Source organism: Ceratotherium simum, chromosome 19 (genome assembly GCF_057802395.1).
Source record: "Ceratotherium simum simum isolate JZ-2026a chromosome 19, ASM5780239v1, whole genome shotgun sequence".
Classification (NCBI taxonomy): Eukaryota; Metazoa; Chordata; class Mammalia; order Perissodactyla; family Rhinocerotidae; genus Ceratotherium; species Ceratotherium simum.
This window is the reverse complement of record NC_141918.1, coordinates 20,061,791-20,205,969: the sequence shown is the minus strand read 5'-3', so window position 1 is coordinate 20,205,969 and position 144,179 is coordinate 20,061,791. Positions and strand designations below refer to the sequence as shown.

Below are 144,179 nucleotides of genomic sequence, written 5' to 3'. Positions count from 1 at the left end.
AATAGGAACATATGCATTACCCCTTATCAGTTCTACGTCCTCTGTTTGAGTATACATTATATAACAGTTGTTTCTGATAAGTCTGTGATTAGTGCATGGGACTAGAGATTTTCTAGTACACTCCTGACTTTATATAGGTCAAGGCAAGGGGCTATCTATTTTTATAGTGCTAGAAAATATGGATTTCTAGAATATATTCATTTAAAAAAAACCAGCAATAGTTTCCATTAGAAACAGACTACTAAAATAACTGTCTAAACTAGGACTTCACTTTTTCCCTGGGAACTCCTTACTTCCTGGCTTTCCCAGAATTCAGCAGAATTCCCATTTCTGTCTTTCCTCCTTGTGCTGGGCACCACTTCAGCAGATAACCTTCAGCAGCCTATCTTAGACATCCTCTCTCAACATCCAGATCCAGAAGCGTGAGGCCCAAAGTCTGTCTTCCCAGTCTGAGCTTCAGTTTCAAGACTCACCTCTCCTTTAGAAGATTAGTGTTTATTCAAGTGCTAATCAGTATCAAGATACATGACAAGATTAAAATTTGTTTTTTAAAAATTAAATGCAAGTTAAATCCAAGGGGTATATTTAAATACATGCAAGGATTTTAAAACACAATGTACAATGAACACTTGTATATCCACCACCCAACTTGGAAAAAAATCCATTTCCTTGCAGTTACCGGGGCTCCTTTCTGAGTCCTCATCCCATTTCCTTCACAATCATCACCTTGAATTCTCAATTTTTTTATTCCCTCGTTGTTCTATATGGCTTAATTTTATGTTTACGTCCCAAACAATATATTGTTTAGATTAATAAATTTTTGAAGTTTATGTGGTTCAATCAAATCATACTGTATATATTATTCTACAATTTTTTTGCCACTCAAAATTATTTTCCTAAAATTCATTCGTGTTGTTGTATTTAGCTGCAATTTGTTTATTTTCTCTGCTGTATCAGATTCCATTTGCAATCATTTTTCTACAGATTCTACCCTGGGTGGATGAATGGCATTTTGACAAGGTAATATTTTGTGTCCATTTTCATACTCAGGACATTTTTTCATTTGCATTTATTTCATATCTGCAAACACTAAATCATTGAATTTTCAGCATTTTTAAATTGCTGTTTAATTGCCCACTTGAATATTGTTACCAAGCATTGAGCTCACTCTGCTCACTGCTATCTGAGCCAATTAATCACAAGTTAGGGATCAAGAAAGGAAGTTTAATTAGATTAGATTAGCCAGCAAATCAGAAGATGGGTGACTAATGTTTCATAAAACTCGTCTTCAAGGATTACAGAATCTTGAGGTAGTTATATAGGGAAAACACACAATGAGGAGGGGATCCAGAGATGTTGGTCTCCAGGTATGATGGGCACCAGGCATCACATGGTTCCATTCTTCTGTCAGCTGTGACTGATACCTTGTAGGTGTGTTTCCCACCTGTGGTCAGACTGCTCCTGGAGAGAAACTCACAGAACAAAGCTTTAATTTATCAGGCTACTGGGGAGCACATACGTAAGCAGAGGCCATAAATCAGGAGAGCATGTAAATTTTTTAGAGTATGTGTAGAACAGCGAGTAGTCACACAGAGGAGGATCTGGGGCCATTTAGCATACCAAGATGGCCTCATTTATGCTCATTTACAATATCACACACTACCTGATTCCCTTTTGTCCCGAGCATCCTTCCCTCCCAGGCATACCCTTTACCTCACCTTCCTGTATACCGCTGAGAGCAATGATGTATGAGAAGATTGAGGCTAAAAGAAAGAATGCTAGTCAGGAATGAGTTTGGAAAATCTGTTGTTAATAATAACTTTTAAAAAAGTAAAATTTCATCTTTATCAAAATGTTCTGCTTTTTCAGTTTCACCACATAGTATTTTTAAATAAATAAAATGTCCTGGTGATAAGCCATTTCAATTCACTTAGTCTGATGCCCTTTCCATATATAAACACACAAAACTTAAATGTTATCATGTAATTTACTACGTAATTTCCTGTGGGTTGATTTGCCTGGCTGAGATACCTGAATTTTGTTCTTTGTATAACTTCTATTTAATGGGGAAATATTGCTGTTGCCACCAAAAGAGGAGGACGATCAGCAGCCTTTTCCTTCTCTATTTTCCATGACTTTCTGAGAAAGGAGTTAATTCCCCTGGAATGAAAATACTTTATAAAATGTATAAGAGCTTATTGTATATCAGGGAAATGTATTGCTGTCTTCAAGAGAAAGTGAAGGCAATTTATATGGGAGATTAGAAAAGGGGCTGAGATTTTAGCCAAAAAACAGAGAAAGTGATTAACTTTACAGGAGAGATAACATGGCTCATATCTTAAGGCCTTATTGGGAATTTATAATTATTCATATTGGTAGATTTACTGTATTATATATGTCAGAAATATATGCAACGAAGCTTAAAATGAAAATGCCTTACACTGCAAATTGAGTAATTTTAATTAACACTTATATGCTACTTATGTTTAAAAAGCACGAGCCAAAGCTTGTGTTTGGGAGTGAAAGGCTGTCATAGCCTGCTCTATGAATCTGTAACACTGTCTTCTTGTACCATAGAGGCTTCATTTCTGCAGATATTAGCATCTCATTGTAGGCAAATGAACAAGGAAACATTCTGATGATTTTCAGGAGAAACATCAGCTTTGCTTCTTCACCCACTTCTAGTATCTTCCTATTACAGCATTACTTCCCTTTAATTGTAACACTTTATAATGAAAAGCAAGAATTTTCTTCGTGTCCTTGTTTCTGTGACATGCAGGTAAGTTTCTCTTCTTTTGTAAATAAACATAGAATGTGGTATTGGGAAAATATAGACTTGAAAATATAGTTAATGTATCAATTTCTCATAAATGAAGTCCTTAAAATTAATGAATATTCAGACTGGAGGATGATCCGTGTTAGTTTGTTAAGCTTGCACAGAAGTAGGCAAGAGGACTTAGTCACATTATCAGGAGGGAGCTAACGCTGAAACAAGAAGCGGACATTCATTACAGGTAAAATGACTTTGGCTGGGTCAGCAGGCCTGAGCAAGGCTGCAGAGGGACAATATGGTACCATCTAGACTGATAGATATGTGGCTATGCAAACGCCCTGACTCTACAGCTATACCACTCTACCAGCTGGGTTACATTGACCTTGAGTTAATAATAACCTTTCCCTTCCACTTCCTCATTTAAAAAATGCTGAAAGCTGTACCTGACCTTTCTACTTCACAGGATTATTATAATCATTGAATAGAAAAATATATATGGAAGATTTGTGGACTTTTAAATGTTATATTCATTTTAAAATTATAATATTTTTTGTATTCATTTGATCTTCACAGTGGTGAAAGTATGGTCCTGATCTTTTCTAGATGGACATGAAACTCAGAAAGCCTATGACTTGTCAAATGTCACATATAATAACACTATTAATATATTTGGAGTTTCATTCTAGGGTATTCCCTCTGGGTTCTATTTTAAAGATGTTTAAAAATAGATCAGATTTGGTGGGGTGGGGGGTTGGTGGATGATTATATATTAGGTAGAACTCTATTTTGGCTGCCAGTGACAGAAATCCAAAACAAAGTAACTTACAAGAAAAAACTAAAAAGGAATGTATATGTTTATGTAATTGAGTATTCAGCCTTGAAGATAGTTCCAGTGACCCTACCTCCTGGTATTTAAGCCATTGTGTAGTCCTCTCCCACATCGTGTCAGCATTAGTCTGTGTGACCAATAGATGACAGCAAAAGTGATAGTGTGTGACTTCTGAGGATAAATCATAAGGGACATTGTAACTTCTACCTTGATCTCTCTTGGATTGCTCACTCCAGGGGAAGCTATCTGTTGTGTCATGAGGACACTCAAGCAGCTGTATGGAGAATTCCATGTGGTGAGGAACTGTGGCCTCCTAACAAAAGTCAGTGAGGATCTCTAGCCAACAGCCATGTGAGTGAGTGAGCCACCTTGGCAAGGATCCTCCAGCCCCAGTCAAGTCTTCAGATGATGATCTCCCCAGCTGATATCTTATCGGCAGCCTCATGAGTCAACCTAAATCAGAACACCCATGTAATCTACTCCTGGATTCCTGACTCTCAGAAACTTTCTAAGATAATACATGTTTGTCATGTTAAGCTGCACTGTTTGGGACTAATTTATTATGGAGAATTTGATTCCTAGTAAAACAATTGACAAATCAAATGATAGAACTTGCTGAGGTACATATGGATTCAGATATTCAAGCTGTGGTCAGAGCTATATTTCACTTCATCTCTTGGCTCTATATTTCTCCACATCTCTTTTATTCTCAGTCTCTCCCCCATGTGGTAGAAATGATGACCACTTAGAGACTCTTTAAATTAAATTTATACCTTTTAATTTTAGGTGAAAAGTAATGTCCTCTCTTTCTTACCCCTTTGATAAGTAGAATCTTATACAGGACTGTGAATTGTGCTATTTGGGACACATGCCATCCTTTAGACCAATCACTTTGGGCAGAGAGATGGGTACCATGATTGGCCAGGCCTGTGTCATCGGTCAAATCCACACCATTGAAGAAAAGAGGTGTGTTATAGACAGTGCCACCAGAATCATGAATAAAAGTGGGGCAGTTCCCCAAAGAAAGGTGTGCTGGATAGTCGAACAACATATGTTCATCACAGGATGGGTGTCATCCCATTGGAAAAAAAGTGTAGTTATTCTGATGCCCTTTATACTTTAATTAGGATGAGAAAAATCTCAGACAAGACAGCTGTTTGCCAGGTATCAGAGACTGAGGGACGGTATTATTTTCTCTAAAGGATGGCTTAGTGTGTGCTACTGGGAAATAAAAGACAACACTACTTTTTTTGTGTGTGTGTGAGGAAGATCAGCCCTGAGCTAACATCCATGCCAATCCTCCTCTTTTTGCTGAGGAAGACTGGCCCTGAGCCAACATCCATGCCAATCTTCCTCCACTCTTTATGGGACGCCGCCACAGCATGACCTGACAAGCGGTGCGTCAGTGCGTGTCTGGGATCCAAACCCAGGCTGCCATCAGTGGAGCGCGAGCACTTAACTACTACGCCACGGGGCTGGCCCCCTAACACTACTTTTTTGATGAGGACATCTGCAGTGCTTTCTTTGCAAACTAAAAATTAGTTTGCAAGCAAAAGTTTCACACGTTGGTGGACAATTGAATCAACTGTATGTAGGGAGAAAACAGTGGAATACCTTATTTGGATAAAAAGGTGGCCCAAGGAGCTCCTCGAGGGCCGTGTAGGACTCCCTTTCCTCTGGGCTCAACACAGTCCAGAGCAGAGTTGAACTGAGGTCCTGGAACCTCATGTATGCTGTGTGATAATCCATGTCCTCATGCCCTGCTCTGTCTCTGCCACAACATTATCTGAATTATTATTACAAAATTGCTTAAGCAAATCCATCCCTCAAAGAAGAAGCTGTAACTAGAACTGGGTATCCACTTGCCTTTAAAAGATCCTCAGAAATAATTCCACCATATCTGGTATTCCCGTTTGCCTCAGTCACTACCAGAAGTTCAATTTTCCCAGGGGTTTAACACCTCTGCACATAAGGTTTGGTACATCCTTGGTGTCAGGAATCCACACCCATCTACCGACAAGACCTATGGGCTCTACCTTTAAAATAAACCCTTTATTCAACCACTTCTCACCACGGCCACTCAACACTCTAGTCTAAGCCACAATCATCTCTATCCTGGACTAGGGTGATGTTTACCTCACTGCTTGTTGTCTTACCTCCCTAATGTCAGTTCTCCACTTAGCAGCTGGGCTGGAGTGAATCTTTAAATATGTAAATCAAATCGTGTTACTTTCCTCATCAAAACCCTCCAATTGCTTTATATCATAATCAGAACAAGATTCAAAGTCTTCATCATGGCCTACAAAGCCCTACATGCTCTGCCCGTGTATATGTCGTTCACCCTACTTCCCATCTCTTTCTACTGCCTCACTCTATTCTAGCTACAGTGCCTTCTTGGTACTTCTCAAACTCACTGTGTTAAAAATTCTCACCTCAAGTCCTTTGCACTTGCAGCTTTCCTTATTTGAAATGCTCTTTTTCCAGTATCACACAGTTCTCAGTACTGTACTGTATTCCGGTCTGTACTCAGGTATCACCTCAGATAGGACTTGCTTAGCCATCTAACTAAAATACCTTCCATATGCATTGTTCTGCTTATTATCAAGATGATTCAGTAAGTTTAATAACTAAAACAAATTAGAGGGTAGTGATTATATATCTCAGTGTATATCATAAACTGGCCTGAATGGCTAGCTTGAAAAACACGTAAAGACACAGTCTATGCTAAAATACTCTAAAGAAAAAGCACAGGCTTGAAGTAAACCATAGAGGTCATTCTGGAGACAGAGAAGATTGGAGGGTAGATCTGAAGAGGCAGTGAATATTTGCAACATGGCAACTTTCCAGGGACAAGTCCCAGGGAATTCCATCAGACCTTAAGTGACTGTATTGATGTTTTATAAATAGATTAGGGTAACACATATTCAATAGGATGAGCTGGCCAAGTCCCTAAGAACATAAAGAATATAGAAGAGAATTTGCGCATGTTTTTCATCCCTTTTCAGTGCAAACATATAAACATCTAACAGAAAGAAAAAGGGAGCAAAGACTTTGCTAAATTTACCTAGAACAATGGAGTAAGATAAAATATTCTTCCCATAAGAAGGAAAAATTATTATATGATGGTGGGAAATTATGTGGAGGGAATTTCAGAACTTAAGGAGAGAATTTTCTGATGATCCCCATAATAATAATAATAATGATAATAATAATAATCCATTTAGCCAATGTCTTATCATTAGAAAGTTTGCTTATTTTCTGTTTCTTACTATTAAAATAATTCTGCAATAAGCATAATTTTACAAGTATTTTTTATACATAAGAAGGTAGTTCTGTAAAAGAGATTACCAAAAGTGAAATTATTGAATCAAAGTATACACAAATTATCCTATAAGAAGGTTTATATCGATTTAAATGAATATCAAAAAATATGTGGGCTGACCCCATGGCTTAGTGGTTAAGCACGTGCACTCCACTTCTGGCAGCCCTGGTTCGGATCCCGGGTGCGCACCCACGCACCGCTTCTCCGGCCATGCTGAGGCTGCGTCCCACATACAGCAACTAGAAGGATGTGCAACTATGACATACAACTATCTACTGGGGCTTTGGGCAGGGGAAAAAAAAGAAGGAGGATTGGCAATAGATGTTAGCTCAAAGCCGGTCTTCCTCAACAAAAAGAGAAGGGTTAGCATGGATGTTAGCTCAGGGCTGATCTTCCTCACACACACACAAAAAAATACATGTGACAGTATATTCCTGATAAATTCTCCTTTTGACAACACTGGAATTATCATTTAATTTTTTTCCCTAGACATATTTGTGAAAAATAGTATCTCGTTGTTTTAATTTGCATTTCTCTGATTACTACTAAGGACAACTATCTATTCATATATTTGTCACTATTTCTTATTCTGTAACTTGCCTGCTCATATCTTTTGCTCTTCTTTTTTTCTTTTTGTGTCTTTTTCCTTTTCTTTGGGATTCCTAAAAATTCTTCATATATTATGGACAAAAATCTCTTGTCCACTTTACAAGCTACAACTTTTTCCATATATTTCTTATCTTTTAACTTTTTTATACTGTCATTTATCATTGAAGTTTTGAATACTTAAACTTTCACCGAATTTTTCCCATCTCAGTAACACAACACAATTATTCAATAGTAAATAAAATATTACAAAATTCATATTTTACATGTAATATATATATATTTTAAATAACAAGTTCAATTAAACACACCTATATCCACCAACTAGCTTGAGAAATAGAATATTAACAAAATATTTGAAGTCTTCTGTGTGCCCCTCTTGACTGCATCACCCTTTTTCCACCAGAGGCAACTGCTATTCAGAATTCTGTGTTAATAATTCTCTTACTTTTCTAACTTTAATTAATTTTTTATTTGGGTAAAAAATTGGTTTATAACATTATGTAAATTTCAGGTGTACATCACCATATTTGATTTCTGTGAAGACTACATTGTGTTCACGACCCACAGTCTAATTGCTATCCATCACCATACAAGCGTGCCCTTTTACCTCTTTCACCCTCCCCCCCCTTCCCCTCTGGTAACCACAAATCTATTCTCTGTGTCTGTGTGTTTGTTTGTTGTTGTTGCTGTTTTTATCTTCCATATATGGGTGAAATCATACAGTATTTGGCTTTTTCCGTCTGACTTATTTCACTTAGCGTAATATCCTCAAGGCTATACGTAATAGCCATGGCTTGGAAACAACTTAAGTGCCCATCAACGGGCGAATGGATAAAGAAGATGTAGTACATGTACACAATGGACTACGGCTCACCTGTAAAAAAAGATGAAATCTTGCCATTTTCGACAACAAGGATGGACCTTGAGGGCATTATGCTGAGCAAAATATCTCTTACTTTTCTTAAAGGTTTTGCCATATATATATATATATATATATATATATATATATATGCATTTCTAAACAATATATTTCTTATTTTGTGTGATATTGAACTTGTTTGTTTGAAATCATACTGTTTTTTGTGTAATGATATTTACAACTGTTAATTATTCATTTAACTGCTTTTTATTATCCCATTGTAAGAATATACCACAATCCATTTATACATTCTATGTTGATGGATGTTTTGGCTGTTTTCATCCATTCATTCATTCATCCATCTATATTTTCTATTAGAAACAAGAAGTCCACGGATATTTTTGTACATACCTTTGGTGTACATGCATAAGAGTTCCACTAAGTTAGATAACTAGAGGTGGCATGGCTAAGTTATCGGGTATATAGGCATCTTCAACTTACACTGTTTCTTGAGTATGACATCTTCTCCCTACTAATTTTCAATGTCATCTCTAATTTGGCAAATTAATATGTATACATGTCTGTTTCTGGGTTCTTCACTTTGTTTTTTGTTTCAGTTGTCTTTTTGTGTGCCAATAACAATGTATCTTAATTATTTTAGCTTTGTAGTAAGTTTTGAAAACTTGGATATATGATAGGGTATGTCTCCGATTACGGTTCTTTTTCTAGGGTGTTGACAATTCTTGACCCTTCATTCTTTCACATAAATTTTAGAATCAGTTCGTCATGTATCATGAAAAATCTTGTTTTGTTTTTTGTTGAAATGGCATTGAATGTTTACTTACTATCCATAAAGTGGTATATTTCTCCCTTTAGGTCTTTTATTAAATTTTAATAAATTTTATAATTTTCTTCATAAAATCTTATGTATCTTCTGGTAGATTTATTCCTCACAAATTGTATTTTCTAATTCTTCTTCCTTGTTAATAAAATTTAGCTGCCTTTTTATGTAATCTTACATTCAGCAAACTTTAATACTCTTATTAAATTGAATAATTTGCCTTTAAATGTTTTGTGGGTTTTCTACATAGAAAATAGTATCATCTGCAAATAATGATAGATCTTTATTTCTTTCCAAGCCTTGTAATCTTTTTTCATAGTTACACTAGTTAACACGTTAAATGAAATTTGTAACGATGGGAGATCTAATTTTAAAGGAAATGCTTTCAATTTTTAATTTTGGAATATGTAGATATGCTGTCTTCTTTTGTAGATATCATCTATCAGAATAAGGAACTTCCTTATGTTCCTATTTTCTAAGACTTTGTTTTCTTCTTAAATTATAAATATATTTGAATTTTTTTTCAGAACACTCACCGTTTTTTGTTTCTTTGAGGAAGATTGGCCCTGAGCTAACATCTGTTGCCAATCTTCCTCCTTTTTTCCTTTTATTTTTTCTCCTCAAAGCCCCAGTAGATAGTTGTATGTCATAGTTGTATATCCTGCTAGTTCCTCCATGTGGGATGCCGCCTCAGCATGGCTTGATGAGAGGTGCGTATGTCTGTGGCCAGGATCTGAAACGGCGAAGCAGAGTGCACAAACTTAACCACTATGCCACCGGGCCAGCCCCATATATTAGAATTTAAATGATGTTTTTCTTATATTTATTCAAATGATCATTTATTTTCTTCCTTTAATCTGTTAATAAGGTGAAATAAATTATTTGACGTCCCACTGTTGATGTATTAAAATGAAACAAACTTGTTAATTATTTAAATGTATCTGAATTTAAGATTTGTTTTAATTTTTTACATCTACAGTCATGAGAAATATTGAGCTATAGTAGTTCTTTATCACATTGTCCTCATTTGGTTTTGAAATCAAGATCATACCAGCTTCTTGGAATGAGTCAGGAAATATTCTGCCTAATGAGTCAGGGAGTATTCCTTCTGCTATCTTCATTAGATTTTATGTAAATTAGAATAACCTATTTCTTGAAAAATTGATAGAATTTGACTATAAAATTATTTAGTTCAGTGTTTGTGGAGAGATTTTTTTTTTATAGATTTTATTTATTTATTTATTCTCCCCCTAAAGCCCCAGTAGACAGTTGTATGTCATAGCTGCACATCTTTCTAGTTGCTGTATGTGGGACGCGGCCTCAGCATGGCTGGAGAAGCAGTGCGTCAGTTTGTGCCCGGGATCCGAACCTGGGCCGCCAGCAGCAGAGCGCGTGCACTTAACCACTAAGCCATGGGGCCAGCCCTGTGGAGAGATTTTTGACTCTCTTACCAAGACAATTCAGGCTTTCTATTTTTACTTAATATTGTTAATTATATTTAAGGTGAATTTTTTCTTTTCACACAAATTTTAAATGTATTGACTTAAAGTCAATACATCAGTTTTGATAGACTCTTCTTCCCTCAGCATGCATTTAATTCCCTTCTTTGTACATATTAAAAATAATTATTTTATATTTAGTACTGGATAATTCTCATAGCTTCTTTCTAATTTGGGCAGATTCTGTAGTTTGGTGTTTTTGTTGATGATCTTAATGTCGGTTTGTCTCCTTATATCATTATTTTCTATTTTCTATTTATTTTATATCATTCATTTTGATTGTGAGCTTGCATTCCTCAAAACTCCTTGGCATTCTTTGAGTCTTGAGTTCTATGTATCTTCATCCATTTGCTTCTGCCTGGTGCACGGAAATATTAGAAACATGAGTGGTAAATTTTCAGCTTGGATTATTTTGCAACCATTTGGCTGGGATAAAATCAGAGTCAAATCTGTATGAATGTGGATTTGTAACCTCAATTGGTAATTTTTTTCCCTTTGTTACTACAAATCCAGAGTCAAGTTCAACTCTTGGTCTTTCCTTCATAGTCTCCCCCTTTTGGGGGTTATTTTCTGGCTGACCCACTGAGTGGGCTATGCTCCAGGCCTCCAGCGTTATCAGGGTTCTCCAATCAGACTTCCCAGGTTTTTTCTCCTGTCCTCAATGCGCTCACCTTGTTAAATCTCAGCTCTCCTCTAGCAGGGATGGGCAGACAATTCCCGGGTTAATGCAATGACACAGTTCAAAGTACAGATTTTTATGGTTTCTGACCTTAGTTAATTTCCCGTACTTCACCTCCAGCTTTTTTTTAAAATAATGTGTTATACCTGGATGTATTTCTCTTTATATCTTTTCTGCCATTATGTTAGAAATGGAAGATGCAGGTGTCTTTTAAAACATGTCAGATCATGTTACTTTCCTGCTGAAACACTCCACTGTGACTCATTATATTTAGAATAAAATTTTAAAACCTTTCAATGGCCTGTACAACTTTAGAAGGATGGGTTCCTGGCTATTTCTCTCTCTCATCTCCTACAGCTGTAATCTTCGTACTCACTACGTCAGCCTCATGGCACTCTTTGAGTTTCCTTCAACATGCTAACCTTACATCAACCTTGGGACATTTTAAACTGCTTTTCTCTTGAGTTGGAATGCTCTTCACCCAAATCATGACTTGGTTCCTGAATTCATTCAGACATATGTTCAGTTACCTCACCTAAGTTTTCCTTATTTATCCAATATAATATAGCATTTTCTATCACTATTCCCTCAACCTGCTATATTTTTCTTCACTGTACTCATCACTACCTGACATTTTTCCATATATTTCTTAGTGAATTTTCTGTTTCATATTAGAACGTAAGGTTTATGGAGGCAATACTGAAACCCCCAGCACTAGTTCTTAGCACAAAGTAGTCATTCAATAAGTGTTTGTTAAATTAATTAGTTGATGCCTTAAATTCTGTTAGTTTTATCTTTTATGGATTCTTTGTGTCTCATGTCAAGTTTATATAAATAGTCTTCTATATTCTCTCCTATTTATTTTATAATTTAATTTAGCTACAAGTTATTGAGTTCTTACTATAAGTTAAAAAAACATGCACATGTAGTATTTGATTTTGTCTGAAAAACAACTGAGTCATGGATTACTTCTCTTATTTCACAGATGAGGAATCTAAAGGTCAGGGGAATGAATAAAGTCCCTGAGGTCCTGCACAGCCAGTATGAGTTAAAATAAGAATTAACACCAGTCCAAATTACATTTGTCTCAACCCAAAGCTATACTCTACCAAACCAGTGCAGTTTATTTATCCTCCCTCTAAGTTTACTATAGTGATCAATTGATACAAATGGAAAAACTGGTGAAATCCAAATAAGCTCTGGAGTTTGGTTAATTAGAAAAAACCAACTACTGATATAAGCATCAACATCTATTGATCTTAAATTACGCTCAGTGAAAAAAAAAAGACTACATACCAAACGAGTCCACTTACATGAAATTCTAAAACAAGCAAAACTATTCTACAATGACAGACAGCACATCAGTGTTACCAGGGCACAGCAAGTGGAGGGAGATTGACTGAAATAGGCCTGAGGAAATGTTTTGATGAGAGGGAAATGCTCTATATCTTCTCACGGTGGTTACACTGCTGTCCATATTTTTGAAACTCATAGAAATGTACAATTAAAATAGATGTAAGTTATGGCTCATAAATTATACCTCAATAAAGTTGACTTTAAAAATAAAAATGAAATACTTAAACGAAATATTCCAGAACTGTGGAAACATCTTGAATTATTAACGCCAATTTTTTTTTTTTTTTTTTGTAAATATCAGACCTTTGAGATCAGCAAAGTGGGAGTCAGGTGTCCTGATTTCATCATTGAATAACTGTTCAGCAATTCTCTTAGTTCCTGTGGCTTCAGTTTTATCATCTACAAAGCAAGGTAGTTGTCCCACAATTTTCAACGTTCCTATCAGCTCTGCAGTATTTAGATAAAACTCTGTTAGAGATTATATTGTTTTGTACTCCAAGTACTTCTGAAGAATTGTTTGATTCCTGGTCTCAATTCCACAATTAGTCAAGCAACATTAGTCAGTTAACTGTCCAGGTAGAGGGACAGAGGTAAGAACATGCGGAGGTGTCCAGAATCTAGAGATTGGTCTAGTTTGACTAGAGTAGAGATTTGCGTGTTTTTTGTGTGTGGATATTCAGAATCTGGAGGGGACTAAATGCATTATGGTAAGCACTATGTGAAGACAATAAAAAATTCAGCTATCCCTAAGATGACTATTATAATTTTCATTATAGGGCGTGCCTCCAAAAGTCATGCACATATGATAAATAGTTGTAATTTAGAAAGCAAATGTGTGGCTATGCAGAATTAGATCCTCAAGATAAGGAGAGTCTGCAAGTCAACAAAGACAGTCTTTGTACACTGTCCTGTGCTGAACAGGAGGGAAGGGAGGGCAAGAAATTATTCATCCATGACTTTCAGGAATTTACCATATAGTGAGTAGAGGAGATATGACACATTTGTAATAGATTTGTAACATTGGAATAGATCTAATAGTAGATGCAGAAAAAAATTCCATGGGAGAATAAGGAGGAAAAAATAATTCTGAGTAGGACACCCGGGAAAATTTCTAAAATATTCATTATTTACACTGGACCTTGAGGAATGAGGAAGGCTTTCCGAAATGACTATAGGAAGGGAGCTTATTTCAACAAAAGCACTAATCTAAGAGACTGGGAGGCCAGTTGGACATCTCCAGAGGGACTCAAACAATGAGTTTGAAACAGCTTAAGCCACAATCTCCATACTCCTGTGCTGTGCTTTAGAAGACATTTGCACAAAGAAGCACAAGATTTCTGACAAGGAATCTTATATGAGTTGGGTTATGAGCTTGTATAAACACTTTTATTTTAGTTTCAGCATATATTGAAAATCTCCGTAAAAGTCAGCCACATTTCCTAATTCAAACTCCTTTATATTGCAAGGAAATGTGACTTTCTTTGAGCAGCTGCACAGTTGCACTAACTCATTTGGAACCATTTGTAGCTATGCCCATCCGTATTGACACAATTAATCTGTAGTGTTTCGGTTTCGGTTTCTGCAGCAATTTGGGAGAAGCTCAGTGAAACTGTCAGCGTTCCCTGAGACTGTGATTAGAATGAATCCTTTCAAAGATGTGCCTTGGACTGGAGTTCAGAATGCAAAAAAGGGAAGAGGAAAGGACTGATATTTTTGTTGAAAGTCACATCCAAGCATTATTTCATGTCAGTGATAATATTTTTAAATGATTTTCACTTTTGATAGAACCCTCATCCTTTGGCTCCTGTCATTACAAGAGCTTTTTTTGATACTCTCTGTCACAAAGCAGTTCTTAATCAGCTTTGAAGTTTTAGCTGACGGTCACTTGTGTGTGTTTTTCTGAAGCAGCCTGCCTAGTAGGCAATCCCCAGGCAGTGACAATGCGCCAGCTTTCTGGTGAGGCACACCAAAGGAAGCTCTCAGCCCTTCTGCTTCCTGGCTTTGGGCTGGGGAGCCATGATTTCCTTTTCCACAGGGGTACGATGAGGCTAATAAGTCATCCTTCTACACACAATTGTGAGAGTTAATTGTGCAGGTGAACGTAAGCAATCTAACAGAGTTCCTGATTCATAGCAGGATTCCATTTCCTCCCCATGGCAGCGTCCTTCTCTACCCCTGTTCTCATAAGTGCTCTCACTCAGTCTTGTCTTGCCCCAGTCTAGCCTTGGTCACTGAGACGTCTTCTGTTCTTTGAAAATGCGTTTCACATACCCATCCCTCCCCGCCCTGAGACAAGTTGCAAATACCTATCTTCCTGAAACCCTACTCTTTCTAGCACTTGTCACAGTTGGCAATTTCTATCTGTTGGTGTGATTGTGGGTCGTAAACTCTGTGAGGGTAGGAATCAGGTCTGTTTTCCTTTCCATTGCATTGTAAGTCTTTACATCTTGCCTGGCATTTAGGAGTCTCAGAAAATACTTGCTGAATTTACAACTAAATGAAGTGGAAGACAGATCCCTTAAGTCTTATCATAAGACTCTTTAACACTCTTGTGGAGAACATCAGCATTGCTGAATAGATAGGATATCAGAGTCAGATAAAGCTGAGTTCTGCTGTCAGTTAATTAGCCAAGTTATCTTTAGACAACTTAACCTCTTTGAAGCTCAGTTTCTACATCTGAAAAATAGGGCTAAAATATTTATTATAAGTTTTTTTTTTTTTAGTATTAAGTAGGATAATACAAATGCAAAGCCTGGTGTAGTGTGTCATATGGTGTGCACATTGTAAATGATAGTTTTAAATACAGGCAACAATAATAATAGTAATGGTGATAATAATAATACCATACTTTAAATAAATAATATTCAAGATTGCATATAAAAGCTCCATTCTATGATCCAGTTAATGAAATCTGCTAAAATCACTAAAATTCAACACAGGGAAATGACATTTTTATCTGAACAATTCAAGAAAATGCAGCCCAAGAGTATGCCTTGAAGAAAGTTGCCAGTAAGAACCAACAGTCAAAATGCTTCAGTAGCTGACAGAGTTATGATGTCTTAGACTTTTGGGAGTAAAGAACAATTGAAGAACAGAAATGAGTTATTAATTTACGGTGAAAGACAAAAGCATTAACTCCATTTTACTAAAGATGTCTCTGAGGAATGGAAAGTCAGATTGTGAACGCATTTGAGAGCTGAAGACAGACCTGCTTATTCTCTATATGACCTTGCTTTTTGCAGATTCATGAACCTTCATGTGCTTAGAAAGGATTAATCTACTGGATGGTTTTGTCTCTACATTGGAGTCTCTTGGACAAGAAGGAGCCATTGATCAATTTTCTCTGTCTGCCAACTTCTATCATCATCTCTGTCAGGTGGACTGGTGTGGTTGACAAAGAAGCCCTTTGAGATGGCTCATGAATAAGCCCATGAGAATTTTTAATAACAGAAAAGCTTGTGGGCTGGGCAAGATGTTACTAGCAGAAGGCATAGCTCAAAATCAACATGGGACATCTCTGGTCACGCTGTGACTTTGGGTTCCCCGAGCAATAGGGAGAACATGCATATAACTTGAGTTCGTTACTAACTCTCTAATGAGAAAAAAATACTCAGTGCAGAAAATCTGCAAAGCAGAGAGCACTTTGATACTACTTGGTAAGCAGTGTGTCTTACAGTCTTCCAATGGCAGAGGAGCCAGTTTAGAATTTATTGTATACATTAATTTGATTGCACAGTAATATATTTGTTACACAAATTACCACGGTTCTAATTAAAAGTCAGTCTTAAAGCCACCTGATTACTGATTTACATTACGCTTATTCAATTCCAATGTATTTGTGGAGATAAATTAGATGTAATTTCTAGGTAATAAAACCTAAGTGGTGTAAAAATCTCAAGGTTACTAAATCAAAAATGAATGGAGAAACTCAACCACATCCTGAATAATGTGAGCTGTTGAATGAGGTATTATGTATTCATACATAAACAATGCAGGATAGTCAAGAGACAGTTTTTAATCTCTTTTTTGTTGCTGACTTGTGGGGTCTACACACATCCTCCAGGTAGAGGCCTCAGTTTCTTCATCTGAAAATGAGTTGTTCAGATTTACTCTTCAGGGTTATTTTTAAGAAAACTAGTAAGATAGGAAATGCTCTGTATTTCTAGTGATATGTAATGACAAAAGATGAAAGCTATTTCTTCTGATAAAGTTGTGTACACTAGGCCATCCTGAGGCAGAGACGGTTTGGTTTCCACATTCTAGAGCGATCCATGACTCCAGAATAAGTGTGCATCGGGTTGTTTATCCTGTCGTCTGCGTGTGAAGACAGTCTGTTAGTACATGACTTATAATTTGTCATTATACCAATGAACATCTGGCCAAAATACATATTTATTAATTTTAGGCTAATGATTAAATTAAACTTAGTTTAAAAATAACCCACTATTTATATATTTGAAAACATAAATTATTTTCCACTTATTCCAAATCCAGTGATCTTTGAATTATGATATTAAGTCCTTTTTTGTTTTTTTTGAAGTTAGAAAGAAGACCGTGCGGGACAGTTAGAAATTTGTCAGTGTTGCTATTTTTCCTTCATTCTGACTCACTAATGAAGTTCACTGATTCATTTTTTTTTTATGTTGTGACACTGATAGGTTTGAACTAATCTGCTGGAACATGGAAAAATTTTTAGAATCTTGAACTAGTCCGTGAGAGGGTGGACTGAGGAAGGGACCCCTGAGGAAGGGACCTGGATTAGAAGGTGGATGGTGACTGTTGGGAGTTGTAGTGGCCAGAGATCATTCTAGGGAACTACCGTCTATCATTAGGAAAGTGAATGCATGCACACGTGTCTGTCTATCCCACCCTCACTCCTGTGTTTGCGTGTGTGTGTGTGTGTGTGTGTGAGTGTATTTATAACCTAAGGCATTTGTAAAAGGATTTTTTTTTATCTCATCTTGTCCCATCTGTGGTGCTGGAAACCCTAGGTCTATGGGAAGCCCCATGCTTACCAATTTTGCCATCTGGTATTTGAGTAAAAAGTGACTTTCCTTTATCTTTTACTAAAGATGTCTTTTTATCCTCATTTCTCTTTCCCACTAGAACCTCCAGGCTAATTATACGCATGAAAGAAGATTCTCCTTCTGTCCATTGTTAAATTTTACTTTGTTTTTTGCTCCTAGAGAATTATGCTCCTTGAGTTTCTCTTTAATCCATTGTAACCACCTACCTTCATAATATATTTATTCCTTCTAAGAAAACTGGCATTTTTATTTTTTACACATCAAGCTTCTCTCTCCTTAAAAGAATAATTTCCATGTATCCTTACATTTTTCTTATCACTCCTTGTTTTTTTCCAATCATCAGGCTTGTTTTTTCTTCTAGGATGAAACCTGGGTTGTGACACCTATTAGCAAGTTCAGTAAATGTCGCTTAAGGTAGGAAGCTGGGATAAGCTGCAAGGTGAGTGTCTAAGATTCTATTTTATTTATCACACTTTCCAAGGTTAGATTAAAATGTTTTCCTTTTGAAAACTTATCAGTAAAATCATTCAGGGTGTATAGTCATGCGGTTATCAACTTGAGATCCAATCCTGGGGGTCTAAATTTTCACATACTTATGTTAAAATATATTGAACCATCTCTGAAAGGAATAAGCAAGACCTAAAAATTGTATTTCTGTTCTCCCCATAATAGCCTTACAGCTGTGAATAATCTCTGGGTCACAGTTTCTTCATTAATCAATTAAGATGCTGGAACTCAATAATCTCTAATGTCTCCTTTGGCTCTAAAAGAAAAGATAGTTAGATTAATGTTTGGAGTTGATCACTTTAGTTTTTAGTTTCTACAGATGTTTTTGTAGTAAAAATTAAATGAATCTTTTCTAAATAAATAGGATTGTCATTTTACCCATATTTTCATATATAAGACCTAATACTAATTACTGACCAAAGCATGAAGATGAATGGATAAATTAATTAGATGTTTTGATTGAAATGGCAAGTTTTTAAAAATAATGAGTTACAGTGTTATTCTTTCATCACAAGTATCTTCACATGGAAATTTTGGCTGAACTTGGCTTCAAGACAGGAAGAATAACGGCAGTCAACATGTAATACACGAGATATTTTAAATTGCCACTGGCTACCTATGAATATAACTGATTTTCTAACTGACGGAAAGAAAGAAAAAAATCCTTTTTGATGCATCTTTTGTGCTTTAGCTTATAGCTAACCTTTGACCTTGACCATGGTGTATATGTTCATAGCATGCTCCATTGTGCGCCTCCTCTTATTTGACACGATGTAAAAGCATGATGTAGAAGAAGGATGGGCACAACACTAGAAATTAAGAGACTGGTACTGATTACGCCGGCCATGGACTATGTAACCTTGAGAAAGTCACTTGACTTCTCCGAACTCTAATTTACTTGTAAAATGAAGGCGCTGGACCAGATGGCTGAGATTATTCCTGGCTTTATGAAGCCGTGAGTATTTTTACTTTAATGTGACCATTTGGTGTTTTATGTTATTTATTAATTTTTCTCTTTACTTGAATGTTTGCTCTATGATAACACTTGAAGGAGATTACTTTGTGAAATATATTTGGCAACAGAGTATTCTGTAAATGTGTGCAGATTCTCCTTAGATTCCATTCGTAGTAAAGATTCTATTTTTCACTCTAAATTGGAATCGATCGGTGTTTTATAAGTGATTTGTATTCTCGAGTTAGATTTTCAGTTCATTTTAATAATGACTTACGAATAACAACTTTGTGTCACACACCATTAAATAAGCATTAATGTTAACATTAGTTTGGAATCTACACATTCCCCTCAAAAGTCAACTTCTTTCAAATACCAGAAGCAATTGTTTTTGCTTACCGTTATATTTATAACAAAGGTTAATTTAATGATGATAATCAAAACTTAAATTTCATAATGCAATATAAAAATAGTCCATATCCAATATAGTAGTATTTAAAACAGCTACTTAGCTCTGATAGATTTGGTTTACGTAGAAACCCATCTTTTATCTACAGAAGTTAATGGTAATGATAATAAATATTTTACTAGGCTAAATACTATAAACACATGTTCTCGTTTGGTTCTCATAGCAGTGCTATTAGGTAAGTGCTAAACATTTCCAAATTTATAAATGGAAAGATTTAAGAAACTTGTATGAAGTCTAGAAAAGGATGCTTGGACTTATAATGCGTTATGGTGTAGCGTGCTGAGATGCATAACCTATTAGATCAGCTGAAGTTATTTGAATGTGTGTTTTTGTAGTGCAAATTAGGTTGCAGATGATTGGCGAATAAGGAAATGATGTTAATATAAAATGGGCAAGTGAAGTTGGTTCCTGAGTGATTTTCCCTGGTGTGTAAACACCTTTGAAGCATGCAGAAACAAGCATTCACAGTTAAAGAGAAAATTTTAGCCATATGCAGAGGTAGTGGATGGTTTAGTGGTTTCCAGAAGCACTAAGCTTTCCCCAAAGTTATTTGGTGAGGCTGCTGAGAGTGCAGATGAAGAAGCTGTGAAGATATTTCCCTCGTGTTGACAGAAACAGAGAGAGAGAGTGAGAGGGAGAAAGAGAGAGATTGAGGGAGAAATGAAAAAAAAACTGCATCTTGAGACTGTGGAAGATCAAAATTTGGCTACCTCAAAATATGTCTCTTAACTATGATTATTTTCTCTGAAGAATATATGAGCTTCCCCTCCCAAACTGCCTAAGGAATTTAACATAGAAGGCCTGTTACAGGAAGGAGCCACTACCACGTGATGGCTGTAATAATGTAAAATAGATGCTGTGATAGGAAAGGCACCAACAAGCCCATCTTATCAAAAATTCTGTCTCTCCCATGCCACATTCTATAGGTAGCCCTGTAGAGTTGTCAGACAAACATTTGCATTTCCATCTCCATGTGAATTGTCTTCTTCCGCTCTGAAATCCCCCACAGCTGTCTCCTCCTCCACCCTCAACATCCTCCTTTGTTTTTATCTAAATCCATTTAAGGTGAAAACCTCCTCCATTTGTTGAGAAACTCAGTTTCCCTGGTTTCTCCCATGTATACATGTTATTAAACTTTGCTCGATTTTCTCCTGCTATTTGGTCTCATGTCAATTTAATTTGTAGCCCAGTCAGAAAGGACTCAGAGCGGGTAGAGGATACTCTTCCTCACCCAATGAGACTCATTTTTACTTTTAGTCAAACAAGATTCTGGGCCGGCCCAGTGGCTTAGCGATTAAGTGCATGCGCTCCGCTACTGGTGGCCCGGGTTCGGATCCTGGGCTCACACTGGCGCACCGCTGCTCCAGCCATGCTGAGGCTGTGTCCCACATACAGCAACTAGAAGGATGTGCAACTATGACATACAGCTATCTACTGGGGCTTTGGGGGAAAAAGAAGGGGGAGGATCGGCAATAGATGTTAGTTCAGAGCCGGTCTTCCTCAGCAAAAACAGGAGGATTAGCATGGATGTTAGCTCAGGGCTGATCTTCCTCACAAAAAAAAAAAAAAAGTTTAAAAAAAAAAGATTCTATTGGAAGCAAATACATTCAAGGATCTACACCTCCAAGTAGGATGAATTGATCAAGATGCTGGATGCAAATGTCTATGGATATTTACCTATGCAAAGATTTTTATTATTGCTCTTGTTACTTTTTTCATAAGCTGTATTATTTTTTGTGCACAATGCAGAATGCAGCCATCACAGCAGAAACTTCCTCAGTCACAGTCTCTCTGTTGCATTCATATTCATGGCCACTTAACTCAGCTGATAACTGTCATGTTAATGAGATTATGGTCTACTTCAGGGCTTCACACTGTTTTACTGCTATGTCTGTACTTCAGATCCCTGATGAAATTAGGAGGAAAAAAGAGAATATAGATAAAGTAATGCAAATTAGTCATCATTAACAGAAAACTATTTCAAAGAATTCATAATTTTAAAGAGAGAGAACTTATGCTGTAAGAAATATTTACATCAAGTGGAATGGCTTTTTTTCTATTAAAACAAATAAATCAGTGACATTGAAAATTTTAAATTATGAGTATTGTTGCCACCATAACTAAACCATTTTTATTTTGACATAGTATACCCAGACTTTGTTGTCTCTCTCATGAGTAAATATACATTTAAAAATAGTTATAACATATTCATAATATTAACATCTGTGTTTTCATTTGTTCAGTCATTTACTTTTTTTTTTTGACTTAGGAGTTTCATAATGTATCAGCAACATAATTTATAAAACCTCTCCTTCTGTGTGGTATTTGAATTGTTTTTTTTTTTCCATTGCATGTAATGAAGAAAACATCTTGGTCCAGATAACTCTTTCTCTATTGTTAGATCATTTTCTTACAACATATGATAAAAGCAAAGTTTATTGGATAAATGAATATTAAACTGTTTATGACAGTTGATATATATTACCATAGTGTCGTCCATGATGGATGAAAAGTTTAGAATTCCACCAGCAGCACGTAAACACACTTGTCTCACTACATTTGATCTTTTCATTTTCAAAATTGGTGAGAGGTACAAAACCATATTTTAATATTGCTCTTATTTGCATTTCTTACTAAACGCTGGACATTTTCCTATGGAAATGTTGCATATTTATTGAGGACATAAGTTTTTAAACTGTTTTTTAAATATATTATTCAGATATAATTGACCTATAATAAACTGCCTATATTTGCATTATAAAATTTTATAAGTTTTGACATGTGAAACCTGTAAAACCATCACTGCAATCAAGAAAAACAACATATCCTTTTCAATTTCTGAAAGAATTTGTGTAGAATCGGCCATGTTTTTTCCTTAAATGTTTGTTAGAATTTGCCAATAAGCTATCTAGGTCTGGAGATTTCTTGTGGAAAGGTTTTTAAGTACAAATTCAATTTTTGAAAATAGATGTTGGATTATTCAGATTATTTCTTTCTTTTTGAATGAACTGCAGTAGTTTGTGCCTTTTAAAAATTTTGCACATTTCATCTAAGTTGTCAAATTTATTGACATAGAGTTGTTCATAATATTCCCTCATTAGTCTTGCAGTGCTTGTAGAATCTGTGGTCATATTACTGCTCTAATTTCTGACATTGGTAATTTATGTCTTCTCTCTTTTTTCCAGGATCAGTCTAGACAGAGATTTTTCGATTTTATTAACCGTCTTCAAGAATCAGTTTTGGGTTTCACCGATTTTCTCTTTTAATTTTCCATTTTCTATTTCTTTGCTTTCTGATATCTTTATTAATTACTTTCTTCTACTTAATTTGGATTTAACTTTTGATTTGATGCCAGACATTATATACTTTATCTTGTTGTATAATAGATATTTTTTATTCTTGTAAATATTCTTAAACTTTGTTTTGGACACAGTTAGGTTACTTAGAAATAGTTTGATTCTGTCAAGACTTTCTTTTAAGGTTTGTTAGGCAGAATTGGGGCAGCCTTTAGTCTAGAACTAATTTTTCCCCTACTGTGGCAATATATTCTGAGTATTCTACCCAAAGTCCTGTGAATTTCAAAGTTTTTCTCTTCCCTCTGATAGGAACACAAACTAGTCCCAGCCTTGCATTATTTCCAAGAAATGTTTTCTATAATCCTTTCAGGTTAATTTTCCCTGGCCTCAGGTGATTTCCTCACATACATGTTTTGGTCAGCAGTCAACTGAATACTTACAGGGGCCCCTCTGCAGATCTTCTGTCTTCTCTTGATCTTTTTCTCTCTCTCCAGCTTTCTCCTGTTTGGTACTCTGCCCTGTAAAATATGGCTGCCCTTGCCTCTCCAGACTACGAGCTCTGTTTCTGTGTCCTCAACCCAGGGGTCTTTTGTATCTGTTTATGTCGACTGTTCAGTTGGGATTTTGCTGGCTTTTCATCCATGAGTAGTCTCCTCATTTGTCTATTTTTGTGTAATGGACTTCGTATCAGGAAAATTATTTCTAGAAATAATTGACAGCTCGGGATGATTTACCTTCTTTTAAAAAAGATTTGTATTGCTTCTGCTGGGTCTCTGGGGTCACTATCAGTCTGCGTAACTTAACACTAAAATTTGGGTTTGAAGTTTTCTGGTCCGCCCAGATGACTGGGCTGCAGTCTGTGCAAGGGCAGTTTCTTCTTTTTGTCTTAATCCTGGGATGTCACTCTTTGGATCCCAACCCAAAGCAGACAGTGAGGTTTAGCAGGAGTACACGCTTGATGGGTCCTGGAGGCTGATTTTTGTCACCTAAGACTCGCGATGATGTTAAAAATGCATAAAATGCTCAGCTTTTGGTGGTGACCAATGTATGACTGAAAAATACACCAGGCAAAATGTTCCTAATCACCATGTTAAAATCCCTGGATTCAGGGGCCGGCAGGTGGCATAGCCGTTAAGTGCTGGCGCTCCGCTTTGGCGGCAGGGGCTTGCAGATTCGGATCCCTCGCCGAACAGATGCACCACTTGTGGAGGAAGATGGGCACGGATGTCAGCCCAGGGCCGATATTCCTCAAAAACAAACCTCTAGATTCACATCCCTTCCAGTGTCTTGGCCTTTTAATTCCTTACCATCCAGCTATTTGATGATTTTTGGAACATGATTTTTATATTCTATCCATCTTTTTTAGTTGTGTTCAATAGAAGAGTTTTTCTGAAATACTTAGTCTACTGATTTCAAAAATGAAAGTCATATTTTTCTCTTTACATGTCAATAAGCAGTGTGTTGGAGCTGTCACAGTCTTAAATGTTAAATGTACTATTACTTTAAATCTTTTAAATTATTACAACATTAAATACAACATTAAAATAATTATGACAACTAAAACTGTCTCCAGATATTGCCACATGTCCCCTGGGGAGCAAAATTGCTCCCGGTTGAGACCCACTGCTACTGAATTCTGGACAAGATTTTCCAGGCTTCACAACCAATGCTCACAACACTGCACTGTCTACTTGGTAGGTTCTGCCCCGGGAGGGTTCTGCCCTGGTTTCCATTAACCGTGTATGTTCACAGACACAAGGCTACAATTAAACTGAATTATTTTTTTCTTCTCTGTACTTCCCTTTCTCTGTGTTTAAGTCACTCCATTCTCTTTGTTAGCTTCTACTCCTTTCTCTTCCTACTACCTGCCCTGTCCAGTTTAAATGCCATGTCCTTTCTACAGCCTTCCTTCATCTTCTCATGTGCATTTCTCCTTCCTTAGAAGGTGATTTCTCCCCTGAATGTATGGGTTATCCACCTGAGGATAAATCATGAAATATATGAAGACAGAATTTGCATCTTATCCATCCATTGTCTTCTAAAAACAAAGGGCTGTTCCCTGCATCCAGTCAGCACTAAGTAAATGTTTGCTGAATGAATAAATCAGTGTTTTGTGAGGCAGATAGTGATTGTCTTTCATATAGTACTTCTAGAAAGAAACTGCTTCTTTAGCTTCCACTTTGAATTCATTATAAATTTATCATCAAAGAATTTAACTAAATTATACTCTTCCTAACTTCTTGTTTCTTTAAACATATGAACTCTTGAAGTGTTATGTCCCATACATGGAGCAATTGTTAGTTTACATTTTGCTTCCATTTATTTGTGTGAAAATAAACTGCTTTCTTTTTTTATTGATGATTCTTTAAAAACAATTTAAGGAATTTGGTTGGATGCACACAATTTGACTTTGTCTGTCTATGTTGACACATTCATTAATTTTAGACTCTAGAAGAAGAGAATCCTACAACCAATTGAAATTAAACCAAAAATAAATATATTTAATTTTTGTTCAATTTTTCTTATGGTTCAATTGTTTATGATGTATTATTGTATTAACCCGGAATAAAAATTGTTATAGCAACGTTTCCCAAAGAATGTTCTATTACTGTCTTTATGTACTCGATGAAAAGAAAAAGTTGATGGTTATATAAGTTTTGGAAATTTGAAAGTATATCCTGCTCTGGGAAATTCATAATTCACAGTAAGACACTGAAGGTAGTAAGAAATCCTACAGCAAAAATCAATCACTCATTGTTTCAACATCACTTAACCCACTGTTTCCAACAGCACAACTTGGTGGTTAAGCGTCGAGGCCCTGGAGCCAGATGACCTGGCCTCAAATTCTAACTCGACCATTTTCTCACTGTGTAACATTGGGTGAGTGTCCCACCTTTTGGGCTGGGAAAAACAGAGGCAATGGTAGAACTGTAGAATGTTGTAAGGGTTAAATGAAATAATACATGTGGAGTATTTAGAATATTGCCTGGTTTATCAAAAGCCCTCAATATGTATTTACTATTATTATCATTTATACTTGACCACAGGATTTATTTTGGAGTAAGAACTATTGGGATCACCGTGGGATACAAACTTTGGGAGGACTGCTACAGATTTTTGTTATAGTAGCCATTCAAGGGACGTCTGTCCAGATGGATTAGTTTTTATCTCAGTACTCACCTGGAGAAGGGATAGATAACTTTAGTAGGAAACAGCCACTTCATGCCTGTATATGGTTGGATCCAAGTTGTACTTTAGACTGAGGAGTTTTTCTCTCCCTCCAGGTACACTGAGATGCACTACAATCCTATCTGCCCAGAGGGAAGAAGGAAGCGTGAAGCCAAGAGGAGAAGGACTACCCCCCATGACACACACACAACACGGATACACACATATACACATGACCACACAAAAACACAGACACACACATCGAGACACATATGCGGACATCTGTACTCACACACGACATACTCACATCCATAAAGTACTGCTGAAGTTCCTACAGGCTTTCTCATTCCTGGTCCCAAACTCTCAAGAGGGCTGGCCTCTTGAGTTCTCAAAAACACTCTTCAGAATGCTTTCTTTAAGTTCTCCTTTTGGCTTACTTTAGCTTCTGTTGTTTCATCTAATTAACATTTTTTCCAGAAATAACTCAATCCCAAATTGTATTGCAACAAAAGAACTTGGTAAAGCCTCAAATTCTTCTCAGATTTCAAAAGATAGATAAATAAGTCAATACAAAATTGAGGTTTCTTTTAACTATATTTGACAAATAGTTATTAGTTTTAAAAAATCTTACCCTTTCTTTAGAACCTTAGAAATGTGATACACTTATGCATCATGGTTAAAGTTGGACATCAGAAAATAACTTTTAATAAAACTAAAGATAGTGTCAACAGAGATTATTAATGTGCTTACTTAATCTATTTTAATGAAATGGTGAATTTTATATTTTGCCTTAAATTTAATTAATAAACAGATAATATGGTTCATAAGGATTTGATTAGAAAATTTTGACTGATTGAAACAACTGGAATACTAGGACTCTAAGGCAAATTTTGTGAATTAAGAAAATCACATGAATTGGGGCCAAACTGGAAATGACTTTGCCATCCAATTGTAGTGACTGTAAAGAGAACATCCCTGACGAAAGCATCTAGTATCTGGGAATCCATAACCAATTAATTGCAAAAAGCTGTATGAAGTTTTCTGGATAATGCAGGTGAAATAAATACCATAACATAAAATCAATAGCTACTCTTATTTTTTGGATAGAATAAAGGTTTTCATCTGCATATTTCACATTGTTCAGTAATTATTGAGGGTCCAGAGTGCCAAAACTGGGGAATTCTAAATTTCAGACTTATTGAAAATTCTATTATTGTGGCTTCATTCACTGGAAAATCTAAACACAGATTCTAGAGTTTTCTAAAACATTAGGTGAGAAGTATATAAACATTTTCATTTCTAGATCTGATTGAAGAGATAATCTAATGATTGAGCACTTAGAAAGTCAATTTGCATAGCCACCTTACAAGCTATGAACATTTTTGGAATTTAAATATGGAAATGCAATTCTTATAGGACGAATTAAGAAATTAACACTATCCTGTACACATACACACATAGACATACATAAAGAAAAGACATAGTTTGGAGTGATTTTACATCAAAATAAAAATTATTATATTGATGCTGTTTACTTTTTCCTACATCTGAACTGAGGAAAACAATTACCTTCTTATATTATTATCTTTTTGCTTAGTAGGAAGATGAAGGCTTTTTAAAAAATAGATATCCTAAAGTTTATTTAATGCAGAGAATGAAAATTATACGTCCAATTTTTAATAGAAAATTCTGGTAAATATTGTAGATTATTTTGCTTTTGATAAGCAGTTTTCTACGTATCACATACATGGCTATTTGGACAAAAATCTATCTCCAGCAGAGTGAATTCTTTGCCAGGAGTAAACAATTAAAAGCATTGAATTTCTTTGAGAAACATCGTCTGAAGAGAGTTGATTACAAGGTAGTTTTCAAAACCACTTCATCATTTGTCAGTAGTTTTGCTGGAGTAGATTTCTGGCCTATAAGTGTCTTTATAGCCAAGCAATGTAAATTGCTTGACCAGATTGCTAAGCTAGGAGATGTTAGGAAATTCAGAGTTTCTGGGCCGTCTTTTCTTATACAGGGGCTTCTAGAAGATCATCTATAAACTCAGAGACTTGTCCAAACTAAGGCCAGGTCAATTAAGGAGGTTTGCCAAAAACTCTAAGGTAGTCTCACCTTGCTCTCCATTTTGATCACTGAGCTTCTGAGCTCTTCCTTTGGTCCAGTTTCCTCTTGAGTTCCTGATGTCATGTAAGTCCCGGTCTCCAGAGAATCCAAGTCTGCTCTTCACAAGGCTTCTCTCAGGTAGATGGAACCCCAGTCATCCCTGCCTTAGTCTCTTCTTCCAGATATCTGTTCCTGCCTTCTATGCCATGCCCTGCCTCCCTGTTTGGGCACTCCACTTTGCGTATAGAGATGTATTTGCTCCACCCTTCTGCCCTAGTATAATCACTTGCCTGTCCCTGGACTATCGTTTATTGTCTGTTGCCCTAACTTGTGGAAATCACATAATATTTGTTTACTGGAATAAACTTTCTCTTATTATCTAACACTTGGGTCTGCTTCTCTAGTTCCTGCCCTGCTTCAGTTGGCAGAACTATTTCTAGGTCTCAGGTTCTCCCAGTTTGCCCTGTCTCACTAATGTTAACAAGACATATGTGAAAGATGGGAGAAACAGGATCAAGAACTTTGCTTAATAGAACTCGTTGTTGTCAATGCGCTTTGTACTGAATTCAGAATTAGTGTATTTTTTCTCTCAACATTCAAAAACGCAAGGAAAGATAAGCTTTTAATTTTCTTGGTCACTTCCTATAACATACTAGGGATACAGTTTTATTAGGTAGTCTAATGAAGGAATTGGATGGCCCTGGGTGTTATGGTGAATAGCTAATGGAACTATTATTAAGAGTGTCGGTTAATCCTAATTAAGAGTCTAGACAAGAAATCCTGATCAGATGTCCTGACAATGCAGCTTGCTGCAGTTTCCTCTCGAGAGGACTTTTGATTTCCAGGATGAGAATGGGATGTGAATCTGGAGCCACTCCATTTTCTTGAGTCTGGGCCAGACAAGACCACATCACAATCTGATAGTAAGGGCAGGCATCAAGAAAAAAAGGGTCAAACTCACGTGTCTTATGACATTGAACCCAGGTTGCATTAGAGCAAAAAGCAACCGGCTTTAGAGCAGCATTTTTCAAAGAGTACCACATGGACCACTACTATTATGGGATGTAAATTAGCATTACAGAAAACCAGAGTTTCTATAATAAAATATACTCGAGGAGTGCTGGATTAAACAAAAGTAAACCAATTCCTTTGTTGAAGGACATCTCAAGGACTTTAACATATGAAAGTGCATTGTGAATCTCTGTAAAAGAAATACTTTGTGAAGCATTTTTCAAATGTTTTTGACCACTGACCCAATTTTTGTTCACCAAGCACCACAAAGAAGGAGTGTTTGACACTAGCCTAATTTGGGACAGATTTAAGGGACCCATTTGATGTAGTGTTCAGATGCAGAACGATCGTTTGCAAACATGATCATTTGCTAAAATGAATAACATATGTCAACAAATTTATTAAATGGCCAAATGGTCATGCAGATGTTTTCGTGTGCTTCTAAGCTCATAAACTCTAAAAATAGTATTTTTACTTGAAGTAATTATGGTTTGCATACTTAAAATCCTGAGTTTTGGTCTGGCTATAGCTTTTGGACTCAATATTTAATATTATGGTAGAATGTGGCAAGCCCAGATGGACACTGAACCTTCAAGAATAATCCCTTTGCTCTCTTTTACTAAACTGTGTGCTGTAAGCATTCACGTCCCTGCTGGCTTCCAGGAATTGGGCTTATGTTCCTGCTGGCTTATGGCAACATATCCGTTGTTAAAGGTATTCTGAATTTTTTTAAAAAAAATCCTCTTTAAATGGATGGAGGAGGAAAAAAGACAAGCAGGGCAAAACTGAATTGCCCTTCTAGAAAGGAGTTTTCAGCTTTCCCCAGTCAGTTCTATGCGCAAGGAAAGTTGTCTGACTGCTTGCAATATGATAAATTCTGAGTTACCACTGTCACCAGCCTACTTTAGATATGGTAATTCCTAAAGCAGAGTCTGCTGTATATGGAATTTTTTGTTTCCAAGTACCTGACTACTGAGAGTAGGCTGTCAAAAATTCGATATTCTTCCCGTCTCTAGGATATATCCAGTCATGTCCTCTGACTCTTCTTTCTAATGAAAACTGCTTTCTCTGTCTACCCAACAACAGAGGAGTAATTTGGAGATCTAAGGTTTGAACAAAAACGATATATTTTTAGGACAAGATGGTTTAATAGAGACTGGAAGAATGGAAGAAAAGATGTTTAGGAAAATATTTGTGTTGCTTTTAAAATAATAGCTAAGAGTTGTTGAGTGTTTGTTTACTGTGTTAGGTACTGGTGTAAATCTTTTACATGTGTTAACTCATTTAATCTTCACAACAATCTCATAAGTAAGATGTGTTATTATTCCTGTCTTCCATCGGAGGAAACTGAAGAAAAGAACCTTCCCAAGGCGCACAGTTGGCAGTGAGGGAGCTGACAGTTGAATGGGAGTAGTCCTGCTCCGGAACCCAGACACTGTAAGCCACCACATCACACTGCCTCTCTTCAGCTAAAGGAAGATATTACTCATTAAGACACATTGGAATTGGCCGTGAGGGTAGATAAGATGTTATGATGCTAGTTTCCATTTTTTAATGATTTAGAGCTTTAGAAAGATGTATTTTGCAGCTTTGCTCACACTGTACATCTGCTTATAAGTTTTCAATGGCAATATCACATTGCAGTATAAATCAATTCAACCAACCAACCAACCTAGTCTATACTTATCAGTTTGAGTGTCAAGCTCTCAATATTCTGACCTTTCTTCTCAACACTCTAATGCTTTATTTAACGTTATTCTTCACGCACATACTACTATAATCAGCCAGGTTTATTCAATGTATCCTGCCTCCAAGACTTTGTTCATATTCCCATTGGAAGGTCGAGCCACACATCTTCTTAACTTGTCTAACTAAATTCTTTCCTCAGGAACTATTTCACAACTCACTTCCTCCATGAAAATGCTGATCTCCTTACCTGCTGTCTTGACCTTCAAACACTCTGAAATATAATTTAAATGTGGAAGATATTTTGCATCATAGTGGATGTGACCCTTGAGTGTAATCTTAAGGATGCTGAGAATTGACTGGGTAGAAAAACTGCCTGGGTTCCAGATGGGTGTAAGAGCTATCATAGAAGAGCAAACACCACAGAATATTATGAGAGAGGAGCAAACAAAAGCTTAGAAAAATCGGTAGAAGGCAAATTTAAAGAACTGTATACAACTTGCTACCAAATGAGGAATTTGTCCTGAAAACAATGAGGAAGCAATGAAAGCTATTAAAAAGTGTGCAACTCTTGGAAAAAAATTATTACTTAATCAACACTGTAGCTGAATTCTCTCTCCTTATCACCTTGTCTCTGTTTTTCTCACTGGCAGCGGTGTAGAGTATAGATTTTTAAGACTTTAAGAAGTTATCGCTTTAGTCCAGGTAAGAAATCTTGAAGGCCCCATTGACTGAATGGGGCAATGGTAATAGACTAGAAGAAAGGGGACATATTTAAGAGATATTTCACGGTCAAGTGGATGTGGGGAAAAGGAAGAGAAAGAATCAAAGATGATTTCTAAGCTTTTTGTCTTAGGCAACATAATTTATATTAGTGCCATTAAGTGAATGAAAGATCAGAGGGGAATTATGTGTTGAAATCCCCTCACAGTGGGCAAAACAAGGCAGTGGATCTATAAGAAGTTAGATTACAGTAGGCAATTGAAAATTAGAGGCATATGGCTGAAGAGAGAAGTCCATAATGGATACGTACACTTGAGACCTGAGCGTATTGGTAATTGTTGAGTCTATAGGCCTGAATAAAAACAATCAGGAGAGTATGTAGAGTAGTAGGGAATTGAGAATGGAAGGTGAGTCATCTTCCAAGCTGCGATCAAGGCAGAAGAAATAGAATTGGATAGATTCTCCTATTCCCCACACACAACCCCAAATCATTAATGGATCTAGTTGCAGCCCCAAGTCCATTATAACGCAAAGTTAAGGAAACAAATCAGTGTAGAACACTTTACATATGTTCACTGAATGTCATTTTTTGATTTTGTATTTGTAATAAATGTATAATCTGTAAAATATATTTATTTGGTTTTTAAATTTTAATTAAATATATACAGGGAATCTAGATTTGCATGCAAGTGAAAATGAATCTCTCAAGTGAATTGATTTTGAATATAAGCATTATAAATAACCAGCACTAACTATTACGCATTTAAATTGAATTCTTTTATTTTAAATATTCACAGTACAGGAATTCATTAGGCCTGAATAGAATATCATTATTTACACATCCAAGGAATAACTCCAGTGGTAAATCAGTAAAGTACTTAATACTGAATATAGGAAATATGATTGAAGAAAGATTTCTTCTTACACATATAGGTTCAAATCCTTTACACATTTATTTCTGCCTTGGTATTTTAGCACAGATTGCTGAAATCACTATTAATTGCTGAACAAAATTTCACAAAATTATAACTATAGCAATCACACTATATATTTATAAGCCCAGAAAGACACCAATGGGCAGGAATCCACAATGTGATGGCATTTTTAAGGGAAGGAAATTTCAAATGACATCTCCAGTTTAATTTGTGGAAAACATAAGTTCTCCAAATAGCTGAATATACAGATTCCCTATGACATTTTGCCTTTCATGGCTTATTAAAATATTTGCTTAGCTGCCATAACATGTTATGTTATTTACAAGTTGAATCAATGAAGGGAAAAATATGGTAGCAAACTAAAAGCCCAGATCAGCGTGTGCTGAATGTTATACAAATACAACATCCTGGCTGGTGAAGTTGGCCTCCACACTGCTAGGACTGACTACTCATCATTTGGATCAATGCTTTACTCCAGGATGTAGCAAGACTCAGTTGCACGATTTTCGCTTGGAATAGTAGCGAGAGTGAACATTTCTTACCATTACACTAACTTCACTGAAGCTGTTAAAATTGAACTTGAATGAACCTAACTTCTGGAAATAAATAAATAAATAAATGTATAAATAGGATCCCCACTGTTTTAATAACATAGCAATGAAATTATGTTCCAACAGTGTAAATGCTTTCCTTGGTGTTTTAAGTCACCAAGTGTTATGTTCTAGCTTTACTATATTATGAGGAATGACTAATTTCATTTGGGGTGTGGCTGTGGGTTCATACATATTATCTGTTTGGAATTAAGCCCTTTCAAAAGCACAAGGATATTTTCTGAAAAAGAACAGAAAACAAAAACAAAACATCATGGAATGGAGTAATTTCTGTTCACGAAGACTACTGCAAATTATCAGTGTGTAGAGGCTTCGTCTCTGCAGCCAAAATTCATATTTCTTATACAATCATCTTTTTTTCTTAATTACCCAAGTTACTGAGAAAAAGATTGGGTTTACCTTTTTTTTTCCTCTACCAATTACACTGATTGGCTGTCCACATTGCCTGGATGTTCTACATTATTGCCCAATTTAGTGTCGTGGAGACCTGGCCTCAAGTGTTCTCCACCCAGGCAGTAGTACTGATTTTGGCAGTGTAAAAAAAATACCATTCTTGATTGTAGAAAAAGCTGCCAGAATATTGTGTTCATAGTATGGAACTGATTAAGATGATTTTTTTCACATCTTCATGCTTCATAATAGTAAGTTGCTATACAGTAAATTGTATCATTTGCCAACAAAGGATTTTATCGGTTGTATTTTATTGCCAACAAGAAACCCCAGGAAGAAAATTTTAGGGAAAAATTTACCACAATATGCTGCAAAGTGAGAACAAAAGCAAAGCAGCATTGTTTATTGGCTCAGTAGCACTAAGAATAACATTTTCACTTGACTGAAGTGTAAAAAGGACTTTGGAAAGGACGTGAATCATGCACATGGATTGAGATGAAACCTGTGTGTGTTGGCAGTGTAAATCCCTCCCCCCAAAGTTGCATGATTCGTCAATGGCATGCATTTTTTTCACCTACTATAACACAACCTTAATATTGTCATATAATTTCTAACACATCTTATTTCAGACATGCACTAGCTACTAAAATAAGATTTTAAAGAAAAGCTGATGTTTGATACAAAATAATCATGTTTTTTCAAGTGTGGAAAAATACTCTACAAAAAAATAAGTAGAAAAGTGATTTCTGATCAATGTGTGATTTTATCTAGAAAAATTGAGATGACTAATTAGTGTGCTTACAACAACCCTATCAGGTCTGCATCGCAATAATACACATACAGAAAGTTAATAGCATTAAACAACTATTAGCACAATGCAATTAAATCCTTATCAGAAATAACATGAACCTATAAACTGTACATTTGGCGTTTAGGTTTCAGGGTGTTTTTAAGAGTCTGCTTAAATATGACAATACAATAGTGCAAAATCACATTACATTAATAAAACATACAAGTATCATCCAAATGTTTTACGGATTACTGACCCTTACAATTCACATATTGGCTAGGACTGGCACATTTGTTTCAGCGTGATAGTTTTGATCTTCCTTACTTAAGTGTATGTCGTTTTATTGGAAGTTACAATACGTAAAAAAGTTCTAGGCATATGTGTGTCTCTACTCGTGTTCTTGAGGAAATGAGATCAGAGGAAACAGGTCAAGTCCTGACTCTTCGTTTGTAAAACTCCATTCCAGCTTTCTTCTTTAGCAATGCTTTTATTAGAGCTCCTAAAGAAATTGCCTGTTAATTTCTTTCCCTACTTTGTTATGGGTTGCAGAACATCAACACGGCCACATGGAAGGGAGCAGGAAGAAAAGAAGGAAAATTCTAGAAAAATATGTCACAGCTTGTGCCCTATGCCAGGCTAATTAAACCAAAATGTCTAATCAACAAATCAAGATTTATGAAGAGACTCTCAGGTGATTTTAATGTAAAGTCCACCATACTTGGTTGACAGATGAGAAATCTGTGGTCCAGAAAAGCTGGTGAATTATACCACAGATTATGTAAACTAGAACTTAGTTTACTGCTCTTTCCTTGTTTCTTGTCACCACTTTTCTCCTTTCTGCAGCTTCGTGAACTTAAATTTACATTCAGACTTATTAGCTCTTCACTTTTTCCCTTTAAAAATCTCTATTATACGCAATGTTTTGGATTCAGAAAAAAAGTGACCTTATTCCAATGAAGATGATTAATCACAATAATTTCATTCAAAGAATTTTGACCAGTTACATTTCCTCCAGCAAACATTACTTCTTACCTTCATCTTATACGTGATTTATGGCAATATTATTTTTATATTGTCACAATTGCTCCGCTAACCCTGACCCCTACCAAACTCAACCTTAAAAAAAAGAGAGAAGGGAAAAAAAGCACATGACTAAATATATTGTTTTTGAAGGCTGCCATCATGCTGATAGCTCTAGAGATTTAAATTTTTATTTAAGAGTGAAAAAGATGCCACTATTTTCACTACTTTTTTCTGTCTCCATTTCCATTGCCACATAGCCTGTTAATGTACCAAGGCAACACCTCTCATTGATTTGAATGTAGAGCATCTGCAAAGCTGAAAGTTTTTTTTTTTTTTTTCTTGTAAGTAAACTCCTGGTCTCAAGTATGATAGTCTTTGTTTTTTTAATTTATTATTTTAAAATAATATATAAAATATTCAAGATGGTCATCTATTCTCTAAAATGTGGACTGCTCCCAGTTTTACGCAGACAGATAGTCTCGGTTTGCTCAAGGGCTATTAAAAAAGAAAACCAGCATGTGAAAGGCCTGAGCACATTCCAGTCCCTGGAGACACATATCCTGCTCTAGATGATAGTGAGCTCTCTTCTGGCAATCTCACCTTGGACTAAGAAGGCGTCTTCGGGATTGTCTCATCTAAGAGACTGAAGGTGGCTAAGGAGACCCATCCGAGATCGGGACATGCACTGTGGTAACTCTGGCACACATTTCTTGCATAATGAGTAGTACTGGGTTGTTAATATAGTCTGGGTACTGTTTCTGGGGAGCCTGACTTTCTATCTCCTGCACCTTCATTAATCAAATGCAGCCACGTGTATAAAGATTTACCACAGTCAACATACATCTCTGTAGAAATCACTTTTAAAATTTTTCAGATAAAACTTATATTTGTTTTTCATGATGAAATTCCGGCAAGCTCTAATTTAACATACTTTACGTATACAACAAATTCAACAATTTGGTAGTCAGAGAACTCAGAAAAGTAATTCAATTTTTGAAGTTTTCTAATATTGTATCTGAAATAAACATTTCTATTGTTCTTTAAAGAGAGACAATTGGGAACTACTTAAAAAATACTATTTTGAATAACATTCATTTTTTTCACACATAAATATAAAAATTTTCCTTATGTTTACTTTTTTGTTTTATTACAGTACAACTTAGAAATTGTGCACATGAACAGTTGAGATTATTCATGTCAAACCCTATTTATTATGCAATTAGCAATTAGAGTAGTCTTAATCACAGTCTGGATAAGAATTATTTTATTTCTGCACCACTAAACAAATACACTCCTATTTATTGAATTTACACCCTAACATTTTTAAAGTAACTTTTAGAATTTTTTTAACTTTAGGAAAAGTAGTTGGAGACTTGATTCTGCTTCCTAACTTATATTGTTCAGTAGCTCTGTGATTAAGCTAGTGGACCAACTGAAGTGGTAGATTAACTCAAGTTGTTGAATATTTCTAGGCCTCCTTCCTTACCAGAAAATGATCTCTGAGAATCTTTCTATTACTGCATTCTGTGACTTAAACTATACCAACTGATAATAAGCTAAATTGACTGTTAATTTACTGATTGCTCATAACAAGGGAAAATTAGGCCTGCTTAGGTCCCAATTATTTTAAGAAATGGTTTATGTGTTTAGTAATGCAAATAATGCCTATGTGCTACCATTGCCAGCTCCTCATACCACATCCATTACTTAGGAATTACAGAAGATGTGAATGCATGCTTCCACACTATATTTATTTGTTTCTCTTTTCCTGGAGATTATTCTTTTGGCTTATTTAAATTTGATTTAAATGATTCTTATAAGCTGTCTGCTTGGTGTTTTCAGAGTTTTAGACCTGAAATTGTAGAAATAGTTTTGGGTTTCTCATAATGATGTTTTATTATAACAAACAATACTAATTGAACACATTATCTAGTCACTTAAATGCCATTTCATTTGTCCTCACAAAAAAATGCATCAGGAATGTGCTACCTCCACTTTACAGATGTAAAATCTGAGGCTAAGAGAAGTCAAGTAACTCGCACACAGTTGGTGAGTGGCAGAGCTGGGATTCAATTCTAAATCTGTGGTCATCAAAAAATTCACGTGCTATAGCTCCTTGCTGTATCCCAATTGCAAGTCATGTTTCCGCCCACCAACCAAGGACTTGGGGACCTGGGGAAGAGGTCTTTTAGACACATAGAGAGGATAAGCAGATCACAGAAGCATAAGATTTTATGGTCATAAAGGATTCTGCTAATTGTATAGTCCAGTCTCCCACATTGCAAAATACAAACATGCTGTTAGAAGCTAAAAAGAGAATGAGAGGTATTTTTTTCAAGGTATGTAAGCTTTTCTTGTCCCAATAATTTCTCCAGGCCAAAAACTGCTCATGCCTTCTGTGTAGACTGGTGGATCCCAGAGGTGGCCCACGTTAGTATCATTTGTGTAGCTTGTACAACTGTTCGCCTCTGGGTCCTCTCTCAAACCAATTAGATCAGGTCTCTGGAGATAGGGTTTGGGCATCTGCAATTTTAGATCCTCTCCAGGTGATTCAATGTACATCCAGGCTTGAGAAACACTGTTATATGCCACTCAAAACTTGAAAGAAGGTCTGGAGACTGTAAATCACCTACCCCAAATCAAGAGATTAGTTTGTCTGTACTGTGCTCACGCATGAAATAATTAGGTATAGAGAGTGTCTTGCATCTTGAAGTAGAGGAATACTTCACTGACATATTCAGGAAGATTCCAGGTGAACTAAAGAGGGGTGATAGCTTGGATCACTTGAGCAATAGAATATTTCCCATTTAGCAGGTGGCTAAGACACAGACCTCAAACTTGACAGCACATCAGAACTATCTGGGGAGACTTTTAAAAATCAGATTCCAGCTCTCATCTCAGATCCAGAGAATCAGAAGCTGTGTATTATTAAATGATCTCTCAAATGATTCTTATGCAGCTGATGCAGGAAGTCCCAAACACATATGTGTGTTTGAGAACTGCTGGTTTAGGATGGTTCACAAACTATAGCATGAAACAGAATAACTTAGGAAATGTATTAAAAGCATGGTAGTTTGGACTTACTTATTTGAAGAGATTCTGATTGCATGAGTAGGGCCTGGGAATTTGTATTGTTAATAAACACTTCTGGTGATTCTAGGTCAGAAGACCCAGGAACCCAGCTTTTAGTAACACTGACAAAAGGTGGTTCATGTTGGAGAGGTCCTTCTCAAATTCTTTAAAATATTTTCAAAGTCAATCAAATGCATAAATATATATTAAGTATGAGTTTAAAAATAAGTAAATTGTCTGGATGTATTCAACCTGGCTTATTTAAATCATACTTGCTATTTTCTTGTCATATGAGGATTGACTATGTGCCTCCATTGCCTCCCTGAAATTTTTGCATCAATAAAAAATTTTAGATTATTGTAATAAGAATGTGGATGATATAGAAATATCTAAAATATTTTAAAATAATGCCTAATATATGGTTGGTTTTCTGCAAGCAATTAAGGTCTCAGTGAGTGGTGAGTCCATGAATTGCAAAAGATGTAGATAGAGAAATAAGGGGAGGAAGGAGTTTGAGGAGGAAGGTTGGTGCATTGAGGAATTGCTATGGTCCAAGCACTGGATTAGGTTCTCTCCACAGATTAGTTTAAATAATCAGTTTTATATTTTAAATGTCTATTCAGAAAAACAAGAGGGAAATCTGTTTGGAATATTCACCTCCAAAAAATTATTTTGAGATGGTCATTGAAATTTCAGTTGCAAATATGTGCATATATCAATTTAGATCTTAGATGAGAGAGTAATAGTGTTAGAAGGAATCTTACAGACAAAAAGGTCCAGAGAAGTTAAGTGGCTTTCTCAAAATTATGGTTTGTTAAACCCATAACCCAGCCTAGCAATATTCACATTTCTGGTTGAGCACGCTATTTCTCAGTTATGTTCTGTTAACTGTTCTATATAATGCTTATGACTATGGATGCATTCAATATGAATTACCGAGAGGGAGAACACTTCAGATGGTAGTGGAGCTTACCCATTTGCAAAATGCTACACAATCTCTAGATGAGAGACATCCAGAAAAAAATATCATCTTAATTGATTGGTGTTTGCAATACAAAGGAGTGCAGTTAGGGAGGAAAGAAACTATTTCTCTCCTTGCACAGTTTGGTAACAAATATGTGCCCTTCACAGTGCTTGCACTTTATATTCTCCTTAAATGCTTCTTGTCTTTCCCATTAGAAACAGTTGGTATATATATATTTAAATAGAATGTTAATATGCTCCAAATCCTTTTTAATCTTTCTTGAAATGTTACTCCTTTTGAGATCTTAGAATGCAGTAAGACTGGAAGGACATAAAATGCCTTTCTTTTGCAGCTAGGCAGCAAACTGACCAATGAAATGAATATAAAATACCATCTCTAACTAGTACCAATAAACTGGAATTGTTATCACACTTAAAAAAATATTTTGCATAACCTCTAATGCAATTTGTTTATTCATTCAACACGTGTTTTTGAGATCCTTCTCTGTGTTAGGCACTATGCTTCTCTTTTAGATCCTCAAGTTTGTTATATTTGACAGCTTGATTATAATTAACTTGTTAAGAAGTTCCTAAATGAGATCAGATTTCAAGGCAACTCAAAGATATGGTTAAGCACAAAGTCATATTGTAAGAACCTAAACCCTGTTTTGGTAACATTAATTCATGCAAAGACATTTTCTAGGTGATTACCTTAAGACTCATGGAATCTAGTCTGAAAATAGGCAGGAAAAGGATATCAATATTCTTTCCATGTTTAACCTCCAATTGGAGGCAAGAATTTAACGGCTCAGCAAATAATTCCCAAATATTCTGTCGCTTGACACTCAAATACTCTGAGTTTTCTAAGCCTTCACAACAGAAAACATTTCTGCACATTCTAGCATAATAAGGACTGATGTAGCAAATATAAAAATTTTAAACTGATATTCGTTTCCCATTAAGATAATTTTTTTTGTTTCTACTTCATATTGTCAAATTTATGGCTATCATAAAATACGACTGTCAAGTCTCTTTTTTTTCCAGAGTGTAATACTGCTGGATATGGAGAATTCAGCATATAGTCTTACTATTAAGGCCTATAATAGTTAATATTTATATATTCTTACTAGTGAGGCCTACGATAATTAATATTTAAGTATTCAGACCATTGAAGGTTTTTGATTTTGTATTTTGAAATAAAACTTTTTAAGTAGTCTATTCTTTTTATATCCACAATCTATCCCCTGGCATAATTATTTATTTTTATAACCAGCAGCAAGCCAGTTTTGTTGAATCAATATTTTTCACTATAAGATATCCTTAAGAAGAATTGCAATCCACAGGATTTATTAAAGGAGCGGCTGAGAACCATACACTATCTTGAGGGTTGCATTTCAATGTATTCAAATATTGCATTTAAAATGTAGTGAAAGTCCATTTCCTTCTGCTAAAGCTCAACTCCTAAAATGTTTAAAGAAGAAAGAAGGCTAATAAGTTTGATGTTTTGTTTACTGTATACCTTTTCAAAAGTCAAAGTGCTTCCACAGGCCCTAATAATACCTATACAGCATTCACATTTATAGGAATTGAAACGTACTACCATGATAAGGTAAGAATACAATGAAAAAGAAAACAGGATTAATAAAGATAGGACCCTTAAATTCTAATCTTGGCTGTGTCATCAGCTGTGTGGTGTGTGAGTGTGTGTGTCTCAACATCTGTCTTGAATAAGTATTATATCTGGATCTAGTTAACTCATACATAGAATAAAGGGATTGGTTTGTAAACGTTGTTATAATTCCTTCTAGCCCTAAAACTCACTGATCAATGGACGTGGAACTGAAGTTACCTCATTCATTTTGGCCCTTCAAACTCAGAAAACATTCTTCTGGGACTTGGTAATGGGTTTTCAATAGACAGAGATGCCAGTTAGTCACTTACTATTATTGCCTTGGCTTGAATCATATTTTCAGCATGTGATTATAGTCACAGACTAAGAAAGAAACCAAATTTATATTTGATAACAGAGACAATGCCTCAGGTTTCTTAGTTCTTTGAAATCATGAGCATCTGCCACAGCAAAGGTGGGTTGCCATGACATTGAATACTTTTCTGCTTTCTAAGAAAGCAGGTACTTTCCAAACTTGTTAGCAATGCATCCTCTTCAGACCCCCTATAATTTTTATAGGCCAAAAAATCAACAAAGTAAATATATCAATTTGACTATTTTAACATGGCAAAACAAATGTGCGTGGCGATCTTTCCTTATCTAGGAGGGCATCCACATAGACATACTATTTCTTGATGCAATGTGGTTAGAAGAGATAACATGAAGGGAATTTGCATTGGGTCAAATGAGTAAACAAAGTTTGCAGCTTAGAAACATGTCAAATAGCTAAGCAATTGGGGAAATTTGCTATCTTATTTTCATCAAATCAGTGGTGACATATAAACTCCACTGAGAGTTGTATGTGCATATAAACATGGACTCAGAGGAAACTCGCACGTATCTCTCTGCTTAACCGTAAGCTCCTTTAAGGCAGTGATAGTATGAACCTTGTTCATCTTTATCTCTGGTTAGGGCATTGCCTGACACAGCATCCCTGTTCAATCATGGGTAAAGAAAGAAACCTGAGGATCCAACAATTTTCCATCAGTGTAAGACCTTTCCTCTGCTCAAATCCTTTGGGTACTCCAGAGAGCTCATTCCCTCACAGAGCAGTCTGGATTGTTGGACATATCTCCTTACTGAATTAAAATTTGTCTCTCTCTGGCAAATGGATGGCATCAGAACATTTTAATTCTTTTGATGGGTTTTTGGCCTGAATGGAATAAAGTCAGTAAAGATTTTTAGGGGGAATGCTTTCCTTGAAGAATCCTTATCATCCCATCTTTTCTCACCTACTCCTCTCTGCTTATATCTGGCCCTCAACCTTATGGATGAGAAATGCTATAAAGCAACTCCAAGTTCAGAGATGAATTCTCCAAAAACTTAGTGTAATGATAAGTTTATTTTGGTTCTGTAAAGCCCTGAGGGCTATGGTCCTATGTACTATATATGAATAATTACTAAAGTGGAATATGAAACATCATCTCCAGTTAGTACCTCTAGGCTAGAACTGTCACTTCATTGAAACAAACAAAAATTTTTCCATGACTTTCAATGACATTTATTTATTCATTTAACAAATATACATTGAGATTCTACTCTGTGTTAACACTGTGTGTTTCCTATATACCCCCACTTTATTATATACCTCATTCATTTTGGCACTTCATTTAACATCTTCTATTTAACACCTTGATGATAATTTTATTTAGGTTCTTTTAAATGATAAGACAAACCTCTCAAATGTTATGTCTATTCATTTGTCCATATGATAAAATAAGACTGTTTTAAATATTAGGGCTTCAGAAAAAAATATTTTAAATTGATATGTCATTAAAAATTGTACATAAATGTACCATTTATAAATATGATTTGTATCTATACATATCGTTTTTCTTTGCTGTTTGAGGAAATTATTTGTTTTATTATAACAATGTATTATCAGGATCAGGAAGAGAACTATCTTAGGTTTTCTTAAGTGTTATTAGGATTATTTCTTAGGTACTAAAAATCCCAATGAATTGGATATTTAAAAATACCTGAATAATTTAATTTAAGATCATGAGAACCAATGGCTTCATTTGCAAATCAGCTTAATGAAAATAAATGGGAAGTCTAATAGCTTCCTGAATATAACAGTTATGCCTCACTGCTTTTCTTATTCACTATATGAATAATTCTGCCTTCACAAATGTGGTAAACGGGTAAAAAATAGATCAAATAGAGACAGGTATACACTTTGTTCAAGTCCGAAGTCAAAGAGGTTAGAATTCAATTACAAATGTTTTTCCTTTGTTACATTATGCAAACTTGGAACTAGATATTATAACATTTAGTGAAAATATTTCATGTTTTAAGATGTGCATCTTCATTTGCCAAATAGATTAAATAGCTGATCAATGTAGAAACAGCAATCATATCACAAACTTACATTACAAACAACTACAAAAATGTGAAAAACCAATGTTTACAAATGATAGCAAAGAATAAATTATTTTTCAGTGCACATAATTAGGTATATATAGGATAATTTAAAACCAAATGGAGTGATTGCTAATGCTGAGCTCTTAAAAATCTCCATCAAAATATACACGTTACCCAAGAGAGAGTGATAAAAATAAACTGTGACACAAAAACAGAATGTTGTCTCTCTTTTCATCCTTAAAACTTGGATGATATCTCATCAAAGTAATTTGCCAAGTGTGCAAATGATGAAAAACTTTAATTCCAAAACCATTTCTCTAGATTACCAACAGACTTATATTCTTGATGCCTTTTCACATGATCACAAGCCAAGCATGCATGTGATTCCCAAAATCGTGGAAGATTTACTGTGAAATCCTTCCTCCAGTTAAAGTAGCTAAGGTATAACTTATTGTTTTTGTCAACTTCCTTCAGATACTTTGCTAGCTCACTGGGAGAGTTGTAGTCTTCCACATGAATGAATGAATCTGCTGGAATATAATTTTCATAGTTTTCCCTAGACGGCCCCAGAACAACAGGTACAGAGCCAGCCAGAAAAGCATTGTACAGCTTTTCTGTGATGTAATCTTTGTGGATTGAGTTTTCAAAGGAAAGATAAAATTTGCAAGTGGATATGGTAGGAATCAAATTTTTATCATTCACGTACTCTCCAAATGCTTGCCCATAGGTATGGATTTCAATGCTTTTGCTTAGTTCATTGTAATATTTGACCCTGGCATGCTCAGGGTTCCAGTTACTTACAACCCAGCACACTAACTTCTCTTTGTTTGGCACTTCAAACACGAAGGGGTTTGTGCTCACCGTCAAGAAGCCATAAGGCACTTGGATATCTGAGTCGCGGCGGTAAGTCAGAGTTAGGTTGAACAGGTGCTCAATACCACTCTTTTGGGGTGTGTGAGTTGGTGATTCCAAATTCATCCAAATCCATTTCTGGAAGGGTGGCCTAGCCTGCTGAGGTAAGTTAGTCAGATCCCAACTGATATCTCGGTGATGGATCAGAACTGCATGAGATTTGTTGTACAGAGAACGGTCCGTGGTGAGGTGGCATCCTTGGATGTTGAACATTGCTTGGCAGGATGTAAGATCAAAGGTCTGTCCAAATGGCCACACCCAAATCAGAATAGTAGTTTCATTAAAATAATCAGTCTTGGTGGAGAAGAAATTTTTCATTTTCAGCACTGAGCTGGCTGACTCCATTGGACTGAAGATCCAGCTGTTGGTGGGCTTGATGTAAATGAATAGACATGCCACGAAGCAGCCCAGGATAACGCAGACGATTAGAAATGGGCGCAGAATTCCTTTGGATGCTGGTGTCATAATTTTTTCTGTGAAACAGGAAGAGAAAGATAGAGGGGTAGGTAGGGGTAGGAATGAAGAGTTAATCATAAAGATAATTTGAGATGAACAGGTGGTACATCCTAAAATACACTTAATCACAAAATCAACTGTATTTACCTTTTCAGTGTTATCAAACCATTGAGAGATATAGAGCTTTCACTTAAGCCAAGAAACTGCCTTCAATAGGAAGTTTCTCCTAAACTCTACAAATAATGAGTTGGAATTGTTATAATGTACCGGCATATCTTCAAGCCGAGTTACATTTTTTTTAATGCCATGCTTACCTGTTATATTTTTACTTGCTTGTAGAAATCAGGCACAACAAGGACTGTCATCATCAAAGCTATGACTAAAATTTTCAGTATTTTGAAACCACATCAGATTTGTGAACATTTCCCAGTCGATGCAATCACTTATTTACTCGTGCACTTTTTGAGACTGTAATATAACTTTGCAGTTCAGATAGAATTCAGTAGAAAACCAAAGTTTTTAAAGGAAAAAGTTATGTTTTTCTTTTTTGGTGTAAGTTTTTCTTCACTGTTAAAAATGCATCAGGATAATCATCCTGTAAAAACTGACAACTCTTGATTTGATATCTGTTTTTTTAGTAAGTACACTGATGCAAAAATTTGATAAATTAAAACCCCTCGTTGTTTATTTTTATTTTTTCTTACAATTTTCTTTGCTTACTTTTAATAATCTGTTAGTACACCCAATATCTACTAGGATGTGATAATCAAATGCTCCACTGGCATTAGAACAACAGTCTCACTTATGTGGTATTGCAGCATTAAAAACAAATTTTTCTTAGCATTAAAATGATATTAATATTATAAAAATAAAAATAAATGAATTCTCAAAAGAAAATAATTACATTTCTTGGACAACTATATTGATCTTGTGAATTTTAGCAGATTGCAGCTAAAAAGATGAGTCAAGGCGTTTAAATTTTTTTATACAAGTGTCTTCAAGGTTATTTCTCTTTGATATTCATGCCTCCTTATAAATATGAACACAAAGATAAAATGTGTAATATGTTTGCAAAAGTGTCTCTTGATCAAATTTTTACTGAACCTCTGAAACTCATTATTCTTCTCACCAAAATAATATGGTCTATCAATTTCAGACTCATTAAAGTATTTTAAAATCTTACCAAAACTAGTGTAGAAACATTAGATATTTTTCCTTCCAGAAAAAGGGAGAAATTGTCTTTCATTTAATTATCTAAATTTATGTGAGCATTTAAAAAATCATATTTTTTGGTTATACAGTTTTTCTTAAAGCATGTGACATTCTCTATGTAGTAAAGCTTGATTTTGTGAGTCCAAAGATTCTGGACATTGTATTCTGGAGCACTCCTAAGACAGGCTTACCGTCGAAGTTAGCTTCAGTACTGCCCAGTCAATAACAAAAGGAAAATAAAAAACTAAATATGTCCAGGAACTATTAATTAACCTTTGAGCTCCAGAGAAACTCAGGAAGGTATATGAAGGAAATCTCAACTCCTTAGAACTAAATGACATTGATGGTACTGCATGTCAAGTTTTGTGAAAATGTACTTAGTACTTAGAAGCAAATTTACAGATTTGCATAGTTTTGTAGAAATTAATTAACAAATTGGCCAACTCAACAAGCTGCACAAAGAACAGGTTCCAAAGCTAAAGAAATAAGAAGTGAAAAATTAAAGTAGTGATAGAAATCATTAAAATTGAGAGCAAAAATTTGAGATGACTAATAGCATCACATGTAACTATGTAAGGTGATGGATGTTAACCAAACTTATTGTGGTAATCATTTTGCAATACTATATATATCAAATCATAATGTTGTATACCTTAAACTAATACAATGTTATATGTCAATTATAACTCAATAAAACAGGAAAAAATTTCTAAGATAAACTTCGGGCAAGGATAATCAAGAAAAACAAGAGAAATTCAAATTAAATACCAAAAAAGAATAAATAATTATTTATTTAACACAGAAAAAACTAGAAATGATTATATTGAGTAATTTTATGCAAATAAATTTGAAAATCTGATTAAACGAATGGTTATATTTCTGCGCATATGGAAAAATGCCAATTTTAATCAGAAATTATGATTAAACAAGTACAGTTAAAGAAATAGAATTCATAAATGATAACAACTAAAAACAAACACTAGACCTAGATGATTTTGCAGGAATGATATTAGTAATTCAATGAATAGAAAATACTATCATTTTAAAAATAAAATCATTCTAGAAAACAGAGAAATAAGGAAATAAACTTAACTCATTATATGAAGCCAATTATTATCTTGTTACCAAAAACACATGGAAAGTTAAAAAAAAATCTATTTCATTTATAAACACAGATGCAAAAGTACAAAAATTTAACAATAAACAATATTGAAAATATATCGTGATCTAATTCAAGAGTAAATTTATGGAAGTTTAGTTACATTTGATCCTACTTTATAAATTTAACTAGTTGGGCAATCTCTCAATTTTTTCTAGCCCTTGGGATCTACAGACTGAGAAAACTTACTGGAAGGATCTGCTTTTTAATGGAGTAATATTAATCTTTAAGATACCTGATTCGATTGAGCACTGCAGTGTTTTGTTTTGTTTTTCTATCAGGTCAATGTTTAATGGTTTTTAAAAATGCTCTCATTGAAAGTTTCCTCAAATCCTTTTTGAATTGAAATGCAATGGCAAAAACTATCTAAATAAATGATGTCAATTCAATACAATTAGGTTACAACTTTAATAGCTGCCATTTAAGAAATGCTCAGTCTTGGCTAGGCCTTGTGCCAAGCATTTTGCACACATCATTCCCCCTCAATCCTCACAGAACCCCTATCAGGGAGGTCTTTTATCACCTCTGCTTCACAGATAAGGAAATTGAGGGCTAGAAATATAATTAACTAGCTTATGAGGGCCAGAGATATAATTAACTGGCCTAGCCATTGAGTTATGCTCTTTCTTGCCTTCTACAATCTTCTTTGAACAAATAATACAAATCGATAATCCATTGAGGTACATTTGGCACCTCAAGTTTTATTGTCTTGATTTCCCTGGTCTCTATTCTTTATAATTGAGGACTATTTACCCATGAGTTAAATTTAGATCTATTTCCCTTAACAAGAACAATACCTGACACTGATATGGTGCTTATTAGTGCCAAACATTGATCTGAGCACTCACAGTAACAAATATATATGTAAGCACATGTATTACTTCATTATATTCCCATTTTATTGATGAAGAAACTGAGGCAGAAAACAGTGAAGAAACTTGCCCAAGGTCACACAGTTAGTAAGTGGCAGAGTACACTTTCAAACCCAGGCTAGCGGTCTCCAGAGTCTGGGCACTTGATGACCACCTTTTGTTTACGGATTCCTCAGGCTGCAGCCAGAGAATGTAATCGTCTTGATGATACCAGAATGTAAGCTCCATGAAGGGCTTTGTTTCTTTACTGCTGAATCCTCATCACCAGAATATAGTAGGTGCTTAATAAATGCTGTATATGCTGCATGAATGAATGTGTGGATTGATGAGTCCCAACTATGTACAAGGTAAAATGCTTGGTAACTAGATAAACATGTGCCAAGTGTAAACTATATATATTATATATATATAGTTGCCAAGTGAAGAACTATATATATAGTTGCTTTCTGTGTGCATTTAACATATATCCCTCTACAGAATAACTACCATTAAAATTGACCTACAAGTATTCCTACCACTACGTGAGCAAAATCTCCCGGTTTTGCCTCTCTTTGTCATGTCTCAAAATTGGCATCTATCTGGTACGTTTTAGTCCCATGACTCTTTTTTTTGGCCAAATGAGAAAGAAGTGGTCACTAGGCAGAAACAATATTCCTTCCACTGTGTGCCTTTCAGTTTCCCTGCTTCCTGGACATTTTGTATTACTTGAGCTTCTTTTTGTTAACTCTTTGCACACCCTCTCCCCTCAACTTTTCACTGCTGTCCGGGTCAATTACTAACCAATGGGGGCAGTTACTCAGTGACCCCTGCTTTGTATAGAAGCTGTCAGAAAAGTTTGCCTCTTAGAGCCAAATTGACATCCCCTTGACAGGAACCTTTTCACCTACTAGCTAAAATTCAGTTGGATATCTGAAATGCCTTGAACTGCTAATTGATACAATTTATTTTTAAAGCACCCATAGCAGTGCTATTGCTCTCACCCAGAGACAGTAATAAATTTATAGCATAAAGTAAATTGTAACAGTAAATAGGATAATTAAACCTTTTCAATTATTTTTAATAGGTTCAAGTACCATAAAAGACTATTTAAAGACTTTAGCATTAAAAATAACAGAATCTTGGGGGCCAGCCCAGTGGCATAGTGGTTAAGTTTGCGCACTCCACTTTGGTGGCCCGGGGTACGTGGGTTTGGATCCTGGGCACCGACCTAGGCACTGATCATCCAGCCATGCTGTGGCAGCGTCCCATATATAATGTAGAAGAAGATTGGCGCTGATGGTAGCTCAGTGACAATCTTCCTCAAGCAAAAAGAGGAGGATTGGTGACAGATGTTAGCTCCGGGCCAATCTTCCTCACCAAAAAAAATAAATAACAGAATCTTTAAAGCACTACTTGATAAGACTTGGTATGCATATGATCCTGCTTTCCATTCAGAGACTACTTTCAGTCATACTTGGAGAATGCTCTACTGAGTGTTAGAGAATGGAAGAGAGCTTGGAATAGAAAAGGTTAGAGTTGTGATTCTCAAACCACAAATATACTTCAAAGTATTAGGAAGAGAAATGTGAAACCAAGGAGAACAGGAGGCTTCTTCAAGTTGTAATTCTACTTTAAATTTTTTTGGTGTGTGTGTGTGTGTTTTGAATACTTATTTTTTATTATTATTATTTTTTTTTATCTTTTTGTGTGAGGAAGATCAGCCCTGAGCTAACACCTGTTGCCAATCCTCCTCTTTTTTTGCTGAGAAAGATTGGCCCTGGGCTAAAATCTGTGCCCATCCTCCTCTACTTTATGTGGGATGCTGCCACAGCATGGCTTGATGAGCAGTGCATAGGTCCGTGCCCCAGATCTGAACCTGCAAACCCCAGGCCACTAGAAGTGGAGCGTGCAAACTTAACCATTATGCCGCCAGGCCGGTCCCTTGAATACTTATTCTAAATTGGAGGAAACAGGGGTATACCATAGAATAGAATTCAATACTTGCCTAAAACTTTAAGATAGAACAGGACAGCTGGGCTTGCAACTTGCCCTGTGGGACTTTTTTCCTAGATTGCAGCCACCACCTACTTCTTCAGCCCACCTCTCTGTCTTGCACTAGCAGGCAAGTGGGGTTGGAAGAGATTGCTCCTTATGCCTTCAGGAGTTCTTGGGTCAACATGTTTGACAATCATTGTGTGGTACTCTTATTCTCTATTTGTTGTGTGGGTGCACAATCAAACCATTCCTGATAAGGTAAGATTTTTCTCCTCACTAAAATGTGTAAAGATCATAGACCATTTGAATAAAATTTTGGATCCATTTGGGGATCTTCAGATCAACTCCAAAGACCAGAAACAAATCATTGACAAATTGATAAGTGGACTAAAGTTAGAAATAGTTAAAAAAAAAAAATTACTATGTATAGTCACATTGTGGCTTTTTCCCCGTTAAATAAAATAAAATTTGTATTCTGATAGTCCCTGGACCATAGAAAGCACTATGTAAGTGTTTGCTTTTATGTTATTATTCCGTTAAATAGTCAAGAATCAGAGCTCTCGTCATAGATGAAACTCTTTTCGAATAATAGATCCCTTCTGCTTTCTATGCAAATTATCACCATTTCTAACCACACACACACACACACAGTTCTGCTCTATGTTCAAAACATAACTCATTATTAATAATGTCTGAATAAAATACATAAGAAAATTTTCTAATGAACTTAAGCAGGGTCTTTCAATGGTTCACGGAATCAGCCGTTTTACAAAAGTTTACAATATAAGCATATTGTACTTAAAGGATTCTGTGGCAGATACTTGTTGGTTTTTACAGCCTGACAATCACTCTCTCTTCTTCTGAGAATAACACCCCAATTTCCTATTGGGATCTCACCTCTCCTGGGTGCAACCTTTGGGGCTGCAGAGAACACTATCTCCTCCTTTCCTCACTCATGTTCAGCAGAGGAGCCAGATCATTCAAACTCTCTCCCTGGGATTTGGAAACTTGAGTAGAAGGGCCAAGATGGAAAAATGTTGGAGCTGATTAATCACAGAGGGGTTCCCTGAGAAGACAATTATGAAAACTCTGCTACCTGGCTCCAAAGAGCTGCTCGGGATCCCTCCTTCCTGGGCTTGGTTCTTCACCTATTGCTTTAGCTCCAAGAATTACTCCATAAACTTGCAAGAATTTCCTTTTTGTCGACATTAGTTTTAATTGTTTTTATTTCTTGAAACAAACAGCAAAAAATTAAACATAACAAATCCTAACCAATTAAAAAAACCCTCAACTGATTATCCCTCCTCCTCTTCTTTTTCTTCCTTCAGGATATGAAGTATATAATTTGAATCTTTCAAAATATGTCCATAATTACCTGGATTAAAAAAAAAAAAACTCTAGGGTCTGGCCCGGTGACGTAGTGGTTAAGTTTGTGAGCTCCGCTTCAGTGGCCTGGGGTTTGCAGGTTCAGATCCTGGGCGAGGACCTACGCACTGCTTATCAAGCCATGCTGTGGCAGCATCCCATATATAAAATGCAGGAAGATGGGCACAGATGTCAGCTCAGGGCCAATCTCCCTCGCCAAGAAAAACACCTCTATATACATTCTCAAAACAGCAAACAAACTCCACCCGGAGTTTAGGTGTTTGGTGGTAGGTGGTGTCTAACTGACCTATTAGTAATCTGTTTAGGCAGGCTCAGAGAACAATTTGTTCCCCATAGAATCCTTATGGTGTTTAGTGTCATGATATTTGTATGGGATTCTAGAAAAGTCTTCTGAATTCTACACTGAGTGTTCATAATTTAAATTGCCTGGTCTTATTTAATTTGAGGGAGTTCTTTGTTTTTGTTTTGTTTTGTTTTTATTTCTCCCTACAATTTTTTTTTTTTGGTGAGGAAGATTGGCCCTGAACTAACATCTGTTGCCAATCTTCCTCTTTTTGCTTGCAGAAGATTGTCTCTAACATCTGTGAGCATTTTCCTCTATTTTGTTCGTGGGATGCTGCCACAGAATGGCTTGATGAGCAGTACGTAGGTCCGCGCCTGGGATCGGAACCCCTGAACCCTGGGCTGCTGAAGCAGAGCACACGAACTTAACTGCTGTACCACTGGGCTGGCCCTTCTCCCTACAGTTTTTATGCTAAGATCCTTTCAAAAATAAAAATATAAGCCTTATACTTTCTATACTGTATACCAAATTGTATTCTGCCCTGAAGTACATAAAACTTTATATATTCATCACTTCACTTTCACAGATTCCTTCGACACTTCACATTCTGCTGAACTTTTCTCATCGGTGTTCCTGCTCTGAGTTCTCACAACTCTCCCATTAGATCCTGAGCCAAATGCCTCCTGCCTCTGGGACAGATGCCATTTACTTTTTGGGAAGAAGACGCTGGTTGATTTTTGGAATGTTATCAAATTTGTGTTTGTGAACATTTCTCAAAGACTTTTGGATATCATCTCTGATATTTCCAGGGGTAAGCCTCTGTTTTACTTCCTCCAAACACTGAATAAGCTGCCACCAAAACACGCCAGTTTGAGTCACCAATGCCTTTGCTTACTATCCCTCAGAACACACGCTGGCGCCCACTAGAAGTCCAACTTATTTCTGCAGTGGTTTCCTCTTTAGGGATATTACCTCTAAAATGCTCAAAAATGTCTCTTTTTCTTTCTCTGTTTTCATTTTTGTCTCAGACATTTGTTTCCTTTGGTGTGCAAGCTGCCAACTGCCACTTTTCCTGCACCGCAAAGTTCTTTATCTTGGGTAGTTTCTACATTCACTCTCTTTGAAATTTTCTTTTCAATTCAGGGATTAACTTTTTTAGTTTGATCTTTTATCTGCTCTCTTCTCTCTCTACTTGAAATCACTAGTTCTTAATCGCTGTCTTTATTCACTTTAGCTCTTTTTACTAGCTTCAGCTGCAGCTGGAACAATCTGATCTGACATTGAGCCCAAGTGTAACTTGGTCCGTGTGCTGCTTGCCCATAGAGAATACCACAGACAGGGCCGGGGGGTGATTTTCTTGCATTTTCCCAGAACATGCTTTCTGGCTTTCCTTGAAGCCAATAGTCCTTCATAATTTGGCTGTCAGCACTAGCCCTTTCTCTGATTATTGTCAGATTTAAGCAGATAGCAGCCAGCCAATGAAGGTCAAGGAAGCCTTTTTAAAAAAACCTCTCACTTTGGGCTGATATATTACTAGGCATTTCTGACTCTGAAGATTAGAATTCCTTCCTTCCAGATGACAAAGTAGAACAATTAACCCAGTGGTTCCTCCTTGACATCTCCGTCCTTCAAATCCACACCTGACCCAGCACCAAATCCCACCAATATTGTCTCCTAAATACCCCTTAGATTAGTTGACTTCGCTCCATTTCCCTAGGTCAAATGTCTATCATCTCTTGTACAGACTGCTGACATTGCTTTTTAAGTGGTCCACCTGGCGCTCACTTCTGATCTTTTCAATCCACTGACAATGCAGTAGACAGTGGTTCTCCAAGTGTGGTCCCTGGACCAACACCATCAGCATCCGCATCGCCTTGGATCTTGTTAGAACTCCAAATTCTTCCATGCAAACCCAGACACACGGAGTCAGAAACTCTGGGGTGAGGCCTAGCAATCCATTTAAAAAAGTTCTCCAAGTAATTCTGACATACACGAAAGTCTGAGAATCCCTGCAGTAGAGTGATCTTTTCAAACCACAGATTACACTGTTTAAGGCCCTTCAATGAATTCCAATTGCTTTTAAGACAAAGTTAAAAAGTCTTAATGTGGCTTAAACAGCCCTAGATGGTGGGATCCCTGCCTCTGTCTGCAGCCTCAGTGCATGCCAAGCTCCCTGTTGCATTCCCTGCATCACTGTGCTTGGCTCTCTTGCACGGGGTCACTGCACCTCATCTTCCCTCTCCCTGGAATAGTTTCCCTCTGCTCTTCATTGATTGCTCCTTTTCAGCTTTCAGCTCTCAGCTCCACTGGTAGTTGCCTCTGGAAAGATTCCTGATAACCTCCCAACACCTTCCCCTGCCACTAAATCAAAGGCCCCAAGTACGTGTCGCATACATGGTACCATGTGCCATTTTTTCATAGCACTTACCATAGTAGCAAGTTTATCTACATTAGTGTGAGTATTTGATTAATGTTTTTGCCTCTGTTCTACTGTAACTAGGCTCATATGGTAGATGTTGGGTGCTTTTCCTTAGTATTTAATCCCTGGTGCCTAGTCAGACTTGACATATCCTTGCTCTCAACAGATATTTTTTGAGTGACCAAATAGCTAGCAATTATAATACATTTGCAGTGTTTCAGGTTAAGAATTTTATACAGATTTTACCATTTAATCTTCAGGAAAATATATTTCCTTTTGTTCATTTCACAAATAAGTTTGTATCATTTTCTATGTGTCAAGCATGGTTCTAAGCACTTAACAAATATTAATTCCTTCAAATTTCATAATGACCAGATGAAATACACACCACAGTTATATTCACTCTTACAGATGAAGAAACTGATGCACATCTGTTTGTCTCATGTCACACAGTAAGTGGTCAATCAAGATGTGGACACTAGTGGCTCGACCCCAAAATATGTTGCTTTAAAATATATGTTGACTTCCAGCTTACAATTGCAAAGAATTCTGTGAATTATAGGAATGAAAATTTATTTTATGATATATATTACTCTGAAGCCATTGTTCATTAGACTAAACTAGATTCACCAATACTTCTTCTCTGTTCTTATTCTGGAAACCATGGAAACCAGGGACAGTGGGTCTAGAATACTAGAAGTGTAAGATAATTCTCCTCCTGTCCCCAAGAGAGTGTAAATGGGTGAACAGAACATGAGAGGAGTCTAACTTTGTTTTATTATTGGAGTGTTTATAAAGTAATTCAAGGAATATCAAGGATTATTGACACATTTGCAATTGCAAATTCAAGGGCTCTCTGATAGTTGTATTCCTGCTAGCAACATCCTCTTTCAGGTGAATTCCTCATGTGCTGCTTTGTGGAGCCAGCTTTAAAACTTAACTAACCTAATTTTGGCTGAAGCAATTAGGCAAGAAGAAGAAATAAAAGGGATCCACATTGGGAAGGAAGAAGTAAAACACTTGCTGTTTGTAGATGACATGATTCTATATATAGAAAACCCTAGAGAATCAACCAGAGAACTATTAGAAATAATCAATACTACAGCAAAATTGCAGGGTACAAAATCAACTTACAAAAATCAGTTGCATTTCTATACACTAATAACAAACTAGCAAAAAGAGAAGTCAAGAATACAATCCCATTTATAATTGCAACAAAAAGAATAAAATATCTAGGAATAAACTTAAGCAAGGAAGTGAAAGACCTATACACTGAAAAATATAAAACATTATTGAAAGAAATTGAAGAAGACATAAAGAAATGGAAAGATATTCCATGCTCATGGATTGGAAGAATAAATATAGTTAAAATTTCCATATTACCTAAAGCAATCTTCAGATTCAATGCAATCCCAATCAGTATCCCAATGATATTCTTCATTTAAATAGAACAAAGAATCCTAAAATTTATATAGAACAACAAAAGACCCCAAACAGCCAAAGCAATCTTGAGAAAAAAGAAGAAAGCTGGAGGCATCACACTCCCTAACTTCAAAATATACTACAAGGCTATAGAAATCAAAACAGCATGGTACTGACACAAAAACAGACACACAGATCAATGGAACAAAATTGAAAGCCCAGAAATAACCACACATCTATGGACAGCTAATCTTCAACAAAGGGTCCAAAAACATACAATGGAGAAAGGAAAGTCTCTACAATAAATACTGTTGGAAAAACTGGACAGCCACATGATAAAGAATGAAAGTAGACCATTATCTTATAACATACACAAAAGTTAACTCAAAATGGATTAAAGACTTGAATGTAAGACCTGAAACAATAAAACTCCTAGAAGAAAATATAGGCAGTAAACTCTTTGACTTCAGTCTTAGAAGCATCTTTTCAAATACCATGTCTAATCAGGCAAGGGAAACAAAAGAAAAAATAAACAAAGGGGGTTACATCAGACTAAAAAGCTTCTGCACGGCAAAGGAAACCATGAACAAAACGAAAAGACAACCCACCAACTGGGAGAAAATATTTGCAAATCATACATCTGACAAGAAGTTAATTTCCAAAATATATAAAGAACTCATACAATTCATCAACAAAAAAACAAAGAACCCGATCAAAAAATGGACAGAGGATATGAACAGATGTTTTTCCAAAGAAGATATACAGATGGCCAACAGGCACATGAAAAGATATTTAACATCACTAATTATTAGAGAAATGCAAATCAAAACTACAATGAGATATCACCTTAGACCTGTCAGAATGGCTATAATTACCAAGACAAAAAATAACAAATGTTGGAGAGGATGTGGAGAAAAGGGAACACTCGTACACTGCTGGTGGGAATGCAAACTGGTGCAGCCACTGTGGAAAATAGTATGGAAATTTCTTAAAAAATTAAAAATAGAAATACCTTATGATCCAGCTATCCCACTACTGGGTATTTATCCAAAGAACCTGAAATCAACAATCCAAAGAGGCTTATGCACTCGCATGTTCATTGCAGCATTACTCACAATAGCCAAGATGTGGAAGCAACCTGAGTGCCCATCAACTGATGAATGGATAAAGAAGATGTTGTATATATATATACAATGGAATACTACTCAGCCATAAAAAAGACAAAATTGTGCCATTTGCAACAACATGGATGGACCTGGAGGGTATTATGTTTAGTGAAATAAGCCAGAGAAAGATAAACACCATATGATTTCACTCATATGTTCATATGTGGAAGATAAACAAACATGTGGATAAAGAGAACAGATTAGTGGTTACCAGAGGGGTGGAGGGGTGGGCGAAAGGGGTAAAGGGCTACATATGTATGGTGATGGATAAAAACTAGACTATTGGTGGTGAGGACAATGCAGTCTATACAGAAACTGATACATAATAATGTACACCTGAAATTACACAGTCTTATAAACCAATATGACCTCAATAAAATAAGTAAAAAATTAACTAACCTCAAAGAGCCAAGTTGCCTAAAAACAATAAAGGTAGAGAAAAGAAATAATTTAAATAAAAATTTCAGTTATAGACCAGAGTTTGTCCACATAATATCATCTGTTAATATTTTTAAAGGATTTACAAATATTTATTTTAGCCATTGCTTAAAACAGAAAAAAGAATTCCTTCTCTATAAATTTTTATATTCCAAATTCCCTGGATCTCACCAGACTACTACACAAGGTCATATGCTTTTAATGACCATATTATGATAGCTTGATCTCCATCAGTCTTACTACCAGGAACTTGTCTTCTTCAAGGTGTCTCTCAGTTGTTTCTGTAAAAGACCATGGGAGTTGCACATGGACCCCAAACCCATCTGGCAGCAGCACACCCCATCCACCCTGTTTGTCCTTCTTCATCATTTGGCCCCCACGAGTCTAAGAATCCAGTTGATGCAGCCTCACTTCTGCACCTACCCATTGAATGTGTGGGCTTAGAATCCCAAATCCAGCTGTCCCCTGACCTCTAACCCTCTGGGTGCCAGAGCTTCTGGGTTCACATTGCAGCTGGAAAACTGGCTGTCTGAATCAAGCTTTGTCACTGACTCCAGCAGCTTTGAATGTGCTGAGCCACTCGCAACATCACTCCCAGAACATTTCCCTTAATTTCTGGTCCTCTATCTGCTAATGGTAGAGGCTTTAGTGCAGTTTATAGGGCAAGGGAGTGAATCCACGGGAAACGAACTGCTTCATCTTCCTTGGCTCTTTCCTACACCCTTTTCCCCAACATAAAATTCTCGCTCTTCCATTCACAAAAATGAAAATGAAAACAAAACCAAAACATCATCATGCATATCATACTAAGAAGAAGGCTGCAGGTATAAAAGAGAGAATATTTACCTATAGAGGTAAACAATGTATTAGACGGGGCATTGCTGTGACAACAGTTTCTGGATCAGGCCAAATTTGCAGGCTGATCATCTTTTGAACTCATGTGAAACTAATAAGCACCAGCTTTACTGGGATTAAATAAAAACACATCACCGCAGTTAATGAGATGCTTCTGAAACTTCAAGTTAAATCTATAGTAAGAGAAGAGGCCAGTAAGAACTAAAATAGAAAGGATGAGCCACAAAGAAGTCAACAGCCTAAGAGACGATGTGATAAAAGTGTAGCTAAAGAGATTGTGGGAAAGAAGCAAGTTTAATCAACGTGCAACTGAGTTATCTGAAAATGAACTGATGGATTAACATACTTAACAGAAGACGATATTGTTAGAAGAAAGGTAGAAAGGCAGAATTTTGAAGTAAAAATATCCAAGAGTGAGAAACCCTTAATTTTATTTATTTATTTTTTTTGTGAGGAAGATCAGCCCTGAGCTAACATCCATGCCAATCCTTCTCTTTTTGCTGAGGAAGACCGGCTCTGAGCTAACATCTATTGCCAATCCTCCTCCTTTTTTTCCCCCCAAAGCTCCAGTAGATAGTCGTACGTCATAGTTGCACATCCTTCTAGTTGCTGTATGTGGGACGCGGCCTCAACATGGCGGGAGAAGCGGTGCATCCATGGGCGCCCGGATCCGAACCTGGGCCGCCAGCAGTGGAGCGCACTCACTTAACCGCTAAACCACAGGGCCCGCCCGAGAAACCCTTAATTTTAGAGATACAAATACTCCAGTCCTTGGAGGGGAGGACTTCTATTGTATCATGGTAATTCAACTGGCCCCATTGGCTTCTTTCTTTGTAGTCTGAATGAAATATCCTCCAGGGTCATCTAACTTTATTATTCTGATTTAATTCCTAATAAATAATCTTTTGAATATTCAGTTCACCAAGTAGTCAAATACTCAGAAAAAAGTGCCATATTTGGTGAACATAATAGAGAAAATGGAGGCTATCAAAGAGAATACATCAAAAGAGAAGACTCTTGTTTCCTCCCCTCCCGTCACAGTGGAAGAGACAATTGTTATCCCATCTAAGGCTGATTCCTCCTCATAACTCTGGAATCAAAATGAGTAAAGTGACCTCATTCCATTTATTATCCCTGATTTTTCCTACTTCTTCAATTCCTATGTTTCTAATTCTTATTTTCCATTAGAATTTAAATACAATCATAGTTCTCTTTTCTTCTGTTAAAGAACCTCCACCCTCCCAAACACTGCTCCTGGTTTCTCTCTCCGCAAACAGCCACATTGTCCGTATACCCGCCTAAGTCTCCAACTGGAAATCATGATTTATTCCTTCCACCCCCTTAACCTGACATCTAGTCAATTACTACATTTAGTCAATTGAAATGCTGTATTTGTTAAATCTTACTCCCTTTCTCCACTCTATTGTCCCTTCATTGTTTATGCCTGCATCATTTATTTCCTGGTTTATTGTAATGAACCACTAACTGTTATCATTGATATTGGTCTCGCTTTCCTCCAGTTCATAGCAAACAATGTTAGTTGAATGTTGTTTCTTTTTCTTTCAATTTCTCTCTTTCAAAAAAGACTTACTGTAAAAGTAATATTAGGGAGGAAGGAATTAAAGCAGCTAGTCTGTGATCCCTCCTGATTATCAGCGAGATTCTCCTGAGGAATGGGAGGGAAGAAGGTGGGTGACCCGGCTTAATGTCCTTGTAAACACATAATTTGAACTCCAGGCCAACAGACTAATAATATTTGCTGAAAGGGAGAATTCTTATCAATGAAAAACTTTGAAGAAGATGTTCTTGGTTTAGGATTGCTTATTGCAAACAAGCCTAAACTTGGATGGATTTATGAGGCACGGGGGGCATCCCTAGAGATGCCCTAGAGAATGTCACATAAGCTATATAACTCTCTTAAGTATAAAATAGAAATGTTTTATGACTTAAATGATCCCCACTGTGTGAAGTGACATTGGGAACTTCTATTATCATGGACCAGAGATGCAAAAAGAAGGGCCTATGGAGACTAGTAAGATGTTTCAGACCTCTCCTTGCCTCTTGATTGATTGCATCCTTAAAGTAATGGTAAAGCTTGATACTGGGACAATCTCTGATTGAAGTGAGTCTTGTATGACAATCTGATCCTTTGTATTAGCTTAATGTTTACTGTATACAATTTTGAAAATACACAAACATAATAAATGAAAGTCTATAATGCAACTCTCAGAAATAATAATATTTTGTCTTTCTTTCTAGTCTTTATTGTTTAGATCTATTTAGTTATCTTAACTCTTTACCTATCTAGTTTCAATTACCGATAGTGTATGCTATTTTTTAAACAATAGTGAGAACCAATAGATATAGATAATTTTTTTCTCCTGCTTTTTTTTACTTCAAGTTGAGAGCATTTGCTCCTGTCACCAAGAAAAAACTTGGTTTTTGATGGCAAGGTAACTTTTCACTGTATGAATACTGTAACTTATTCACCATTCACCAATTGTTGGTCGTAAAGGTTATTTTCACCTTTTTTCTAATAAATATTTATTACCACAATATGCAATTTACACAATGAATTTATAACTATATTTCTGATTATCTCCTTAATATTGATTTGGAGAAAGGGGAAAATTAGTTGAAAGAGAATGAACAATTTCAAGGCTATATATCCTTAATAAAGATATAAGAACTCAGAACTTTTCTGAAAAAAGGAAAGAGCTCTTCTTATAAGAATCTAGACATGCTGAGCATTATCTTTTAAGGTATATGTGCTTTTTTTGCATTTGATAAGAAATACATAATTTAAGTTTCTGTTTAATTTACTTTTCTTTGATAACTGGTGTAGTAAGCTTATATTTATTGGCTATTCATATTTATTTATAAATGGATTGCCCGTTTGTCTATTTTCCAAATTTGTTTTACTCACGGAAGAACAATTTTAATAGAATGACATAGTATGTTTTCATTGAGAGGAATACATACTTTTGGTATATCGTTGTTTTCAAATAATTTAAATAGACATAATAAATTATTTCTTCAAAATACTAACCAGATTTTTTTAACTTGCTGAATTGAAGAAAGTTTTTGTCAGTTATGCTTATCAATGATAATATTCTTCCATTTTATATTTGTTTCAAAGTTTTTGGTAAATTATTCTTTGATTTTGTTTTGGCATTTTTGGTATACAAAAGTTATTAAGTTTTATGTTGTCAAGTATATCTCTTTCCTCCTTTGCTTCTCTTTGTGTTTATACTTAGAAAATACTTCATACCTAAAGATAAGTTAAATCAATAAGCTATTCTAGGTTTTAATTGGAAGTGCTTTATATTATGCTTTTTAATTCCTTGGAGTATTTTCAAACTTTATATATGATAAAGAATAACTTAATATATTTTTCAAATACCTAGCCAATTCTTCCCAAAAATGTTTATTGCATAATCTTTCCTTTGCACATTGTTTTGTGATGCTTTATTTATCAAGCCCTTTCAGGTCTATGAATGAGTTTATTTCAAGGGTGTCTATTCTATTCCATTGACCCATCTGTGGATTATAGCATCACACCATGTTTTAAATTGTATGTATTAATTTCCTCCTTCATAATTATTTTCTTCAATTGTATATAACCTGTTTATTCTTCCAGATAACATTGGAATTATTTGTGTCAAATCTATCCTTGAAAAAAAAGCTGGTTAGTATTTTGAAGAAATAATTCATTATGTCTACTTAAATTATTTCAAAACAATGATGTACCAAAAGTATTTGTTCTTCTCAACGGAAATATACTATGTCATTCTATTAAAATTGTTCTTCCGTAAGTAAAAGTTGGTAGTGTCTTAGTTATAGAATATTTATTTTTTCTGAGGCATCATGTTTTTGTTGTCCTTGTTGCTATTGTGTAGAGCATCTTATTTTCCATCCTATCTCCTGATTATTTCTGAAATAGAGCAAATGGTTTTGCACTTTTTTTGACTTACAATTGTTTTTATTTTATTTAAATGTTTAGACGTTTATTTCTGATATGGAAAAATGTCCTTAATTCATTTCTTTCTCAAAAATTTTTTTATTGAGGTAACATTGGTCTATAGCATTATATAAATTTCAGGTGTACATATTATATTTCGATTTCTGTATAGACTATATCATGTTCACCACCCAAAATCTAACTAACAAACATCATTGTACACATGTGCCCTTTTAGCTCTTTCGCCCTCCCTCCCTCGCCTCTTCCCAGGGGGTAACCACCAATCTATTCTTCATATCTATGTGTTTGTTTGTTGTCGCTGTTCTTTATCTTCCACATATGAGTGCAATCATACGGTATTTGGCTTTTTCCATTTGACATATTTAGCTTAGCATAATGTCCTCAAGGTCCATCCATGTTGTCGTAAATGGCAAGATTTCATCAGTAGTATTCCATTGTGCATATATACCAAATCTTCTTTAACCATTCATCCATTGATGGACATTTAAGTTGTTTCCAAGTCTTGGCTATTGTAAATAACGCTGCAATGAACATAGGGGTGCAAATATCTTTTCTAATTAGTGTTTTTGTGCTCTTTGAATAAATACCCAGAAGTGGTACAGCCAGATCAATGGTAGTTCTATCTTAATTTTTTGAGAAAATTCCATACTGTTTTCCATAGTGGTTGTACCAGTTTACATTTCCAACAGCAGCGTATGAGGGTTTTGTTTTCTCCACATCCTCTCCAAAACTTATTTATTGTCGTTTTAAAAATAGCCATTCTGAAGGTTTTGAGATGATATCTCATTGTACTTTCTATTTGCATTTCCCTAGAAATTAGTGATGTTGAACATCTTTTCATGTGCCTGTTGGTCATCTGTATATCTTCTTTGGGAAAATGTTTGTTCAGATACTTTGCCCATTTTTTAATTGGGTTGTTTGTTTTTAGTTGTTGAGTTGTATGAGTTCTTTTTATATTTTGGATATTAACCCCTTACCAGACATATTATTTGTAAATATCTTCTCCCAATTGTTTGGTCATCTTTTTGTTTTGATGATGGCTTCCTTTGTTGTGCAGAAGATTTTTAACTTGATGTATTCCTGTTTATTTTTTCTTTTGTTTCCCTTGCCTAGGGAGACATGATATTCAAAAAGATACTGCTAAGACCAATGTCAAAGAGTGCACTGCCTATGTTTTCTTCTAGGAATTTTAGGGTTTCAGGTCATAGATTCAAGTCTTTAATCCATTTTGAGTTAATTTTTGTGTACAGTATAAGATAATGGTCTACTTTCATTCTTTTGCTTGTGGCTCTCCAGTATTCCCAACATCGTTTATTGTAGAGACTTTCCTTTCTCAGTTGTATGTGCTTGGCTTGTTTGTTGAAAATTAGCTGTCCACAGATGTGTGGGTTTGGGTTCATTTTGTGGCTCTCAATTCTGTTCCATTGATCTGTGTCTGTTTTTCTGCCAGTACTATGCTGTTTTGATTACTATAGCTTTGTAGTATATTTTGAAATCAGGGAGTGTGATATCTCCAGCTTTGTTCCTTTTTCTCAGGATTGCTTTGGCTGTTTGGAGTCTTTTGTTGTTCCATATAAATTTTAGGAATCTTTGTTCTACTTCTGTGAAAAAAAGTCATTGGGACTTTGATAGGGATTGCATTGAATCTGTAGATTGCTTGAGGAAGTATGGACATTTTAACTATGTTCATTCTTCCAATCCAAGAGCACAGAATATCTTTCCACTTCTTTGTGTCTTCTTCAATATATTTCAACAATGTTTTATAGTTTTCAGAGTACAAGTCTTTCACTTCCTTGCTTAAATTTATTCCTAGGTATTTTATGCTTTTTGTCGTGATTGTAAATTGGATTGTATTCTTGATTTCTCTTTCCGCTATTTTGTTGTTATCATATAAAAACGCAACTGATTTTTGTATGTTGACTTTGTACCCTGCAACTTTGTTGTACTTGTTTATTATTTCTAATAATTTTTTGGTGGATTCTTTAGAGCTTTCTATGTAGAAAATCATGTCATCTGCAAATAGTGACAGTTTTACTTCTTCCTTTCCAATTTGGATCTCTTTTATTTCTTTTTCTTGTCTAATCACTCTGGTTAGGACTTCCAACTATGTTAAACAAGAGTGGCAAAAGTGGGTATCCTTGTCTTGTTCCTGTTCTTAGAGGGATAGCTTTTAGTTCTTCACCATTGAGTATGATGTTAACTGTGGGTTTGTCATATATGACCTTTATTATGTTGAGGGACTTTCTTTCTATACACATTTTATTGAGAGTTTTTCTCATAAATAGATGCTGTATCTTGTTGAATGCTTTCTCTGCATCTATTGAGATGATCATGTGATTTTTATTCTTCATTTTGTTAATGTAGTGAATCACATTGATTGATTTGCAGAGGTTGAACCATCCTTGCATTCTTGGAATAAATCTCACTTGATCATCATATATGATCTTTTTACTTTATTGTTGTATTTGATTTGCTAATACTTTGTTGAGAAGTTTTGTACCCATGTTCACCAGTGATATTGGCCTGTAATTTTCTTTTTTTGTGCTGTTCTTGTCTGGTTTTGGTATCAGCATAATGTTGGCCTTGTAGAATAAGTTAGGAAGCATCCCTTCCTCTTCAAATTTTTGGGAGAGTTTGAGAAGGATAAGTGTTAAATCTGTGAGTGTTTGGTAGAATTCACCAAGGAAGCCATCTGATCCTGAACTTTTTTCTTTTGGGAGGTTTTTGATTACTGTTATGATCCCCTTACTAGTGATTGGTCTATTCAGATTCTCTATTTCTTTTTGATTCAGTTTAGTTGTATCATTCTAAGAATTTATCCATGTCTTCTATATTATCCAATTTGCTGATGTATAGGTTTTTGTAATATTCTCTTATAATCCTTTGTATTTCTATGGTATCTGTTCTAATTTCTCCTCTTTTGTTTCTGATTATATTTATTTGAGACTTCTTTTTTTCTTGGTGAGTCTAGGTAAACGTTTGTCAATTTTGTTTATCTTTTTAAAGAACCAGTTCTTAGTTTCATTGATCTTTTCTATTGTCTACTTAGTCTCTGTTTTATTTATTTCTGCTCTGATTTTTATTATTTCCTTCCTTCTACTGATTTGGCACTTCATTTGTTCTTCTTTTTCTAGTTTCTTCAGGTGTAATGTTAGATTGTTTATTTGAGATTTTTTTCTTTCTTCAGGTAGGCCTGTGTTCCTATAAACTTCTCTCCTAGTACTGCTTTTGCGGTATCCCATAGAGTTTGGTATGTCATATTTTCATTTTTATTTGTCTCCAGGTATTTTTTTGATATCTCCTTTGATTTCTTCATTGACCCAATAGTTGTTCAGTAGCATGTTGTTTAGTTTCCACATATTTGTGACTTTTCCAGTTTTCTTCTTGTAGTTGATTTCTAGTTTCATACTGTGTGGTTAGAAAAGATGCTTGATATTATTTCAATTGTCTCAAATTTATTGAGACTTGTTTTGTGGCCTAATATGTGGTCTATCCTGGAGAATGTTCCATGTGCATCCAAAAAGAATGTGTATTCTGCAGTTTTTTGATGAAATATTCTGTATATATCTATTAAGTCCATCTGGTCTAATGTACCATTCAAGGCCAATATTTTCTTATTGACCTTCAATCTGGATGATCTATCTATTGTAGTGTGTTAAACTTCTCTACTATTATTGTGTTACTGTCAATTTCTCCTTTTATGTCTGTTAATATTTGCTGTGTATATTTAGGTGCTCCTATGTTGGATGCATAGATATTCTTGTTGCATTGTTCCCTCTATCATTATGTAATGCTCTTCTTTGTCTCTTGTTTTAAAGTCTATTTTGTCTGATATAAGTATCGTCACCCAGATTTTTTTGTTATTGTTGAGGAAGATTGGCCCTGAGCTAACATCTGTGCCAATATTCCTCTACTTTGTATATGGGATACTGCCAAAGCATGGCTTGATGAGCAGTGTGTAGGTCCATGCCCAGGATCCGAACCCATGAACCCCCAGGCCACCAAAGTGGAGCGTGTGATCTTAACCGCTACACCACTGGACTGGCTCCCCCCACAGCTTTCTTTTTGTTTCTATTTGCATGGAATATCTGTTTCCATCCCTTTACTTTCAGTTTGTGAATGTCTTTAGGTCAGAAGTGTGTCTCTTGTATGTAGCATATATGTGGTTCTTGTTTTTTTATCCATTCAGCCACCCTATGACTTTTGATTGGAGCATTTAGTCCATTTACATTTAAAGTAACTATTGATAAGTGTGTACTTATTGCCATTTTGTTACTTTTTCCTGGATGTTTTTGTAGTTCTTCTCTGTTCCTTTCTTCTTCTCTTGTTCTCTTCCCTTGTGATTTGATGACTTTAGTGTTATGTTTGAGTTTCTTTCTCTTTATTTTTTGTGTATTTATTATAGACTATTGGTTTTTGGTTACCATGAGGTTCATATATAATAACCTATGTAAATAGCAATCTATATTAAGTTGATGATCTCTTAAGTTTGTCCTCTTAATAAAAACCCTACACTTTTACTCAAGTTTTATGTTTTGATATCATATTTTACCTCTTGTATTTTTGTGTATCCCTTAACCTCTTATCATAGATATAGATGATTTTAGTACTTTTGTCTTTTGACCTTCCTACTAGCTTTCTAGGTAGTTGATCTACTATCTTTACTGTATATTTGCCTTTACCAGTGACATTTTTTTCTTGATAATTTTCTTATTCCTATTTGTGGCCTCTTTTTTTGCACTTAAATAAGTCCCTTTAACATTTCTTGTAAGGGTTGTTTTGTGGTGATGAACTCCTTTTGTTTTTGTTTGTTTGGAAAACTCTTTATCTCTCCTTCCATCCTGAATGATAATCTTGCCAGGTAGAGTATTCTTGGCTGTAGGCTTTTTCCTGTCAGCACTTTGAGTATATCATGCCACTTCCTTCTAGCCTGTAAGGTTTCTGCTGAGAAGTCAGATGGTAGCCTTATGGGGTTTCCTTTGTATGTAACTTGTTGCTTTTCTCTTGCAACTTTTAGGATTTTGTCTTTATCTTTAATTCTTGACAATTTAATCATAATGTGTCTTGGTGTGGGCCTCTTTGGGTTCATCTTGTTTGGTACTCTGTGCTTCCTGTACCTGGATGTCTGTTTCTTTCCCCAGGTTGGGGAAAATTTCAGCGATTATATCTTCAAATATGTTCTTTGTCCCTTTGTCTCTCTCTTCTCCTTCCGAGACACCTATAATGCTGATGTTAGTATGCTTGATGTTGTCCCAGAGGTCTCTTAGACTGTTTTCATTCTTTTTAATTATTTTATCATTTTTCTGTTCAGCTTGGGTGAACTACTCTTTCATCCATATTGCTGATCTGTTCTTCTCTGTTATCTACTCTGCTGTTGATTCTCTCTAGTGAAATTTTCATTTCCACTATTGTATTCTTCAGCTCTGATTGGTTCTTTTTTATATTTTCCAATTCTTTGTTGAAGTTCTCACTGTGTTCATCCATTTTTCTCCCCAGATCACTGAGCATCCTTATGACTATTAGTTTATACTCCTTATCAGGTAGATCTTTTACCAGTGCTTCGTTTAGTTCTTTTTCTAAAGATTTGTCCTGTTGCATTATTTGGAACATATTCCTTTGTTTCCTCATTTTGCCTACTTCTCTTTGTCTATCTCTGTGTATTAAGTAGATCGGCTATGTCTCCCAATCTTGGAAATGTGGTCTCATGCAGGAGATGTCTTATAGGGCCTAGCAACGTGCTGTGCTCCCCTCTCATCACCCATGCCAAATGCTCCAGGAGTGTCCCCTCTGTGGGTTCTATGTGTCCTTCTGTTGTGGCAGGGTTGCTGTTGCTGCAGGCATATGGGCATGCTAGGCTGGCCCCCAAGGCTGACTGGTTCTAAGGCTTGACCATGTGCAGCTGCTACAGTCACTTTATTGGGCACATCAAGTCCCCAGCATAGCTGGCTGCAAAGTCTAACAGCATACAACCATTCTTGTTTTGCTGGTAAGTGAGTCAGGCTCCCAGTGTGGCTGACTGCTTGGCTTAGTGGCTCACAATTGCTGCAGGTCTCTGGAGTGGTTTCCTACAGCACTCAGCTGTTGTCAGCTTGCTTTTTGGGTGGGGCAGGCCTCTGACAAGATCTGGCTATGCTGCCCTGCAGGTACACAGATACCTTAGTAGTGCAGATGGGTGGGGCAGGCCCCAGGCACGGCAGCACACAACTGTTTCAGGCATTGGAAGGAGGGGCAGATCCCTGTGTGACTGTTTGTGATAGCCAGCGGCACAAGTCTGCTGTGGACCCTCATGTCCTGCTTCTGCAGGCCCATGTGACCTGCCACCATGGGCCCACATGCCCCACTGCCGTGAGCCCATGTGTCCACCACTGGCTCACTGGTGGGCAATACTGGTCCCTGGGACAGGCTGCCTGCTGCCTGGCTGTGCTCAATTACCTCATATGCTCTAGTGTGGAAGGCAGACCCCTGTGCTAACAGGCTAGAGGAAGGAGTCCAATGGCACCTACTAGCATCTGCATCAACACAACTGAAAAAGGTCACAATAATGGCAGCCACCAGTGTCTCAGTCCTTAGGGGGTGGGCCCAGCCACCTCCTGCCTCCCCAAGATGTGCTCCGAACTTAGTAAGTGAGCTTCTTTTACCAATGGACTATGCACTTTTCTATCTGGTGTTTTTGTTCTGGTTTCTGGGTCAAGGGATTCTGTGTGTGGGCCCTTTAAGAGCAAGTTTTTCTTTCCCTGAAGTTCTACAGTTTTCCTGGGCATATTCCCCATTGGTTTTCAAGGCCAGCAAAGCCAGGATTTATGCGATCTCATCTCTGTTGTGCTGGGTCTAAGGGCTGGGGTGCCTAATACGGAGCTCAGATCCCCCACTCCTCCAGGAAAAGCTCCGTACCTTTGAGATTGCTCCCTGCCATGAAACTCCGCAGCTAGGGTGTGCTGTTCTCCTCAGCAGGGCTGGATCTCTGCCTCTTCCAAACCAGTCTGTGTTGTCCTTTGTTGTGGAGGTTCTTTTCATCCAGTTTCCAGATCTCTCTCAGAGGAAATTGTTCCACAGATAGTTGTAGATTTGTTGTGTCTGTGGGAGGAGGCAAGCTGAGGGATCCTCCTATGCCACCATCTTCCAAAATCCTCCCTTTGATTTTGCACTTTTATATTTTATTCGACACTTTACAACTACTAATTTTGAGAATTTTGCTTTGACTTATTCAGTTTTTAAGATATATATGCATAGCCTTTGTAAATAGTAATAAGTATAATTTCCAAGAGGTAAAACAAATTTTTCATGACTTAGAATTTTTGGAATAACATTAAATAATAAGAATGACTGTCGGCATCTTTCACACATTTCTATTTGTAAGGACTTAGTCACTTCTGGCCATTGTATAAGATGGAGGTACTATTCTCACGTTAAGGAAATTGCTTTCTATTACACCTTTAAATCAATTACTGATTCTATTTTTTCATTTGCTTGTTTTAGTTAAATGCTTTTCCTTCTACTAAGAGTGTCCTATGATTTTTCTTATTAGGTCTTTGATGTGTATGATATTAATATATTTCCTTATTTAAATCTTTCTTAAATTATTGGCATAACACTATTTTTACGTACAAATTAGAGCTGATATTTATTTAGGTATTTTTGTATACACACCCAGAAGTGACTACGTATTTTTTTGTTATGAAGCCCTCTTAATTAAGTTTTCGTATTAAAGGCTATTTATATAAAGGGTTAAGTGAAATAATACAAGCATTGCAGTGTTCCTAGAAAATTGTAATTGCAAAATAAATGCTAACTGTTGTTATTGATATTTATTTTATGCATCAAGTAGTATTACTAAGAAGATTTTGTAGCATGAACATTTATCTTTCCTTGAGAATTTGAAACCAATTTGTTCTCATCCTCTTCTTTTTTAGTTATTTGCTAACATTTCCAATTTCTTTTATTTATGTATTTGATTTTTTTCTGTTACTTCAGTTAATTTTGATCATTTGTATTTTCCCAGAATTGTCCATGGCATCAAGATTTTCAAATATATTAATATCTCAATGCATATATTTTTAAAAATAACAACAGAAAAGCAACAGCAACAACCTCCTTTGATTTTGTTCTTATGTCACTTCCCCTGGGTCTAAAGTTTTATTTATTCTTAAAGGAATCAGATGCAGCATTACTTCTTATTATGGACTGAATGTTTATGTCCTCCCCAAATTCATATGTTGAAGCCTTAACCCCCTAGTGAGTCTGTATTTGGAGATGGGGCCTCCAAGGAAGTAATTACACTTAAATGAGGTTATAAGGGTGGGGCTCCGAACCTGTACGATTAGTGTTCCTGTAAGAAGAGACACCAGAGAGCTTGATCTTCTCCTCCTACCCTGCAAACCCACCAAGTGGAGGTCATGTGACCACACAGCTAGATGGTGGCCATCTGCAATTCAAGGGGAGAGCTCTCACCAGACACCAACTCTGCTGACACCTTAATCTTGAACTTCCAGCTTCCGGAATTGTAAGAAAATAAATTTCAGTTGTTTAAGGCACCCAGTCTGTGGTATTTTGTTATGGCAGCCCTAGCAGACTAATACAGCTCCTCATTGAAGTCTTCTACATTTTCATACCCCTGTTATTGTGAATGTCTGTCACAGGACTTGCTTTATTGTGTTGCTCAATAAGTATTTCTTATATGAATGAAATCAACAAAAGTTCATATTCCCTTTCTGAATGAATGAACTCGCCACTCAGTTACCTGTGTGTGTAGGTGAATGTGACGTATTATTTCTAAGTGCCCTGACAAAAATCTTTTTTCTGAGTCTGGAAAGCAGAGAAATGTATCCTGAATGTCTTTCCTTTGGTGCCTGAGCCACCAATACGTCTTCTCCAATGTCATCTATGTCTCTTTCTAACTTTGAAAGTAACATCTAAATATTGTAGATAAAAAGGTAACAACTACTTCACTCACTATGGGTTCATCTATGACTCAAATTTGTTTTTACTTTATGTTATGTGAAATAAGCACTAGATTGTATATTTTAAAAATATGCAAAAGAAGACCACTCACTGGCTTCTGGAATATGTGGGGAACATGACACATTGTTCTGTGACTGAGATCTACTCTGGGCACAGCATGCCTAGTTTTGAATCCAAGATCTAGGTCTGGCTTTCTGTCAAATTTTCAAGCAACATCCTCAACTTCTCCATGTCTCAGTTATTCATCTAAAAAATGAGAAGAATACCTACCTGCAGGATTTGTGCATGTAAAATGAATTGATACATTTAAATTATCTGGAAGAGTCCCTGGCACATAGCAAGCACTCATTAATTACGATCTGTAATATTTGTTACACACACATGTATACGGTTTAAGACACACTTTTTCATTACTGAATATAAAATTGTCACATATAGTAGTAGCAATAATAAACTTTGTACTTTTTCCGAGAGACAGGGTTGCAGGAGATTTTACATGAGGTAACCTAGACACTTTACCACCAAGCAACAAGTCACTTCTCACAAAAAAGAAAGTGGTATTTTGCAGCATGAATGTGTCACTACTTGTCATTGGCCACAATGCAAAAGGCAATTTGCTCCATTTTAATTTGATTTTGTTCCATCTTTTAGAGTAATTACTGGACAATTATTTTGTCATAAGCTGTGTGCTCAATAGGCAAATCTGGCTCCATGAGATTAAGAAACTCATTTTCTCTGATGTGCTTTGCCCCTCTTTGACCTTCAATTTCTGAAAACATTTTTCAGGTGTTCTCTCTGGGAATAAGTGATTTTTCACTCATTTTCATTTTCTCAATTTTCACTGTTCTCGTGTACTGAAAGTCCATGTTTTCTTGCAGTCGCCAAACTAACTGACCCAAAGCTTTGCATATAACAAATGCTCATTAAATATTTTTAAGTTCCTGTGTTTATGTGGCAGTGTTATAAAGGGATGTTACAATGAATATAGATAAGCTCTCTTAAAGAACTCATAAGCCAAAAAAAGAAGTGGTAAAGCAAGATACAAATCCTGTTGAATAATATATACTTTAAAAGATTTTATCTTAATAAGAAAGGCTTTCCTCCTCTGTGCCCCCATAGCTGTTGTGCATTTCTCTTGACAAGGCACTTGCATTATAATGAGACCATAGTTGATTTGCCTGTGTTCTTCCTCTATTAGACCCTAAGCTCCACGGAGGTGTCAACCAAATTTTTTTTGACTTTGTATTCTAGCTAACTAGCACAGTTTCTGGCATACAGGAGGCATAAATATCTACTAAATCAGTAGATGAATGAATAAATAAACCAATGAACAGTCAAGCAAACACTCTGACCCCATGGCTTTTTTCTTTGGAGTGGAGAGGGACAAATTTTTTATGGTCATATGCAATACGGGATAATGATACCCACGCTCCCAATATCCGGAAATTTCCAACCATAACAATTTCAATGCTTTAAGAGAGTGGGGTTTCTGCTCCCTGTGGTATTAAATAAGACTCAGATCCTTTAGAAATCCCAAAACTAGGGAAACTGCAAAAGTTTTTTTGTTGTTGTTAGATGGCAGCTCTGTGAAATCCAAATATAAATGAGATCCCTAAAGCAGAATAATATAGTATTTTTTTTCACAACGTGATTCTATGAATTGCCAACAGTAGACACTGATGTGAAGCAAATGTAGGCACAGTTCAAAAGCCAAATCACATGCAGCAGCGAGAAGGGAAATTGATGCTTTTCCACTGTGTTTATTATATTAAATGATTAGCGTACTCATAGGGCTAGGAGACCCTTGGATATTGCAGTTTATATTCCTCCATTTATACTTCAGATGAATAGTAAATCAAATGAGAAATTGAGACTCATAAATAATTATTTCTAAAAATGATGGCATTACTCAAAGCCTAGAGTTAGAATCTCCTTAATTAATGACTGTCAGGTGGTTGGCAATGGAAACATTTGCAAGTCTTACATCGACTAAAGATGAAGAGATTTGTGAGCATTCGTGTCAATGGCAACAGAAAATAATTAAGAAACAATTTTTGGCTGGGAGGTATCTTTGTGATAATCCAATCTGACAGTGTCATTTTATAGCTTGATAGAGTTATGAAAACAGGTATATAAAAGTTAAATTACAACTAATAGCACATATTTAGTGACACAACAGGAACTTCAAACCACATATATTTTGGCTTCTGGTCCAAGACTTTCCATAATACAATGTCTCTTCTCTTCAAGAAATGGGGAAATACAGTTGTGATACTAAGAATTCAAGATGAAAAAAAGTCTAAATTCAACTCATTAAGGGGGTTAGGATTAAAATAACTCACACAGAAATGTAAATTGAAAAGAGAAGTCTTGCCTGGATACCAAATCAACCCAGCAGCTTGTTTTGATCACCCTGGCACACACCCTTTTACTTTCTCCTCCTCCTTCATCACACTGACATCGTGTCCCAGGGCCCTGAACCCAGGGAGGCTGGGCAGCAACAGGAGCTGAGCAGAATGGCAGTGCAGGCGGATGTTGAATTTTGTTCTTAAGTCTGACATTCTTTTGCTTCTTTTTTCTTTCTTTTTTTTTTTTTTTTTTTGCTGAGGACAATTTGCCCTGAGCTAACATCTGTTGTCAATCTTCCTCTTTTTGTAGGTGAGCCACTGTCACAGCATGGCCACTGACAGACAAGTGGTGTAGGTCCGTGCCTGGGAACTGAACCTGGGCCACTGAAGCGAAGTGCGCTAAACTTAACCACTAGGCCACCTGGCCTGGCCCTCTTTTAGTCCTTTTAAAAATGGGAGCCCCCTTCCCTCCTCCATACTGTAAGCAAACAAAGGCTACCTATCAAGAATTGCTTCTGCTCTGGGGAAACAGATGTCTGTATAAATGTTCTTGTTGGGTATGATTCTAAAGGAAGAGTAATAATTAAGAAGATAACTAATATTACTGAGCATTTACTATGTGGCAGAGTCTACACTGAGGACTTTATTATACATTGTCTATAAGATGGGAATAATTTCAATACTTACCTTATAGAGTTGTTTTGAGAATTAAATGAGATAATGAATCAAAGGGTTTAGAAAATGCCAGGCACACACACAGCTTGATGAAAGACAGCTGTTACTATTGTTATCTCATTTAATCCCAGCTATTTTATGCAAAGGCTGAGAGTTCATGAATTGATCAAGAAGTCAGAACTAATATGTGGTGGCTTTGGATGCAGAACCCAGACCCATGCTCTTCACCACTAGTTGGCTTCCTGTGTCTTTCAGGAACTGTGGTGAATGAGAACAAGGAGTCTAGTCAGAGACTGAGGTGTATCTCTTGCTGTCTTGTACGTAGCTGGGCAAGCTTTAGCATGTTATCTGAGCCTTAGTTTTTTCATCTCTAAACTGGAATAAAAGCACTTACCTAGAAGGGTTGGTTGTGAAGAAATAAAGTGTAACACATAACAGAGTAGTAGTTGGAAACTATATACACATTGTCCATTTTGAACTCTCTCAATGCATAGCTGGCCTGTCTACCTAACCTATCTTAGGGGTGGGTGGGATGGATAAGTTAGGATTTAGTCAAGAAGAAATAAGAAGAGAAAGGAGAATGTAATTTTCAGCTTCCGTCATATAGTACAAGATGCAAGCCGAGTTCCTATTCTGAGAGGAGATTTTCTAACGCCTTTACTCCCTCTTTAATGTGTTAACATCTAAGATTGAGGGAAGCTCTCTGGGCTTTGGCCCAAGTGGTGGGTGTTAAATAATTGAGGGTAATATTAGAAACCAAGGGAAGCAGGGAGGCTTCTTAAAAACTACAGGAGCCGTCAAAGTCAACTTGGCCAGTATAGTCAGACACCTGAGATCTCGGGGAACAGTTTCCCCAAGCTGCCTTTGGGTCACATGTGGTGTGGGTGGGACGCCGATGTGGCTGGGAAGCTTGCCAGAGGGAAATGCCGTGAGGCAGTGACTGCCTGGCCTGAGACTGGGTGCCAGCCACAGCCAGACCCTTGAAGGGTCTTAACACCCAAGAAGCTGAGGGGAACCCATGGCAGGCAGGCAGCTCCACTGAGTGTCCCTACCGGGAAGACCAAGGCCATAGCTATTCCAGCCTCAAACCAAAACAAACAGGACAAGCCGGAAGCAGGTAGACAAGAAGCATGGCCCTGAGGCTGAAAGATCTCAGGAAGATGCTTCCCCTCCTCCTGGGCTTTATCTGAAGCCAGATAAATTACCCTCAGTTATCTAATTTTGAGAAAAGCAGGTGAAAGAAGAGAATATCTGAGAGAATAAAAAATTTAAAATAACCAAAAGGGACTGTTTCAATCAAGGACCAGCAAACTATACACCTGGTGGCCGGGTCGAACCACTGCCTGTTTTCGTAAATAAAATTTTACTGGAAAACAGCCACATCCATCCATTTATGTACTATCTACGGCCACTTTTGTGCTACAACCACAGAGCTGAGTTGCTGTGACAGACACCCTATGACCCACAAAGCCTAAAATATTTACTATCTGGCCATCTACGGAAAAAGTTTGCAACCCCTGATTTAAAGCATCAGGTAGATTTTAAAACATAATATGCATTTATTTATTTATTTTTCTTGATATTTGATGGCTCAGGTGGAAAGCCAGAGTAGTTTTAAGCAACCAACTCTACATTTTCTCTTTACTGCTAGTTAAATCGACATTAAACTAGGTGCCCATGACAGCTGTATATAGATAAATATCACTGCAAGCCACAGAGTAGGTACAATATTCAATGACAGAATTTATATTAATTTTTCTCTGCCTCTTTCAAAGTGACCATATGTCTTATATATTTCTTAGTAGACAATGTAGTGTTGGGGATGTACTTAGCTGAGATAGAAAATGGGAGCGGGGCAGGGAGGAAACGAAAACACAATTCCTTGTCTTTACTCAATAAAGGCAGAGCTGAGTGTGCTGGCTGGGAAGGTGATGAGGCCACAGCCTCAGAGAGGCATTTTTTCTCTTTGATGAGCTCTAAGATTTATCTCCTAAACTATAGCCTCAGGGAAGTGGGAGCCGAAAGGGCATTCCTTTAGCTTTAAATAGTCCCTGAAAGACTTGTTGAGACATTTTCTCAGTCCAGCTTCAAGAAAGAAGTCCTGCAATCTAGCTAACCCTAACTGTTAAGGCAAAGTTGTCATTGGCATAGCAACACAATTAGCCAACAGCAATGGTTAGTGTAAGATTCTGAAACATTTTGGAGTCAACTACCCTTTTGGAATAGATGAACACTTTAGACCCTTATCATGGAAAAAAATGAAAAAAGAAAGAAAGAAGGAAGCGTATGAAATGGTTTGCATTCAATTTCAAGGAGCTTTTGTTTGGGATGTTTTCTAGAAAATTTGTTCAGGACTTCAGAACGGGGCACATGTAGAAGTCCTTGGATTTCTTATTATTCACAGATCATTTTCTGTAAATTCTTTTTTTTTTTTTTTTGAGGAAGACTGGTCCTGAGCTAACGTCTGTTGCCAATCTTCCTCTTTTTTTTTTCTTTTTTCTGCCCAAAGCCCGAGTACATAGTTGTATATCCTAGTTGTAGGTCCTTCTAGTCCTTCTATGTGGGACACTGCCTCAGCATGGCTTGATGAGTGGTGAGTAGGTCCATGCCCAGGATCTGAACCGGCGAAGCCCGGGCTACTGAAGCAGAATGCGTGAACTTAACCGCTATGCCACCAGGCTGGCCCCTGTAAATTCTTCTTATCATCCCCATTTATTTCCATCTTCTTCAACCCCTCTAACCTTGTCACACGTCTTGTGTTCACTTTATCATTTTTTTCCTGGTTCCAAATAAAAGCGTAATAATGAAAGGGGAAAAATAAGATGGTAATGTGTATATCTTTTTATTGTAGTAGTGGTCAGCCTTTTTTATTTGGGGATCCTTGTGTCTACTTCTCGCCAGGGGAAAAACCCTGGCAGATACTATCTTGTTTAATCTCTGCCTCCAAGCAATTCTGTACTTAACTGGTAAAAAATAACTGTTTCATTTCAATAGCTTTCTCCAGTAGAGAAGCTCTTCTAGGTATAATTTACATCTTTCTTGTTGTAATTTGCAACTATTTAATTTGCTTCTGTCACCATGTAGATGGAAAACATCTGGTCAACCTTTTTGCATAGCTTCTTATATTCTTGAAAACAGTTATTAACAACCCTCAGCTATCCTTTCTTAAGTATCAATCTAAGTTTCTTTAACATCACTTCATAATAATGTGCTGCTCTTTAAATACAAAGCTGTGATTATTAGGACATTAATTTGAATTGTTTCAAGGAGTGGTGACAAGTTCGTATTTATCCAATCACATCTCTTTTATTTCAATCCCTAACGTGTTGCTTGTGCATCTTTAAGGTGGGGCAAGTAGTGGTCCATGACTTTAAACGCAAGTGAGAGATTTACTAGACCATAGGATTCCATTTTTCCTCTTAACTAGTATAGGAAATTCCTCGTTTTAGAAGTGCTAATAAACACTTTTGTATTTCTCTTAGTCTTGATTCACAGAATAAAATTCCACGTTTCTCTTTAGAAAAACTAAACAACAATCCACACAAACAATTATTAACTACTTTGTTGAGCAAATGATTTCTTAAAAGAAATTTTTAATGACAACAATGTGGCAATCACATTTATTTAAAAACGTAAAACTCTTAGCAAAGCTATAAGATGATAGTAGATCTTATGAAATAGATAATATTAAAGAAAACAAAAGAAAATCTGTAGGGTTTTTCTTTTAAATGTCCATAACACATGCTAAATGATCATATTGTAAATATAAAAGACCAGGTGCTCCATCTTGCCAAATTCATACCTTTAAGAGACAGATGCAAGAATATTTTATCTCATAAAATATTCATCAATTTTTTTCTTTTGTTTTTGTTGAATAGACTTTAAATGAAGCAAGAATATAGTCAAGGAAACCTCTAGTGAACAAAGGTTTTGAGAGAAAGACTTGCTCAAGTCCCACCTCTCACCAAGAAAGAGGTAAGGTCGTACAGTTATGTGTGGTAGGTTCATCAATTCATTCAATATATGTGATTTGTTACCAACTTCATTTTGAGCACTATTTAAGCTGCTGTTGATACAGCAGGTAAAGAAGATAGACAAGTTCTCTTTTCTCATGCAGCCAGCATTTTAGTGGGGGAGAGCAGACAATACAATAAAGACAAGTACACGAGAACGTATCAGTTAAGGCAAGTTGTTTGAAGAAAATAAAACACAGCACTAGACAGTGACTTGTGCCTATATGAACAAGATGACATAGGGACATTTAAGGGGAGACAAGCAGGTGCCAGCCCCTCAATGATCTGAGAAAAAGCAGAAGAGAGGAACTAAAGGAAGTAGAAAAATGTCATTGTGACTGGACAGAATGCTGTGTGCCTTGTGAAACTATTCATGTACAGGGAGTGCATCTCCTGCTCCTCTCCACCAGCACAGACTCAAACCTCCCACTTTCTATAAGCCCTTTGCCAAATCCAGAAGACCATCTATTTCAGACTCCAGCCCTTTAAAATTTTTTTGTATTTTAGTGTTACTGGGAAATTTCACACCTAATTATATATTATGTAAATGTTTCTGCATGGCTCTTTTGTGTCCTCAGGATATATAACTATGTCCTCAAGACTGAGAATTGTGTCTCTTTATTTGTTTTGTCCTCCATGGTGATAATCCTTTTGGACAAATGGTATGACAAAATAAAGATCTTGAGGCTTGTCCAGGGTCTACCAAGACTTGCCACTTGACTCTGGAATTGTGACTTACTCATTTGATTTTCTACTTATAAAAAGGTTTTTATAAAAAGAAAAGAGTAGGGGCTGGCCCCATGGCTGAGTGGTTAAAGTTCCACGTGCTCCGCTTTGGCAGTCTGGGCTCGTTGGGTTTGGATCCCGGGCGTGGACCTACATCACTCACCAGCCATTCTGTGGTGGTGTCTCATATAAAAAATAGAGGAAGATCAGCACAGATGCTAGCTCAGGGCTAATCTTCTTTAAGCAAAAAAAGAGGAAAATTGGCAACAGATGTTAGCATAGGGCCAATCTTCCTCTGCAAAAAGAAAATAAAAATTAAAAAAAAGAAAAGAATAATGCCTCTGGGGTAATAATCGCATCACCTTGCACAACAGTGACAAAAGTATATTAAATAAGAGTAAAGTAGTAAATAAATAAAGTAGTTAAATGAAAAGTAAGGTTGAAGCTGCTGAGATTGAGCACATATACCAATGTATCTTAGAGATTTAATCCTTGGTTTAAGGACTTAAACCTGCTTTTTAGCTACTAGTTGTCAGTTCTTAGAATTTAACTTTCAATGATTGTCCAGTTTTTTTCAATAACAAGGTTCTTTTCTTTATTGTCTTGACTTTTGGCAGCAATCTTTAAACACTGGGAGTATGATGCAGAAACTCACACTGCTAAGACTCTAATTTTCAAGAAAGAGGCTAAAAGATTACAGGGATTGTGCAGTTAATAAACTGACCGTGTCTCAGTGATGTAGTGTTATTTTCCAAATAAAGAGACCAAGCGATCACTTGAAATTATTTTCAGATCCAGACACAGTCAGGAACAAGCATTTTGGCTGAAACAAAATGTATCTAAAAATGCATACAGTGGTAAATGGCAGTGTCCCCAAGAAAAACATTAAAGGAAATCTTTTATTCCAGTTAGCTCACACTGATGATTTGAGGAGATATTTTCTATCCTTAGAACTGTCAAAAAATAGTCTACCAAAAATAGTCTTAAATATTAGAAAAATTCTTTATTCTGCTAGGTATTTTAGGACAGGATCTCAGGATGATGTTTCAGGTCACTTTCCTAATTTAAGGGTTGTGATGAGTGGGAGAAAACCAAGAACGGGCATCCCTTGAGTTGATGGAAGCCCTTGAATAAGGCAGAGGATTCAAAATTTTGCTGCATGGGCCCTCTTTAAGCTGTGATTTGGATTTTTAAAGTATTCAATATTAGAGATATCTCTATTCTGTTTTTATCTGGCTATAGAAAAATAAGGGTCATGCATCTGAGATAAAATCACCTTGGTTTGCAGAGAATGGCAACAAAAGCCCTAAATGTGGAGCTTAAAAGAGACTAGACTACATGAGGAAGAGGATGGGTGTCTTGGACAACTCCTGTGCCCCGCCTCACCATGCTCTGAGTCCCACCCAGCACTTCAACCTCTGCTTGCAGTGAGGTGACCACCTCCAGGCAGCCCTCCACCAGTTGTGGCAGATGCAACCCAACAGTGCCTTTCCTTGGGACACGTGCCAACCGCTCACTGCTTTGAGACTTCTCTGACACACTGAGTGTGGGACATTCTTGGGATCCTGAAAAGCATTCAGAAGTGCTAGGCAGCTAATATCTGAAGAGTCTGCCTTGTCCAAATGCAGGTGGGAACTGACAGATGAATGCTTTTGTCTTTTATCCCCTAGGCAAACAGCTCTGACACATTTTGTAAGGCCCTCAGAGTGTGCCATGGGCTTGAGTGCCAGTCACCTGTTGGTGGCCAACTTGACAACGCATCCTGGAATAAGCATTCAGATCTTCCCTTTTTCACTTGTCCTGTTTTGTGCTCCTGTTCCTTCGGATCAGATGCTCCTTAAAATTCCTGACAATCAAGTCTTTGCCTCATGCTCTGCTTTCAGGGTTGAAACTAAAACAGGGGAGACTTAGGGGAAGAAAGAAGGAAAAAAGCAGGAGGAGTGACCACATACTGTCCCCCAAACAGTAGACAGTTAATTGATTCACATTCTAAATCAAGACTATGAGTAACTTAGAGAAAGTAAGAGTTTTATGGAAAGCTGGGATTTTTTTTTTTTGAGTTACTACCTGACTCAGAACACAGTTCCCAAATGCCTCGTTCTCCAGGGTTTCAAATGTGGTGTCTGAATAGAGAGATAGAAAATATATTTCCTTCTAATCCCAGGACACTAGCTCTTTGTCATTATTACATACTTTATGGACTTTCATTAACTTACAACAGAAACCATAGGAAAACCATTATCTTCAACCTATAAGGCAATGATTCTAAGTGACAGTAATAATATTTTCTTATTTTATTTCTATTCAACAGTATGTGCATGTGTGTGTGTGTGTGTATGAAAGAGATTTGGTTCAACTGGTTTTAACTAGTTCATTGGCTATTCTTTTTTTAAAGAAAAAAAAGAAAACAGTTTGAATTTGATATAATGTAGTTTGTGATCCTAATATATTAATGTGGGTTGTTTTCAGTTGACGGTTACTATAAATCTCTGATGTTAACATTAAATTATATTTATAACCTATTTTAGACTTCTGCCAGAGGCATTCTTGAGTTTCCGTATTTACCAAATAAAACATTTAACTCTCATGGATCACAGTGTCAATTGTGGGCACCTACTGTGCCCATTGTAAACTACTTACACTCCATTCCCATGAAATTTAGCATCTCCATAACATACCATTTTATTACACTATTTCACGTCTTTGACTTACAAAAAAGAAAAGCTTAAAATGCCAAGGTGAGTTTGAGCTTCTTGAGATACTATGTACATACATACATTTCCTTCTCTGATCAAAAAGCTTTTATCCTTGTTCTTTGAAATATGATATATGTAATTTCTTAGACATTTCAAAACACATCAGAATGCAAACATTTTTCGGTATCTAATTTAGCTGGAACTGCAAATGAGTCCTATTTGTTTGCAGGGTTAGCTTTATTTCATTAAGTCAGAATTACTCGTTTTATAATTACATGTGGAAATAAATAGCCTTTTCACAGGCTAATGAAAAAAATCACTCACTCAACTTTATTCCAAATTTATTTGGCTGGCAGAAAGTAATCTCTCACTCATCTCTATCATAAGAAATTAATTTCTCTTTCTCAACATATTAAAAAAATGTTGATTTGAATTTCCCTAAAAGAGTCAAAATCATAAACAATTTTAAAAAGCAAAGGAGAAAAATTTGGTAAACAAAGAATTAGAAAAGAGATTTGAACATGAGAGGAAAAGTTTTATTTATAATGTCTATTCATTTTAGACTAGTTCTTGAATTAAAAAAAATATAAAAAGAGGAATAAGCTGTCTAAATTTAAAATGATTGTGCATTTCTACAAAAAATAAAACTTCTTCCTGAGAGATAAAAGTCTAATTCTAATCTTAAATAGAAAAAAAAATTACAAAACCAAAATACAAGCAACAACAAAATCAAACCAGACACACACACACACACACACATAATCTTAACAATAATAATAATAAAAAAAAAAACCTATGACTTTCTAAGAGCTATGATTTTGTTTCATTTATTTAACTTAGCTGGCCTTTATTGAGTACTTACTATGCTGAGTACTTTATTTACAATATTTCATTGAATCCTCAAATAACCCTATCCTCCTTGATAATGGCATTATATTACTATACTTAACTGGGAGTGACTTTAAAATGCAACTGAAACCATTAACACAACTTAATTTGCTGTTAGAATTGACATAATCATATCTGCTACACATTCATCAGAATTTCCATGGACAATACTAAGTTGCCCATCAGCAGATCAGTTATTCACTATTTGGTGGGTCACTGTAGTGGACACTGTGGATCACGACTCAGCTCTCTCTCTTCTGACCTCCCACTCACTCATTTCCCCAGTTGCTGGGCCTGTTGGCTACTGGCAGCTCATAGTTGAGTCCCTCCATGGCTGAATGCCTCTCCCAAATTTGCTCCTAGATTCACAATCTTGTCAAGGTGAGAGTACAAAGACCTGACCCCCTTGCCTTGATGCAGGCCATCTCTGAAGGGCCATCCCATCTCCAGAGCTCCTAATGACCATATGAGGCCCCTGGAGTGGCCAAATGGAAGATCCCTTTGCTCCCTCTACCCAAGCTTGCTTCCCTTGCTTCTTTGTAGGTGTTCCCTAAAACACGCCCCAATATAGCTCTGCACACATTTCCCTCTCTTTGGCTGTTTCTGGGGAACTGGCAGAGGCCTGGCAAGTTTTTTGACTATCACCTGTGTTTCTAGATGGCACTCCAGAAAGATATTTTTGTTTTTGTTATATGAATTGGTGGTGACTCGTCTTAAAAATTTTCAGGTCCATATTTCTGTTGTATATAGGAGAAAATTCTGGTGTCTCGACCATCTATTTTAACCAAGTACCCAGAGAAGTTTAACAATTCTTTATGAGAAAAATATTGATTCTGCCTAGAGTCATCCTTTTTAGTACAAGTCTCTGAAAATGGGCAGCCTCGTTCTAAGGGCCCAAGTGAAAACTGATTCTTACTCTTAAGGGCAACAACTCTCACTGCCACATACAACAGATCATGTCTCTTTTCTTCTTAAAACATTTCAATAGCTTACTGTGCACTAATCTAAAAAACAACAAAAACATCCAGACTTCTTATCACATCTGTAAGATTTGGCCACTGGCAATTTCCAAACCTCATTTGATACCAGTTGCCTTTTGGCTCTACATTCCAGCCACACTGGTCTCCTTGCTGCTCCTTGAATGTGTCAAGTTTTTGTCCTCCTTACAGCCTTTGTTCTTGCTGGAATGCTCTTCCTACTCTTCAGAGGGTTTGTTTCTCTTTCTTTAGGTCACAATTTAAATGCCACCTTTACAGAGAGGGCTACATTGACACTACCTAAAGTAGCACTTCTCTCCCCAAGCACTCTCTCTCATATTTTTTTACTTTTTTACTTCATAGAAGTTATCATCATCTTGTTTATTAATTTGTTTACTTGTTTATCACCCATTTCCTCTGAATAAAATGTAAGCTTTGTGAAGAATGAACTCTGTATTATTTTTCGTTGTATCCCCAGCTTATGTGCCTTGAACAATATTTATTGAGCATCTAACCATTATTGATACTCTTTGTTAGAGAAGAAACTACCATTATATATGATGTTCTTAAAAATGCTACTATGTAAGGCCTTTTCTGAATTAAAAAACCCTTCAAATTGACCTCTTGAGAACTTTAAGTAACAACTTGAAAACTTCCTACTCTCAGTATGAACCTCCCCACAATAAAGAGATCATGAGTCACATCTTCAAAAATGTCAACAAACCACTTGGATCAGAAGTGTCCTATCAACAGTTGTGTGAGGCACAGAACATGGTCATCAGGACCAATGGCTCTGAAATCAGATCATATAGCTTGACCACTTATGAACAGCATGATCTTGCGCAAGCTGCTTAGACTCTCTAAGAGTTGGATTTCTTATCTGTAAAATGTGGAAAACAGGAGCATCCCCCTCAAGGCACTTCTGTGAGGATTAAATGAAACAGTATATGTAAAGAAGAGAGTCAACAGATTTCCACTACCTTCTGTTCAGACCTAGCATCATCCACATCAGTATACCCTGCCTTCCTGCCTGATGCCATAGATGAGCTCTATTCCCATTAAAGTCAATCTCTTGATTTGTACGGTAAATCCCATCTCCTCTTGCCTAACCAAGAATATTGACTCCTTTCTTTCTATTATCATTCATTTTTTTCACTTTCTATAGGATTATTTCCATCACAATACAAAAAAAGTTTCCCATCTTAAAACAAATAATCAAACAAACTTCTCTTGACCCTACTTCCCTGCCATCTACTGACCTATTCCTGTATTCCACCTTACAGCAAAACTCTCCAAACTGGTTGTCCGTATGTTCACTTTCTTCACTTTTTCTGTTTCTATTCCTATTAAATATATTCCAATCAGGCATTTTCCCTTGCTACTTCATGAAACTCTTCTTCCATTTGCTAAATCCGATGATCAATTCTCTGTCCTCGTCTTATGTACTCTTACCTTGCTTATGAGTGATAGTTGATATAATTACTCCCTCCTTCCTCCAGTGAAAACTTTCTGCTATTGCATCAAAATACCACATTCTCCTAGTTTTCCTTCTTCTTTAACTAATCACTCCTTCTCTACCCCTTTCTTGGTTATGCCCATTCTTCTTAAGCATTCTAGTTGCAAGTGTCTCAGAGTTTAGTATCTGGTTCTCATATCCTCCTTTGTTCCACGTATATGGGTAAGTTACCAAATGTGTATCTTCAGACTAGATCTCACCATGAACTCTAGACTCGCATTTCAAGCTGCCTACTTGATCTTTCCATTTGGATCTCCCAAAGACATGTCAAATTCATCATATGTAATAATGAAATCTTGATCTTCCACCAACTTGTTCCATCTGTTGTCTTCCCAATCTTACTTTACGGCATCATCCTTTCAGCTGCTCAAGCTACAACTTTGGGGTATATGGGGGACTTCACTCTTTTCTCTCACACATATATCCAATTCAGCAGGAAATTGTGTTGGTTCTATCTTCAACTTATATATAGAATTCACTACTTCTTTCCATTTTCAAGACTATTTTTAAACAAAGTCATTGTCATTTTTCTTCTGGAGTACTGATATAGCCTCTTCTTCCTGCTTATATTTTTACGCCCCTTATAGTCTATACTTAACCCAGAAGCCAGAGTATTTAAACTGTAAGTTGAATCATTCCACTCTTCTGCTTAAAATCTTCCACTGGCCCCCTGTGGAATGATAGAATATATATATGTATATATATTCCTGGCACAGAGCTCCTAAAACCCTTGTAATTTCCTAAATGATAAGAAAACTAGGAACTTCTTTTGTTCTAACGTTGGTCTTTGACTCTAGTTCTTGACACAGAGCTCCTAAATCCCTTGGAATTTCCTGGGTGATAGGAGAGTCTTTTGTTCTAATGAGGCAACTCTGGGTGGGCTCCTGGATTGTAGCTTGTTACCAGAAAGACCAAGCCATGATTAGAAGCTTGGAACTTTCAGGCTCCATCCCCTATCCTTCAGGAAGGAGAGAGGGGTGGAAATTGAGTTAATGATCCACCATGCCTATGTGATGAAACCTCCATTAAAACCCCAAAGTTATAGGGTTCAAGGAGCTTCTGGGTTGGTGAACACATGCAGATGCTGGGAAAGTGGTATGCTCGGACAGAGCGTGGAAACTCCGTGCCCCTTTTCACATACCTTGCCCTATGTATCTCTTCATCTGGCTGTTCATCTGCATCCTTTATCATATCCTTTAGTATATAACAAACTGGTAAACATAAGTAAGTGTTTCTCTGAGTTTTTTGAGCTGTTCTAGCAAATAATTGAATCTAAGAGGGAGGAGGTCATGGGAACCTCTGATTTGTAGCCAAGTCAGACAGAAGTTGTGGGTAACCTGGAGATCTACTTGGGATTGGCATCGGAAGAGGATGGGAGAAGTCTTGTGGGACTGAGCCCTTAACCTGTGGGATCTCATGCTATCTCCTGGTAGATAGTGTCAGAATTGAGTTAAAGCGTAGGACACCCAGCTGGTGTCACAAAGTTGGTGTATGAAAAATCCCCACACATCAGGAGTGTTTTGAGTGTGGTAGTAATGTGACAGTAAAGGAGAAACACACAGGAGTAGTGTAGGTTTTTCCTAAACTCTCCGCGTTTTACTCAGATGAGCTTTAATGATCTTATTGTCTCCATCTTTGCAGCTCTGTTCATTACTGGCTTTATTGACTCCTACATATATTTGCCACTAGATTGCTTTAGGCATTTGATTTAAGAACTTTCAAGATCTTTCATTATTATCTCAGTTTTCAAAACTAGAGGTTACACAGTTGTTTACTAGAGATTAAGGATCACATGCAATAACTTCTAGCCCCAGAAGCCATCTTTAAATTCTTAATTATTTTGCCTCTTTCAAATTTAAAATAACCATTTTACATTTTCAGTATTTTTTTTTTCAGGCCCAGTAATTGAAACATTTAAGCAGAAAGCAAAAAAGGTCCCAAGGTAAATGTATGGTGTAACATATATTTATTAGGTATCTGTTACTGGCTCAAATATCACATTTTAAAAAATCAATAGCACAGGAAATAGTTTATTTTTCTCAGTCAATGGCATTCTAAGGTTAATGGTTCTTGTTTATTGATAAAAGTAGAACAAAAATTAAAAAGCAAAATAAGCCTTTAATTTTAACTTTCAATTAATTAAAAAAAAAAAGTTGTTAAAAGCGAACGCTTATGGCTCCTACAAAGAACTCAGAGGAGCGTGTCAGAACTTTTTAAAAAGTCGAATATAACATTATTTCAAAAAAAGACATTTTAAACTGCTATATTATGCTCGTAAGATAATTTTTGAACCACTGATGATGTACAGAATATGCCAATATTGCTATGCTTCTCCGGTCTAATGTTACATTGTCATATTTAACTGTCCTGGTAGTATAATTATTTCAAAGGTTTGATCCATTAAACCTGTCACTTACATGACACTCTTTAAAATGGAAAGTATAGATCTCATTTTCTTTCTTTTTAGTGTTTCTGAAAAAAGGGAATTATGTACTTTCTCTCCCCCAGTCTCCCATTTATCTTTACTTTTTATTTTTGATTGTGTGCTTTTGAAATTAATGACCATGTGTTCTTGAGGCATTTTCTTTACATACTCAAAATCACAAGCCTAATCTAAAATTTCAGTAGCTAATTAAATTTTTTGACAGGTAAAATATACAAAATAATATGAAGACAGTTTTAAATCTATCAGTGACAGTCACTGGCAGGAAGTGTAATTTGGACTTTAGCCACATTATGGAACTATAAAAATCTTTGGATCAGAATTTGGATCAGGATCAGAAATCTTTGGATTTCTTTATGTGTCAGGGTATGCCTGGATCTCAATTCAGATTTTTAACCTTAGTCTCATTGCTAGAATTCAGTAGAGAACACTTCTTATCTTGATTGCCATAGACAATTGTTGGTCAACTCTTTAGTTATCTTCTACTGTAAATTTTTCTCTTACCACGTATGCATTATTCAAAGTAAGCCCAAAACAAAGATTTACAATCTCATCCTAAAAGATCTTACTTTATAGTGACTCATTTACCTTAGGATTCTAGTTGCCTCTTGAGATTTCTTTAGAGAATTTGTCTAGACCAGCTCTGCAATAGAACTTTCTGTGATGATGAAAATGTTCTATATCTATGCTATTGTCGGGCGAAGAGGGAGAATCTCCCTCTGCCTTTTCCCTTAAGGTTCTTCTGGCTGGCCAAATAATCAACAAAACAGGTTAGCAGGAGAAAATAATACCAAGTTTAATAACATGTATACATGGGAGAAAGCAGGGACACTGCGTTTCTCAACACAATAGCAGAAATTCTCGTCTTAAATATCATTTTCAGCCAATGACAAAGGAGGATTTTGGGGGTGGGGGGAGTCAGTTACAGGAGATTACCACTAAAGCACAGTAAACAAGAGTAAGGTTATTATGCAGCCCAAGGCCTCACCTTCCACATTGATAAGTCACTAGAAATGAGCTCATCCCCCTCTCTTCTCCAAACAGAGAGGGAGCTACCTTTACAAATGGAGATTTCCCTTATAAATGTAAATGATTGTCTGGCAACTCCTCACAGGGTCATCCAGAGAATGTGGCCAGAGAGACAGAACTTCTGATAAGATGGGCTTGTTGGTGCCTTTCCTATTGTAACATTTACCCTACGTTATCTTTACAGCCATCATGATAGATCTGTTCCAGGAAGGAGCCACTATGTCAAATTCTTTAGGCAGTTAGTGGGGGAGGTCAAATGTCCCTAGAGAAAACAACCAAGGTAAAGAGATAGATTTCAGGGTGGCCAAATCCCGATCTCCCACACTATCCCATATGGTAGATATTAGCCACATATGGTTACCAAGTACATGAAATATGGCTAATGTGACTGAGAAACAGAATTTTTAATTTTATTTAACTTTACTTAGTTTACATTTAAATTTAAATAGCGACATGTGGTAATTCTGGTTTCAACTGCAACATGTAAAGAGCTGGGAAGTCATCACTCCTGTCTTTAAAACAAAGAGAAAGCTAAGCAACTGGAAATCAATGACTTTTTTGGACCCAGAGAAGAACTGAGGTCATAGGGCAAACTGCTATGCTTAAATCTAGAGAGACAGATGAATCTTGAGAATTGCATCCAAGATCTCCTTACCTGGAACATAGCTGCTGGAGCCAAAAACTGGTAGGGACATTTAGACGAACTTTCATGAACTGCTGAGGCTGAGTGTTGACTAGCCTGGGTGAAAAAATTGTGAGGGCTGCAATCTTGGGGGACCTCCACATTTTCTTGGGTTTTACCTCCAGAAAGCCCACCAGGTTCTCACAATGAAGAACCAGAATCCCCTCCTGTTTCCGGTAGGGGAAGGGGGAAATAATCATTGTGAAATACACCTAGAGCAATCTCCATAACCAAGACCATCTCTCTTAAGGAACAGACTTTACCAGAGCCTTATCTGACCTGGTGGAAGTGCATTTCACCAACTCTAGCCCCCTCTAGCCTTCCCCTATAACCTAAGAAGAAATAAAAAGCTACAAAAGATTTATAATGGTCATAGCCCAGGGACATAAGCCCATTAATAGACTGAGATTCAATAATAAGATTACAGAACACTTCCCCACCACCTACACCTTACCACTACACCGACAGGACTCCAGTATAACAGCAGCAGATTGCAGCTGAAAGAGCTGCAAGATGCAGGCTCCATCTAAGGAAGCTTTCTAAGGGAACTCTAAGAGGAAACAGAACACAAAGACAACAGTGGAGACAAAACAAGGACACTAGCAGGAAGTGAAGTCTCTGGCACCTACAGCTATAGCAATCATTAAACACAGCCTAACTCCAAGCCAGATTAACGTAAAACCTCACCCTAAAGCCTATTTACCTCCGTTCCTATTAAGTGATGCACCATTTCAGATTTTCAATGAAAAATTATAATATATGCTAAAAGGCAACAAAAAACACATTGTGAAGGGAAGCGACAAGCCTCAGAACCAGATCAGATATGACACAGATTTGGAATTATCAGACAGGGAATTTAAAATAACTATAATTAATATGTTAAGGGCTTTATGGAAAAAATAGATAATATGCAAAAACAGATGGTTAAGTCAAGCAGAAAAAAGAAAGTTCTAAGAAAGAATCAAAAGGACTCAAAACCACTAAATAGAAATGAAATATGCCTTTGATGGAGTCATCAGTAGACTGCACATGGCCAAGGAAAGTGAGTCTGAAGATTTGTCAATAAAACTGTCCCAAACTAAAATACAAAGAGAAAAAAGAATAAAAAAAAAACAGAACAGAACATCCAAGTACTATAGGGTAATCTCAAAAGGAGTGACAGACACATAATTAGAATACCAGATAAAGAAGTAAGAAAAAATAGAGCAATGTTTGAAATAATAATGGTCAAGAATTTTCCAAAATTAATGACAGGAACCAAACCACAGATCTTGGAAGTTCAGAGAACACCAAGGAGGATAAAAAACAAAAATTGTACACTGAGGCATATGATTTTCAAACAGCAAAAAACCAAAGACAAATAAAAATCTTGAAGAAGCCGGGGCGGGGAAGGTAAAAATACTTTTCTTATAAAGTGACAAGAGATTTTCACATATTGAGGTATAAGGGGTAACTATTTAGGTTCAAAACTGATTTCACTTGAGCTAAAAAGCCTGACTTATGGCCTATCTAACATACATTGTACATCTGCTTTAACCATTAAAGTAAAGAATGCACTCTCTTAAGATAAGAGTGCATACTTCCCCACCTATGCCCTATTTGTAACCCCTTATTAGTCCCTTTCCCTACATCAGGGTCATGTTGACCTGCTCATTTGCAACTGAATACCTCTTTGAAACTTTGATGAATATGTATCCTGGGTGTGTTTAATGTATGTTCTTTGTTCTAAAAAGATATAAGACTGTATTGAAAGCCATGCTTCTCCAGAGGGCTTTCTTCGTTTCTGGAAAAGTCCTTCCCGTGTTATAATCCTCACTCTGGCTCAAGTAAAACTCATCTTATTTCTCTTATCTATAGAATGGTTACTGGTTATTTTGTGTCAACAAAAGAAAAAAGGATAATAATTACAGTGGACTTTTTATCAGAAACTATACAAGCATGAAAAGAGCAGAGTGAAATATTTAGTATTGAAAAAAAACCCCACCATTCTAGATCTCTAAATCCTGAGAAGTTATTCTTTAAAGCAATGGAGAAATAAAGACTTACTCAGCCAAAAAAAAAAACTAAGCAATTCTTTGCCAGCAAATCTGCCCTCCAAGGAATGTGGAAAAAGTGTTCTCAGGGTTGAGAAAAATGATATGTTGGAAACTTGTATCTACATAAAAAGAAAGAGTGTCAGAGAAGGAATAAATGAAGGTAAAATAAAATCTTTTATTTTTCTTATTCTTAATTAATCTAAAAGATAACTGTTTAAAGTAATAATAGTAACAATGTATTGGGTGATTTTAGCATATAGATAAGTGAAATTAATGACGACTGTGTCATAATGGATGGGAGAGAGGAATTGGGAATGCTCTTATAAGAGATCTTCACTACACATGCAGTGGTATAGTGTTATTTGAAAGTAGACTTATATTAGTTAAAAATGTATATCGTAAATTCTAGGATAACCACTAAAATTTTTTTAAAAAGAAGTATGGGGCCGGCCCCGTGGCTTAGCGGTTAAGTGCGTGTGCTCAGCTGCTGGTGGCCTGGGTTCGGATCCTGGGCGCGCACCGAGGCACCTCTTCTCCGGCCATGCTGAGGCCGCGTCCCACATACAGCAACTAGAAGGATGTGCAGCTAAGACATACAACTATCTACTGGGGCTTTGGGGGGAAAAAATAAATAAATAAAATCTTTAAAAAAAAAAAAGAAGTATAATTGATATGCTAAGAACAGAGACAAAATGAAATCATATAAAATACTCAATTAAAACCACAGAAAGCAGAAAAAGAGAGGAAAAAGAAACAAGTGCAATGAATAGAAAACAGTAGCAAACACAATAGACATTAACCTTGCTATATCAATAATCACTTTAAAAGCTCTAAATATACCAATTAAAATATAGTTAAAAATAAGACTCAATAATATGTTCCTTACAAAAATCCTACTTTAGATATAAAGACAAATAGTTTAAACGTAAAAGGATGGAGAAAATAATTAAAAGTAATTAAAAGAAGGCTGGAGTAGCTATCTTAATTTCAGACACAACATACATGACATTAAGAAAAATTATCAAAGATAAGGATGGACATTATTTAATAATAAAGGAGTCGGTTCTCCAAGAAGTCATAACAATCCTTAACATGTATGCATCTAACAATAAAGCATCAAAATACATGAGGCAATAACTGATAGAATTGCAGGGAGAAATAGGCCAATCTACATTTATAGTTGGAGACTTCAACATCTTTGTTTCAGTAATTGATAGATTAAGCAGGTAGAAAATCAGTAAGAATATAGTTGATCTGAACAGCACCATAAAAGCCACCTGCAGCTAGTGGCTGCTGTATTGAACTGTGTAGCCCTAGTCTCTTGCTACTCAAAATGTGGTCTTTGGACCAGCAACATTGCTTTGCTTTGAGCTTGTTAGAAATCCAGAATCTCAGTCCACACTCCAGACTTACTGAATCAGAATTTTTATCTTGAGTGAAACATCCAGGTGATTTGTCTGTATATTAAAGTTTGAGAAGTGTTGTATTCAGTCATCAGAAAATCTAAATATTCTCTAGGATTAGACTGGGACATCTACTGCCACTTATCATTCAACTCTGATCATTAGCAATATCTACTGGTAAATATCATTGGATCATATTTGAAGATAGAAAATAGTGACAGCATAGCAGTATTGGCATCCTCTGGAAGCTTTGAAGCAATACATCTTTACTTCTAAAGGCAATCATTTTGTAAACTCCTAAAAGTGTCTTTCACCCAAAACCACCTATGGCTATGCCTGCAGCAGGTTATGCACAGACTTGATATATATTCTTCATGCTCAAATTATAATATTTTATATGTGGTAATACCTCAGATATATGAAGTGTATCTTCTGGATGATTGCACATATCCAGAGTGGCAACTGCATCAGAGAAGAGTCACAGGGGGTGAGGGAGTGATAAAAACAGCCATCAGTTTATAAGAGATTATGCACATAATCAAGAAATGTAGAAGAGTAGATGGCCCAAATAATACAACGTGGTATCAGTAGCCAACTTCCCAAATGGAAAGAAAAGGGATATTTATGGTGACTGGTTATGACTGAAATGCCAAGTCTCTTGGTGAGAAGAACCAAGAGAGAACAGAGTCATAAGAGATAATAAATAGGGAAAAAATGAAGAAATTGTGGCACTTGGCCCTCACTAATGGGTACAACTACGGGAAAGAAAAGGCAGCTCACACTCTGAAGAAAAGCTGGGAGGAAGCATGAGAAAAGTTGAAAAGTTTTGCAGTAGAGCAAACTGCCCTGAAAACCCCAGCATCCTCAGGGGAATTGCAGAATCCTAGACTTAAAGTTCTGCAGTACCTACAGGGTCCTGAAAATACATGATGAAATAAGCAAACTACGTCCTATTATTTGACTTGCCTCAGAGAACATCACTGTCTTCAGAAGGGGCATGCTGAAGGCAGCTCTCGTGATTGATTCCCAGGCTGGGTGCACCACTGTAGTGTGGCCCCGGTAACATTGTGACTTTTCAAACACCCAGCCTGTTCTTCACTGCTCCCTTGCCTGCACCAGCAGCAAAGCCCAGCCAACTCTCCAGTGATGCCACAGTTTCTGACTTTTCTTTCCAGTGAACAGATCAAAAGGCACCCTCATCTTTGTGTACTGTCACGGTCTTGGCCAAAGACTTTAATAATCAAATAACTGTGAGCCTATTCTAGTGGGTCTCAATGGCCTTTGTATTTTACATTGAGGCTTCCTTTAGATTGTTGAGTGTACCTGCTAAGAAACCATTCACCAATCATGATACTACAGAATGATATTAGGACTCCTTCGACAGACCTCATTTCAAAATACAACATCCCTGAATAGCAGTATAATGCATAATAGTCCAGTCTGGAAAAACGCCTTTAAACATTCTACCCCAGCAAAAATTTGTCAATCAATTATTATAAGTTTAAGTAGAAGAAGGACTGGTTGACTTCCTGACTATGCTAATACTTTTGTTTGCCTTCAAAGAAAACTTTTATTGATTGGAAATATTTCAGCATCCTGGGTATTTGGCATATTTTACCTGGGGTGTAGTGGATACAAACAAATGCTTTGAAAGATAAAGATATTGTTTTTTAACTGGTATTGCCACTTATTTGTGCACCAAATAAAAGATTCTGTCAGTAGAACTCTCTTATTTCAATTTGGCAAGGCCACTTGCTGTTGCTCAACTTGTGAGCTTGCCCCGAGGAAACAGTGCTAGCACTTTGTGATATTTCCCTATCGTGCTGTATGACCTCATTGTTCAGCCTGTGGCTGTGGATGATACTGAGAATATGCAATTTGATTACAAAAGAGATTTAATGAGAAATGTAACACATTATGCAGACAACATACAAAAGTTTAGAACATTAGAGGTACAATCCTTGAAAATTGCTTGTACCTAGGATTCTGTTTAAATTCAAGTACTAAGAAAAACCTGGAGAATCTTGTGATCCTTAAGTCACAAGAGAATTGTCACTTTTATGATTAAAAAGTGGACTAACTGGATGAAAAGATGCAGAATTTCAACAATTGAGATGTATAAAAAAGAACCAAATAAACATTCTAGAACTGAAAACATACTGTCTGAAATTAAGAACTCATTTGATGCGTTTGAGAGTAGACTGTGTTTGGAGGAGTAAGGAACTCAGAAAATCCACTAGCACAAATTCTTGGAAAAGTGAACACCCCTCCTTCATACCCTGTGACAAAAGGCATAGAGGAATGGGTGCACTTTCTTAGAGATATCTGGCATTCACTATATTAGTAATACAGAAGTTATAGGTACTGCTTTTATTTTTTTTCAGTCTACACAATAGAGTTTCTATTTAACAGAAAATGTGAATTCCCAGTATAGCTAAAATGTGTGAAGCTGTCTCCAGATCCCATAAATATTTGTGTGGTCCATAAGTATTCATATACTGTCACCTCAGGTACTGAAACTATTTACTATTCTTTCTAAATAAATTAAATCCAATCTGTCTATGTCTGTCTCTATATCTATATCCATATCCACACCCATATCTAGCTATATCTATGTAGCTATAGCTAAAAAGCCTCTTCCTTGAGCTTGGTCATTCTTGTGCCAATCATTGTTTTTACTCTGCAGTTATAAAGTTAAATTAATCCAGATTTTCCTTTACTGAAGGAATATATCCTTCTTAATTTACCCTATAGAAGTAGCTGGAAGTTATCCTGTGATTATAATTTGCCTTTCCATAATTATAATTTAGGAATAGAATATTCAATCGTCTTTCCTTCCTTCCTTCCTTCCTTCCTTCTTTCCTTCCTTCTCTTCTCTCTTTCTCCTCCATGCACACACACACACACACACACTCTCACCATCATCATCTTATCATCATTATTATTATTATTTCTATCACATTAAGTAAATAATAAGCACTAGTAGAGAAAAATCCAAATGTGGTAATTTTTGTCATGAAAAAGGATGATATTTGTAATGCAAATGTATTTATAGATAGACCTGCAATTTCATTTTTCCATGTTGTCACCAAACTCCATTTCCATAGATAATTAAGAGCTAACTATCTATGATGGGGAAATTATTAAAAATCATTAATAGGGTCAATGCTGGTGGCCTAGTGGTTAAGTTTGGTGAGCTCTGCTTCGGTGGCCTGGATTTGGTTCCCGGGTGTGGACCCACACTGCTGGTTGGTGGCCATGTTGTGGTGTTGGTCCACATGCAAAACAAAGGGAGACTTGCAACAGATGTTAGCTCACGGCGAATCTCCCTCAAGTGAAAAGAGGAGGATTGGCGACAGATGTTAGCTCAAGGCAAATCTTCCTCAGCAAAAAACAAAAGAAAAAAGAACAAAAAATCATCAATATATATTATTAGGTTGTCTTTCCCACATTTTTTGACTGACTCAGGACAATTCAGTAAATTATCAAGTTGGACAAATTTTTATCATTACATATGAACAATCTAGTAAATAATGCCTTGAAAGTTTACAGCTTTTTTAAAGTTTATAGTTTTTTAAAGCTTTCATATACATTATTCCAACTACAGTGACCAGTTATTTCACTGCATTGATCTGAGTGGCTGTTACCCAAACCAGGTAAACAAAGCCTTTGTTGTTCAGCTAGAAACACAGTCAGTGTTTTCGAAATTAAAGATGGCAATTAAAGCTATTTATTCTGCAAACCCAGACTGCATAACTGTGGTATCTTTCATCAACACAAATAATTAGTTGCTGAAAAGATTGAGGAATCCAGAATTGCTCCCTCCCCACTCCTACCCCTAACTCTTCATAGAACCACAATCCCATCATTGGCACAGATTCCAGAATTCCCAACTTTAATTCAATGTGCCAAAAACTAAATTAGTAGTGTTTACACCATTTTAAGCTTTGAGCTATATTTTAAATTGGAAACAGGGCACAGCAGTATTTTTAAAAGATCAGTCAGAAACCTTGTATGTAACTAAGAAGTGTCCTGATGATTCTTCTACTTTTACCTAATTTTATCTGATGTTCAGCCTGATTCACTTTTTTGTCTTTTTCTAATAATATAAACTTAAACCAGTGAAAACAATATATCCAAGAAATAATCAGTGAATATACAGTAGAACAGCAAAAAGTAGCTAAGGTAGTAATGAAAAGTATATCTGTTTAACTTTATCACTAAGAAAGCATGAATTAGTGATGCAATTCACCAAGACTTTCCATCACCTCTAAAGCCAAAATAATAAATGTGTTTGGAATCCTACTGATACAAGATTCACTTATGAAACTGTAATGTTTGATTCATTCAGTCATTTATTCAACAAATACTGGCCTCCTACTAGGCCCTGAATTGAAGGACTATGCTAAGGACTGAGATGATGGAAAGATGAATGGATCTTGGATCCTAGCTCCAGGAGAAGACAGTTTAGAGCACAAAGGATAATTTGAAATACCATGAGCAGACTTTATATGAGTGAAAGAGAACAAGTCAAAAAGATTTAGTCAGTATAATTATCCTGGCCCTGAAAGCCTGTTTTGGAAGACATTTTTACAAATTACACATTTGTAAATCATCTGTAGACATATATGTCTACCAATGCATTTGGTCTTACAGAACCATCTTAATAACTTATATTCTAATTTCTCATGCCTTACTTCATTGTATGATTTTTGGAAAGGAGTTCTAGAGAAGAGTTGCTTTTAATTATTTTTCCCCCTTTGGCTCAACTTAATGGTTAGTACATCATCATTCAGAGAGAGCAAAGCCAAGGAAGTAGCGGATATTCTATGAGCAAGTGCTTAAAAATAAATTTAACAAATGATGCTAAAGTCCTGAGGATTCAAGCCTAGTTGGCTGATACAGGAAAAAGGAGGGGGAGCTTGAATTTTAGTCATTAATGGTACGGAATGAAGTCATGGACACTTGGGGTGATGAACCAGCAAATCTAATGTCATGGCAGCAGCACAGATGGCTCGAGATCCTTTCCTTCTCCCCAGAATATTTGATCATCAGAAGAACACAGCAAGTCCTTGTCTGAGGGCTGGTTAATGAATGCCTGGTCTCTAAAGTCATAGAAGGAGTGATTAAGGAATTAAAGACCAATCTCTTTTGCCCTGTTGCAAATGATTTCCTTCTGAGAGAAGTTAATAACTCCCCTTGCCAGGTCATGAATTCAAATAGATTAACATTTGATATCTATAACACAGAAAGTTTAACTTACACAGTACAGTGTTTACTTGTTCAATATTATACACATATAAAATGGAGAAAATCCTTTTCTCCAAACTTCCATTATGATATGAGGATGATTAAAGGCCATCAGCTTTCACCCTGTTTTGAAAATATATATTAGAAATAAAGTCAGCAAGAGTGTGTCCCCTTATTTATTTATTTAGAAACATGAAATGTGAAATATAAAGCTAAGGCAAATAGCATTGTGAGAATTATGGTAAACACTAATCATATTTTCTTCAGAACAGCAGATTGCAATAGCACTGTTTAAAAGTCACATTGTAGGGGCCAGCCCGGTGGCGCAAGCAGTTAAAGTGCACATGCTCTGCTGCAGCGGCCCAGGGTTCACTGGTTCGGATCCCGGGTGCGCACTGATGCCTGCTTGTTAAGCCATGCTGTGGCGGCATCCCATGTAAAGTAGAGGAAGATAGGCACGGATGTTAGCCCAGGGCCAGTCTTCCTCAGCAAAAAAGAGGAGGATTGGCATTGGATGTTAGCTCAGGGCTGGTCCTCCTCACAAAAAAAAAAAAAAAAAAAGTCACATTGTAGGGGGCTGGCCTAGTGGCACAGTGGATAAGTTCATGTGTTCCACTTCAGCAGCCCAGGCTTCACTGGTTCAGATCCTGGGCACGGACCTACTCATTCGCTCATCAAGCCATGCTGAGGTGGCGTCCCATATAGAAGAGCTACAGCTCTACAACTATGATATACAACTATGTACTGGGGGTTTGGGGAGAAAGAAGAAAAAGAGGAAGATTGGCAACAGATAGGGCAGGACCAATCTTCCTCAAAAATAAATAAATAAATAAATAGAAGTCACATTGTTGAAGCCGTGTCTAATCATCTTTTCTAATAATGTTTGTTCTACTAGTGATACTTAAAGACTGGATAACGTAATTGATATAAATGAAATTTCAGATTTACAGAGAAAAATAAATGGCAATGGAAATCACATTTGCTATAAATATATTCTTTTCATTTGCATCATATCATTATGGAAAAATCTCTATATTCTTTGATAAGCTTGTCTCTAAAGAGAAGACAATAGTAAATTTGAAGACAAGTGATCCTTGGATTATTAAAAGAGAAAAAATGCAAAGCAGAGTTGCTCTATGTTAATATGCTATTGATTTAAATTATAATAGCAGACTGAGTGTTCTCACTAAGAAGTGGATTCATTTCTTGTTTTGGAAAATATGTATATAAAAATAAGTTATATAAGATTTTGAAATCATTAGTTGAATTAACTTTATAGTCCTTATCGGCATTTCTGAGGTTTAAATGTTTAAATTCTTCTACATTGTTTTTGCTTCATTTAAAGAATTATTAAGATTGAATTTAGATTGATTGAATTTAAATGTCATCACTTGTCCAGAATAAATACTAAGCTAGAATTTTCCTTATAACTAACATAAATATCCCCAAGTCTAGGAGTATCGTTCACTCTGATTCAGTGCACATTCCCCTAGTAGCATTATTAGGCAATCTCTTCCAAGGGAAAGCACAAAAGAAACTCATCAGAATAATAGAAAGATTATGAAAAGAGCAAGTTTCTTTACATTTTACCTTATTTAACATTTATTTAACAAATTTTGAGGAGCTCAAGACCCTCCTCTGTGATATATTCAGTGATTTTGGTAACAGACTTCTGAGGTACTGTGGACAGAAGAATCACATCCATTTCACAATTATGTGAGGAATGAAGGTGAAGGTATTGATAATATTACATAGAATCAAAGAACAAATAGAAGTAACCAGAACTTGTTTAGCCTTCTTAGCTAGTTATGATTTCATAATGTCTTTCTCTAGGGCTAGGTATACTTAAATTGGTTCCTTTGAGGACAAGGTTCTAGGTGGAAGGTTTGTCTTTTATTTCTCTCTTTTCTCCAACAATAAACCAACCCAACTTTAATGAGAACTGAGCAAAAAAAAGAACATTTGAAACTAGCATTTCCTGCCCATTATTTTATTTAATGGTAAGATGCTTCAGTTCTTTAGGTATAGGCAGTCACAATTTACACATTCAAGATCCAAATTTCAGCGCATAGTAGAAAGGAGATATTTCATTTATATTTTATAAGAACTGGGCTTATGGTGAAAAGAAATGAAAAGAGATATAGTGCTTAAAAAAAGTCCAAAAAACAAACAAGTATGTTCCCAAGGCTCCAGGGGGAAAAGGTGAGCTAATTAACAACAACAAAATTAGAAACAGATCATTGTGATAGGTGTGCTGGCTCATAGATCTGATCCTCAAAGTATTTGCAGGTTGAAAGGAAAATTACCAGTCCTGGACCAGTGTAAAAGTTCAAAAACTTGCTAGTAGCACTACATATTCCATTGGTGAAGAGAAACACAGCAGCCTCACCAAGTATGAGAAGTATTCCTTGAACAGCAGCAGCAAAACAATTATTTCCTTCTGTGAAATCAACTTTCCTCACTGCAACCACAAAGCCCTCAATTAAAAGGCTGGAAGAGACAGCTTGGTTTTATGCTCTCCAAAGGGATACAGCTATATAAAAAATGTAATCAGCTACAGGAGAAAGTCCTAGACCAGAAATAGTTAGAATGCACCTAACAAAGGTATGTTAAGAAACAAAACTAGAAATTAATTGTTTCAACAATCAGATATTCAAGGGTACAAAAAGCAAACAACCCTTCTATATGAGTTTGCTGGGGCTGCCATAACAAAATATCACAGCCTGGGTGACTTACACAAGAGAAATTTAGTTTCTCACAGTTCTGGAGGCTGGAAATCCAAGATAAAGACGCCAGGATGGTTGGGTTCTTCTGAGGCCACTCTCCTTGGTTTGCAGATGGCTACCCTCTTGTTGCCTTTTCACAGGGTCCTTCCTTTGTGAGTGTCTCTTCCTCTGCTTATAAGGACATTAGTCATATAGGATTAGGGCCCCACCCAGATGGCCTCATTTTTACTTAATCACCTCTTTAAAGACTTTATTTCCAAATCTGGTTGTATCTGATGTACTAGGGATTGGGACTTCAACATATGAATTTGAGGGGGACACAATTCAGCCCATAACATCTTCTTCCCCCAAAAGACAAGAAAAAGCTTTCACAAGAAATCATTTGACACGAAGTCTTTTTTCACTCCCAACTCCCAGTTAGTAACTTTCCAGATTTCAAAGAAATTTAGAAATCACATTTTTAAATCTTTATAAGCTTGCTAAGAGCATTCAAAAAAAGGCAGGTGGTATAGGAAAATTAATCTTAACTGTTGTAGATTTGAGAGATTCTTTGCTCCACCCACTGTGGGCCACTTTTCCATACAATAGAGAGAATGCTTTTGTGATTTAAAGAAGAGCCTATAGAAATGTCGAGAAAGTGTGGGTAAGTACTGGGACTGTCAATGCCACCTCAGCATTGATGGCACCCCTTCATGGTGCATAGAAGGCAAGCATTTTGGAGGACTGACCCCCTCCAGGAGAGAATGTCCATGAGGTGTCATCCAATACCAACCCCTGCCTTTCTATCTGCATATGCAGGACCTGTCCAGTTACAATGATTGGTTCAGAAGCGGACACATGAAGAACTAATTTTGTCCAAGCAGGAGGAGGCTTCAAATTTTTGACTACTGGGAAAAGAGACGTTCTCTTTCTAGCTGGACAATAATGCCTGCAACTGCAGTAGTCGCTTTGCAACCACGAGAAAAGCAAGTCTAAGAATGAAGCTATTTGTAGGGAAAAAAAAAGCTGACAGAATTATAAAGAAATTGAGTTAAGCTTGATCAGACTGTACCCAAAAGCCCCCACCTCTGGACTTTTAAGTTATATAAGCTAATAAATTTCTTTTACTATTTAAGAACGCTTAAGATGTGCATTCTGTGATTTACAACCAAAACCATCTTTACTAATATACCTCGTAATTTCCAACTGACAACTAAGTACTATTTGTTTGCTTTTTTATTACTGTTGCAAACGGAAAAAACTATAATTTTTAAAAATAAAACTTGGCCGGTTAATTTTGGCTATATAGACAAGTAAGGGAACCAGAACTGAAAACTGAGAATTAACAGTGGATCACCATTTAGGAAAATAACTTCACTACTCTGTGCCCTTGTATTTCTTTCGTGTTTGCTAATATTCAACTCCAAGAAGCATGATGAATATTATTAAAGTGATAACTATAAAGTACTTTGAGCTCTGATTTAGAGAGAAATATAAAGTACATCATTAGTATATGGAAGCAAATATTGTGTCAAGATTAACCATTGAATTGAAAGCATCTATTCCACTCTCTCCCATTACTCACACTGAAAACTAATCATGAAATAAGGTTAATGAGGTAGAAACATACAATTTGATAATCAAATCCAGAAACAAAAGATAAATGTAGTAGCTCCCTCTCCAGGAAAATTAAGAATTCAACCATTTTCTTTCCAGATTGAGATTGGCTGCTGGCTATTACTTGCAAAAGAAATGTATCTGAGAGGGGCAGGAAATTAATTCTGTGGCACATAGAAATAAAGATATCTATTTTTTTTCTTTTTAACGACAGCAGTGATTGTAGCATTCATAATTGAAAACTATAAAGAAACTGGAGAAGTGAGATTCAAGACACAGTGATAAATGAGAGGCCTCAGGAGCTAGGCAGTATTTCCCATATTCTCATTTAACAAGTTACTATTTCTATCTTGTCTGAGTGAAGACCTTTGTAGAGATCTGAGATGTAGTAGTCATTAACAGGATACAGACAACTTGCTAGTGAAAATCATATGACTTTTAATATTTTTAGCTTAATTCAGTCTGACTTTTCTGACTTTTCAGGATATTTCTCAAATTTCATACTTAGGAAGATATTTGGAAAGTATTTGTAACTCTTTCTCACATTGTGTACAGTCATGTGCCACATAACAGCGTTTCAGTCAGTGATGGACCATATACATGAAGGTGGTCCCATAAGATTAGTACCACATGGCCTAGGTGTGTAGTAGGCTATACCATCTAGGTTTGTGTAAGTACACTCTATGATGTTCTCACAATGACGAAATAGCCTAATTACACATTTCTCAAAATGTATCCCTGTCGTTAAGCAATGCATGACTGTATTTATAGGGAATCCTACACATTTATAAAAAAATGATACTACATCAGTTTGTCTAGTATCTTCAAAATATAGATTAATGCAAAGCATCAGTCAATGCCTAATGTTCTTTAGTGATTTAAAGGAGAAGAGGGCAGGGAGGAAGGAAGCAGTGTGCTCCGAGAGGGCACAAAGTACATCCCGGATGAGTTGAGAGGAATCAAGTCTCAGATAGTCTGATTTGATGCTCTTCAAAAATTTTTTACATGTATTTCTTTACAACATTTGGATTCTTGAACATTTATCCTACCAATTACCTACAACGGTTAAATACTACTACCCCCCTCACCCAGTTTTACTGAGATATAGTTGACATATAACATTCTGTAAATTTTTAGATATACAACATAACGATTTGATACATATATATGTATATATTGTGAAATGATTATCTAAAAAAGATTAGTTAACACATCCATCACCTCACATAGTTACAATTCTTTTTTTGTGGTTAGAACTTTTAAGATCTACTCTCTTAGCAACTTTCAAATATACGATAAAGTTAAATACTTTTTTACCTACCCAGTTTGATATCCACTTAATAGATGGGAGAAAATGATGGCTGGGTTTAAGACACTCTACTTTCTTTATTAATGAGAAGAATTAGTGACCTCTTTATTATACCTCAAATTTCTGCGCCCATTTAGTGCTGTTCCTAACTAGATTTCTAGAGTTACCCCAGAAGACACCCAGATGCAGTTGACCTGTCCTCTGTGAGGCAAAGCCCAGCTTTCACTCAACCAACGAAAACACTTCTCATATTACTCTTCAAGTAGTGCTTTGAATGCATTTTTAGCAGCATTCTTCTGAGAGACAATAATTCTCCACTTACAACTCTATCAAATGAATGGGCAGTAATACTAAACTATTTGGACTTGGCAGACTATTCCTAGGCAAAGTCACACAGCAAATCATAGTGTAAAAGGGCCATACATAGTGACTCAGGATGCTGCGACTCTATGTGGACAGGCACATAGGTAAGTCCTAACGCAGTCCCTTCATCCTAAATGGCAGTGGCTACAGAGCAGATTGCTTCAGGACATTTTATGAAAGTATAATTTCCAGAATTATTCAACCCCGCTCCATTGATTCATTTATTCAAGAAATACTTACTGAACAGCCGCTATGTACCCAGAGCTAGGCCTCCAAAGATGAACAAAATAGACATAGCCTCAGCCTTCTCAGGGCTTTTGGTCCAGTGAAAAAGACTGGGAGTGAAATAGGCATTTAAAATGCAATGCGAGGAGTGCCACAAGAGCTGACAGTGCTGTAGAAGACATGGCGGGCACCAGATGCCCGTGAGAGGGTCATCCATGTGTAAGTCTAGGTCACTATTCAAATCTGAACCTCAGGGAGCAGATCTGGGCTGAATTTATAGATCCGGGTATCACCAGCATATACAGTGTGTAGTAGCTAAAACCATGACAGAGGAACTGATGACCGTAGAAGGGTCAATGTCCAAGGACAGAATCCCAGGTAGCAACAGATCTTAAAATACAGGCTCCTTCCCTATGGTTTCTCAAAACCTAAATCTGATCTCCCTAAGTAAAGATGGAAACAGTTTCAATGGCACTAAATATATCTCTCAAATTATTTCTACAGGCTCTGGCATCAAGTGGACCTGTGAACAAGAATGCCCTCTGATCCCTTTTTGAACGTTTCTCAACTTCATTTCTCTAATTCATTGCTTGTATTTCTTCAAGATTGCCATTGTTTTCTCCCTCAAATTATGGAGCTCGAGAGATCTTTTTATGACAAGAAGCAGGTTTTGGTGATTAAAAATAGTTTCACAGCTCACAGTTATGTCTCGATTATGTAACTCCCTTTATATTGGATGGTTGCTTCCTGGAGAAAGAAAAGGATAAATTATTCCTTAGGTCCAAAATATCCTAGTTGGAACTCAAAGCTCACGAGAGATGAGGAAAGTGAATCTGTATATAACAAAACTCTGCTCATAGCTTTGTGTAACAGATCTCTGGAGAATTTATGGGAGTTTTGTTCTGCATAACTTTGGCAAGCAAACTAGTATACGGATATGCTCTGTGGCCATTTACAGTGCCCTCTAGGAAGTAGGAAGGCAAGATTGATGTCTTTACCTGACAAAAATCTTTAAGGAAGGCTTGTCTCCTTAAAGTGTGTCTGCACTGGATCTGATAACAGGCAAACAATTTGACTTCACCTTAGGCAGCAAAGACAAGGAAGGAGAGTATAATTTCTTCCATTCTCTTTGATAGATTTTCTTTTCTCTCTGTTGAAATGAGATTATCTCCTTCAGACATTGTAATATATTTTGGGGAAAAAAACTCTGAATTTCTATTACATATACTCTACAGGGGCCTGACCCACGGATGAGGCTCATCTTGAAGTAGAAGTTATCCTAAGGCTCACTCACTATCAAGTTTATTCAAAGCATTTAAGCCTCAAGGAAGCAGGGCTCTGCTCACTTTCCTTTAGAGTCTAAGTTTAATATGTATTTTAGCCTTCAAATGACTTTAGGTTAAAGCATTTTCTTGCTGTTACCAAGTCTGCTAACTTCAGAAATCATATATCCAAAACATCAATTTGAATCTATTTCTTATCTGCAAATCTAAATTATGGAATCACACTTTTCCTTTCTGTGGCCACACTGATAAAGCTAAAATAATTAGAAAGCTGATAGCAGTGGCTTAGCTCAAATCTCAGGATGAATTAAGTATCTTGCTATTATAAAACTTCCAAACCTAAAACTGGAACAAAAGTGGGAGTCGTTAGAATGTTATCTCGCCTCTACGCCCTGATCCTTGGGAATTACATGTGCTTTTTATTATCATCATTGTTACCAGGCCAGCTCCACCCAGCTCAACCATAGGAAGGTTTTAACTGTTCACAGATCTGGAGTGTTCTGGAAAGAGGTGGGCAGTCTTCCTATTGTGTGCGGCTGGGGAACGCAGGTTGATTTTCAGTGGCACATGGATTAGGTGCTCCTGAGGAGCTATTGAACTGGCATCACCTCCTTTAATCCATCCTACACGCAGCTGCCAGAATAAATCTCCTCAAGCACAGTGTTCCCCATCTCAGAATCCCCTATGCCTCGTCCATGCCTGATGATTATAGTCCACGTCAGGCATCCAAAGAGCGCCACCAACTGGTGCTTTATTGCCCATGGCTCTCTTTCACACACTGTAGAGGCTCGGGTAAAAGGAGGCCCTCTTCTCAGCATGTGCCTCACACCTCCCTCACCCCGGCTTTGCCTCACATTGCTCTCTCTACCTGGAATGCTGGGTCCACCCTCCCTTAACTCTAATTCCCACACTTTAAATTCCAGGCCTATCAAAATTGCCACTTTCTTTACAATGACTTCTTGATCACTTCTCCTGAATTCTAACACAAATTTATCTGAAAGTCTCTAATTTATACTATCTTCTCTCCTGTATTGGGATTATCATTGGATATGTTTTATTCCTCCTAAAAGAACTAAGGTCCAGGTGGGCAGAAATTATCTTTTCCTCTAGAACCATAATTATTAAAAGTTCAGACAAAGAAAAGTTTGCTTTTGGTGGAACTCGCAGCTGTATTTTTTTTTTTAGCAATGTTCAGATTTCAAAAATGTTTATTCTTGACTCTGCTGATAATTGTGAATCATTGAGTTTTATCTGATGTTGCTAATAGAGACCCGATCTGAGGCAACCAAATTTCTGTGACTTGGTGAAATGAGAGTAGCTTTTCAAAAAGGGTTATGCTGTGAACACATTTGTTTTAGGCATTAAAATATTCATCCATTTGGGGTTATAAGGCATGGTGGGATAAATTTTAAGTCAATATTTTTATTTTATCCCCAAAATGTTCCATTGTGATTTCCAATAAAGACTTCTTTGTCTGTCTTAAACTTGGTTACATGTCATCTAAATTAATAATTATGTTCCTCATTAAAACAAATGCACTCTGGTGATGATAGAAGAATTCAATTCAATTTAACAAAAATGCATGGAGTGCTGATTGTGTAAGATGATGCTAGGGAATTGTATAACGAAAGCAGTCTATTTTCTCAAGTAGTTCAAAGTCTAACAGCCCAAATGTTAAGCCACAGTCACATAAAGGCAATTAGAGAACATTTTGTTGGGACTTGGGTGTATGTATAGAGTCAGAATAAAGATATTAGATTTGTTTAAATATTAATTTATTTATACCACAGGAGTAGTGATTTAATTTTTTCTTATTTTAATGTCTTTTCAACCCTATTATAAAATATACACTTGCAGCAATATATATCTTGGGCAATACAAAATTGTTACAACCTGAGCTTCCTCAAGGCCACTTTAGGGTTTGGAATACAGTCATGCACTGCATAATGATATTTTAGTCCACGACGGACTGCATATGTGATGCTGGTCCCATAAGATTGGTACCATATAGCCTAGGTGTGTAGTAGGCTACACCATCTAGGTTTGTGTAAGTACACTCTATGATGTTTGCACAAGGACAAAATCGCTTAACAAGCATTTCTCAGAACATAGCTCCATTGTTAAGTAACGCATGATTGTATTTCATTGGTCTCCTAGGGTCAATAAAGTTATCAAGAATTCAGAAGCAAATAGCCTTCCTAGCACATTTCCATTGCTCGACTGACTTGCCATGTAATTTTTACTAAAAGTAAAACTGTAAAATTTGAAAAAGTCAGCAGTCCGAGTCTGTTTTTGACGCACTAACAGAGCACTCACACTTTACCGACCTCAGTGATGGGACTTGTTGGATGATTATTCACTCATGTTTTGATTATTTGGTTTTTGATGGTGGTGATTGACTGGCTTCTATCTTCCAAACTCCTCAGAGCCCTATGAGGCTCTTAGAATCAAATAATTTTCGAGATAGGAGGGACTTGGCCATCTATCTAGCCCGAATTTCCCATTCTCTAGGTAAGAATCTGAGACCTAGAGTGGTTAAGTTAATTGCCAAAGGTCATTTAGTCATTTACCGTCACTAGAACCTAGAACTTCACATTTCTAGCTTAGTGACTGATTCATCTCCTACGATACGCAGTTAGAAAGAACTCTAGTTATCATCAGCTTGGTGAGGTATGTAGTGGGTTAAAAATGGTTTTTAGTGAAGTATTGGCCTTCAGTTAATTGCACATGTACTGCCCAGTTTCAACACTTTTTTTTTCCAACATAAATGTTTCTTCTGAAGGCTTCTCTTTGTAGTTGTCTCTAAAACTAATTTTCCCTTCTGTGCTCTTTATCCCATGTTCAGTGGTTCTTTTTACCTTTATCTCTGATGTGAAACCTTATCAAATGTACTCTTTTTTCCCTAAAATATTAACTATATCTCAGCTCTGGGTATCTTTTATCTAGCATGGCTGTGATATCTTCAAAGAATTCCAGCAGATTAGTTATGCAAGCCTGAATCCATCGTGGCCAGCCATCATCCAGTGATGCTTCAGCACTTTGTGTGAGATGATTGTTTGACCAACCCCCTGGGGTCTTCATCATTGCAATTAGCACAGGAAGGATGGAGAGAGAAGAAATCTTCACTCTGGGTGCTACTAGTGGCAAATGTTCACATTGCTTTTAGAAATATAAAGAAGGCTTACTTCTGCTGTATGTTTAAGATCTACAATTATAAGCTTCCTGAAACTTAGTTTTTCTCAGAAAACACACCAATCTCTTTAGTATTTCTATATCCCACAGTTGCTTACCCTTTTCTTTTGCTTTAGGATAAAAATGAGGATAGTAGGTACTTGTACAAGTAGGGAAAAAAGATACTGCTACTCTGATATTGGATAATAAAAAAAGGGAGAGTGGCTTTGTCTTGTATGTGAGAAGGTAATTGTGTCTGTGCTGATAGTTACTCTTTGGCCTGTGAATTCTTTGCTCTCAATTTAATTTCTGGAAGGGAGGCATTTGTTTGTAAGATATTTTACATTTCATTATGAAATAATAAGAGAGCTAAAGCAAGCTTGATTAAATTACAGCTATCCAAAGATAAGAGAATATTCAGTTCCAAATTTAGTGTTGTACAATAGGGCTTGTCAATTAACAGCAATAAAACCATGGCTGGAGCAGACCCACAAGCACATTTAGCTAGCTTCTCGATGCATCTTTTGAAATAAATTTAAAATTCATTTTACCATTTTATAATAAAACAAAACTTTCACCAAGTACTAATGCTGTTCTATGGTAACATGGAAAACAATGAGAAAGTACATAAAAACTTAGAGATATCCCTTTGGCTTCTTTTGCAACAAAGTGGCACTCCAGAATTAATGTATTCTTCTTTAAATGTAGTTCCAAAGCAGGAAAAGCAAAGAATATTTACCATATGCATGATGCATCAAGATAATTTTTTATTTTACTTTCATCAAATTTGCCTATTCTTAGGAAGTACAGGCATTTAAGCTGGATGGTAAAGATTTGACCCTTCAAGTTTTTCTTTGCAGTTTCTAAATTTGTCATTTTTGTGTTTAAATTAGAGCCACATTTTAGATTTGGTATGTAAAAGGTAACCAGAATCATTAATAAATACTTTCCTGTGTGGATTGAGTACTAAATAATAAAGTAGATAAAAAGGTTCTTGAGCTGTCTACAAACCAGTAGTGTGATAGGATACAAATAGAAAAGGACATTGGAATTGTCTTTGGAACTATGATTTATTTAAAACATATTTCTGAACCCTATGTAAGAGGCACCAGGGTAGGCCACTTCAAGAAGGCACAAAGCTGCATGGTCCACAGCAGCCCCTGCGATTTAGAAGCTCACATCTAATGAAATAAGGCAGATTATTTCTCTTTTGCTCAAAATCAGCCAGTTTCCCATCTTACTCGGATCTGAAGTCAAATCTTCACTGTGACTTTGTGACCTTAAGGTTTAACAGAATAGGCAACCCCCCACTCCGATTCCATCCTTGCCACTTCTCTAATGTGCTCTTTCAACACAAGCTTTCTCACTGTTACCCCAACAAGCCAGGCACATGTCTGCCTCAGGGCATTTGCACATCTGCCTAAAGGCTTTCTTCAGATATCCACAAGGGCGTCTCCTGAACTTCATTCAAATCTTCACCCCAAACTCTCCTCAGTGAGGTCTTCTTTGACTACTATCTCTAAAATTAAAACTCATCCCACACTTCATATTTTCCTACATATTTACCTTCCTTAGCATTTACTACTACCCAACATACTCTATATTGTACTTATTTATTTTTCACATTGTCCATTTTCAAATAGATTGCAAGATCCTTGATGGTAGGAAATTTTGTCTTCTGCATTCTCTACTGCGTCCTGAGTGCCTGAAACACTGTGTGCCCCACAGTAGGTGCTCAGTATATATCTGTTCAATGAATAAATAAGTAAAAAGGCAAAAGGGATGTGTTCACTAATAGCTATAACATAATAAAAAATCATAAATAGTGTAAGCAGAGAATAGATACAGTCTTTAAGTTATGGGACTCTACAGCTCTGTGTTTCAGGATGGCCTTCAACAAGTGGAATTCTTTCCATCTCTGTTGTATTTTCTGTGAAATGGGCTTATGTGGTTAATAAGCTACCTTCTCTCTCCCATAAATACTGATGATATAGTGCTATTATTTCTTTAGATTTTTTATCATTTTAAAGAGAAGCTAGGAAGATATCTATTCTTTTCCAAGAGTAATTATAAAAATGCATCTTCAATTGTTAAGAATAATTCCACTTTAAAAATAGACAGTTTGATAATAGATCTCAAATATGAAATTAATTTCTTCTTTTCTTTTCTAATCAGCCTCCTCCTATTTGGAGTCTTAATAGCTGAAATAACAGAGATCCATCGTGTTTTTAATCAAATTAGCAAGCAGATTTCCTCCTTTATTGCCCTTCCATAAAAATCTATTTAGCATAAAATAAGGATGCTGTAACATCTCCAGGCAGTATTTGATTATGTACAGACTTAAATGCTTCAAATTCTAACCAATTATTGAAGGGTGCAACTAATTATATCTTCACTTCTAATTCAGCAATCTGTTTTTCCAGTTGTTTCAATCTGGCATATCATTCTTTTCTCCTCTCAGCAGAAAAAAGATATAATAGCCCTGCATAGCATTGATCAAGCAATTTCCCTAAATGAATAACTGGTGCTCTTTATAGGCAACAGTGGAAGCCGCAAACAAATATCATCATTCGTTCAACTAACTGGAAAAAAAATCACCAAGGAAGAAAGAGGATTTAGAAACCAACTTTCCACAAAAGTAAGAGTCACAGATGACGTAATAAACAGGTTCCCATTACTCTGTGTGTGTGTGCGCATGTGCGTGTGCAAGCTCACGTGTGGCTGAAGGCCCCACGCTGTGAAGACACATCCAGATGAGAGAACTGAAAGAGAGAGCGGTCAACAGGAGACCCACTGGGGGAGGAAGAGACGTATGGTTCACTGTGTATCTGGAAAGCTTCGCCTCTTTGCTCGCTAAGTCGGGCTTTCGGCGACAGGTGGACAGGCAGAGTTAGCCATCTCCAAGGGGCAAAAAGCAAAGCAGAAGGGGATGGGGTGGGGCGTGGGGGGAGATCTGCTTAAATTATTTAAATAATGTCCACAATGTCATGTGGTCTCTTCCTAGCTTTTAACAGAGCAGTATGGTTCACACTTATCTTCTTTGTTCAGAGGGATACACAACTTGGCCAGTCTGTCTAAAATTTCAGTCCACCCACCAAGTTCGTATCTTTATATTTTAAAATAATCTCATTGATCAAATACTGGTGCTAATGGTCCTGTGCTCAGCACTGACATACACCAAGGATATGGTATCCTGAGGATTGGAAGTCGAGGCATGGCGAAAGGCAGTACTAAAAAGCAATCAAGAAAGGAAGAAACAAAGGGAGAAGGAAGGAGGAGGGAATGGAGGGAAAGAAGGAAGGAAGGAAGGAAGGAGAGAGGAAGGGAGCGAGGGAGGGAGGGAAGCAAGGATGGGAAGAAGGAAGAAGGATGGAATCATATGATTCACCTGCTTTTGTTTTTTCTGTGAGGAGGACCAGCCTTGAGCTAACATCTGATGCCAGTCCTCCTCTTTTTGCTGAGGAAGACCGGCCCTGGGCTAACATCCGTGCCCATCTTCCTCTACTTTATATGGGACGCCGCCACAGCATGGCTTAACAAGCGGTGCGTTGGTGCGCGCCCAGAATCTGAACCTTTGAACCCTCGGGTTGCTGAAGCAGAGTGCGCGCACTTAACCACTTGCGCCACCGGGCCGGCCCCATTCACCTGCTTTTTGAGAAATTACTTCTTGTCCAACCATTAGTTTATATTTTATTTGGGCCCTTGTCATCCTTATTCTCTAGCCATCTTACAATTTTCTAAGCACACTGAATCAGTTCCTGTTTCGTTGCCTCTGCTCATTTTTCTCTCTCTGCCTGGAATGCCACATTCCAGAAAACATTTCCTAAACCTCCAGACCTTTCCTGACTACTCTTGACCACAAAGTGAAACTTTCGTGCAAGGTATTTGGGCAACTCCAAAGATCACAGAACTTGCTTGAAGCCTACACCATCTCCTCTCCACTGTTTCTATCTCAATTATTGAAATAAATTTTGCTACTAATAGTTTTATTAATAATTTTACTAATAATTAGTATTTGCTAATCCTAAATTGACAAGCAGTACCAAGAGCACTTTCCTTCCTTGGTCAAGAAACCACTTGAGGCAAGGAGCTATATCTTTATGTTGCTTTTCCAGTACCTATCACAGTGCGTGGTGTATAATATATACACTCAATGTATGCTTATTGAATTAATACCTACCTGCGAAGGAATCCTCAACTCCTCTAAATTTTTCTCCTATTTTATAAATGAAATAATAGCACAGATGGCATTTGTGTGGGCTTCTGTGCTCCTGGGCATTGACCCAAGCAGTCACATTCAGGATGTCATTTCATCCTCATAACAAACTTATGGGGTATATGGCATTTAGTACTCACATTTTCCAGGTAGAGAATTCAGGTTTAGAGAGGTTAAATAACTTGTCCAAGATTATGCAACTACAGAAAATGCAGAGAATCAGGTCAGGAGGCAATGTAAAGATAAGAACACATTCTTTAGAGTTAAAATGGTCTTGGTGTCATTTCTAGCCGTGACATTTGACTACTTACGCCATTTAGGGAAAGACTCTAAGCTTCACCAGAATTCAACTTCCTTCTTTCTGAATTGCAGGCGAAATATCTGCTTTGTCAAAATCACAGGGCTTTTATGAAGGTCACATGATATAATCTATGTTAAATTATTTTTTAAAATCATATGTTGCTATGATTTTAAGTTTATTATTATGTTAGAAACTTGATGATCCTATATATGCTCCCCTATATCTATGCTCTTTCTTGGATAAAAATAGTAATAATAAGAAAATAATAATAATAATGAGAAACCCACATTAGCTCAGTATATAGTAATAGAGAGTCCTAATATGTAAACACTACTCCTTACATGTAGCGTGTGTATTTTAATGAGATTTTTGAGGATGCATAAACAAAATAACGTATCATGAATCTTCTGGTAGCTACTCCTTTCTGTGAAATTTTCTGAACAACCTGCAATATTTATCCCATAATAGACTAGGATGCAGAGAAAATGAACTACTCAAGGTGGGGGGATGGGACAAAGGTGAAAGAGAGTAAAAAGACAAGCAGCCTCTGATCTGGGATCAGATTCCTTCAGTCACGTTATGTTCATTGATGACGAACAGTAAACAGCTCCCAATCAAGTCTGTCTTGATTCTGATCGCTTTCCTCCCTTGTAGATCTTCTGGGATTTGGTCTTTTGTTCACTTTCGGCAAAGTGCAGCCAGCTTTTTCTCTCAGACTATAACTTTAGATGGGACACTGGCACAGCCCAGCTCTTTTCTGGTCATTGTGCTTATTTATGACCTGGTCATGTTTCATTTTTTTCCTATTTATGGCCAGAAGGAAGAAAATTTGAGTACTGTTACAAGCACAGATTAATCTTGCCTTTGGTATCTGTTGGTAATATAAGAAGAAGCTGTACAGAGGAATTTAGGAACCAGAAACTAGCCTTAAGACTCGAAAATTCTAATGGGATTGATTTTCTTTGCCATCTTCCTACACCTGGTTCCATCTCTGAAATTACCAGTTTTTAAAAGGATTTTACAGCTTCTTAGGCAAGTTTATGAGAATACCCATTTGTATAAGCTGTTAACCTTACCCTTGACACTGCCTTTAAAATATCCTTCCACAGATATACATATATTGTTTAATTAATTCCTACAGAAGGGCTGGGATGTGAAGTGTAGGAAGGATAAGATCAGAATTGGGAGGGGTGTATCTAGCAGACAGGAAGAAGGTTATGAATTGTAATTAAACAAAAAGGTAGTTAGGGGCCGGCCCGGTGGTTCAAGTGGTTAGGTGCGTGCGCTCCGCCGCGGCGGCCCGGGGTTCGCCGGCTCGGATCCCGGGGGTGAACCGCCACACCACTTGTTGAGCCATGCTGTGGCGGCGTCCCATAAGAAGTAGAGGAAGATGGGCACGGATGTTAGCCCGGTGCCAGTCTTCCTCAGCAAAAAGAGGAGGATTGGCATCGGATGTTAGCTCAGGGCTGGTCTTCCTCACAAAAAAATAAAAAAATAAATTAAAGAAAAAGGTAGCTAAGTCATAGCCAGCAAAATCTCAGAGAAGACAAGCAGAATCTGGAGAAGTAGTACTATGTCAGTAGGTCAGGTGTCAGCAAGGACTGGTCTACCACTGTCAAACTTCCCAGATCTCCTGGGTTCTCAGCTTATAACATAATTCCAGAGCTCTCTTTGAAAACTCAGAGCAAGTTAATTCACCAAGTTTCCTATCCCTGCCACTCTGGATCAGTACATAAAATACAAGCCCTGGTGAAAATCCATCCTCTCCTTTCCCTTCACATCAACACTGCTCTGCTACTCTGCCTTCATCTCTCTCTCTCTCTCTTTTTTTTTTTTTTCGCTGAGGAAGATTTGCCTTGAGCTAATATCTATTGCCAATCTTTTTTTTTTTTGGCTTGAGGAAGATTAGCCCTGAGCTTACATGTGTGCCAATCTTCCTCTATTTTGTATGTGGGTCGCCACCACAGCATGGCTGCCGAGTGGTGTATGTCCGTGCCTGGGATCCGAACCCATGAACCAAGGCGACTGAAGGGGAACATGCCAAACTCAACCACTACACCATGGGGCCGGCCCCTGCCTTCCTCTCGTTTGACTCAAACCCATGCTTTCCTCTATATTCTCTGGAACTCTCTGCTTTCTTGACTTAATTTCCTGGGTCTCACATGAGGCTCCTCATTCTCCTACACTTCACCAGCCCCAGAGTCCTTTCTCCTCAATAGCTCCTTTATCCTCTACCTCTGGGTGAAATCCTCTTACATCTTTGATGCTCTAGCTGTCCAGGTAGATTACTTTCTATTTTTTTTTTCCTTCTTTACCACCCACTTTCCTGCTTCCTATTTGTTTTCAATAACCCCTGAATTCTTCGGCTTCTGACTCTCCGCTTTTCTCTTTAAACTAATCCTGCCCTAATTGAGGGCAATCATGTAGCTAACACACCCAACATTATGGCTACTTGGTTGCTTAACCATGTCATCTCTGGTGACCTTCATTTGCATGCTCCTTCAACCGTCATCCTCATGGCCAATCACCATAACCTATGGCTCTGCTTCTGAAATCTCACACTCATATATCCTACAACTTCTTATACTGCTACATTTCTCACTTCCTTGCTTCTACTGTCATGCTACTGAATTTTCTTGAGCTGAAAATGTTTTAATTCCTTTGTCATCCTCTTCCATTCTCCTGCTTAGACATTATCTCACCAAAACTCTCAACAACTTTACTCTTTGACCTTGGGCCAGTCCAACTATTTTCTCATTTCCTGCACTGAGATTGCTGATCACTTCTAGGGAAAATCATGTAACTAAATGGTGTGGTGTCAGTACAAATCCATTGTTCCTAATTCAACTGGGTCCTCAGTAGCCTGATAAAAAAGTCCCTAGCCACTCATTCATTCCTCAGAGTGGCTCTTTCATAACCCTCAGAACTTTCCTGAAGCCCCTAGGATTTAAACTTCTTTTCACTCTCAGCAGAAGAAATTGCCTTCTATTCAAAGAGAGTATAAGATTCAACAGATGAGAAATCCCTCAATATTCTGCATTTAAACTTATCAAGTTATCTGTATGTATGTTTATCAGTAACATTTTTTCTTTATCACTGTGAAAGATGAAACCCTGTAGAGCCCATCCCTTCTTGCTTCTTCAAGAATCTGAAGTAACCAACCATCCCTTAGCCTATATTTTCAGTGTCTCTGTTATTTACTTTTCTTCCTATCAAACTAAATAGTAGCTTACATTTGCTATCTCCATTTCCATACCACCCACCCAGTCTTTTATCTGGTTTCTGCCTTGCTGTTTCACTGAAATTGTGCTGGCAATGATGACTAAAAATTGATTCATTACTGAATCCAATGCACATTTGTTTCTTTTTTTTTTTTTTTTGTGAGGAAGATCAGCCCTGAGCTAACATCCATGCCAATCCTCCTCTTTTTTGCTGAGGAAGACGGGCCTTGGGCTGACATCTGTGCCCATCTTCCTCCACTTTATATGGGACGCTGCCACAACATGGCTTGACAAAGGGTGCGTCGATGCCCCTCCAGGATTCGAACCCGGGCCACCAGCTGTGGAGCGCGTGCACTTAACTGCTACACCATGGGGCCGGCCCCCCCATTTGTTTCTTATATATCCTACTTGACCTTTTCTGTTGTATTGATAATTACTCCCTCTTTCTTGATACTTTCTCTGTGCTTGGGTTTTATGAACATGTTCACTTATGTCTTTCCACCTGTAGAGTCTACTTAGTTACCTAACACTTATTTGTTCCTGTTATGCTCTCTATATTTCACATTCTGACTACTGTCTCTGAGTGCCTTCATCCATTCCCATGACCTTACCATCTATTTGCTAGTACGTCTATAGCCTAGGTCTTTTTCTTGAATTCATGATTCAATATCCAACTATACACTGAGAGTCTCTTCCTTGATTTCCTACAGGTCCTTCAAACTGGACATATATGAAAATAGATTCTCCATTTTATCCCGTCTGTTTCTGATGCTCCCTTTTATATACTTGATTTTAGTAAGTGGCTCCAACATCCACTAAGTATCAAATCTGTAAACTTGATCCACTCTTGAATTTTTAGCCCTAGCATTCAGCCAATCTTCAAATCCTGTCATTCTTCTTTAATATAGTTTTAATATTTCTACTTCTTTCCAGTATGATTATAACTCCTCTTGCTTTGTTTTTTGTTTTGATTACTGAAAAAGTTCCCTAAATAGGTCTCTAATCCATCCTTCACATTGCTGCCAAAGTGGTCATTCTAAAAAGAAAATTGGAGAAGTTCCAAACTTTTCAGTAAGGCATAAAAAGATTCTTCAGAATTTGGATGCTGTTTGCTTCTGCAGTATTACTCTTCCTGCTCTCAAAATATTTTTGGCAGACATCCTTTCTACAGGACTGACTAGAACCTTTCATATGCTAATGGAAAGAAACTTAGAGGACACTGTAGTAGGCAACATTTCTGAAACATTTCTTATTTGATCATGGAATACTTTTTTCTTTTTTCATAGAATAGCTACTAAAAAACTCTTAGAACTAGTGGTTTTCCAATATTTGTGAAAATGATCTACTAGCCTATATATTTTGTCTAGATTTTATCATCAGGATCAATATTGTTAAAGAATGAAAACCAATAGGAAAAAATACATTTCAGAAGAAACTGATTATTCAAATATAGCTTCCATATTGTGTTATAGATAACCTATCACAAACGTAATACCTTTGAGATAATTTGAAAAATCTGTTTAATTCTAATCAAACAAATAAAAATAAACCTGTATTTGTCTAGATTTAGCAAAGAAAAAAGGATATTCTATAGAAACTCCTTTTTATTATCTGGAAATTGAAGTGTTTTGTTTTAATTATTACCTAATTCTAAGATCAATATAGGACATAAAACATATTTCTTTTATCATTCAAATGTAAACACATTTCTGTCAAGATTTCAGGTATATAATGCATCACATACCTTAGATATGTGAACACTAAAATGAAAGAATATCAATATTCTCAGTGGTGAAAGTAGCTCATAAGGCAAAAGTCTAGCACGTATAACGTTAATTTCCAGCCATTGGACAATTTTTTTTTTTTAAAACGTGGATTAAATTGAGATTTGCATTTCCTGCACCAAAGGCAATCAACAACTGGTTGCAGAATTTTTCAGAAAGGATGACCTCTGCTTTAATGGTGTCTAATTCTTATGACACTTCTTTCTCTGAAATTTTACCTGAATCCTTCAAGCCAAGTATGAATATTCTTGAAAGAGAAACCTCTGCTTCAAAAGAGATAGTACATGCTGCAGAAAGGATAGGCTTCCTTGATTAGTAGAATTCATTTGTAGACACTTAAAAATGTCTGTATGTTACAGTGACAAGTGATATGAGAGGTAGACAGAAGGGAAGTGAAAGGATGCCTTATTAATGAAGCCAACTCAGGCCTGACTGCCGCCGCCACAGCTTCCGTACTGCTGACAGACTATATACACCAATGTCATTCCAGCCTGTTAATGTGTCCTCAACCTTGTTGCTAACCATCTGTGCTAAGGTTTTGCTCTTTTTTTTTTTTTTTTTTTTGCATTAGGAAGTGCCATTTCAAATTTCACTTTTCTTGTAAAATTCAAGTGCTAAAAAAAAAAGAACAGATAGGTGCTTGGGGTCTCTTCTCCAAGAATATGCCTTCACATATCTTTCTTTGGAAGCTGTCATTTTTCATTGTCAGCATTCAGGTCTATTTTTATAATGTAACAAAGAAAAAAAATAGAAGTGCATAAAAGAAAGAGTAAGGAATAAAAATCAAACAAAACTCCACCTTTGCCAAGATTACCCTGCCTCTTTTATCTAAAGACCTTAAATAGCTCTTTCTTTCCTTCTCTACAAAGTCATTTTCCCCAAAGACATAGTAATATCCAGTTCTGTACTGGAAAACTATTGCTGCCCTACTTTTTAATCGAGATAGGGCAGGACTAAATCACAATTGATAAGGTCTGAATACCAATACTGAAACTTTATTATTCACTAAACTCCACATTTTATTCAGATTTCCTTAGTTTTCACCTAATGCCTTTTTCTGTTCCAAGATCCCACCCAGGATACCACATTACATTTAGTCATCATGGCCCCTTAGGCAATTCTTTGTTGTGATCGTTTCCCCAAACTTTCCTTATTTTTAATAACCTTAAAAGTACTGAGGAGTACTGGTCAGATATTTTGCAGAATATCTCTCATTTTGGATGGTTTGATATTATTCTCCTGGTTAGACTGAGTGTATGGGGTTTGGGGAGGAAGACCAAAGAGATGAAGTGCCATTCTTATCCCCTCATACCAAGGATACATGTTATCAATATGACTTATCACTGTTGATGTTAACCCTTATTACCTGGCTGAGGTAGTGCTTCTCAGGTTTCAACATTGTATAGTTCTTCTTTTATCCCATCTCCATACCTTACTATTTGAGAGGAAGTCATTACATGCAGCTCATGCTTAAGGAGCTGGGAGTTATTCTTCCTCTCCTTGAGGATGGATTAAACATAATCCATGAACATAAACTATTTAGAATTCTTCTGTATGGGAGATCTGTATTTTCTCCCTCATTTATTCATTTAATCATTTATTCATATAAGTATGCACTCATGGATATTCATTTATACATTGGGTTTTACTGTAATACTACAGTATTTATTTGGTGATAAAATTGTTCTCTTATACATTACTCAAAATTGGCCATTGGGAGCTCTCTCAGTTGGTTCTTTTGTTCCTTTGATAGGCCCTGATTCTTTTGTTTTTTTGAACACTTTACTTTCTGGCAAATGGGATCCTTCAGGCTCATCTTGTATGTTTCTTGCCCCAGGCCTGGAATCAACCATTTCTCCAAAGAGCCCTGGGTCCTCTTATTAGAGAATGATATTAAAATCCTTTTATGTTTTAAATGGAACAGATATTGATTGGATGTTGTAGAATGAAAACAAATATAGGACTGATTTTTGTTAAGGAATACAATTGGCTAAGAAAACATGTCCCTTGACAAATGGTCTGTTTGACAACTATCATGGAATTCTTTAAGATTGCTGTACACTCCCAAATGAAAACATATGCGAGAGGAAGAATTTAGGACATGAGAGAGAGGAAAATAAAATCACCAAGTCTTTGAGAAAAGAAGCCATGCCTCATGGTTTCCATCCCTCCAGTGACTCACAATATGCCTTGAATTAATAAGTTCTTGATAAATATTTGCTGACGGATCTAAGATGACCATGAATCTAAATTTTGGCTTGATGCATACAGAAAACAAGAAAAGGTAAATGTCAAAGACTTATAAACTCTGTTTTACGTTTCCATGTGCCCATACCCTATTCTATTTTTTCAGTATGTAGTCTGTATGCTACAAAGATCAAGTCTGATTCATAAGTCATATTAAAAGTTTATATTCATAAGTCATATTAAAAGTCAGATTAAATAGATTATTTTTAAAATGTGAGAATAGCTTTTAGTTTGAGTGTATCATCATAATTATTTCTTTTCTCCTATTGCTTTAAAACCCCACACTGTCCCCAACCTCCTACATATACAACTTTGCCACACTTAAGTGCTTCTTTACATTTCTTTGAACCAAAATTTACTCTCCTCTGAACGTAAAAAGCCTTGGGATAACACAAGGGCTGAGAAAAAGATATTCCTAAGCATGACATCAATATTTCAGCATCTGAAGACCACTTAATGGATACTTAGTATGCAAAAGGATTGCCAATTTTAGATACATTAAAATGTTTATAACAATTAAAATATAAAGAGAAAATATAATAAAACATAAAATTATCTCATAACTTCAAGAAGGATGATGCTGTTTACATCTGACTCAAGGATAAATAAGTTCTAATGGATTTCTTTTCTTAGTAAAATTAAATCTAAACTTTCAATTATATCTATTAAGATTTGCAGCAAGCATTCAGAGGCTCTGTTAGATAGTTTTGAATACTGAGATATTTCTCACTGAATCTAACTTCCGGTGTTTCATCAGATATTAAGTCAACATATGATGCTCAAAGCTAAAAGCTTAAATGATTCAACTCACTCAACTATTAGGAAGTCAAGGGTACATGACTTTCTAATTTACTCTTTGGAGATATTTCACTCTGAAATGATTTCTTCATGATTTAATGCAGCATATGGATGTGATTTTTAAATATGCCCAATGATATCCCATCAATATTATTTCATAGGCAACTAGGAGATAAAAAAAAAAACATGGGGTATTGGAAAAAGTCAATCTATAAGTGATGGGGTCTTTTGCATGATTTTATTGTGGACTTGTTAAGGGATCCTATTACCTTAATCTCAGGAAAGTCATTTTTATGGCATTAAGTAACTGGTTTTGGCTATGCTGGATGTATCATTGAAATATGCTGCTTAAGGAAATCACTTAAAGTCACGGAGACGGCAATGTTGGTCTTGGGAAGAAATGTTTGTTTTCTACCCCTCATTTCAAAAGTATCTTTCCTGTCAACAACCAGTATACTATAGAAGAGGAAAACAGGTTTACATTTGCTGTGCATATCTTTACACAGTATGCTTAGCGTCCATAATTCTATATTCCCAATGCTCATACTTCTTTTGATGTTGAATCATGTTCAGGATTAATTAGATTGGCTGGCCAACTTGTCTCTGGCCTAAATCAGTTTTAAGTATTGGCATTAAGGTGTAACCTCTGGCATTTGCTTATTAACACCCTTCCCTGGGGCACAATAACTGGTGCTTATTCACTTCTAATCTCAGTAGAACATTGTCTGAGGCCACAATATTTTTCAAAGGAATAATAAGCAGTAACTAAAGAAATATCTCTTCTCTGCTAGCACAAATTTTCGGTGAACAAAATGTCCTACATATATACGCATATATACCATACATATACTAACTCTTGATTATACTATACACGTCTGAGTTTTTACGTAACTGTAGAAAAAATATCAGCCAGAATACTTACACAATAACAATTTCCCTTCCGCATTGTCTGCCATTCATATTATGTGACATTCAAAAAAGTCATTTGATAAAGTAATTTTGCCAATGACTTATTAGGCTTTCTTTCCAAACAACATATTTGTTCTTACCTTTGCAATTGGTTTTATAATGCCTCAGCAATTGTATGATTTGCCCCTTTTTTGAAAATGCCATGGAATTTGAATGTGTCATGTAGCTATTTGACAAGGTTCCATAATAGACAATGCACTGGGCACTAGGAACGCATGAATTGCAGTTGTCCTACAAAATAGAATTTAGGTTATTCATCAAAAATTAATTTAAATTTTCTGGAAACAAATCAATAAATACTAGTGAAAAATTAATATGTACATACTACAGGAGAGAGGCAGTATGTATAATGGTTATACACATGGATTTTGGAATTAATTTGTAATGGTTATAATTTTAGCTTTGTTTGGACTTTTGGCAGATTATTCGACTTTATCACCCTCAGTTGCCCTATTCGGTCAAATGGGGTTAATGTTGGTACCTGCCTCACAGGGTTATTGCAATAATTACATGAAATAACATACATATATAGCATGTATATTATATATTTTACGTATGTAAAATGCTCTTAACACTAAGATTGTCACATAGTTGCCACTCAATAATTGGTGGCTACATTTGGGAACTGGAAGAGAAATATTTTGAGAAGGACACAGAGAGTTTTGCACAAGGATAGAAGCATTGTTTGCAATCTCTAAATATTACATATAAGGTAAACGTTCTTGAATAAGTGATTGGTTAAAAAATTATGACCCAAACAAAGAATAGAATACTATACAGTTCTTAAAACAATACTATTGACCTATATAGAAAACATCTAAGATATAGTAACAAGACAAAAGAAACTTATAAAACTCTATGTATGGTATGATCCCTTTAAAAAAAATCCATTAGCTGTATATATGCACAGAAAATACATTTAAAGTCTATACACTAAAGTGTTAGCACTGTTCTTTTTATCTTTTGGTATTAACAGCATTTTTCTTTTTTTTGTGTGAGGAAATTAGCCCTGAGCTAACATCCACTGCCAATCCTCCTCTTTTTGCTCAGGAAAATTGGCCCTGGGCTAACATCCATGCCCATCTTCCTCTACTTTATATGTGGGACGCCTGCCACAGCATGACTTGATAAGTAGCGTGTAGGTATGCGCCTGGGATCCGAACCCATGAACCCCAGGCCGCTGAAGCAGAGCGTGCGAACTTAACCACTATGCCACCGGGCCAGCCCCTTAACTGCATTTTTATAATAAGCATATGTTAATATTATAATCAGGAAAATATTTTATTTAAAAAATTCATTTTTCTTTCTATCTGTTCACATCTCTTCTCTTTTTCTTTTTCAACTTGCTCCAAAATCAAGCATCTGATAATTTTTTGTTAAACTTGTCAACCTCATATTTTGTGGGCTGCTCTACCTAGAAGTCAGAAAAAGGAAGTACTTAAACATATCTGCTTGAAATCATTTTAAAAATCACTCCTGTTTAATTCAGCTCTTAAGATTCTACAGTAAAAAATTAAGCAAAGTGAAACTATCCAACATAGAACCATAGGAACTTACAAATAAATAATCTCTCTTTAAAGATCAAAAAGCAAAATTTACTTTTTCCTAGAGAGACTACTGATTTTGCAAATGATTTTGACAGAGTATGAACTATATGAACTTACAAAACCAGAGAAAACAAAACAAAATTTTAGGTCAGTATGTAAATCAGTACTTTGTAATCACTCCTGTAGAACTATAGAACTAATAGTTAACAGTTGTTGCAAATTTATTACATGTGAGACACTAAGTCCAGTAAATGAATTACACAACTTAATTTTTATTAACTACCTGAGGAGACTGGGGGCAATTTTATCCTCATTTCACAGATGAGGATGTGCAGCCTAGCATGGTTAAATAACTTTGTCCGGGGTTCCTCAGCTAGCAAGTTGTAGAGCTGAGGTCTGAACCCTACTAGTCTGCTTTCACCATTTATTAACTGAATTTTAAGATATGTTTACATTACTAAAAAAAAATAACTCAAGTGTTGGTGATTATTTCATTACTGTTTTCCTTTTCTGAGTTTTAATTCACCCTTGTACTTTTCTTCTGGCTGCTTTCATAGTTACTGAAGTAAAGCACCACAGAAGCTCAGATAATATTTAAAGCAAAGGATTGGCCTCTAGATATGGGAAAAGTTTCTTTAGAATTCTACCTCTCTAGCGTCATTTTTGGGGGCAATGGCATTTAAAGTTTTTGACTATGACCCAGAGTAAGAAATACATTTTATATCATTACCCAGCAAATACACACACACACACACACACAAATTATTCATATTGTCCAAAAATATACAAGAATCTTAATAAAAAGAAAAATGCTCTGAGCCAAACAGTATAATATGATTTTTGCATATTTGCCTTGCATTTTTAGAATAAGAATCTGCAAATAAGTTTTTGTTCAGGATGATTATGTTTCATAAAGTTTTTAAGAGCATTTATCTGAACTGATAAGTGCTTCTTACTTATATTTTAGCACAAATTCTATTAAAGTAGCTCAAAACACATTATAAGGTATTTCCTCATATTAAAAACGAATGTGTCCAAATCACCAAAAGCAGAACATAACAAAATGAAGTTGAGTAAGCATAAATGGCTAGCAAAAATTGTCTAGCAGAGGGTTGACAAGCCCCCAAACTGTCACCCCTCCTCATTCGCTCCCAGTCCAGGGACAATTTTCAGCTTTTTTGTGAAGGTATTGAAGATGTTCTCCCATATTATGTATTTTCTACAGTCTAATTCATCTCCCTTTATTATCTGAAGCACGGTTCTGCTGTGGAATGCACACCTACACACAGTAACTAGACTGCACCACGCAGCTGAAGCCAGAGAAGGACATATTTTATTTAAGGCAGAAAAACTGACATTTTGCTCATTTTCAGGAGCAGCTTACAAAATGCTTGTTAGGAAAGGAACAGCAGATACGTTAGTTCCTGCATTCTTTGTCTTTTGCTTAACTGCCTTGAATGATGTTGAGTACTAAAATAAAAAAAAAATGTTTAACAAAAAGGGAAAGAATTTCTATCCCAAATAAATTACTAGAGCTTGTAGAAAATATATATCAAATAACATGAAAAATAAAAGACTTTCGTATTTGTTCCAACATCAAGTGATGCAAATGTTAGGGCGGAAAAACACAATGTGTCGTGGGGAATTTGGGGATTTTGTAAGGAGGCAGAAGGGACACACAATTGATGGATAAATGGTACCATTAGCCTCTGCTCCATTTCGTGTTGGACTTGGGCAAATCTCTAACCTCTCTGAGGCTCATTCAGATGAGAAGTAGAGACTATAATATCTTCTTCATAGGTCTGTGGTGATAGTCAAAAACAATTCTTGTAATTTACTGACATGTTTTAGGCAATTAGCAAATTTTGAGCTCCCTTCGCCTTCCCTAATTCCCCTCCATATGTTAGAGAAATGGTTTGCTTGTTTGGAAACAGGCAAGAACTTTTCTGTGTAATAGCATGAAGGAGAAAGATGACTTCTTTTGGTTTCTATAATACCTGCAAAGTAGTAGGAAAGCTTTGCTCAATCTTGATTTCTTTGGGGGATTTGTGGGAGTGACTCCCAGGGGACTCAGGGAATGAACGTGTGGAAGCTGGGATTCCCCAAACTCCTGAGGTGACTAAACAACCACATACCTCCTCTGACAGTCAGGAAGCAGTAGAACGAGGAATAAGCTGTCTTGGTAGAGCTTTCTCCTCAATGATGGGAATTTGGGGCAAATGTCTGAGTCTTCCGTTTGGTTTTTAAAGAATTATGATTAAACTCAACAATGAACTGAAACAAAGGTGTATGTGTGTTTGGGAGAGTGAAACATCGCTACACTTGTAGTCTGCATAACTTCACTGGTTAGTGCTAGCAGCCGCTTAAAATATTGATACAGAAGAGGAAAGAAAGAAAAAAGAAGTTGAAAATGAGGAAAATCAGCCACCCTTCCAGTTATTTGTACCATGCCCGATAGCTGAATTTTTGGAAACAGTCCTTCATGATATGTTCTATTCATTTTTTTTTTTTCACTTTTCTTCATACCAGTGGTTGGTATGCAATTGAAGCAACATAAAATTTAAATTGGAGAAGGAGAAAAGTATAGCAATTTGTAGTGATATTTTAGAATAAAAGGGAAATAGGAACTCATAGAAGAAAAAAGAACACTAGCAGCTCCTTTTATATTTAGGGCTCTATGTAGTCTAGATACTGGGCTTCACACTAACACACGTCATCTTACATCATTTTCATATCAACACAGTGAGGTTGGCACTATTATTAACTCAGTTTTACAAGCAGGGATAACCACTATACTATATTGATTGCCTGAAAAGAGTCATGGAAAAAAATGTTAAATTTTGAAGAACTTCTAAAATAGTGAGTCCAGAAATGACTGTAGAGTAGCAAGCAGCAAGGTTGTATTGTCAGAGAAGAAGAAAGACAAAGTTTCAAGGGCTTCCTTTGACATAACACAGTTTTCAAACGAATCAGAAGGACACGTGTTCTATCCTCACAAAACATGTATATGTATTTCAATTAAAATTGTATAGAAGAAAAAAATATTTTAGTGCATTACCCTTAGGGAAAAAAAGAATTACGTCTGTATCCTTTAAGAGGGAATATGTAAAGGAAGGTTGGATATTAATAATTATAGCAACAATGGAAGTTTCACTCAGGTTCATTAACTGCAGAGAATCTACAGCATTTCTTGAATGTCCAAGAACCAGGAAATCTCCATTTCTGCCTTTTTGAGAGGTATTCTCACAGAAGAATACAGGTCTATTATGTTTTTCTCTGGAGACTCAGAAATTGTGTTACAGAGCCATTGAAGGTGGATGGTGGGGAGGAAATATGATTAATGCTGTATGCCACGTATTTCTAATTAGACATTTGCATTCACACCAGGTTTTGTTTTTCTTGCATCTTATTTGATACCAGTGCTGTAACCACATGTGGAAACAGGTTAAGTCTCTTGTAATATTTTATAAAATTACACAACAATTTCTCTCACGGCAGAGAAAATAAAATTTAAATTTTTTCACTTTTTTTGTCAAATAAAAAATTATTTTTCAAACACAAAGATCAGAAATTGGCCTTCCAACAAACATGCTGATTGAGATTCTCACTACCTCTCTCATCCCTGACTGTGGTGTTTTTGAGAAGGTCCTGACTTTTTTTCCCATTGATATCTAATTTACTCAAAATACTTGATTCTAGCCAAAGCTAAGCCCGACCAGTGATAAAAAAAAAAAATAATAATAACAAAGGCTTAATTACTAAAAAAAGGGAAATGTTCAAAAATACCAACCAATTATTAATTATTAATTAACTGATAATTCACCAATAAATTTTCTCTGAAAACATCTTACTGTGTAGAATCTATGTTTGCCTGATTTATTAAAAAAATACAAGCAATATAATAATATATTTTTATTATTAAAATTAAAACAATTCAGGAATGTATGGAGTAAACAGTTAATACCCAATTTAATTTTTCCATTTTTTCAACCCACTCTCCTCCCTAAGCGGTAACCACCTTTGTCTCAGTTTGACATATTTCCTTCTAGAATTTTTTTATTAATTTTATATATATTTGTATGTATTCAGATATACTTATATATACATACATATATACAAATGCTTTTTTTTCAGATAATTGAGGCCATTATTCTGAGACTTGTTTTATTTTATTCATTAATTTTTTTGAGGAAGATTAGCCCTGAGCTAACATCCGCCACTAATCCTCTTCTTTTTGCTAAGGAAGACTGGCCCTGGGCTAACATCCATGCCCATCTTCCTCCACTTTATATGGGATGCCGCCACAGCACGGCTTGACAAGCGGTGCATTGGTGTGCACCCGAGATCTGAACCCCAGGCAGCCGAGGTGGAGTGCGGGCACTTAATCGCTATGCCACCTGGCCGGCCCTGAGACTTGTTTTTTATACTGAATAGTTTGACTTTGATACTCTATTTTGTCCTTATACATTCACCAAATTGTTTTCAATGATTGCTTAGCAGAGATTGGTAAGAATATGCCATTATATATTTTAATCTTCGTCTATTGCTTAACATTTTGATTGTTTTTAATAAATTTGACATTCAAAATTTGCACTAAATATTTTTGTGCAGGCCTCTTGGTGTGTACAAATGGTTTTTTTTTCCTTCTGGTGAGGAAGACTGGCTCTGAGCCAACATCCATTGCCAATTTTTCTCTTTTTTTGCTGAGGAAGATTAGCCCTGTGCTAACATCTGTGCCCATCTTCGTCTATTTTGTATGTGGGACACCCCCACAGCGTGGCTTGGTGAGTGGCGTGTAGGTCCGCGCCCAGGATCTGAACCTGTGAACCCCAGGCCGCCAAAGCAGAGAGCACAAACTTAACCACTACACCACCAGGCCGGCCCCCACAAATGTTTTTGATGAGTATACTACTAGAAGAAGAATTACTGGGTAAAATGATATATGTTTAAATTTTATAAATATCACCAGGATGATTTTCTCACCTCATTTCCACCCAGAACTAAATTCCCACCAACCCTTGATAACAATGGATGTTATGAACCATTTAAAACTACACTAATAAAAAAATATCCCATGAACCCACAAAAATTACATTTGCCTGTTTATTATTTAGTAAGGTTGGTAATTATTTCCTTTATTTGTGATTCATTTTTATTTTCCCTTTTATGAAATGACTATTCATAGCTTATTTGCCCCTTTTTATTGTGTTGTTTCTTTTTGCAATGTTTTGTAGACACTCTTTACATTTTACAAAATTAGGCGTTTGTCTAATATATTTTTGCAAATATCATCTCTCAAGTTTTTAAATTAAAAAAACATTTAATTTGCAGTATCTGTTGCTATTATACTGAAATTTTGGTAATCATGTAGTTGAGACTCTGTTACTTTTTAAATTTATTGATTTTAAATTTGTCTTAAGAAATCTTTTACAATTATTTAAAGCAAAAGTAGTTTCTATAAATAGAAATTATTACCCCTCAGACTAAATAATAATCTGAAACTGTTCATAAAAAGTTTTTCATGAATTATTATTTAGGTTAATAAGCCTTAACCCTGAGATCTAAATTCTCTACTCAATTATTTAATATTATTACAGATGGTCGTTCATTTCCGTTTTATTTATTTATTTATTTTTTTTTTTGGTGAGGAGATCAGCCCTGTGCTAACATCTGCCAATCCTCCTCTTTTTTTGCTGAGGAAGACGGCCCTGGGCTAACATCTGTGCCCATCTTCCTCCACTTTATATGGGATGCCGCCACAGCATGGCTTGCCAAGCAGTGTTTCGGTGCGCGCCCGGGATCTGAACCAGCGAACCCCGGGCCGCCGCAGCGGAGTGCGCGCACTTAACCACCGGGCTGGCCCCTCATTTCCGTTTTAATCATCAGTTTATGTTTCTCATTCACTGCCTGGCCATGCTGTAAGCCCCACAAGAAAGTTAAAGAATACAGTTATGGCCTTCCCTCTGCCTCCTTGAAATTTATTTAGATCAAATAAACATGTTTATAATAGTAAATGACATGAATCCAAGTGCAGATTGAAATTATCAACATGTATATATAGACGACACTCAATCTCCTAGTTGAAAGCAGAGGCAAAGAACTCTTTGCTTTGAAATGCACCGAACCCTAACTCATTGCATGTAATTGATAATTTTCAATAAGTCTTCGATCTAGAGAATAGCATAAGGGTGGTATAAATATTTTTCTGCTTGATTGAACGAGCGCTTTTAAAGCCTCACAACTTCAGGGAAGCAAAGAATAATGTCCAAAGGTTGTAGAGCGGTTTTAACTTGTGCCTGGGGGAGAGACACGAGAGAGGCTTAAGCAGCATAGGGAAAGAAGGGCAGAGAGTCGTGTCTACCCTGACAGCAGCAGGGAGCGGGAGGGAAAATGGGAGCCAGTGTCAACCTTCACTCTGAAAAGCTTAAATACATTCCTGGAAGGTAGCACCATCTCTGTATATTTTTTCTTTTCCTTTTAGTTCCCGATAGCACTTAGTAGAGACCTCGACAGTGAGATTACAAAAGAGAAGTATAAATTAATGACATGGGAAACAAAGCACCTGTAACCTCAAGTAAATGAAAGCAGAATCTAGCTCTAAAATGCCTTTAGGAGAGTTAACAGCAGCCTTTAAAAGGGGCTGGATAGTGCTGGAATGCAGGTCAAGTAGGGCCAAGGATCATATTTAGTGAAACGAAACTAATCGAATGCAACGGAGCTTATTAGCAGTTGCATAGGGCTCTGAGGATAGGAGCGGAGGTTCAGAGGACCTCAATTCCAGCTCTTTCCACTCCTAGCTATGTACCTTTGGCCCAGCCACTTCATCTTCCGAGCTGCAGTTCCCTCACATAAATGTTAGGAATAGTATTAACTCTCTGAAAGGTAATTGTAAAGATTTATCTCACATATATTAACTAGTAGCACAGTATCTTGCATATAAATGCCAAAATAAAAAATGCTAGCAGTTATTGTTAGTATTTGTTATCTTCACAATGAGATTAAGACAGTGAAGGAATTATTACTATCTCCAAATGACTTATATTAGATAAACTGTCTTACCTAACATCCTGACAGACAAAGACATTGGGCTTTTGACATTAGGTCTCATGGGCCTTTGGTTATGCTAATCTGAGAAAAAGTCAATGTGGTAAGTGATAATAGGAAGTAAACCCAAATAAGAAGATAAATCATTTATGTAGTTCCCCCTGAGTAGTGACAGTGTGCTATGTGTTTCCTAAACACAACTTCATTACATCACCGTAACCATCCTGTGTACTAAATTCACATTTTACAGATAAAGAAAGTGAGATGCATAGAGCTTAAATTACTCACATAAGACCATAAGAACCAGTAAGTGGCAGAAATGGGAATTTCTCGCTATTCTGTCTGATTCTAAAATAAAAGATCTTTTCATGAGGACAGGCTGGAATGAGTCATCTATTGATGGTGCAGGAATGAGCCGTAGAAGAGTGACAGAATGGAAGATACAGGCAACAACTGCAATGAGTTAACCTGGATCTGTCTTACTAACATATTTCTCAAAAGAAAAAATATAGATCTTTGTGGAAGATTTAGCCCAAAGAAGAGAGGAGAGTTAGTTTTGCATGGCAGGAGAACAGAAGTGGTAGAAGTTGAAACAAGAGAAGCCAATATTTCAGAAAGTGTCATTAAAAAAAAAAGAAGTGTTCACAATTGTTGACTATGGAGGAGAACAAAATCCAGGAGAATGAGAGCCAAAAAGGATTTTGGAATTGGCAGGGACAACCCTCTGGGAGGACATTGGAAGCCATTCTACAATGAAACACAAGCAAGGAGAGCACAATGTATATTAGAGAGAGGGAGAGAGAGAGAAAGGATGCAAAAAAAACAAAAAGAAAAAAACAAAGATCAAATACTTCAGGTAAGTATAAATTTAGAGAAAAGAAGCTCATAAACTAAAAAGTTTAATAAAAAGATGACATTGGGCCGGCCCCGTGACTTAGTGGTTAAGTGCACGCGCTCCGCTGCTGGCGGCTTGGGTTCGGATCCCGGGCGTGCACCGACGCACTGCTTCTCTGGCCATGCTGAGGCCGTGTCCCACATACAGCAACTAGAAGGATGTGCAACTATGACATACAACTATCTACTGGGGCTTGAGGGGGGTGGAAATAAATAAATAAAATCTTAAAAAAAAAAAAAAAAAAGATGACATACATGATCTCACCAAAATGGAAAATTTTAAGTTTTTTGATAAAGAAATAGGAAGTAAGTTTTCTTTGACAACTTTATTGACTTATTACTTACCTTTCCATCTGAGTTGCACACCTCTTTTCAATGGTACTAACTTTCCACATTTATTTTACTGTTTGATATTGATATAGTATTTGTTAATCAGAAGACAGCATTAAAAGCAAACTTCTACTCGTTTCCCAGTCCTCCTTACAGAGAGCCTTTCTTGGCCTCCTCCATCATTTTCCCCACAAATTTTTTTTTCTCATGTGGTTGTTTTATAAGTTTATTTATTTATTTATTTTTCCCCCCAAAGCCCCAGTAGATAGTTGTATGTCATAGTTGCACATCTTTCTAGTTGCTGTATGTGGGATGCGGCCTCAGTATGGCGGGAGAAGCGGTGCATTGGTGGGCGTTGGGGATCTGAATCCTCGGTGCCAGTAGCGGAGCACGCGCACTTAACTGCTAAGCCACGGGCCGGCCCATCATGTGGTTGTTTTAAATATAACTTGAGAATAAAATGTTTCTGCACACCTAGGAAATGACTCATTTTTCTGTAGCTGTGGTAGCAAGTGATTACCAGAACTGGTTTTAAATCTGCTTACTCAGTGAATGACAGTTCTAAAACTCATCAGAACTGATTTTACACAAATTTGATCAATTAAAGGCAATGCACCTCCGTGAACACCCATTTGCAAGTCAACCAATTAGTAACAATCCTAGCTTCTGAAAGTCAGTTGATCAGAAAATGACTCACTCTGAAGAACAGATTTATGAAAGTTGATTAATCAACAACATTCTCACATGAGAAACCATGTTTCTACAAACGACATCAATACACTAATTCCTTTGAAAGTCCACCACTCTCTGAATTCCACTCTGTCCCCTAACACAAGCAGTCTTCTCTGCTCTGAGAGCCTTTGCCTGGCCAGTATAGTTCTCCCTTCCTTAAGTTACAATAAATTTAGCTTTGTGGGTTTTTGTTTAAGATATTGAGTGCTTATTTTCATCCTTTTGGCAGCTGAATGCTCTAGAAGTTAACAATTTGTGCAATAGTTTTGGAGAGAATATATGTAATCATATCCTTTGCCTCCATAGTTTGATTTCTAGAAATTTGCCCAAATAGACACTCTGCATAATGTTTGTTATGCATTTTTGCATTTAATCCTTTCAACGATTCTACAATATACGTTCTATTTTCATTTCCATTTTGCATTTGATGAAAACAAGGCTTAGAAGTTTAAAACCTTTTGTACAGCTGCATACATACTACACTCTGAACATCTAGAGATTGACTCTTAAGCCAGAATTCTACTTCGTCTGCAAGAGAAAATGATGCAAAACAAGGACAAAAACATTTGATAAATATTTAAATTGAAGTGTTATTTATATATACGAAAAACCATGAACACTCAAATATCCAAGATAAGAGTTAAGTAAATAGTCATTATAAGAACACTTACAAAAAAATGAATATGTTAAAGTGTTTATGATTTGGGATTGACTACAAAATCAAAACACAAAATTACAGTGATGTAAAATTATGTATACATATGGATTGGGAATAAAAGGAAACATGGACAAATAACTATGTGAACTTCTGGGGTAGTCGGATTCTGGGTGAAATACATTTTTATTGAGTTTTTAAAATATTGCTTTGATGTTACAAAAGTAACCTAGATATAAATTATTGTCTCTCTATTTGAAGTTCCTAGCCAATCATCCCATATTCTATGGAAATTCCAACGTTTCAAAAGATTTCTGAGAATTTCAAGGGTCTTATGAACCCCTGATTATTTAGTGCTCTGAATTCCTACCCTGGAGATTTCCAAATTCTACTCATGTCTTATCTACCATAAATGTTCTTTTCCCTCTGGTTGCTTTGACCTGGATATGGAACTCGACCTCTCAACCCTGAAGCTTTCACATAAGGCATAGTTAGCAGGTATTTCTGAAGTTATAGATGGAGAGGTGTTTTATTACAGCAGAGTACACGTGTTAGTATTGAACATGACTACCACTTTCCTAAAACTCTTTTGGCTATCTTGAACATTGCTCATCTTCTCCTCCTGGAAGATTTATTGATAAGTTCCCTCTACTTTGTCATGTAAGGCAGCTCTCCATCTTCAACCTCTGCTCTGAGCACAATGAAGATTTGATATTGTGTGTCCATAAAACCAAGGGAGCACATGCCAGATTTCACCCTTTAGCAACACAGAGATTTATTTTGAGATAGATTATGATATTCCAAACATAAGAATGGAGAAATTGCTATACTTGTTTTTTTTGGGTTTAAACAAAGTTATTTATTTATTTATCATTTTTTTTTTTTAAAGATTTTATTTTATTTATTTTTTCCCCCCAAAGCCCCAGTAGATAGCTGTGTGTCATAGCTGCACATCCTTCTAGTTGCTGTATGTGGGACGCGGCCTCAGCATGGCCGGAGAAGCAGCGCGTCGGTGCGCGCCCGGGATCCGAACCCGGGTCGCCAGCAGTGGAGCGCGCTCACTTAACCACCAAGCCACGGGGCCGGCCCTAAACAACGTTAATTTAAAGTCACAAATTTTAAATTAACATCCTACTGTGTTTCAAGTACAAAAATAATATAAATTTGAAAGGAGTAGTGGGACATAAAAAGTGAAAGGGAAGAATAACTTTTATTAGGAAGATAAATTGAAAGGAAAGAAAACCAAAATAGAGATAGTTGAAAATAATTAAAACTAAACTTCATAAAGCTATAGAATAATCATTTATTTTATAAGGACAGCAAGAAAATCCACAGGGCTAATCCGCATGGTTTTAAATAAAAGTTTAGGGTATGTTTATCTGCTTTACTTATTCTAAGTACTTGCTAACATAAATATTCACACCACGCTGTTTTTCCTAGAGGAGCTCCTTCACTGAGAAGTGTTTTCTTTTCTCTTTATAGTGTAGCTACAGGGAAATCATAGTCTCTAAAAACAAAAAGTTAAGACCAATTTGAATGTAATAAATTCAGATTTTCCAGACATCTCTGTCTACTAATTCTTTCCCCAGAGCATAAAATTTGAAGCATAGACTTAAAGTTGCTTATATCTGCATATTCAAAATAAAGATATATCATTAAAGGGATAAGAAGAGAAAAAGACTATAAAGTAGCCATCATTATAGCAACTGTCTTCCATTGGCTTTGATTTAGACCCCATTAACAAGGTAAAAGTAAACTGACATACAAAAGTAAGTTCCCCTGAGCACAGAAAGTAAAAGTGTTGTATCCTCAATTTTCTCCCAAATTATCCAAGTTCCATGGGATTCTCTATCACCAACTATGTTCCTCAATTCCTGTAAAAAAGTTTTCCAGGGCCCGCCTGGTGGCGTAGTGGTTGAGTTCGTGCACTGCGCTTCCGCAGCCCAGGGTTCTCCAGTGTGGATCCCGGGCGCGGACCTACGTACCAATCATCAGGCCATGCTGTGGCAGCGTCCCACATACAAAGTGGAGGAAGATGGGCACAGATGTTAGCTCGGGGCTAATCTTCCTCAGAAAAAAGAGGAAGATTGGCAACAGATGTTAGCTCAGCGCCAATCTTCCTCACCAAAAAATAAATAAATAAAAATTAAAAAAGTTTTCCGTGTTTTGATACAACATTATTGATGGTATGGAACATATCAGGGAGCTATAACAGAAGAATAGGTTATCTATCTTTCCATCCATCCATCCTCCTCCATCCACCCATGCATGCGTCTATCCATCTACACTCCACCTACATCTCCGTAGGGAGTGAGTGGAGTTTGAGACACCTAGAATCACTTTCTACTACTTATAGAATGGTCAACACAAATACCAAGACTCTGGAGCCTCTCACACTTATGGTCCCACTCAGGCTACCCTATTACTCTTGAAATTATTTAACACCTTAAGCCTAGTCTCCTTAACTAAAAAATGTGCTCAATGGTATTTTATTTAGAAATTCAATACTTATTGTGCATCAGCAGTACAGTAAGAAGGCTTAGTACAAAAAAGACAGGTTTAGAAAAAGGAACTCTTCTGAATAACCTCTTGAACAACAACAACAAAAACCCACAAAGAAAAATAAAATAGGCTTTTACTATGGTAGAAGAGATCTAGATTAGCAAAAAGAAAATAATGAGAGCTCTAAACATTCAAATATGATAGCGAGGTCAATTTGGGGATCTTTTCAATACATACTTATGCATTGCAACCAATATCAAATGAAATTTAAGCATAGAATGGACCAGATTGATTTCACATTTGCCTTCTGTACCTACTATACTATTATTTGAAGGTATAGAACGCTTTTTCCTATTGGTGTATCTTCTTTTATTGTTTATCATCGGCTCATATTCAAGAAGCTTTTCAAATAGCCTAATAAAGTATTTTCAAATTACCTAATAAAAGAAGTTCCCTTAGAAGTTGGCATTGTGATTGGAAAGCAATAGGGAGAAAGCTTGATTTATTGATAAGTGAGAGTATGCTATAAATTTTCTCCATATTAAAACTTATGAGATCACTCTTACTCCAAGAAATCGCAGCAGATAGGCATAGCAATACAAGTATTGAAGGCAAGGATCACAATGTTCAAGGGTGGGTATGCTTTGTTTTATAAAACGAATCTATTTCTTCTGAAATACTATGTAGAAATCTAATGAAATTGCACCAGGGAAGATAGTTAAGAAAAGACATGATAAATGCTTTTGTGAGACATTTATAATAAAAAAATAACTTAATTACGTATTTTGTGATTTTTTTTTTTTTGGTTCTCATACATTAGATTTCCTTAAAGTGAAAGCATATATATATGTCTAATATAACATAAGTAAATTAGCCACAGTGATTTCCAATCTAGTAGCCTTAGTTGGATTTTGAAGTTCAACAGAAAACAGATATTTCAGGTGAGATTTTTGGTTTTAAAAATGAATAATACTTTTTTAATGATATAAAATTTGTTAGAATTTCATTTAAATTTAGGAAAAGAACTTAGTCATCTCTAGAAGTTAAGAAAAACAAGAACGTACTCTAAGAAATAAGGATATTTCCATATAACGTGGACTTCATGACGTGGAACAAAAATCAAAGGATGAAGTTAAGCAAGGTGTGTTCTGTGTAGGTGCTCGACCCTTTACAAGCAAGTCACTCAACCTCTCAGAGACTTCTTTTCTTGTTCATAAATAAGGAATATTATTTGAATTTCCTACTTTACATGCTCACTGTAAGGCTGAAATATCATCATGTGTATAAAGAAACCTTTAAACTCTTAAAAAAGCATAAGAGAATTTTAGCCTCATGATATAATATTGTCGTGTTAGATAAGGTACACAAGTCCTTAAATATCCCAATTTTTAAAAGGCATTACAGTTATTTTGGCTATTTAGTGATTTATTTGGTATCTGAACAGATAGCCATTTATGTAATAAAAAGATAGCCAATCATAATGATTGTCAAGTTGTTGTGCCTATATGACCAGCAAGACAGTAGTGTCAAAGAATATGGAACCAAATGGCCATAAACAGATTAAAATTAAACTATAATTTTGGATAGTTTAAATAGAATGAATTGTTAAAAATGCAAACATATGTGAAGAGCACTTATAATTCTCAAATTTTAAGTCATTAAAGAACATTTTTTATAGCAAATAAAGAGCAGAGGTTCTTAATGACTTAGAGTAAATAGACAAAAATATCGAAATTTGTTTATGCTGGGGCAGAAAGAATTGGATCACATTATGAGAAGAATCGTTCTAAAAGTAGATTTATCACTGACCAGGTTTTTAAAGCTTGCAATTCATTTTTAAGGATTTCTTTATTTTATAATAATTTGCTATTTACAGAAAAGTTGCAAGAATACAGAGTTCCCTTCACCCAGCTTGCCCCACTGTTAACATAACCGTGGAACATTTGTCAACACTAGGAATATAATATTAACTAAACCACAGCTTTATTCAGATTTCCCTGGTTTTCCAACTAATGCCCTCTTTCTGTTTCAAGATCAAATCCAGGATACCATATTGCATTAAGTCATAACGTCTCTTTCATCTCCTCTGCTGTGTTTCTCAGTCTTTCCTTTAATGATCTTGAGAGTTTTTAAGAGTACTGGTGAGGCATTTTGTAGTATAACCCTCACTTTGGCTTTGTCTCATGTTTTTGTCAAGATCAGAGTGGGGCTATGGGTTTGGGGGAAGAATATCACAGAAGTGAGGTATCCTCATCACATACTAGGGTACATAGGGTCAACATGACTTATCTTAGAGATGTTAACCTTGATCACTCGATATAGGTGATGTCTGCCACGTTTCTCCATGGAAAAGTTACCTTTTCCCCCCATTTCCATACTCTCTGAGTCACAAAGTCTAGCCCACACTCAAGGGGAGAGGAATTAAGCTTCACTTCCTGGGAGGTGGGTGAGGTATCTACATATATTATTTGGAATTTTTGCGTAAGGAAGATTTTTCCTTTCTCTGTTATTTAACTATCTATTCAATCATTTATTTATATCAGTGAGGATTCATTGCCATTTATTTTATTCATTAAATTATAGTCCAATACAATCATTATTTTGTTGCTCAAAGTCTTTCAGCTTTGGTTACTGGGAACTCTTTCTAGTTGACTCCTGTGTCCTTTTGACATGCCCCAGTAATATTTTTTTGCCACTTTTTCACTTTCTGGAACTACAAGATGCTTCAGGCTCAATTTGTATTTTTCCTCCCCTAGCACTAGAATAAACCATTTTTCCTGAGGGCCCTTGTTCCTTTTTTATTGGAGAATGGTACTTAGAAACTAAAATCTGAGCATGAGGTGTGCTCATTGCTACTGTATATAACTACTTCTAGGACTTTTCAGCAGGTAGAGCTAATAAATGTTATGTAGGTATGCACACATATCTATTTTTGTATCTATCTGGATGTATATTAAAATAAAAAATGAGTTTATATTGATATCTCTGTCTCTAATCCAACACTACGAGGTTAATTTTAGCTATCTCCCTTTGTTTATTTGTAACTTGTTTCTCTGACAATGAGAAACTTAGCTTCCATTATCAACAATTTATTTACTTATGTGTTCTACCCTGGTATACACTGCAAGTAGTTTCATAATCAATAACCTATACTCCTGTGATTAAAAAAAAATGTATCAAGTAGAGTACAATGTCTATGTGTAGTTATTTTTCTCTTTATTCTTTTTAGTCTTCATCTTGTTAAGACACTGTTTCTCAAAGTTACTTAGGCTGGATCCTTTTCCCCCATGGCTTTCAATGAGGTTATGCCAAAATACATTTGTACTTTGGTTAGATCATCTGTCACAATCTCTACTCCATTTTGGGAAATTCCAACATTCTATTTGTTTTCTTATTTTTAATTTGCATACTACGTAGCTCACTCTTTGTGTTTTATAGGTCTATGGGTTTTGATGAGTGCAGTTATTTGTCCAACATTGTAGTACCACACAGAATAGTTCCATCACCCCCCAAATCCCCTCACATTATCACTTTGTACTCAACCCTCCTGTACCTCTAAACTTCAGCAACTACTGATCTGTTTCCTGTCTCTATGTTGTGCCTTTTCTGGTTATTTTGACATTTTAGCAGCTATAGATAAAATTGCTATAAATATTCACATACAAGTTTTTGTGTGAAAATAAGTTTTAAATTCACTTGGGTAAATACCTAGAAGTGGGACTGCTGGGTCATATGGCAAGTGCATCTTTAACTTGATGAGAAACAGGTGCACAGTTTTCCAAAGTGGAGGTAGCATTTTGAATTCCCATAAGCAATGGATGAGAATCCCTTTGGCTCTGCATGCTCATCAGCATTTGGAATTTTCAGATTTTAAAATCTTTTATCCATTTTGATAGGTGTCTAGTGGTGTCTCATTGTGGCCTTAATTAGCATCTCCCTAATGATTAATGATGTTAAACATCTTCCCATATACTTATTGGTCATCTTTACATCGTATTTTATGAAGTTCAGATCTTTCATCCATTTTTAACCTGGGTTGTTTGTTTTCCTTTTGTTAAGAGCTCTTTATATATTCTGGATACTAATCCTTTATCAGATATGTGATTTACAAGTCTGAAGCTTATATTTTCATTCTTGTAAGTGTCTTTCACAGAGCCATCTTTAAAAATTTTATTTTAATTTTTGCTTTTGACTCTTTCATTGTAATGGGAAGGGCTGTGATCAGCTAATTCCTTTAGTTACAACAGAGCATGTACACTGAAGCAAATAAAAACCCTCCATATTCCAATGTGTAGCACAGCTTGGAGGTTTAGATCTTGTATATTTTCTTATCCATAAATTTTCATAAACAGGTAGTTCTATAAAATTTCATCTTAAGTCAGAGGTGTAGGATTTGACTTTTTTTCTCATTACAATTTTAAAGTTACGCTCCATTGCTGTACTCTGAGATCAGCCTACAAAATTCATTAGGTAGCAGAATTACAGTGTTATATCAACAGTCCTCTGGAAAAGAGTTGTCAAATATGGTAGCTACTAGCCACATGGGACTGCCGAGTATGTGAAATGTGATACTATGACTAAGAAAATGAATTTTAATTTTAATTAAATTAAATTTAAAAACTAATACTTGATTTAGTTATTGGGAAACTTTTAAGTATGTGTGGGACAACTTGATTTTGTAAACCTACTTTTCTCAACTGTAAATTTTATGAACTCTAAATACAGACCAAGTATATCCAATAAAAAATTTATTATCCGAATTGAGATGTGTTGTAAGTACACATTAGATTTCAAAGACTTATGAAAAAAAAGATGTAAAATGTCTCATTAATGTTTTGTACATTGATCACATGTTAAAATGACTGTATTTTGAATACATAGGGCTAAATAAAACATTATTAAAACCCATTTTCCTGCTTTTTCTACTTTTTAAATGTGGCCAGGAGAAAAATTTAAATTACACGTGTGTCTCACATTATATTTTGTATTAGATAGCACTGCTTTAGAACCACATAACATATTTTGTGTCAAAAGGCAATCAGTCTTCTGAAACGGCATGCTAATAACCTATCCACTACCACCTCCAACCCCTTCTGTATAATCAGGCACACTTCTCTCCTGTCTTTGTGGAGACGGATCAAGACTCACTAAGTTTAAAGTCACCTGTGACAGATTTTATATCCTCAGACAGGGCCTCCAGCAAGGAAAGTGCTGGGAGAATGGAGAGTGAGGCTTGAGATGGGTATTGTAGGTCTGGCACCATCAGATGCTGTTAAGGAACAGCATCTCCTGATGCTCTAAACATGCCATCAATTTTGTGAACACTTCTGATTACTGTAGAGCACCAGTTTGTGGCTTACTTTCTTCTGAGGAAAAAGATTGGGCTCCCTCCTTTCCTCCCCACTGCCATGAGTTAGCACTTACTGCTTGGTACTTCTTAACTCAAAAACATAGCACCGTATCCCAGCCTTTCACTTCTCTCCACTTTTCAGCCACATGAAATCAATATTAAGAGGTTCTCTTACTGAACAAAAGCTCTTTCCCACTTTTCTTCTCCTTTTTATTTAGCTTATTAAAGAAAGTGTGTATATCTATATGTACACACACACAGGTATATATGTAAATACACACACACACAAATGATTTAGTGGACAGGTATTATCTCACCAAAACCAAAACCATTTTTCAAAAAGATAACTAATATAGGAAGAAAGTAACCTGACCTTGAAATGACATTAAACTTTCTATTTTTGAAAAGACATTTCAGGAAATTTTAATACCTTAGCATAAAATTTTGCATGTCCAATATTTAAATAATTTTTTTCTATAAAACTAAAGAATAGTATAGAAATCTTAAAGATATTAAGAATAACATTTATAAAAAATATAACTAAACATGGGCATATTATTCTACCATGATAAATAACTATATTAAGCTTTACCTTTGATACAATGTTAAATCTAAATTTACAGAACATCTCTTCGTATAAGATAAACTGCTAAAACTATTCTATACTTTGGATGAGTTTTAGCTTATAATTTTCTGAAACAGTTTCTAAGATAACTACAAGTTCTAATTGAGCACATTTCTGTCACAATCAAGCTAGTTTGGAAAAGTAAATATATACTTACAATACAGAGAATATATCATGGGAAGCACATAGACAGTTGTTAAGCTATTCCACTGTATTATAAGGTTCTTGAATTATCACATTCTAAACCTGTTGGGAAAGAGAGAAAAAAAAAGTATGTTAGTAAATGTGCTGCTATATATGTAACCAAATAACCAAAAGAAACCTAAAAGAAATCACAGATCTTACAAGCATAGATCTTTCTGGATGTATTAAATTGCGTCATTTGCTTATACTATTTTTGATTTCTTTTAATTTTTAGGAAAGCATTATTGAATTATTTAAGTAATTTCAACATACAATAAGAGAAAATTATTAAAAAGAATGAATGATGCAATTGAAACTCTAAGGAAATGGGTATAAGATATCTTTCTAACTAAATATATTTCATGGTCTCTGTTTTTTATATTTTCCACTTACAGGATAAATTGCATCCATAGCACAAAACACAAAAACAAAAAATACAGCAAAAAGTTACTAAACCCTCTAGATGTTTATAATTATCTAGATGCTTAATAAAATAAAGATCAAATAATTAGATGATTTGTCTGAATGTCTTTAATTTTCATGTTGGTGTATGCCAGCTGCTGTGGTCTAAATGTTTGTGCTCTCTCTCCCGCACCCAAAAATTCTTATGTTGAAATCCTTATGCTCAAGACATGCTATTGGGAGGTGGGGCCTTTGAGAGACGACTGGGTCATGAGGATGGAGCCGTTATAAATAGGATTAGTGCCTTTATGAAGGAGGACCCAGAGAGCTCCCTTGCTCTTTGAGAACACAGTGAAAAGATGGCTGTCTGTGAACCAGGAAACCCTCAACAAACACCCAATCTGCTGACTCCATGATCCTGGACTTCCAAGCCTCCAGAACTGTGACAAATAAATTTCTGTTGTTCATAAGCTACCCCGTCTGTGGTATTTTGTTAGAACAGCCCGAACAGAATAAGACACCTGCCTACATACATGATTGGGTATAAATGGAGGCAACAGCTTTCAAACCTTATTGAGTTATTTATTCTATAAAGAATGAAGATTAGATTTAATAGAAAGTGAGAAACTGACCCACTGACATTTATTACCCCAATCAAGAGCAAATATCTTCAAACTATGAAATAGTTTAAAGTAAGATAAAGAGTTTAAAGTAAGATAAAGGGTGGATTCAGTTTTCTCTTTAAGATAGTGTCTCCTCAAATTGTGTTTTATGAATTTACTTGTTGTCAAAAATGTCTTTTTGCGGTAGAACACACCCAATAAGCTTCTCATACTTAGAGGTTACTAAAAGTGGTAGTGAGGTATCCTATACTCAGTATACACACACACACACGTACCATGTCCCTTGTTCCCATTTTATGTCCCCCAAGCACCTAACTTTTTTATTCCTACAATCAGTAGATTTTGAAGGAAAATTCTATCAGATTTCTTTCTGGATTTACACATAGCCTTGGCTTATGCTTAATAGGAAAATAATCTAATTTTCCTCTTATTTAGTAATTTTTTCCCCTTATTTACACTTCAATATTGGATTCAAACACACTTAAAATAATCAAAATATGAAAAATAGATGTGGAATTTCTGTCTTTTTAAAATCTAATCTTACCTAATTATTCTTTTCTCAAAGGTATAAGACATAGTAAATGTTTATATTTTGTAACAACTGTTTAATACTTTTTAGGTGTGTGATTGTCATTTAATCATCACAGCAATACTGTAAGGTGGGTTTTATTATCCTCATTTTACAGGGTTCTGATAATTCAAACAACTCATCCATATTAAGAAGCTGGAAGGCGTTGTAGCTAGGGGTCAAATCCAGCCCTAACTAACTTCAAAATGTCTACTCAAAAGTGTTGACCTTAAACAAATAGATAGCCAATTATTTCTCTAGCAAAAATTGGTTTATTTGGATCAGCAAGGAATTGCAATTTGAGGTCTGCAACCATGGCAAGCCATGTGCAAGTCCCCCAGCAGCAAGGGAGATGAAACTGTTTTATAGAGGGGAAGAAGAAGCTGGGAGGGCTATTGCAAACAAAGAGTTCATTGGAGGAATTGAGAGTTTGATGTATAGTGTTTTTCATTGGCTGAGTTGTGACTGTCTCCCATTGGCTGAACTTCTTGCTGGTCAAGAAAACGAAGTCTTTCTTCTTACTTTGGGCTCTGCTATGGACATAAGGCATGAGACCTCCCCCATTTGGCCTCCTGACTCCAATTTAATGAGGTTTCTTTTTATCAATTTGGCAAAAAATGTCTTTACTTGCATATGGCTCCCTGGACACTGTTTGTAAGATAGTCCTGACTAGGTATCTACTTTCAATACTATTTAAGTCCTCAATCTGAAAAAATTTAATGAAATATGTTGTAAGGTAGATCAAGTTTCTCTCTTGAAACTGTATATATCTTGTGCTGCTAAATGAGTAAAACCACAAACGTGATT

At 36.3% G+C, this 144,179-nt stretch overlaps 1 protein-coding gene and 1 long non-coding RNA gene across 7 annotated transcripts; one reads left to right on the top strand and one right to left on the bottom strand.

The window, feature by feature from the left end:
- Window positions 1-32,479: 32,479 nt before the first annotated feature.
- FUT9 (fucosyltransferase 9) lies at window positions 32,480-141,839 on the bottom strand. 5 transcript variants are annotated; one of them, XM_087443898.1, is made up of 3 exons: window positions 100,445-100,681; window positions 68,960-69,142; window positions 32,480-44,917 (listed from the first exon to the last, which is right to left on the bottom strand). In XM_087443898.1, exons 2-3 carry the CDS (start codon window positions 68,979-68,981, stop codon window positions 43,830-43,832), a joined length of 1,110 nt encoding a protein of 369 aa, XP_087300024.1. In that variant the 5' UTR covers window positions 68,982-69,142; window positions 100,445-100,681; the 3' UTR covers window positions 32,480-43,829. The 5 variants fall into 5 exon arrangements, with proteins under 5 accessions (XP_087300024.1, XP_087300025.1, XP_087300027.1 ...); XM_087443899.1 differs by lacking the exon at window positions 100,445-100,681 and adding an exon at window positions 70,378-70,714; XM_087443901.1 differs by lacking the exons at window positions 68,960-69,142; window positions 100,445-100,681 and adding an exon at window positions 141,754-141,839.
- On the top strand, window positions 68,415-104,483 carry LOC147914507 (uncharacterized). Of its 2 annotated transcripts, none has more exons than XR_015555238.1 (3): window positions 68,415-68,687; window positions 77,928-78,024; window positions 104,432-104,483. It is a non-coding gene; the product is annotated as an uncharacterized LOC147914507 (long non-coding RNA). The 2 variants fall into 2 exon arrangements; XR_015555237.1 differs by lacking the exon at window positions 104,432-104,483 and adding an exon at window positions 80,077-81,400.
- Window positions 141,840-144,179: the final 2,340 nt, after the last annotated feature.

Excerpts from the sequence above, each read along its gene's own strand:
- FUT9 (XM_087443898.1), bottom strand. The coding sequence starts at position 68,981 with ATGGCAGGGAGCAATCTCAAAG. Across the intron at positions 44,918-68,959 it reads GGCAGGGAGCAATCTCAAAG|AAAAAATTATGACACCAGCA; the intron begins GTACGGAGCTTT and ends CCTGTTTCACAG.